Below are 129,267 nucleotides of genomic sequence, written 5' to 3'. Positions count from 1 at the left end.
ATACACACATTGGAAACATAGCAGCTGCTGAAGGCCCATCTAGTCCAGTATCCTGTCTCTGACAGTGGCCAGCACCAGGTGCTTCAGAGGAAGGTGCAAGCAATCTTGCACGAGGCAGACCTAGAAGAGTTTGTCCCCCTCATAATCCTTTCTAGTTAGAGATTGTCAGACTCAAAAACATGAGCTTTAATAACTTTTCCAAAATGTATGCTAGCGTTAAACTTTTGCTCCCTTTTGCTTTCTCCTTACTCCTTCAACATACCATTTAACAGCAGCTAAATAACATATCGGTACCAAAAAAACCCAACAGAAGAATATTGGAACATTTGCTATTTTCATTACTCAGCAAACAGCATAGATGGCCAAACTAACTGGAAAATCTGTGAGCATACTTGCCAATAGCATAGGAAACAGTAAGAAAATGTTTCCAACCATTAGAGGAAAAATTTCAAAAGTGACTAAAAGATATTTAGGAGTCCAAGTCCCTTCAGCTGTCAGGGGGACCTTTGTGCTACTAAATCGCTCTAGCACTTTTGAAAATCTCCCCATTAAATACTTTCATACAATATATATGTCACCTTCTGCATGTGGGCTCAGGAGAAGAAAAAGAAACTCCACAGTAGACCCAGCCAGAGACTCAGGCCAGCAGGAGCAGCTGCAGAGACAGCATCAACAGAGACCTTTGGAAACGATTCATGTCATCAGACCATTTTCTACAGTTTTCACTTTGAACAGTCTCTTCCCTCTCCTAATTGGCTGCTGGATCCAATCGCCCTTCCCCTCATACTCTCTTCACTTCAGCCTCCTACTTCCCTCCATGCCCTTCTCCATCCTGCCCTCCATCTTCTTCCCATTCTTTCCTCCCCCTTTCCCCTTGCCTCCCTTTATTTTTTTCATTTTAGCTAATCCCTTCCTATCTTCCCTTCCCTCCTACCCTGGCCCTATAATGTAGTTAATACAAATAAAAATAAAGTGTAAAATAAACAAAAATGCCACCCAAAAATTGTTTACAAATTTAAAATATCCTGGGAGTTCCATGACACTGACAAACTATCATTCTGTTTGCTCAGCCTGTATGTTCTTGTCTATCCCTTCCCCACACCCTGTGTCTGTCTTGTATATGTAGATTGACATCTAAAAATTTCCTACGATTACCTGAATCATAGGGCATATTTCTGCTAACTTTTGGATTAGCCCAACCTTTGTAAACATATGCAGAGCCTGAAAAAATTATTGGGTCATTTACTCTCTTACGGAAAGTGTAGGAAGCATTCTAGAGAGAGATTTATAGCACATATACCAGCTTAGGAAATCTTAAAACTCCTGTGCTCTACACAAGAAAGCTATTTGGATACCTACAGGAAATCCGTGACTTAAAAACATCCTGGTCCCTTCCTGACTAAGGGAGAGAGAAATACATAATCCAGATTTGTTGGATATCTGGCGTTTTTTACAGTGGTTTTTACAGCATTCCATTTTGAGTGAAATATTAGCTAAAGCAGCAGCAGTTGACATAACTTATTTGGACTTTCAAAAAGCTTTTGACAAAATCCCTTACAAGAGGTTATTAAGGAAATCAACTAGTTTGGGGATGACAGGTAAAGTACTGTCATGGATTAGAAACTTGCTAAGAGACAGAAAACAGAGAGCAGGAATAAATGGTCAGTTCTCAACATGACAACAGGTTAACAGTGGGGGGTTCCCAATATTCCGCACTAGGACTGTTGTTGGTTAATATGGCAGTTATCCAAAAACAGGCAGTGAGGAGGCAAACTGTGCCTCTTCTGTGGTTTTTAACTCTGTGGTGTGTTTTAGCCCACGCCCATTCATTTTTCTTTTCTTCTTTTTTCTGCTTTGTTTTCTCTTGATACTATTTTTTGATTTTCAGTTCTGATACCCCTCCTGTTTATCACCGGATAAGACAGTGAGATGTTTTGACCAGTTATACTTCTCTCTGTTCTCCTGTGCCTCACAGAGGTGGGGCCTTGGAAGGGAGCAGACTAACTAAAGGTCAATCCAGAATCGCGGTGACAGTCGATAGTTTGCAGTCTTGGAGTCATATTGGATCAATGGCTGTTTTGGGAAACCCATGAGCAATGTATTTTTTCCTTCTGTATGTTTAACCTAGAGACTGTTTCTTTCTGACCCTTCCCACAATGATCAACACTTATGTATTACAACACAGAGCTATATTATTGCCATGTGTCCTACTTAAAGCTACCTTCAAAAAGAGCCTTGAAGCTTTAATTTGTGCAGGATCCGACCTGTCCCCTTAAGTGGAGTAAGCCACCATGGGCACTAACACCAGTGCTCCTTGTTATTCATTGACCACCTGCTAGCTTCTGAGTGAAGTTGAAGCTGTTGGTTACAATCTATACATTTTAAAACCAGTGCTTTCCTACCTGGGGAGTAAATCCCCACTATCAGGGAGGTGGCAGGTGAGGTTAGGAGGGGAGAAAATGGGATAGAGGAACAGTGGAACGGGGGAAAAGCACCTGGCCATAGATCTACCCTGCTCCCACTGGAAATGTGCTTCTGCTGCTTCCTTCTCAGCTCTCACATTAGTCCTTTTCTTTACACAACTGGAGGAGCATCTGGTATAGGGCTGCAGTCACAGGCAGCAGCCAGTCAGCTGAAGCTCCCAGTGGCCTGGAACATGCCTGTGGACGATCAACATAAACAAAATGTCTCGCAGCCCGCCAGCGGATTACCCTGATGGGCTGCATGCCGAAGGTTTCTGACCCCTGGTCAAAAGTATAAATGGATTAAAAAAAGAATTAAATAAGCTCATGAAGAATAGGTACATCAATGGCTATTAGCCAAGATCATTGGGTGTCCCTAAACATCTGACTGCCGGAAGCTGGGACTGGACAACAGGGGATGGATCATGCGATAAATTCCCTCTTCTGTTCATTCCCTCTGAAACATCTGACACTGGCCACAGCTGGAAGATAGGATGCTGGGCTAGATGGACCATTGGTCTGACCCAGCATAACTATTCTTACATTAAAGAGCTCCTCTAGGCACAATCAGATCCAGCCCGGTGCAACCTGTGAGGCCTGTCAAACCTGGAGAGGGACAGCTCCTTAAAGGGGAGGATCCAACCCCCTACAAGGTAGCAGGAGGCAGGAGGCAGAGACCTCCCTGGCCTCACAGAGCAGGGGCTGCCTACCAGGAAAATGGCTGAAGAGCCTCTTCCACCTGGACCCGCTGGAGAAATAACAGCAGAGGTGAAAGTAAGCCGGACTGGTCCAGTACAGCATACCAGCAAGAGCTGGTACACAGCCAACCATACCAGCAGGGAGGACTTCCCCAGGCCAGCAATTTAAAAGGGCCCTGGGCTCCTGGCAGTGGCTGGAGCCCCTGGCACTTTAAATTGCCACCAGAGCCCCACTGCCATAGCCCTGGGGTAGTGGCGGCAGCCGGGATCCCCAGGCCCTTTAAATCGTACCCAGAGCCCCAGGGCTCCCAGCCGCAACTAACGCTACCATGGGGCTCCAGTGATGATTTAAAGGGCCCAGAACTCCTGGCTGCCACTAATGCAGCCGGAGCCCCAGGCCCTTTAAATTGCTGACAGAGCCCACGGGTAGTGGTGGTGATTTAAAGGGCCTGGGGATTCAAAGGCCCCGCCCCTTCCGCCCACAGCCCCGCCCCTTCCAGTTGAGCCCTCCTCCCACCTTGCTCAGGACCCCAGCCCTGCGTACCGGTAAGTTCCTTAAATTACTTTCACTCCTGAATAACAGGATTGTCTTTACTTTGTTTTCCCTTTTGTTTAGAACCCAGGGTGCTCAGCCTGGCTCCTTTGGGCCCAGACCTTTTTACAGAGACTACGGACCTCTTACCTTGTGGGGAACTGCTGGGTGAGTCTAGACAGTTTTGCGGGCTGCAGTGTTGTTTTGTTAACACTTACCATTTTTTGATTGTTTTGTGCCTGTTTTATGTTTGCCACCTGCCAAAGGCTTACAACGAGAGGACTATACTCTGCTCTCTAAGCTGACTGTACAGCAGTGCCTACAGCCAGAGAAGGATGTCTGTTAGGAGACAGATACCCACCCTCACCCCCGGGGTTGCACTGGACAAGGCAACCTATGACAGAGTCTCTGCTATGGGAGAAGGGGGAATGGGGTCACACAGAGCCTCTAGCATGGGGGGAGGACAATGGAATGGGGGAAGAGGACAGGGGCACACACGGAGCGCCTGGCATGTGGGAGAGAGGGGAATGGGGAGCACACAGAACCTCTGCCATGGAGGGGAAAATGAGGAACCCACCTATGCGGGGAGTACACAGAACCCCTAGCATGAGGGAGGAGATGGGGATTGCAAAAATAAAGGGGGATGGGAGGGCGGCACACAGGGAGTTTATGTGGGAAATGGAGGGATGCAGGGAGCCCGTGGTGTGCAATGAGCTTCAAATGTAATGAAGTGTGCAGCACCCTAGTCAATGTGTTTATGGTGCAATAGCGCTCAGGCTTTTGCCTGTGATTGCGGATGGGTGGAAAGAGAGTTAATAGTATATTTGATAGGAATGTGGGAGTGTTTTGAATTGTCAGTGAGATTTCTAAAGGTTTTTTTTTTTAATATAAAATTGTATCTGTGCTCAATGACTGTGATATTTGGCATGTTTTACAAATTACAAAGGTGGAATGGGCCCCATTGTCACTCTCCCCATATCCCATTGCAACAGTTGCAATCTACTGGGTCATTCTTGCTGTCAGCTTTTGGGGTTGCATTCTCCAGGACTGACAGCAGGGCATTCTCAGGGGAGAGCCTGTGCCTTTGGAACCTGCTCCCTTTGGCAGTCGGCCAGGCACCATACTTGGCAAGCATCAGGGCCCACTGTAATATATATTTGTTTAGTCAAGCTTTCATCTGATCGCCGGGCTATTTTTGAAGCAGACCACATGAGCGTATGGAGTCTCTATTTTTAGTGCGGCAGAATAATTTGACAACTTTGTATTTATTTTTAATACACACAAGGCACTCAAGTGTTAAGGTGATAGAAACGGTTTACAGATTAGTCAATAAATATCACCATTTACCTTGGGATGAGTGTTTCGTGGATCACCACGACCCTCATGTGCCTATATTTAGACTATAGTCCTGTGCATCATCATTTAAGACCCACTTCTGCCCCCCTTCCTCACATTCAGTAGCACCTTACTCCACAAGTACTGCTGTTGAAATGAACTGAAACCAGAGTAAGCTACCCCTGTTCAAATCATGATTCATATCAGCTTTGCCTATCTACAGCACAGGTTTGCACTGCTCCTGCTATGCTAGTGGCTGCCCAGTAATGGCTGCCATCAGGACAAATCCCCAGTGTAGATAAGGCCTGAGAAAAGATCACATCCATAGTTCCCAAGAAGATTAAAAAAAAACAGTCAAAGGTGGTCTGAAGTCAGTAAGAGTTTGTGTGACTGATGATGGTTGGTCAGATGAGCTCTGCATCTTTATTTCCTTTAGCTTTTCTTCCCTCTGTTTTCACAGCCTTGCTAGCAACAGCTGTCCATTTTGTTTCTATTTAAAGTCATTCAGTTAAAATGAAGAAACATGCACTGCTACAGTAAGCAAACACATTGGGTACCTTGCAAGCTGCTTAAAAAAAGTCCTTACAGACACCTCGAGCCAATAACCCTACATGTTTTAAAGGCCAAAGTGAGCTTACTTCACAATTGTTAACAAAGGAGAAGTGTGAGGGTTATTAAAAACGTTGAATTTCCACACAGGACCCACACACAATTACCCACCATCAGTGCTTCTGTCATTGTCATGCAACAGAGATGATTCACAGGGCCTGATTCTCAGTTTAGATTGGCATAAGTCAGGAGTAACTCCACTGAAGTAAATTAAATTACGCCAGTGGAAAATAATGCATGTGAACAGGTAATTAACCCTTCAGCAAGTGGCCTTTGAGCCTCACACTTCCATCAAATCACTGGGGTACTCTGGTTCATTCTTAAGCACACTAGGCAGTATTATAAAGTCTTACAAGAACTCCAGTTGACTCAAAAATGTTCATCTCCTTTTTCTATGTTTATCTAGGATTGTGGCTTTGGACAGTTGTGTGGGTTTTTTTGTTTTGCTTTTATGTAAAGTGCATGCAGGGCCGGCGCTTCCATTTAGGCGACCTAGGCAGTCGCCTAGGGCGCCAGGATTTGTGGGGGGGGGGCATTTTGCCAGGAGGGCGGCAGGCGGCTCCGGTGGACCTCCCACAGGCGTGCCTGCAGAGGGTCCGCTGGTCCCGCAGCTCCGGTGGAGCATCCGCAGGCACGCCTGCGGCAGGTCCACCGGAGCCCCGGGACCAGCAGACCCTCCGCAGGGACGCCTGTGGGAGGTCCACCGGAGCCGCGGGACCGGTGGCGAAATGGATAGAGCCGGCCCTGCGCCTAGGGTGCCAAAAACCCTGGCGCCGCTCCTGAGTGCATGTAACGGGGCGATGACTCACCAGTGCAGTGCCTCCTGCTGGTCATCCAGGGAATTCGCATTTCCTACTCCAGAAAGCCCTCTGCAGGACCCCGCAGTCTTGCTGGGTCTCCCTTCCCCAGGGAACCCCCAACCCCCTATCCCCACCTCAGTATCAGGCTACTGCCAGTCACCATCTAGCCCCCATTCACTGGGGCAGACTGCAGTATAATTGCCACTCATCACTGGCAAGGCGGGGTTGGACCTGCTGCTGCTGCCTGCCCTTGGGCTGCCCCTCTGCAACCCCAGTACCCTTTCCAGCCTTTAACCAGGCCTGCAGCCTGCGGGGTTTCCAGGCTTGAGCTCCCCCAGCTCCTCTAGCCTTCCCCCAGCCCTGCTCCACGTTAGGTACTCTGTTCAGCTCCCCAGCAGCCAGGCCCTTCTCCCTCAGCAAGCTAGGGAGAGACTCCTTTTTTGGCTTCTGGCCCCAGCGCTCTTATAAGGGCCACCTGGGCCCTCATTAAGCCAGCTGCGGCCTGATTGGGGCATGGCCCCCAGCTGAGGGCTGCTTCCCCCAATCAGCCCTGCTTTTCCTTCCCTGCCACAGCCCTCTCCCCAGGCTGTTTTAAGCCTTTTAAGGCAGGAGTGGGTGACCACCCTGCTACAGTGCACTTTAAAGGACAACTCTGCAGCCACAGCTACCAAGTCTTTTGGTAGGTTTCCAGAAGTCATACTCCAGCTCCTTATGTGAAACATCTATGAAATGGAAATGCATTCTGCAGTCATGATGAGAAAGTCTACTTTAAAATAAGGTGACCAGATGATTTCATAGCGACAGTCCCGATTTTGGGGTCTTTTTCTTATATAGGCTCCTATTACCCCCCATCCCATCCCGATTTTACACATTTGCTGTCTGGTCACCCTAACTTTAAAATGAGGCAAAATAGGTTTTATCAGGCTAGCTTTGAATTCAGGAGTTCCCAAACACTGCAGCCCTATGAACCTTCAATATGCTACAGGTACATACACAACCAGGATTAACTGGTGTGATGACAAAGTGAATTCATGAATCCTTTTATATTTAGGTAACTTTCAATTTGGTCTCTGGCCATTTCCCCCCTATCCCCCCTTATAATTCCTGTCTGATCAGTGCAACAGACCATTATAAAGGCTTCATAAGAAGGTTGCCTATAGGCACTATACGATTCCTACCTTACTGGTAGAAATAGGTTTGGAAACCAGAGGCTTTCCTAGGAACACTGTCTAGTTTTCTCTTAATTATTTGCATAGTCAGTTCAATAGCACCAAGACAACAGATATTGTAACTGTTCAGTTTAGCAGTGACAAACCGTTTAAGTTACGTGTCAAGGATCTTGGTCAGAAATAATCAAGTGATCCATCCCCAACAGGTGCACATGAACTAGTGCTTATCTTGAGATGACTGAATATTTAGATGAAATCAAAAAAATGTTCAACATAACTTCAAATATGCTTTCTTCTCAAAACAAGAAGCTACACTGAATAGGACTATTCAGAATGCTGCTTCCAATACACCAGCAACAGAGTGGAAAGCAGGAACACAAAGCTAGTTTTTTCCAGGGTCATTTTGTTTTGTTTATACAGAACCTTTAAATCAAAGTATCTACCTTCTGGGTTGCTGGAAGTAGTCGTAAATGAATTAGGGGGCTGAGGGACCCAAAACCAGCTAGAATTTCAGTTTGGACAAATTCTCCAAGCCTTCTGAATTTACAAACTTTACACCTCACCATCCTTCCCCTAGCAACCCTCACCAATCCCTTTCACAGCCATCTGAGACACTGCTAGGCTCACTGCAATGCTGTGACACAATTTCTTCTTGCCTAACCAGAGAGTAAAGATAACATAACCCCCCTGTTGGCATCCAGTACCCCAGCCCTATGGACATGAAAATAACCAAGACTGCTCCCCACACATCCACCCATGTAGAGAACATGGATCACAACAGCATCTAGATACCTGCCCTCAGCTCCCCCACCCAACACCTCTGATGGCTGAAACTCACCCAGCCACCCAGCCATCCCTCCTTCCCACAACTCCTGTCTTTCCCCTATGCCATCCCATTTCCTGTGCCACTCCCTGGCGCCAGCTACCTTCCCCTCATTACTTTCCTGATTCAACTGCTTACCCCCTGGTCCCATGGCTCTGGCCTCCTCCCTGCAATCATCTTCTGGCTCTCCAGCTCTCGCCTCTTACCTCAACCCCTACCTCCAACCCCCTTGGCTCCCCAAGCTCATCTCCTGTCCAGGGCTCCTGGCTCCAACCCATCCCCCATCATCTTCTGGCTCCCCAGCCCTCTTTCCACTGACTCCCTTAAGCCACCTCCCATCTTTCAGCCCCCCAGAGCCACCTCTTATGCGTCTGCCACTCAAAAGTTCCACCCTCATGTCCCCCATTCCAGCCCTCCCCAGTCCACTCCCTGGTTCCAGCCTCCCCCATCAGCCCCTGGCTCTCCAGAGCCTCCCATGCCCCTTCCCCAGCTCCCCAGCTCATCCTCCCGCCCAGGCTCCCAAACCCACCCACCTCCAGAGATCCCCCACGTGCCCCTCCCCAACCCAGTCCTGGATCCCCAGAACCCTCCCCTATGTCCCCCACTCCCCTCCCCATTGCCCCCTGGACTCCCCCACCCCCTGCCTCCAGAGACCCGCCTATGTCCCCCACCCCCAGCTCCCCAGAAAATGGGTGTAAATGGTAAAGCAGAGTAACCTGTACCAATCTGACAGTCACCGGGTGTGTAAGACATGTGCAGAAGCAAAAAGGGTTTTGTAGGAAAAGAAACTAGACCCCTCTCTTACTTTATCTTGCATCCTCATATTAGTTGCTTTTCCAGCTGTACAACCTTTCCACTATTCAACATGCAAGTTCCATTTGTTTTCTCCACCCACTGCTTGTCCAATTTGGGTAAGCTGTGCTGTTTTACCACCTAGAACTCTCGTCTAACAAACGTGCATTTGGCATGCAAGTTACAACACCATTTACGTCACCACTACATTGGGTCATGAGAGAAAGACAGAGGCAAGCCCTAAGTGTGGGCCTCCTCCTTTGCTGCCTGACACAACTACACAGAAGTCCCTAACTGCTGCTTTGCTGAACTGCTTTGGCTTGAGTGTTACTGTTTAATGCCACTGTGAAGAAACAGCACCACCAAAGCAACTTGATTTACTTATTTAACCTTAAGAAAGTGCCTGAGGGTGCATCTACACAGGGATAAGAGACCCACGGCATGGCCACGGCTGGCCCTGGTCAGCTGATGGGAGCTCAGGCTGTGGGGCTAAAAATTGCTGTGTAGACTTGGGCTTGGGCTTGCAGGGTACCAGAGCTCACGCTCCAGCCCAAGCCGGAAAGTCTGGACAGCAATTTTTCAGCCCCAGAGCCCAAGGCCCCTGAGCCTGAGTCAGCTGACCCAGGTCAGTCGTGCATTTTTTATCCCTATATTGTCATAGGGTGACCATATTTCCCAAAGGGAAACGGGACACGGCGCGGGGCTGGCCTGAGCCCTTTCCCGCCTCTCAACAGGGCTGGCCCGAGCCGTTCACCTGAGCCCCCCAGGCGGGACTGTCCCAAGCCGCTTGCCTGCCCCTTGCCAGCCCCCTGTATGAGGCTGACGCTGGCACTGCTGCTCGTGCGATCCCTGCCTGCCCCCTACCCAAGCCTTTTTTCCTCCCCTGCCAGAGCTGGCATTGCTGCTTGCCCCCCGGCACGTTCCTCCCCACCCCACTTCTTTGACGAAAGTGGGTATTTGTCCCACTTGCTCTTGCTGACTGATCAAGTTGGCAAGAGCAAACAGGACCAATGCCCACTTTGGCCAAAAAAGTCAGGATGGCTGGGACAGGGCTTAAAAACGGGACGTATGGTCATCCTATGTATTGACGTGTATTGATATGACCCTTAGGTTATATCTACACTGCAGCTGGGAGTGAGCCTCCCAGCCTAGACAGACAGACGCCTGCTAGCGCACTAAAAATAGCTGTGTGGATGTTGTGGCACCAGCAGAAGCTTAGTCTAGCCACCTGAGCTCAGATCCGGGGTTAGGGTGGGCGTGAGCTCGGGCGCCTAGACCAAGCCTCCGCTGGTGCCGCAACATCCACATCACTATTTTTAGCACACTACCTTGAGCCCCACTAGAACAAGTCTGTCTACCCAGGCTGGGAAGATTGCTCCCAGCTGCAGTGTAGACATAGTGACCAGGACAATGCACTGCAAATGGTACAAAAAAATCCCCATAAAAACTAAGAACAACTCCTGCATGATCAAACACACTTTGTACAATCTCCTCACAATTCTCTCCTGTTCTAGATCATACTATTAGCCAGACCAACTTCTACCCCAGTCATCAATGTATACTCTTTTTTTAGCATCATTACAATCGGTATGTAAATCTGTGTCTACTGTTCAGGCACTTTTGGAAAACTGGATTATTAAATGAACATAGCTGACATGGGAAATAAATCTTGAGGTGATCACTCAGGCAAAACTCCTATTTAAATCAGTAGGAGTTTTGCATGAGAGAATACCGACTAAACATTCAGACACAACTTCAGGGTCTGCCCTTTTATTTCAACAAGAAACTAACAGCTTTTTTATTTCCTTATCAGATTTCTAGTTTTTACTCTTAGCCATATATTGACACTCGAAGGTGCTGGAACTAGAGGTGCCGCTTGAAGCGGTTTCCATTCTATACAGGGTTTACAGGTCGGTTCAATGGTTCTCAGCACCCTCACCATAAAAAATTGTTCCAGCAGCCCTGTTGGCATGAAAGCTGTTCAAGAGAGGCTGCAAGTGGGGTAGTTGTTTTGTTTTAGCATGGAGAAAAGTGTATTCATCCCCTCAATGGCTGAACTACTTTAGCTCAGACTTAAAAACTAAATCTCTTTGGCAGAGACCATATAAATTATACTTCATCAGAAAAGGTGAGAGTTTCAGAAAGTTATGAGCAACTGGAAAAAGCGGGTTACAAAGGAAACTCACAGGCACCCTTAACATCTGTTGCTACATCTGTTTCTCACTCCACTGTTTAGATACAGGGCCTTTTTTTATTTTTATTTTTTTTGAATATACACAAACAAATTCAGTTTCCTCTTTGCTTGAACATATTGTGTTCCTCTTATCCTATCCCTTTAGAGCCTGTGTGGAAGTAATAAGGTATATCTCTGCTTCCAAAGATATGTCTCGTATAATCAGGAGTAATTCACTGAATGGAATTACATCATTTTTACACCAGTTAAGTGAGAAAACAGTCATGCTCATGGAGTGTTGGCCAGCCTTTGCAGGGATCATCCCTCAAAATCTGCACATAGATAGCATTCTTCAAGTGAGGCTGGTTCTCCTCCTCCACCACAGCAGTGTCCCACCTCCTTCTGTTGGACCCTATAGAGGGCTGTTCCAACAACTGAATTGCAGGGGTGGAGGGATCCACTGCTGCGGAGGCACAGATCCTCCACACAGATGGCCTGGCTTCCTACAAGACTCACATTCCATTCTGCAGGGCACTAGCTCTCCTTTCACCCCTATGGAGCAACATGAAGGGAACCTTGTGGATGTTTTTCCCTCAGACCCTTCCTGTGGGTGTAATCGCAAGAGGGGAAGATCTGGTACTCTGCGCCTTTCAGGATTTTGCCTATTGAGGTCAATAAGGGTTTATCTTCAAAGAAGCAGCAAAGAATCCTGTGGCACCTTATAGACTAACAGATGTTTTGCAGCATGAGCTTTCGTGGGTGAATACCCACTTCTTCGGTCTTCAAAGAGACACTGCACAAATTTAAAATAGGGTTGGGCATCTGACCAGTCCAAAATAATTAGCCAACTGGCCAATCAAATATTGGTCAAATATTGTAAAGCACTAACTTATTAGAATAGTAACAACAATAACACTACAGAGCAAGACTTTATGGTCTCCAATAAACTTAGCCATGGGCCTGGTCTACACTATGAAGTTGGGTTGATGTAAGTTGTCTTGCGTCGACCTATTTGTGCATGTGTTTACACTGAAATTGTCTCCAGCCAACACAAGCACACCGTTACAGCAAGGCGGTAACCCCACCTGCCCAAGCAGCTTTGAGCCATGGTTGACCTACTGAGGTTGACACTAGGGGCGGCAGGTAGTATAGGCAAGAGAAGGCTGTGCCTCCCCAAACAGCCTTGCGCGACCCTGCCCACGCTCAGCCCCGAAACCCCCTCCTGCCTGCTTCCAGTTCCCTTCCTGCTCTTCTGTGGCCGAGAGGCTGGGGCAGGTAGGCTGGGACCAGTGTGCACAAGGCCCAGGACTGGGGGCACTGGGGCTGGGACCATGCCATGCCTGTCCATCCGCTCAGCACTGGGGGCGCTGGGACCACGCCGCCCGGCCAGCAGTCCGGGGCTGGGGCTATTCTGGCCATGCCACTCGCCCGGCACTCTGGTACTGGAGCCATTCTGGCCATGCCGCCTGCCCGGTGCTCTGGAGCTGCGGCCACTCCAGCCACACCACCCGCCCGCCCGGTGCTCCGGGGCTAAGGCTGCTTCGGCCGTGCCATCTGCCAAGAGTGCTGGAGCTGGGGGCGCTCCAGCCGCGCCACCTGCCCAGTGCTCCAGGACCAGTGGCTGTATGGGGGAGGGGAAGAAAGGAAGGGGCAGGGCCTCGAGTAGAGGGAGAGGAGCTGGGGGCTAACGGCACCTTCACCTACCACCCATGGTTGACACAGTGCAAGTGTCAAAACTCTGTGACCTATGTTGACACTAACAGTCCTCCAGCAGCTGTCCCACAATGTCCGTTCTGTTCACAGATAGGAACTCCACTGCCCAGAGGTCACAGAGATTAGAAGCCACCCCTCTCTTTAGAACCCCCACGTACTTTTGAAATACCTTTTCCTGATTGTCCAGCTTAGTGACCACACCTAGCAGCTCTCCATTGTTTTGAGCAACTGCCAAACCAATCATGCCGGCTCCACACACTAGATGTCCTCCTGCCTGTGGGAAGCTCCTGGGCCTGTGGGAAGAAGAGGCTGTGTGAGGCTTGTTCTATGGATCAGCTGTAGAAATGTGGACATCTGTGAAAAAATTGTACAGGGGATGCAGGTGAAGGGGTAAGAAAGGGATCAGCAGCTGTGCCGTGTGAAAGTGAAGGAACTGCGGCAGGTATACCACACGCCAAGAGATCTCATGCTGAGCCCCAGACCTGCTGCTTTTACCAAGAGATGCATGCCATAGAGATGCACCACCACCCTGCAGCTCCAGTATCTTTGAGGAACCTGAGACACAGACCCCTGCCATGAACAGTGAGGAAGGGGGGCGTGGCAGGACACATGGCGGGGGTGGAGAGGCAGCTATGCCACAAGCCAGGATCTTTTTGAGACTCCAGCACAATCCTGCCAGCCGAGCACAGATGAACCCAATGAAGGGGAAGAAACCTCAGGTAAGCCTGTGCATGCATTTTTCCTTAGAATGTTTAAAAGTAAAGATGGCACCTGGCTCAACCCCAAGTTAACGAAACACAAGTATCAACTTTTCATTGTTTTACTCATACAAGAAGAGATAGCAGTACAACAAACAGGGGTAAAGTCATCTGTATTACATCATAACATACACTTCAGAATGCCTAGGGCTACTCAAAGGTTATCTGCTTTTCACTTCCCAGGTAACCGGGATGAGGGCAGGTGTGATGGGGTGTACTGCCCCTACCCCAGAGCAGAAGGGGTTAAGACAGTGCTCTTATCAGCAGAAGCCATGTCCCCTCAAACCTGCTCCAGTCACTGCTGTAGTATAAAATGGAGCAGCCTAGCTCACTCTGGGCGGACTGTTGAGGAGGAATGATGTGCCTTGCTGGCTCCAGCCAAGGAGCAGCCAGGCACCTGGACTGAGGGAGCAGGAGATGCTGAGGCCCAGACAGGCACCTGCAGCTGCCCTAGAGAAACTACAACTGCTACCAAGGCCCCCTGAGACCCTCAAGGCACCCTGACTCCAGCGACAGGAGCCATGGTAGGAGGCTGCCCAGGGAAGGACTAGCCAGTGTCCCTGCAGCAGTTGGTGTGTTGCAGGTGGCCCTCCAAATCCCCCTTCCATTGGCTCTGGCCACTGGGCCATGCTTCCTTGCTGCCACGGGGAGTCCTGTTGACTCTGGTCAGTGGGACACACTTCCCTGAAGACAAGGGGAGTTCTGTCGACCCTGGCCATTGGACTACGAAGCCCTGTGTCTGAGTGCAAACACATTGACTTAACTGTGGGGCTACCATGCCCTTACCTCTCCCCCAGGGTGACCGGGGATGGTAGGGGGAGGGGGTACCAGCCCCATGACAGCAGGCATCACGCCTAGTCGTCAGAGCAGGTATCGGGAACCAAGCATCAGAAACAGGGATTAGGGTCAGAAGGGGAGTCAGTAGTCAGAAGCCATGAATCAAGTTGGAGATCAGGAACTGTAGCAAGCAGGGTAACAGGCCAGGCGCAATTCAAGGCAGGAGTAGGACAGAGGCAGGGCCAGGTGTGAGGCAGGAGCAGCAGGAACAAGAGAACAGGAGCAGGCACAGTGCTTGGCATGAGCACTGAGCAGCCAGTGAGCAGCTGCTGGCTTAAGAGCTGGCGTGCTGGACCCTCCAGTGAATCAGGTGGCTCATCCAGTTAGGCAGCCTGCTGCAGGCCAGCTGTACTGATTAGCTCTGCTACAGGCCCTGCTTCCTGACACCCTGGAGCGGAGGGGAGCATGCAGAGCAGAACTGTTTGTTTATGTGCGCAGAGATGTCCCTTGAGGCCTTCTGAGAGCTCACAATGAAACTTTCATGGGGGTACTCTGCAATCCTTCCCCAAAATTTTCTAGGGATTTCTTCTTCCATGGCAGAACACTTTCCCATGTCAGTCCGCGATGACTTCGGCAAGCACCAGTGCAGTAATCAGGTTAGTGGCATGCAGGCCCTGAGATGGGAGGCTTCAGGATGCCTGTGCCTATGTTACCCTCGGGTGTGAGACATCAGCTAAAATCACCACCACCTGTGAAAAATAGTGCCAGTACTCAGTGCCATTGCCCTGTACTCATACCCGTGGAAGTAGGGGTCGAAAATGTATTGTCTCGTGCAACAAAACAATTCCCTCTTCATTTTCTGCCACCCCCTCACCTCTGGCGGGCCATATTTGTCATGCCTGGGGTTGGAGAGCAGTTCTGTGCAAAAGCACTCCAAAGCTGCAGGGTCAACAAGCACGTCTTATTATAAGCTTTTATGGCAATAAGGGAAGGGACTTTTGACAGGTATCTTTCACTTTCCATTGTGACTGTAAATACAATGATACATCTGTCTCTTTTTATTTGTAGCTGTTGCACACTCGTGGAATGCCTCACCCTGATGAGGATGAGAAAGAAGAGGACTAGAGAGGATATGTTCAGCAAGATCCTGCAAGCCAGTGCTGCATCAGACTATGAACAGAGGGCTCAGAGAGTGAATGTGGCAGACAGTATGGAGAAAGGCCCAGGAATTCCAGCAGGAAAAAGGAGGGGGAGATGCACGAGGACATAATGGGGTTTCTCAGCCAGTAAACACAAATGCTTCAGATACTTGTTGACCTACAATCATGGGATTGCCTCACTTTGCAGTGAATGGAGAACTCCATTTTAGGACTTCCTTACGCCCCTGTTAAGGCTGAATCCCCACACTGGCACTTCAAGTACAGAAAGTGGGGGCCCACAAGGATTCTAAAAATTAATACTGGCCACTCTAGTCTGGTATTAAACTTCCAAGGTTACAGTTTTTCTCTGACCTTGGATGGGTAGATGCTGCCAACACCCAAGTGCAAAAAAAACCCCTTTTTAGAGAACCCAGAAAGGCGCACTTGGGAATTCCTTCTTGTGGGGTACCCTCAAGCCCTTTCTCACACACACACACACACACACACACACACACACACACGGGAAAGAGCTGAGAAAGAAAAACAAAGGAAATCAGCTGTTGCCACCAGCTAATTAAACAACATATGCACAAATCTCTTAGGACATACACACACAAAAACTCAATCCTGTTCTTAAAAAAGGTAAATTTTATTAAAAACAAAAAGAAACAAAATACATCTGGAACTTAGGCTTTTTGCTAGATCTAAAAAAAAATACAAAAATTAAGCATCAAGATAGCTCTCTTGAGGTTCAGCTTAAAGAATACAAGCAAAACAAAAGCATCTGTGGTTAGCACAGAGGCATTCACAAGCCATAAAGAAATAAACCTAATCACGTCTTTCTAAACATTCCTAATCTACTTACATATCTGGGTTCTTAAATAAGTAGTTCTAAATATGATCTGATGATTTTCATATCTGGCCTTCAGCTTCTCACAGCATAACTGCTCCCTGTTCCCCTCTTTCCCAGAGAACAACAACAGCACACTGTGGAAGCAGGGAAAGAAAGAAAGCGCTTAAGTGCAGCCATTTAAGTTTCAGAGACAGAGCAACTGTTCTGTCAAGTCTTAGCCTAATATTGCCAGACCTGTAGAAGCAGGGCTCACGTCAGAAGCGAGTGGAAAACAGCAGAATATTCAGTGTGACCTAGTCTTGAGATAACGATGTTTGAGAAGAGAAAGTGAGAAAATACTGGAATAGATAGCAAATAGCCTAAATAAAATGCAGATGTTTTTAATTAATGCCCGTCACAAAGAGGTATAAATGCTTGTGTGATTTTGCTTGTACTTTGGAGAAACTGAGGCAGAGATGTTCTCTGTCAGCTGAGTTCTTCCCTTGCAATTGCATGTCCTGAATAAAGCTGCCTCTGATTTTGTTGCTTCCAACCTGAGAGTGGAGTTCATTTCTTCCACAATATTTGGTGCCATGTGACTCGGATGGCTATGCCCGGCTGAGGCAGTGACCACTACTATGGACCATCCTCCTGCGAACCCCAGGCACCAACTCAGAGATAAGAGACCTTTTTAAATCTCTATTGGGGTATCAGAGGAGGACTGACCGTGGGGCCGTCTGTCCCTTTGGGCTCACGCCATGTGAACTTTTGCTTATGCAACAAGATCAGACGCAGAATGGTGTTAGGGAATTGGTTGCCCCATATAAGGTTAGTGATATGCATACGCGGGGCTGGGAAATGTGTTGTTTCCCCAGGGTAAGCCAATGTGTGGCTTAGGTCAGACCCCTTGAGTTGAGGGGTTGTGGTAACGCCCTCAGAGAAGAATACAGGTGTGTTCAGTCTGGACAGAGGGGTTGTGGGGACGCCCTCAGGTTAAAGAAAAAAACGGAAAAAAAAATTTAAAAAAATGGAAAAGAAAAAGAAAAACAAAAAAGAAGAGGAAAAAATATTTAAAAAAAAAAAGGCGAAAACCGATGCATCGTGGTATGAAGGAACAGAGGCCTTGGTGTGTGTGTGTGTGTGTGTGTGTGTGTGTGTGTGTGTGCCAGTGTGAATAAGGGTCACTGAAAGACGCCCAGAGCTCCCTGTGAAGCCAAAAGCTCGTGACCGGGGATATCTCTAACGCAGGAGTCGGCAACCTCTGGCACGCAGCTTGCCAGGGTAAGCACCTTGGCGGGCCAGGCCAGTTTGTTTACCTGCCGCGTCGGCAGGTTTTGCGGACCGTGGCTCCCACTGGCTGCAGTTTGCCGTCCCAGACCAATGGGGGTGGCAGGAAGCGCTGCGGGCTGAGGGATGTGCTGGCCACGGCTTCCCGCCACCCCCATTGGCCTGGGATGGCGAACCGCGGCCAGTGGGAGCTGCGATCGGCTGAACCCGCCAACGTGACAGGTAAACAAACTGGCCCACCCCACCAGGTGGCTTACCCTGGTGAGTCATGTGCCAGAGGTTGCCAGCCCCTGCTCTAATGCAAGCTTGGTGACTGCATCTTAGTGGATCAGTAAAACATCTGACCCAAGGCGGGTTGTCTCTGCATGGCATGACTGGTGAGGGGTCTGCCTGGGTCTAGGATTGTATGACCTCATCTTCCCTCCCTTTCTCCTCCCTGCGTGAGCCACTGACTGATCTGATCACCTCACCGGAGGCAATTAGAGTACGCGGCATCATCACTCTGAGACGAGCCGACGCTCTTTGCTGAAGGGGGTGTAGGAGGGCCATGAACATCCTTGATAAATCTTTCCTGTGTAAGTGCCCGAGGAGTGGTGTGGTAATTTTAGCTTTATGAGCCACTGCAGCGGACAGGGCACCCCCCCACACACGCTTAGAGAATGGGTGGAAATTAGTTCAAGAACTTGTAAGTACTTAGAGAATTGGAATTTTTACATGCAAGATGATCCATCTAAACAATTCCCACTAGAAGGTACCTTCAATTAGAATGGGATCATACGTCTTAGAGGTGCTCTCTACGACACAAAGTGTAGGATTTAAAAAGCATCCGGATGCCTCCCTACCCAAATTATTTTTTGTTAACCCCTCGGCTCCTTTATATTCCCAATTAGTTAAAGCTGAAAGAGAGGAGGGAATGGAACTTGAAAAGGCAGCTTGGCCTAGAGATAAGGAGAAAGCTGCTTTGCATTCAAGGGCAAGAATTGACACAGACCATGCCAAGCATTAAAAAACCCAACAAAGTTTAGAGACTGCAGAGATGAAAAATACAGACGAAACAGTGAAAGGAGGAGCCGAGCTTCGTGTCCCTGGAGCCGGCGTGGTTTGGGGACACTGAAGAAGCCACAGGCAGCTGGCCTGGACTGGGATGCCAAGCAAAGGGTCTTTAAAAGAGATGCCACAGGAGACCCCAGGGCGTAAAAGAACAGGCCTCTCAAGAGCAGAAGCAAGTTGGAGATTGCACAGCGTATCTCTGGACAAGCTGTATACAGGATAATCTCCTGTCCACCTTCCCCCCTTCTCTGGACATTATACACAGACATGGCCAGTCTGGACGTATGTGTGTGAGTATGAAAGTGGCTTAAGACTTGGGGCATTAACATTTTTCTTCCCATGAGTGATGTGGGAGTGTTCCCAACACTTTCTGTTGTTGTTTTATTACAGGGGTCGGCAACTCTGGCACGCAGCTTGCCAGGGTAAGCACCCTGGTGAGGCAGGCCAGTTTGTTTACCTGCCACATTGGCAGGTTCAGCCGATCGCAGCTCCCACTAGCCATGGTTCGTCGTCCCAGGCCAACGGGGGTGGCGGGAAGCCACGGCCAGCACATCCCTCGGCCCCCAAGCAGCCAAGTAGGCACACAAATGAGCAATACACTAACTGCGGTAGATTTATGTAACTTGTGTAACTTTAGCGCCCTCAAGGCCAAGATGGAGTCTGCTCTGCAGGCAGCTCTGGCCAAGAGAAGGCGCGCGCAGGAATGCAGCAGGGAAAGTCCCTTCCACCCCCCGGGCACCTGATCCAACCCCCCCAGAGTGAACACACACACACCGGAAGAGTACAATGAATATAGGAAAGGGAAATATTTATTTACAGAGGGATGAAAGGAGAAAAACAACAGGGGGAAATATAGGGGGACCAGTAAAACTGGGTTACATTCAACACAAGGCCCCACAGGCCCAGTGGTACCACAGTCTGGAAGGGCAGACACTGAGCAGTGTGTCTGCACACAGAGTTCAGGAGTCCTGGGCAAAGTTCCAATCTGGCAGTGAGTTGTGGGTGCTCCTGGTCATCTTTGGCGCCAGTGAACTTTCCCCAACAAACCCCTCCGGTGCCCTTTTCTGCCGCTCTCTGCAAAGCCACACAGAGCGACCCCCTCCCCACTTACCTAGCTAGCAGCCTCCCTCCTTATTTCCAATACAGAGTCACAAGCCCCAGTACTCACAGCCCCACGCAGCTCTGGGCAGCCGTGATACTGAGTCCAGCTCTGGCCTGTCCTTCTCGGGCGATTCCTCCCTGGCACAGGGCTCCTCCAGGCTCCTGTCCTGGGGTGCCCCATCAGCCACTCTGTCCTTCCCAAGCATCAGGCAGGTTCTCTGCTGCTTCACTTTGTGAGGGCCTGTGGGCTGCCACCCTTCTGTCTGGAGCTTCAGACACCCCCCCACCATTTCACTCTCCCCTCGCTCTCTGCTCCCGCTCCCCCAACAGCATTTCCTCCTTCCAGAACAATCAGCACTTCCCCCACCAGGAAAAAGATTTAAAGGGGCCATGATCTTTAAACCCCAAAAGGGTTACACTTGCATCACCCCAAGTTTGTGGTGTAGACATAGCCTCACATTTTTCTGAGTTAAAATAATTCAGTTAAGTACCTTGGTTTTTGTAATTAGGCATAAATATCTCAACTGAAATGAAGTTCTAAAGAAGTGAAAGAATAATTATTATGATTACCTTCTTAGCAATGTTAGGTTAGCATTTAAATGGGAACATTAATCAAGACTGAACAGTTGCAAAACAAAAATGAAGTTAAACAGAAATAAAACAAACACATAGCAACTATAAAAGCAAAAGATCATTTTAAAGTGCATTTATGCTAGGTAGGCAGCAGGCCAACTCTTGAAGCAGCTTAATGGCTGTGCATCTCTTTGTGTTGGGGAAATAAGTTTAATGACTGTGAACCCTCCTTTCCCTCCCCACTCCATTCAGACTTCATTTCTGTATGTTTGTCTAATCAGTTTAGATTGTAAACTCTGTGGCAGGGACTGTATCTTTTAACCATGTACATTGATGGCCTGGTATACAAATCAAGAAATACATAATACAATGTTTGTTCGAGAATATTCCAGCCAATCAAGATACTCAGCTTCCAATTAGTTCATCTTTTTCTCAGCAGGTGGCCTCAGCATGTAGAAAAATGAGTGATCAAGACATTTAAGTAGGCTTGCTAACAAATGGCACCGTGATGCAACGAAAAAGGTAGGTGCATTCTTGCTGGAATATCTGACTGTTTAGATCAGGGATGGGCAAACTACAGCCCATGTGCTGGATCTGGCCAGTCAGGGCTTTGGGTCCAGCCTGCGGGATTGCGGGGAACCACAGCCAATGGGAGCTTTGGGGGAGGTACCCACAGGAGAGGGCAGCACGTGGAGCCCTCTGCTCCCCATCCCTTAGGGACCACAGGGACATGGTGCTAGCCGCTTCCGGGAGCAAGTGGGGCCAGGCCAGGCAGGGAGCCTGCCTTAGCCCCACTGTGCACCGCTGCCACCCCAGAGCCACTCCAGGTAAGTGGGGCTGGGCCAGAGCCCACACCCCAAACCCTCCTGCACCCTGCACCCCAACTCCATACCCTGAGGCCCCTCCTGCACCCCAACCTCCTGCCCTGAGCCCCCTCATACACCACCCCTCCTGTGCCCCAACCCCTTGCCCTGAGCCGCTTCCTGCATACCGCACGCCCTCCCACACCCCGCGCTCCCTCCCACACCCCAGCTCCCTGCCCCTGCCCTACATTCATGGCCCTACATGCAATTTCTCCACCCAGATATGGCCCTCAGGCCAAAAAAATTTGCCCACCCCTGAGTTAGATAATACATGGCCAGTTGATAGTATTTGACCAGTCAACTGACTGGCTTTCCAAGCCCAGTTTAAAGTCACAAGCTTGTGTTTGGACCAGACCTAAGGCTTCTGTCAGACTAAAAGCTAAGGCCCAGACCCACAAAGGTATTTAGGTCTAAGAGATCACGTCAGGATCTAGGCCTAGTCTACACTGTACAGTTTTGTTACCAAAAGCCAGCCTTTGCTGACAAAACAGTGGAGGTGTACACACTACAAAGCTACTTTTGTCAGCAAATTCTCCTGTTTTGCTGACAAAATAAAATGACAAGAGGCATAAAGCTTTTTGCAGCAAAGTTCAAGCAACAAAGTGTCAGTGTAGACACTGCCCTTCCTTATGTTGCCATATCTGGCCTTCCCCAGTATCCCATAATGCCCACCGTGTCCACTCTGCTCACTGTTTTGAACTCAGCTCTTCTGCATCCAGCTACACAGGCATGAGCGCCTCCCCTTTCAAAGCTCCAGGATGTTCTCACCGCTGATCATGTCACTCTGCTCTGGCAGCAAAGAGAAAATCATTACGGTGGAAATCCTGCTCTCTCCTGCAATGAGAAACCTGCATCTTGTGACACTGTACCTGCCCCATGAGGCATTGCAAACCCTTCCCAAAGCACCCTGCAGCCAGTTGCACAGTGGAATAGCTACCCACACTGCACTGCTCTCTGTGTCGATCAAGAGCTGCTAGTGTGGATGTACTCTGCAGACACAAGGAGCATAGCGTGCACATGCAACAGCGGTTTAATTAAAGCAGCATAAACTCTGTTTACCAAACTGTAATGGATACATGCTTTACCCTATGGTCTTTAAGCTAACACCCTAGTTTCTTCAAAGGTGTGGCAGGAATCATATCAATGTGAAGTATGGCTCTGTCACAATATGACAGGGGTCGGCAACCTCTGGCACATGGTTCGCCAGGGTAAGCACCCTGGTGGGCCGGGCCAGTTTGTTTACCTGCCATGTCGGCATGTTCGGCCGACCACGGCTCCCACTGGCTGCGGTTCACTGTCCCAGGCCAATGGGGGTGGCGGGAAGCCACGGCCAGCACATCCCTTGGCCCGCACTGCTTCCCGCAGCCCCCATTGGCCTGGGATGGCGAACTGCGGCCAGTGGGAGCCGTGGTCGGCCGAACCTGCCAATGTGGCAGGTAAACAAACTGGCCCGGCCTGCCAGTGTACTTACCCTGGCGAGCCGTGTGCCGAAGGTTGCCGACCCCTGCAATATGACTTCAGATATGCTTATTTAAGCATGCAGTGATGAATGTGCAGTGTACCTGACTTGTAAATAACTACTGCTCAATCCTTCAGTTCTTTCTCAGGCAAAGTCCCTATTAAACTTAGTGGGATTTTTGCCAGCATAACAACTGTGAGAGTAGACCTTAATTAGTAATGTATTAAATATTAAGGACCAGATTTCCATATTCTTACTGACATGGAGGAGTGCCTTACTCATCAAGAAGACCCTCTGAAGTCAGTGGGATTACTCAAGGAGTAGGTACTACTCTATGCAAGTAATAGTATCAGAATCTGTTCTCAAGACATTAATATTTTCCATTTTGTATGTATCCTTGTAACTTAAAAAGCACAAGGTTGTTTTGAAAGTGTACTCCAAGGCTGATATGCAGAGCTGTATCTCAGAACAAATGTTTAAAGCAAAAGTAGCCACAAGGAAAATAGGGTTGTGAAACAGATATGGTGATAGACTTTTATCTCTAGAGACATAAGCGGGACAAGATTGTAACTGAGGCTATGGCGACACTAGAGAGCGGTGCAGCTGCATTGGTGCAGTTTCGCCATTGTAAGCGCTCCTTAGTGTAGCCACTCTAAGCCGACGGGAGAGAACTCTCCCGTTAACTTAATCCACCCCCAACAAGCGGTGGTAGCTGTCCACACCAGCGCTTAGGCCCATGTAACTTACATCGCTTGGGGGTGGCTTATCCACACCTCACAGCACCGACATAAATTACACTGACATAAGGGATAGTGTAGACATAGCCTAAGGAACTTTTGAAGAGTTCAGTATTTTTGTGTTCTAATACACTTCTCCCATTATGTTTGAGAGCATTGGTGTATAGTCCCAGGAAGGGCACAGGCATTTTACAGAAGTCATTCTTCCACTGATTTAAACAGAAATAGCTTCTTTTTAGAAAAAAAAAGTGTAGGGTCAGCCCCCTTAAGCCTCAAACCTTAGACATTTTGTAGGCTGAAAATTAAAACAAATAAACAACCCCCCGCCATGCATCTCACAGTCCATTTCACCTTAATTAAAATGGTACATAACGCTGTGGCACAGATACTTAGCTGTCATAGTGGTGTGTATGTATAGTACAAGAAATGCTTTTTTCTGAAAGTTCAGAACCTGAAAATAAGATGACTGTCAAGAAATGTAAATTTTTAAACTCACCAACACTGACTGTGCCCTTTAGTCATAAGTCTAAGGAAAAAAGGAGACTATGTGCTATGACCATATTTCCTGTAACATATGTTTATGATTAAGGCATTTAACTAACACAGGATGTGCTCAGATGAAGAGGAAGCTGCTCCTCCATAACAGCCATTTGTGCTCCCAAAATCAAGCATAAATGAGTTTGCCAACGAGGAGCTTATCATTAAGTCTGAATATTTAACCCAGGCAAAGAGATATTAATAAGTTGCCAGTAGGAGTGCAGCACTCCTTCACCTAGCCAAATAATATGAATATGCCATGAATTAAAAAAACCCTGCATATATAAAGAGGAAAATATGATCTCTGCAGCGTGTTATTCCTTTGAAGTTTTGAATACTAAGCAGTCGTGCTGACGGATTGATTTCCTGGTAATTAAAGACTAGCCCTCTGATTGTTTTAAAAACATAGGAAGTGTGCAGCATTGGCAGGAAAAGGAGTGAAGGAGAAGCTGATACTGAGAAGAGTCTGTCTGAAAGTATTCAAGCAGGTTCTGAACTGTAAACAAGAATACAGATGCCTTGTTGTGGGGAGGGGAGGGAATATGTGACATATTCTGCCGAAAATCCATAAGGGTGGCCTACAGCAAGAGACAGAATAAAGCACCAGACTTTCAGAAGTTGGGCAGCAGTTTTAGGTCAGCTTCATTACTCCATTTCTGCCCAGTGCACTTGGTACATGAAGCAAAACACAGGCCAGAACTAGGGTTGCCAGATGTCCAGTTTTCGACCGGAACACCCGGTGCTGACTGGGCCATTAAAAGTCCAGTTAGTGCAGAGCTGGCAGGCTCCCTACCTCGTTCCGCGCATCTCCCGGGAAATGGCCGGCATGTCCTTCCGGCTCCTAGGTGTAGAAGCGGCCACGTAGGTCCCACACGCTGCCCCCACCCCAAGCACCGGCTCTGCAGCTCCCATTGGCTCTAGGAGCCAGAGGGACATGTCGCTGCTTCTGGGAGCAGTCTCAGGTAAGCGCCGCCCGGAGCCTACACCCCTCACCCCAAACTTCTGCCCCAGTCCTGAGTCCCTTCCCGCACCAAAACTCCCTCCTGGAGTCCACACCCCGCTCCTGCACCCAAATCCCCTGCCCCATAGCTCCCTATCACACTCAGAATCCCTCAGCCCCCATCCAGAGCCCTCTCCTGCACCCCAAACCTCATCCCTGGTCTCACCCCAGAGCCCACACCCCCAACTGGAACCTTCACCCCCTCCTACACCCCAACCCCCTGCCTCAGCACTGAGCCTCCTCCCACACTCTGAACCCCTTGGCTCCACTCCTCAGCCCCCTCCTGCACCCCAAACCTCATCCCCAGCCCCACCCCAGAGCCCCAGCTGGAGCCCTCACCCACTCCCACACCCCAACCCTGTCCCAGCCAGGTGAAAATGAGTGAGTGAGTGAGGGTGGGGGAGAGCAAGCGACAGCGGGAGGGGGATGGAATGAGCAGGGGCGGAGCCCTCCAAGAAGGGGCAGGGCAGGGGCAGGGCCTCGGAGTAGAGGCTGGACCAGGGTGTTTGGGTTTGTGTGATTAGAAAATTGGCAGCCCTAGCCAGAACTGCCATATATTGTTCCACTGCAATTTCAATGGAACATTGGCATTGCAAAGGAACAGAAGATAGAGCTTAGAAGCAAACCAGTTAAACTCTCCAGCTAGCCTGCTGCACTGATCTTCTAGCAAATCTTTGTGTAGCGAGGGTGGTGGTCTCCCACCCTGACAGATGGGGAGAGAGCCGCGGCCACCCCCTGGTGGGCAGAACTAGTATACCCATGGCCACCCGCCAGAAGCAGAGGGGCGGAGCAGAAACAGGAACTGGAACTATAAAAGGCCAGCCCTCTGACTCAGTTGGGACAGAGCTGCCAGAGGAGCAGGATGTCTCTCTCTCACTGCTGGAGCCCAGATATGATGGAGGCTGCTACAGGGCCAGAGACCCGGAAGGACTTCTGGAGCTGCCAGACACTGAGGAGCTGTTGGGGCTGCCGCTTGCTGTTTACTTGAGCAAGACCGAAGACACCCCTAGAACCCAGGTACCCCTGCACTGAGAGTGTAGGAAGGAGCCCAGGGAAGCTGAATGGGGTTCAGCTCTGTGACTGATTGCAAGTCGGCCAGCATGTTGCGATCAGATTTCCCCGCTGACCCAGTGGTGGACCGGGCTGGGACACAGTGAAGCGGATAGGCCTGCATCCCCCTGCCACCCCACCATCATGGGTAACAGCTTCCTCATTTTGTGGTCAGGAGGCCTACATTGGTCTGGCCCCCACCTGAACTAGGGCACCAGATGGTTTGCTGACTCTCCCAACCAGAGAGCTAATCTCACCCAAATCTATACAGTCTGCTGAGTCAAAAGCACTGCAACAACATCTTCCCTCCACTTGCTTATAGAAATCCATGCAGACTCTTTCTCCTCCTCTGCTGAAATCACTGTTAGCTAACTAATTAACCAACCACACAGTTAAGTCTCTAGATTTAAAAAACCCTGCTGCAAAATGGCCTTTCTTAGTCTCTTTTGCTCCCATGCACAGGGCAGAATGGGACCCAGTGGTATTTTCTATTGCAACGTGCAATTAGATTAAACAACACTAGTGTATGCAGGGTGCAGTCCTTATGCCATACTGAGCTCAATGAGAGTTTTGCCTAAATAAGGATTGGATTTATTCCAGAGGGCAGTCTTTTTCTTCTGTCTCCCAACAGTCACTTTTCCACTCCTTCCCCATAGGTCCCATGGAAGGAAAGGAGCAAGATGAGTTCGGCTGAAGCCCCAAGCTCCAGCAGCCGACTCCTGCGGGGCCAAAGCCACGAGACCCCACTCCCCACTGGGCAGAAGCCCTTAGCCCAACCACACCACCACAGTGCAAAAGGCCTAAGCCCCCGCCGCCCCCTAGTCTGGTAGACAGAGAATGGGGGGCAGGGGAGGGCTCTGTGAGCTGTGCTTTAACTTTAACAAAGCCACATGCCTTTTGCGAGCCAGTTTGGACGCCCCTGGAAGTTAACCCCAATTGCACATCAAGTGCCAGGAAATGCTCCTGTTCTCTGTCACACATTCGTTGGAGTTTTGCTGAAATAAGGCCTTGTCTACCCCAGGATTTTAGCCTCTGGCATAGCTGCATGAGTGCAAGCCCTTAGAGAAGACATTATTTACACCCAGAAAGTGCAATTTGCCCCACTGGGCAAACTCTAGGGGTTTGCAACAGTATATCCATATTGATGGCTAAAAACCCCAGTGTAGACATGGCCCAGCTATCTTCACTCTCTTCTCTGCAGAAAACGGAAACGGCCTTTGTTATCTCAGCTTTCTTGGCTTCAATACATTCTAGCATACTTCTGTCTCTGACTGAGACTCTTAGCAAAGCACAGAAGAGAAGGAGCTGTATAAGTACTAAAAAGTCATTTTGGGAGCTAGCCAAGAGTGAAGTAATAATAAAAAATAATAAACTAAAAATACATTTATACAGCTGCCTTTACAAAATGGCCCTGGGTAACTAGCAGTTCAGACACAAAAGCTGCCTCTAACATACACGCCACTTCATTTTTTTATTTAAAAATTAAAACAGATTCATTTCTTCAAATGTCAAGAAACTTATCTCAACTCTGTTGTATAAACCAGGGGTCAGCAACCTCTGGCACGCGGCTCACCAGGGTAAGCACCCTGGCAGGCCGGGCCAGTTTGTTTACCTGCTGCGTCAGCAGGTTCGGCTGATCACGGCTCCCAGTTGCCACGGTTCGCTGTCCCAGGCCAATGGGGGTGGCGGGAAGCTATAGCCAGCACATCCCTCGCCCATGCCATTTCCCGCCGTCCCCATTGGCCTGGGACGGCGAACCGTGGCCAGTGGGAGCTGCGATCAGCCGAACCTGCCAATGCAGCAGGTAAACAAACTGGCCCGGCCTGCCAGGGTGCTTACTTTGGCGAGCTGTGTGCCAGAGGTTGCCAACCCCTGGTATAAACATTAAAAAGCACAAGCTCCAAACAAATGTTATATTTAAGACCAGCCAATAAATTCACAGACTGACTAGAGTAATATACAATTAGGTACCCCAGATACAATAGGACAGTGGTCCCCAAACTGTGGGGTGCGCCCCCGAGGAGAGCATGGAGGAACATTCAGGGGGGCACACCGGGGCACAGGCCAGTCCCCCACAGGGGGTGGGGAGGAAGCACTACCCAGCCCCACTCTGCACCCAGCTCTCTTCTGGCCCCAGCTCCCAGACGTGGTTCTGCTTCCAGCCCCACACCTGTCCACAGCCCCAGCTGCCAGCTTGGCTGCAGCTCAGCTCCCAGCCCCAGCCTTGCCCCCAGCCTCCAATCCCAACCACGGCCCAGCCACGACTCTACTCCTGGCCCAGCCCCTCTCCCAGCCACAGACCCATCCTTAGCTTAGACCCAGGTCTCAGCCCCTGGATCCCAGCCCAGCTGTGATATCAGCTCCAGCCTCAGTCCCCGGCCCCAACCACGGCCCTGCTCCCAGTCGCAGCCCCGGCCCTGGTTCCCAAACACCACTGTGGTGTGTGTGTGTGTGTGTGTACAGGGATAAGGAGGGGTGCAAAGTAAAAAGTTTGGGGACCATTGCAATAGGAGCTCTAGTTGCAGCATGTCAGCTTCAGTCTCTTAGCATTGGCTGTAAAATCAGGCAATAGTGGTGTATAGTAAATTATAATCTATCCTAGATGTCACAAATCCATTGGTCCGTCTTTCTTTTGGAAATCTGACAGTATTATAAAGACAATAAAAAAAGACAAAAACAAAATGCTTGCAAGATAAATCCAGGATATTATCTTCTTCTGACACCTGTGTCCCATTCCAATACCAGCATCACCCATCTGCCCAAGAGCAGTAGATTCCAGTGACTTGCAGGTTAACTTCCCAGTGCAAGAGAAACCAGTGATGTGGGTGTGACACTATGCCCCATATTCATCATAGTAATATTATTGATATGATTATGGCATAATTATGACGCCTTTTGTACAAGATGGGTCATGTAACGTGTCACTGGAAAAGTTATGATTTGCTGAATATGATTATTCTATTTGTATGCATGTATCATTATTTATCTAAAGTTATAAATATTGACTATGAATCTGTATTTCAAATGGGCTTTCTCTGGAAAACATCCACAGCCAGCCTTTCAGGTACAACCATGAAGAAGCTAGGCAGTGCCAGTGGCTCATCAACAAAGTTTGAAACAAAGGGTTCCCACCCTATGGAAAAGCTGTATAAGGCAGGGAGTGACATCATGAATTGTTCTTCACTTCTCCACAACTCAACACCGGAGAGAAGCTCCAGAAGAAAAGGACTTGGAATGGGGGTGGGGAGCCTAAGCTGCAAAGCAAGTGCAGCTTGTGCCTTGAGAATCTGCAAACCTGCTTGTATCATCAGTCAGGGTGAGAAATTGCTAATTCATATCCGCTCTTTCTAGTATCTTAAGCTTAGTTTGCAGTTTTGTTTATTTACTAGGTAATCTGCTTTGATCTGTTTGCTATCACTTACAATCACTTAAAATCTATCTTTTGTAGTTAATAAACTTGTTTTATGTTTTCATCTAAACCAGTGTGCTTTCGACTGAAGTGTTGGGGGAAAATCTCAGCTTGGTTTAACACAAGTGTATTCGGCATATTCCTCTCCACATTGAGGGAGAGGTGAACTGAGTCAGGATTTTGACCAGGGAAGGATGGTACAGCTCTGGGGTCTTAGGATGGGGAGCTGGGGGTTATTTTGGCTGCAGCCTCTCTACTGTTGGTTCATGCTGTGGCTGGCCAAAGCCTGCATGCAACTGCAGCTGGGTGTGTCCCTGCCTGTGCTGGTGAAAGTGTAAGAGCAGGACTGGTTCACAGCAACACAGTGCTGAGAGGGAGCCCAGGCTGGTGAGTTAGAGGGCTCAGAGGTACCCCAGTTCCAGGTGGCACCCCGGGGAGACCTGTCACAGTGGAGTCTGGGTAAATGCAACTTTTTTATTTGCACATACACAAGTCCTGGAGCAGAGGTGGTCAAACAGCATGCAGGTAATCCTTTCAGCAATGGCAGCCTAGTGCCTGGTTCCCAGGGAGCAACTCTGCCTCAAGAATTGGCACCAATTAGAGACCAAGGCAGACAGCAAACTCTTTGGCTTGCTCCCACAGCTCCTTTTCCAAGGGCCACCTCCTCTACACAGAGCTTTGCATAACTAAAATTACTAACAACTAAATGGCATGTCCACCCAAGACTGAACATTTTCTTGCACACTAAAGAAAACAACTTGGAAGACTATGTTTAACAGTGACACCTGCCATCACAATATTCATACATAATAAATTATCAGAAAGGGACAAATGCCCAAAATAATTCTAGGATATATCAATAACATTCCATTCTTAATAGGATTTAATTTTACAGATATTTGGCTTGAATATGTCAGTTAAAACTAAATCAGTTTAACCTAATTCCAGACAATACCACAAAACAGATTAACTGTATTAAATGCTGCTAAAAAAAAAAAAGCCAAAGAAACTAAGTTTTAAAAAACAAAACAAAACCTCTTGCCCCCATCAGATGTATTTAAACAAATATTACCTTTAAAATCTCAGGTTAGAAATTAGCCCTTTGGACTGTATGTCCAGTTGGCCTGTCCCTAGACTCCAATTGTGTGTACAGATGCACTGTTTGCATGCACAAAAGCCTTTTTGCACACAGAAACTCCTGCACACACTTATTTCCATGTGCACAATTAGAGGCAATTTTTTTAATTGCCAGCCGATGAGCCATTGCATAAAAGCACTGAAATACGAATCGGGGCGGCTCTAGACATTTCGCCGCCCCAAGCACGGCGGCATGCCGCGGGAGGCGCTCTGCTGGTCGCTGGTCCCGCGGCTCCAGTGGACCTCCCGCAGGCGTGCCTGCGGATAGTCCGCTGGTCCCACGGTCCGCTGGTCCCACAGAAGCCGTGGGACCAGCAGACCCTCCACAGGCACGCCTGCGGGAGGTCCACCGGAGCCGCCTGCCGCCCTCCCGGTGACCGGCAGAGCGCCCCCCGCGGCATGCCACCCCAAGCACGCGCTTGGCGTGCTGGGGCCTGGAGCCGCCCCTGATATGAATGATGAATTCCTTAAGAATATCCCCATTTATATATAGCTATTACTTACTCTTATTCTAGTTTAAAGATGAAGTGGTATGTTATACAGCAACAGTGATTGTGATAGCTAGACACCAAAATGCAGGAAATTGAGAGTAGCAATAGAATCAAAGCCAAAGTGCGCTCCACTCCTGCTCTCCTAGACTTTAGTCACATGTGTTTTTGTCTGGCATTTTTGTTTTCCCTTCTCTCTCTTTCACTGCTCTCTTTCCCCTCTTCATTCTCAGTATGTCCCTTCTGTCTCCTTTATCCTCTTTGTTCTTCTTAGCTTTTTCTTATTGCAAGTAGGCTTCCGTGTGAAAAAGTTTTCCAAACCACAGAGATTTGACCATATCTGTATGGAAGATGTCTATTTCTGCTGCCATCTCTGTCCCTTAGTTTGGTCACATTCTTGACTGAGAGGGATATAGAATGTTGGCAGAGGATAGATACTAATGAAGTACAGTCTTTGCCACTTTTTCTAGTGATTTTGACTAGGAATGGGACATTAGGGATGAGGAAGTCATTATTAGTATTCAGTCTATTTACTGGAAAACTAGCCAGTAAGGCTGTGAAAAAAATTCTGTAAAACCTTTTTGGGGAGGAGGAATAGGGTTTCTTTTTCTTTAAAAATAAAAAAAAAATGCTGAAAGATTCTGGTTTTCTGATCAATCAAAAAGCAAAATCACCCAAGCCAAAATGTTTTTGTTCTTGGTATTTTTGACCATAATTTTTAGTTTTTGATAGCTGAAAAATAAAAATAAAAAGTTTTCATTTTTTTGAAAACATATCAAATGTTCCTTCGGGGGGAGGGGGAGAAACAAATTCCAAGCTGTTCTACTGGCTGATCTATCAAACACTTGAGAGATGTGGACAGATTTCTGTCTTCAGAAAAGGCATTGCTGACTTTGGTCACTCGTGTTTTTGACTAATACGTTTTTCCCCACCCATGATTGTTGTCAGGGCTCTGACTCATAGTAGTGGATCAGGATATCAAGTGTTGGTGTCTGAGATTGGTCTAAATGTTAAGAGAGGTTGAGTGGCCCCTGCTTTTTGCCACTTTGGTATTCTTTGTCCTTAAGAGACTGTTTCATACCCACACAATTTCCAGCTGTGGAGTTTCCGCTGGAGGTGGGCAGCTTTAGTTTCAGAGCAGCCCACCAGTCTATATTCTAGTGATGATATGCTGAATTTGCAAATCCCCCAGCGGGCCACCCTTCAGTTTCTTGAGATGTACTAACCAGCAGCAGGGTCCCTGAAAGAAAGAACATTTCATGTCACTTCAGCTCCTCTCCAGGCAGACTGTCCATCAGTAGAGTCTGAACCAGTAAAAGCTGATACAGACGCTGAATTAATCTGTCCATAATTGCCCCAAATGTGTAATATTGCCATCTCAATTAATCAGTGGTGGATGCAAGAATGGCAGATGGGTTCTGTAGCATAATGAGAGGATGAGAAGCCAAAGAAGCGGGAATGGGGGACAGCAACTGCAGTTTAAAAAAAGAAAGCTCTTGTGACTGCACGATGCATGTTACACAGCCAGACACAGAAGCCTTAATTTGATTCCTCTTTAAGGACCTACAATGCCAAGATAAAGTAACATATAGTCAGCAGAAGTCAAAGCAGTGCAAAAGCATGTTTAACATCTAGTTGCAGATAATGAAAAATACTCAGTAGCAATGTTGATAAACAAATCTATAAACAACTGGAATGATTTTACAAAGTCACCGCACAGCTAAATCATCTGACAAAATGCAGCTGTTTGGGTCACTCAGACATCTAACCCTTGTCTCCTTCAACCTTCAAAGGACTAATATGAACTAATTACTAAACATTATCCAAAAGCATTAGCACTCCTGATCCAGAGATTAACTATTCATTTTAACACACTGAAGAATCCAAATGTTTTAATGTGAAACTCTACAAGTACAAGACAGATATTTTTACCTGGGGAGACACATGGTTCAAGCATAGGGATTTGAAGTAGAATGTAATCAGAATTCATGTCACAGCTGTACTTCCTGTTCTCCATGCAATCTCCATGGTCATGTGTGATAGTAAAATTGTGCAATATATTTAGCACAAATTCAATTTGGAACCCCTTCCTGAAGGGAGCACTGAAATTACAAGGTTGCTGTGTTAAGAAACTGTTCAGGATTTTAGTTAAATTTTTTTTATATGTTTAAAGTTTTGCTCCTCAGAATGAATTAATAAGATACCACATTCCATTTTCCACTCCCTTCTCAAGACACATTTCTTCCATAAAGCCTTCCAAAAATAACCACTGCAAGATTCCAAAACCAACTTGAAGTAATAACAGTACCTCGGTGTGTTTGCACTGATTTGTCTTTGTCTGAATTAGATTATAATACTTAGGAGCCAGGACGAGTGTCTCCTCATGTCTGTATAACCCCAAGCCCACTCTCAGCAGGCAACAAGTAATGAGATATATTTCCTGAGGAACAACAGGTAAAAAAAAAAATATTGCTTATATACATGTCATACCTGCTATATTGATGAGTCAAGCACTCAAATCATAAGTCAAGCCCCCAAAATCATGAGATTGGTTTAAAAATCATAAGATTTAAAATACTAATAATTTGGGGGTGTTTTTATTTTGGGTTTTGAACCACTAGGGTGAGCTCAGGTCACATTTTCAAGCTTTTGTCTGCAACCATGAAACTTACTAGGGCTAGACACTTCCTTTTTTTTGCTTAAATGAAAGATAGGATTCTCTTGTAATCACTTCACATCAGCTGGGGCCTTTAGAGAAAAACTAGATATTGCAAGACTTCCATAAAATCACAAGAATCGGCAACACTGCATTATATTACAAATGGAATAGAGGTGAAACTACCAGATTGATGGCAGTGAAAACTGAAGTCCTATATCTGTGTGTCCAGAGCTAACTTTCCTGTGCCACCTTGCCAATGAGCATCAATTCCAATCTGCAATGGGCCACCTCTGTGGGTGAGTTCACTCACTATACCAGTTAAATAATTTATCCTCCACACTGTACCATGGAGACACTGCTAACAACCAACTGCAGAGGTGGCGGGTTTTTATTGTGTGTTTTATTATGTATTATTAAACTATTGCCAGCCCTAAGCCTTCAAAAATCATGAGTCAACCCCCCATCCCCTATCAGGATATTGGTTTAAAAATAACAAATGTTGAGGTGGTGTGGGTTATTTGTCTTCTGGTTGTTTAGACTTTCCTATTCAGATTTTCAAGCTTTCTTCTGCAATCTTTTTAATGACGGCTGAGAGTTTCACACAATCGCATGATTCCAGATGCTGGGGCTTTACGAAAAATGCCAGATATCATAGCAAAAGCATGAGAACATTGGCAGCACTTCCCCTGGCTACTGGCTACCATGAACATGGACTGAGACCAATCTAATTCACACAGGCCACAAAACAGTCATCAGATGGCAACTTGTGCTGGCCTCCTCTGGCCTGCTCTGGTTCTGACCCATTCTGCCTAGTACCAAGAGGCATGGCTCCATGTACCATGCAGCACATTGTATATGCTAAGCCCTCCATCAAAGCCCTAAATTTATGTGGCATTTCTGCAGTAAGTATGCAGCATTCATATGAACGTGGCAATAGGAACTGAATGATTACAGTTTGTTAATATTGATTCATTAGCAGTGATACATTCATTAACTGAAGGACTACAAAATCATTCCATTAACTGTAAGCTTCTCATCTGAAAGAGCAGAGAAAATGCAGCAGCAGAGGGTAAAGCAATGTCCTGAGGGGAGAAGGGAAGGCTTACAGGAGGAAGCACCTGGCGTCTGGGTTCCAAGCTCTGCAGTAGTGGAGTTCTCCACTTATATTCTGTGCCGCTAAGGAATTGTAGGATGACAACTGCCTTCTCCTGCAACAATCCCCCGCTCCTTCCCAAGGTATGTAAGCCCCTTTTGATCCTCATGCTACAATACGCTTCCTGGTCCTTCACACACCTTGCCAGCCTCTGCTCCTCTTTCCCGCTTGTGGTGCACCTAAAATGGTATGTGAGCAAGTTGCAAAACTATAAAATGGTAGGAAAACTGATAGTTTTAAAGATGTATGCAGCGCAGATTTATGTGACATCCTGGCCAAAAAAAAAGGTAAATTATGCAGCTGTGAGTATAAGCACGTATGTACATGGTGCACAGGGCCTTGCCTAAAAGTGAGAGGATGTATAGCCTCTTATTACTGCCCTCAGCTATCCAGTCCCCCTGCCCTCCTTAAGCTTAAGCATTTTACTGTGAAAGCCGTCTCTCTTCTAAACGTTCTGCCTGCATATCGACTAGATCTGCTGAAATCAAATGGTTGTCTTCTGTTCACAGAAAACTCCCATGAGCTCTGTATCAGAGGGGTAGCCGTGTTAGTCTGGTTCTGTAGAAGCAGCAAAGAATCCTGTGGCACCTTATAGACTAACAGACGTTTTGCAGCATGAGCTTTCGTGGGTGAATCTAGTACTGAGGACCCACTGATCTGATGTTATGTGGGACCACACCCTGCAGAAGGCAGACAATCGGTTGCAGAACACAAACTTTATTAAACGGGGGTATCCCTGGCAACAGGGCCAGTGCCCCCTTGCAAATAGTCAAAACCGCCTCTTTCCCTGCCTCTTGCCCTTGGAGGGCCAGGCTGTGGGTCGGAGCAGGACTGCCGCTGAGACCGGCGGTTCTGGTCTCTGGGCCTTTTATATGGGGGCTCGTATCTGCTCCTCGCAGGTTGAGCCGCTGGAAGTGATTTGGCCTTGTCCTTAGCCGGAGGGACGTAGAGGCCCAAGGTCTGCAAAGTAGTGCGGGAATCTTTCATCCCATGCAGCCTGACGTCCGTCAGGTCCGCAGAGAGTGCCTTCCCATCGAACGGGAGGTCCTGCATCAGGGATTGGGCCTCCATTGACAGTCCTGACAACAGGAGCCACGACGCCCTGCACATGGAAACCACGGAAGCTATCGAGCGGGTCGCAGTGTCAGCTGCATCCGACGCCGTTTGCAGGGCCGCTTTAGCAGCCACTGCCCCCTCTTCCACCAACAACTTGAAGTCCTTCCTATCCCAATCCGGGAGGAGGGGCTTGAACTTAGGCAGAGACTCTCAAAGGTCTCATATCTGCTCAGTCAGGCCTAGGGGTTGGCTACCCTAAGCTGCAAACTCGCAGAGAAATAAAGCTTTCTTCCAAAGGAGTCCAGCTGTCTGGCATCCTTATTATTGGGGGTGGGTGCGGGCTGGCCCTGTCACTCCCTGTGGTTTACTGATTCCACCACGAGCGAGTTGGGTGCCGGGTGGGAATAGAGGTATTCATGGTCCTTGGCCAGCACAAAGTATTTCCTCTCCGCCTTCTTGGAGATAGGGGCCAAGGAGGCAGGGGTTCGCCACAGGGTGTTGGAGATGTTGGCAATACCCTGGTGCAGGGGCAGGGCCACGTGGCCCGGTGCCGAGGGAGATAGAATGTTGAAGAGGGAATCAGATGGACCCTCCATCTCCTCGGCCTGCAGCTGGAGGCTGGATGCCAATCGCTTTAGCAGTTCTTGGTGTGCCTTGTAATCCTCCTGTGGGACTGATGGCAGAGGCGCTGATATGGTGTCGTCCAGTGCCGGGGAAAGGGCCTGCATGGAGCCGAGAGCCTCGGTCGGTGCAGGGGAGTCGAGCCCCAGATCAGAGTCTGGGCATGGGTCCGCCGACTTGTGACCTGCCGACTTGTCCCGTAGGCGGCCGGACGAGGCCGACAGAGCCTGAGACGCTCCGGCAACCGAACGAGCCCCTGTCCCGGCTGGCATCGGTGGCCACGGTGCCCACTGGCACCATTGTCCCTGCCACGGGGCCCCTTGCTATTGACCCGGCTGAGAGCCCAATGGCACTATCTGTCCCAGCTGGACAGCGTGAACCAAGGATGGGTGGCCAGGTACCAAGGCCGAGGTCACTGACAAATGCTCGGTGCCCCAGGAGCGGTAGGAATGGTGCCTGTGATGCTGTCTCCCTCGGGTCCTGGACCTCGATGTCAAGGAATGGTATTTGCCTGAAGAACTACTTCGGTACTTGTGACGGCGACACGAGGACCAGTGCCTCGGTGCTGAGGCACCCCGAGGGGAGTCTCGAGCGCCACGTCTAGCTGATTAGGAGCTCGAACAGGAATGACAGCGTCTATCCCATCGAGAGCGGCTGCGGTACCCTGCCACTCAGGGGAGCATTCCTGGTGCCTCTCTTGGTGCCTACGCTCGCTGGCAGCAGGCATCGAGGGTCCCTGTGACTCCTGTCCCAACGGTGACCCGGATGGTCTGGCTGGTGTTGAGGGTGGGCAGGAGCTGCAAGACAGGCGGCCACTGTGCGGCGAGCGGTGCAGAGAGCAATCCTCGGAGTGGGAACTGCGGCTGGCTGGAGAGGTCTGGTGGGCACCCAGTGGAGGCTTGCCATGAGACCTGGGGCCCATGCCCGGCTGCATGCTTGGGACTGGCAGGCTCATAATGTCCTTTGCAGCCTGCATCGCCTCTGGCGCTGATGGCATCCATACCGGTGGGGATGCACGGGCTGATGGTGCCAGGCTGCTCCGCCCCACACGAGTCAGAGGTCTTGAGCCCGGGGGGGACCGAGGGCTGCCCAACACGGGACCAGCCTCCCCCTTTTCCTTGTCATGGCGCTGCTGAGAGGAAGGGCCCTTCCCTTGCTTTTTGGAAGGAGAGCGGCGCCGACTGGTTGAAGGGGCCTCGCTACACACCGATGACGTGGCGGCTGGTGCCGAGTCCGCCCAGCGTGCCGGCATTGCGGCCAGTGCCAACTCTGTCAGGAGAGCTCGAAGTCTAATGTCTCTCTCCTTCTTAGTCCTTGGCTTGAACGACTTGCAGATCTTACAACAGTCACTGATGTGAGTCTCACTCAGGCAGCGGAGACACTCAGCGTGCAGGTCACTCCTAGGCATAGAGCGGCAACAGGAGTTGCATGACTTGAATCCTGGAACACTCTAACAACTGAAGAAACGATCCACAAATGGTACCACTAAGGTCAAGAAGAAAAGGCTGCAGCAGAGCTGGAGCACAAAGTTCCGACTACCTTCACTGGCGACAAGAAGGAACTGAGGGTCGGGGAAGCCCATGGCTCACCTTATAGTGCAATATACAGGCGCCACTCCAGGGGTCGCCACGGTGCTCCTCCAGTATGGATACTGCTAAGGGTAAAACTTCCGGCACTGGTGCACATGGCGAGCACGCACACCTACTGTGGAATACACATGAGCAATCACTCAAAGAAGCAGCAGTTTTCCAAAACTATACCCTTCTCTTGTAACCATTCAGTGTCTCCTTGGAAATGCACTAAACACTGTTCAGGGAACAATTTAATATCACCCTTCAAAATATCTGTTAGTTTATCCTGTTTGCAATCAGAAATTTTTCAGCTTGCATGTATCTATCTCATCTGTGAGTTGCTCTACTGGCACCTATTGGCAATGATAGATAAGGCAACTTACTAAGAGTGATTAAGTTCTTGAGTTTGTTTCAACTATTACATGGTGTCAGAAGGGAAACTAATAATTTGCCAGAAGGTAGAAGTAGTTCACATTCAGAACTGTAAAATCTTAAAAGATATCCACTTAACAAGAATGGACTCTACACTAGCACTGTCTTTGGAAATTCCAGACTTCTAAAGGTTGATCAAATGGGTTCAACTTTTTTCCAAATACTTTATGAATACCACACAAACCGAATAAAATAGAATATTAATTGGCTACACAAAATGAGACGTAAGGTTGGTTTGCAGACATTTGGCCAAATACTATTCTCAGTCAGGTGGATACTGAAACAAAAATAGGAAATGAATTTGTTTTGACTTTTTTTGCAACTCTGTTGAGCTCCCTTTCTAAGACTATTCTAGCAAACAAGTTTGCTGGCTTGGATGTTCATGGGAAAAAGGGAATTTTAAGAAAATATTTTCAGAAAGAGTTTTTAAACCATAAAAGTGAACATTTGCCCCCAGACAAAGGCTCGTTTACATGAACAGTTAGTACAGAACAAGCTGGGGCATAAATCTACAGTGCAATTGTGTAGCACACACTAACTGTCAGTGTGGACTCTGCGCTTCCGTACACTATCAGTTCCTAGTGTGCTTTGATCTACTCCACTTTGAAATGGATCCACACAGACAGTTAGTGTATGGCATGCTAGTGCACTGTAGATTGACACCCCAGCTTGCCATGTATTGACTGTTCATGTAGACAAATCCTGAGAATTGCACTCTGTGATGCTGTCTATCTTGGTGCCAGTTCAGGACAGGGCTGCAGGCTAATTCATTCATATTCTAATAGAAATCAAAGGGGTGTCAAAAAGTTAGTGTAATCAGACCAGTTCACTTGTGTGTTAGTTAAGTTGAAAGGAAATGTTTAATGATATTGTCTTCATTTATCTATAACCTGTTGATTGCTATCACATTATATGAATATCCCTGTAACTAATTAACCCTAGTCCAAAATGTGTGTTAAAATGAGAATGTACTTGATGTGTAAACTTCATGAAAACTAATGAAGGATTATTGTTTGCTATTACATTACCTTTTACCTTGTGTATACCCTTGAATTAAGTTACCCATCAAATGCAATTGGAACCTTGGAAATGTAAATGAAGAAGAGTGCTAACTTCAGAGCAAGGGCCATTGTGTTCAACCATGGGAATTCACAAACTCAGTCTGCATTTCCTACTCATCGGCATCAAAGGAAAACGCACGTGCTCAGAGAGACTGTCAGCTTGTCTTCTGTGAGAAGAAGATATGAATATGGATTCAAAGAATGATCCTGAATCTCTGACTGTTTAGATTCTTATTGGGAAGATACTAAATGTGAAGTGGAGATCCCCAGAAACATCTGGATTCCCTGAAAAGACTTTTGGGAAACTACCAGTTTATTACATCAACTGCTGTAATTTTGGACTTATAAACTTTGACTCACCCGTTGTTACCGTATATTTTATCTGCTTCAACCTCTCAATAACTCTCATTCCTTTTTCTTAACTAGTAAACCTATATTTAGTTTACTATAGAATATTGTCTTTGGTGAGAGATCCAGAGAGCACCAATTGATCTGGAGTAAGCGGCTGATCCTTTGGGGTTGGGAATAACCTGATGCGATGTGATTTTTGGTTTATCACTAAGTCCAGTTTGTCTGGGTGGCAGGCTAGGCTGGAGGGCCTAAGAGGATTGTCTGGGACTACATGGTAAGATTAATGTAGTGATCCAAGAGTTTACATTTGTTACTGGCTTGGTGAAATCTAATTATAAAACACACCACCAGTTTGGGGCGTCTGCCCTGTTTTCTGACAGTCTGATCTGAGATTGACACTCACAGTTGTGAGCCACTCTAGACAGCGTGACACGCTCACCTAGGCCCAACCCAGAAAACACATGTGAATAACTTTACTTACATATGCAGTCCCAAAGAAGTCAATTTGACTCACGTTTAAGTGTTTTGCAGGGTCCTTAGTCAGAAAACAGAAACATCATATGATGTGTCCAATCAAAACAAATATCCTCTTAAGTTTCAAATTCAAAACAAACTGCCCACAAATAACTTACAAATGCAAATTTTATTCATAGAAATCATATGGTGAAAAACTGTGGAAAACATCCAAGTTAGTCACAGATATTTCACAAACAGAAAGACAGGCAAAATTCATGGAGGGCCAGATTCTCCAGTCCACTGAGGCCAGTTTGCACCATATAACTGTGGCAAAGTGGTCTAAATATGCCAGGAGATAGTTTGTGTCTCCTCTCCCCCCAGTCCTCCAAAACCCTTCTACAATGCAGTTATAACTTTTCAACACAGCATATTGAAAATTAGGGGCAACATAAAATTAAACAACACAAGGAATATGGTACTGATTGTATTACTAATTTTCATATTTAATTTAGTAAAAATCTCATTTTTAACAAAATTATCTGAAGTTGCTGCAGCACCATTTCTAATCTGCTATACTCAGTGTCACATCAGCCAGGTGTCTTGCAGCAGAATATGGGTCAAGCTAGCCATGGAGTTTGTGGGATTTATAGGGGGCAGAGACTGTGCCTTCTTTCCTATTAACATACAACTAGCTTACTTCTTTTGAGCCTAAGGGCATGCTGTGTCTGCATAGTGGACTTTTCAATTTATTTTGTGGCAAAAATTTTGTGTCTCTTTCTCCCTCTCTTGCCTAAGTTTGTGGGTGATTGTACAATTTTTGAATGACTAGACTCACTGCCACATTATTATTTGTGGAAATTGAATTGATTCATTAGTAGTAATATAAGGCAATGTTTGATACAGGTCATTCATTACATGTAGAGATGAAAACTCTTGTTTTCTTATTCAGTATGTAAGAATCAAAATTTAACTATATAGTTGAGTCTAGACCAGTAGTTGGCAACCTGCAGCCTGCATGTGGCCTGTCAGGGTAATATGCTGGCAGGCCGCGAGACAGTTTGTTTACATTGACTGTCCACAGGCACGGCTGCCCACAGCTCCCAGTGGCTGTGGTTCACTGTTCCCAGCCAAGGGGAGCTGAAGCCCGCAGCTCTCATTGGCTGGGAATGGCAAACCGCAGCCACTGGGAGCTGCAGGCAGCCGTGCCTGCAGACGGTCAATGATTGTAAAGAAACTTCTCGCGGCCCACCAGCGGATTACTCTGACGGGCCACGAGCTGCAGATTGCCCACCACTAGTTTAGACAGACATTTTAAAATAAACATTATTGATAGCAGCATATAGATGTTGATGTTCTGTAACAGTTGATTCCCCGTGTATGAAACACAATTCCCTGATCCTAAGGGACAAATCACACAGTTCTCACTCAGGTAAAGCTCCCACTGATTTCTTTGGGAGCTTTGCCTAGTAAAGACTTCAGGATTTGAACCTAAAGGCACAATTCAAAATAGAAAAGAACATGGTCACAGCAGCTGGATTTCTTCATACAACCTGTGAGTTTTCATACATTTCTTAAAGGAGAAAAGAATATCAGATTATCTGGGAGGTTGTTCCAGATGTAGAAGGTTTTGTGAAAGGCTGTGACAGGAAGACAAGTGGTCAGGAGAGAATCTTGAGCAGAGGATATAGTGACGGAGATCAGGGCAGAGATGTAGGCAGGAGAGAAGCTACCGAGTGTTTTGGGTATTAGAATAAGGAGCCTAAACAGAATACAGAAGCAAGTGTAGTCCCTGCTTCCTGCACCACTGTAATGTTCTAGGATGTAATCCAGACTAGTGTGGGGTTGTTACCTCTTACCCTGGAACTCTGAGTCTTCTGAAGGTTATCCCTCAAAGTGAAGCTCATTCAAGCTGCGCAGAAGACAACATGGAGTCTGGTGGTGAAGGAAGCTCCGTGCTCTTTCTTCCTCCACTGATATTTGCTGAAATGCAAATTGTGGTGTTTCCTGTCATCTTCTCCTCCTGCTGTCTTTGATGGGACCATTTACTGCTTATATGTAAATTGAGGTAAACATACATTCCTTTGTTTAGGATAAACCTGTTTAACAGCCTCCCTTCCCCCGACATGCCTGGTTGACACACACATTAAACGTAATTCCAGCATATATTCATAACTCTTCATACACATCATGTACATACATCATGCAAGAATGTTAATGATCAGCGAATTTTTAAGTCATAAAGCATATTTAATACAAAGATTATTACAATAGTGTGTAGGGTGTGAATACAGGGTGCTTTGGGTCCCCTCTGCCTGCTGGAGTTTCCTGCGATTAGGTGTTGATTATTCAGTTGTTGGGGGGGTCTTTTTGTCTTGTTGGATCTTCTGTTGATCTGGGTCGGTTTCAAGCATTCCTTAATGACCCAGTCATTCCACCCACACATCTCCTGTCTCCTGCATTGTTCCAGGAGCAGTGTTAACCCTTTTGCACCCACTGGGTAGCAATGCAACATACATAAGGAAACTGAGGCATGCCTAGGATTCATAAAAAATGAACAGAAGATTCCCACTTCATGACAAATTACCATTACACAGAAATAATTATGTCACATGATTTCTACCACTGTACAATATGCCGGAATTGTCAGAGTAATATAACTGAAGTCAAGGTGCTCAGATACTATGGAGATAAGCATGATCTAAGAACCTATATAGAATAGACTAAGGACTGGAAAGTTTAGGTCACAGCCAATGGGATATATGGCTTTTCAGCTGTAGGTCACCAATGCATATTCAACAGTGAATGAAAGCCATTGTCACCTGGTAGCTGTTTATTACTACTAGCACATGAAACAATCTAGCTATCTCCATGCATTTCCCAGTGGGAAGATGTGTACATAATAAGAAATAATCATTGCAATTGGTAGTGTTCCTGCCAATTGCAGCAGAGGTCAAAGATTGTATGGGCCTAGAGATTAACCTCCCGTGCACCAGTAAAGGCAGTCCCTTCAGCAGATGGTTAAGTACATTAGTGAGACAGAGTAGGGACACTTGAATATGTCATTGCCTCAAATGTATCAATTCATTTTTCAGAGTTGTCAGTCCAGCTCTTCAACATCAATGAACTGCAATGGGAAACTGAAAATAAGCCAGTTCCTTCAGTTTCTCATCCCTCACTAAAATACTCTTTCTATCCCCAACTCTTGAATCCTAGCTCTCCTTTCCCCTCTCCAGAATAGATTATCCACTGCAACACCCCAAAGAAACTCCCCACATCCTATGGCGATTCACAGCCACAGATTCCTGACAGTTATTGGTTCCTTCCCATAATATATGGAACAGGGGAACACTAGATTGCTCTCACTGTTAAAGAGCCTGGCAGAAATGCCATGGAAATCCTGACTAAAACTGGGCAAACACTTCTTGTAAAAGTGTAAATATGTCCCAAGACCAGGCTTGAGATTGTTGAATTGAATTTGAATAATGGAATTCATTGTTAAGATTTGAACTGGCAGAACTCTTTATTGGTTGGGCAGAATGGCCAAGATCCTTGGCGACAGCTGAGGAGCACAGAGCTATGCCCAGAATAGGGATGGGCCTTTGCCCGGCTCTGATTCTCTATTCCATTATATATTCTGTTCTGTCCCGGTTCTTATGGCAGTGTTTCCCAAACTTGTGACGCCGCTTGTTTAGGGAAAGCCCCGGGTGGGCCAGGCCTGTTTGTTTACCTGCCGTGTCCACAGGTTTGGCCTATCGCGGATCCCACTGGCCGCGGTTCGCTGCTCCAGGCCAAGGGGAGCTGCTGGAAGCAGCGGCCAGTACGTCCCTTGGCCTGCACCGCTTCCAGCAGCTCCCAAGAAGTTTGGGAAACACTGTCTTATGGTGTACCCATCCCCATGCTATATGCTGGGCAAATCCTCTAATGTAACTTAGGCTGCTCTATTTTACACCATCTGCCAATAGCCCTAGTGAACCATTATTGCAGGTGAGAATCAATGAGTGTATGGAAGCCCCAGCTATCCTCCCTCACAGCTTCAGCCTCCACACCAGTATCCAGAAGTTGGTGGGAATGGGTGGCATAGGAGCCACTCTGCTGGCTCTAGACTACCAGAGGAATCCCAACACTGGGTGATCTTCCAATAGACAACTACAATGGCTTAAGGTCCAGAATCTACAACTGGTGAGGTGCAAATAGGCTGTGCTGCACTGCACCCTAGGATGTGGGCCAGTGCATACAATATAGATCTTGGCTGATCCTTTTAATTGGCCTTTGTTTAGTTCTTTCCCAGGCCCCAAATGAGGAGATTATCTATATTGGATTAAATCCCTATGGCTCTCTAATGAATTTCTGAGTTCTTATTCCTAAAAAAGTAAGAGCTTTTACCCTGAAGTTAAAGGTTTAAATAACCTCTTTTTTTTCCCACCCAAACCCCACAAACTTTAGAAAGCCTGGGAATTCCCAGTCTACTCTTCCACTTGCCTAACTAACCCCAAATATTTGAAGTTATGTAAATGCATTGTTTATGGTCACCCAAATGACCTATACTTCAATTGAGCTATTAGCCCTTGATTAATTTGACCTGAGACTGTTACCAGAAAACCCAAACCCCAACATTAACTGGTTCCCTTTCTAGCAGTCTCAACAAAAAGATCAAAGACTGGTAGAGTATGGAGACTCCTGCCATGAAGATTCCAGTTTAGTTCTGGGTCAAGGTAGAGACATACGCTACGTCTTCACTACCCGCCGTATCGGCGGGTAGCAATCAATTTCTCGGGGATCGATATCGCATCTCATCTAGACGCGATATATCGATCCCCGAACGCGCTCCTGTCGACTCCGGAACTCCACCAACCCGAACGGCGGTAGCGGAGTCGACATGGGGAGCTGTGGACATTGATCCCGCCCCGTGAGGACGGTAGGTAATTCGATATAAGATACTTCGACTTCAGCTACGTTATTCACGTAGCTGAAGTTGCATATCTTAGATCGATTTTCCCCCGTAGTGTAGACCAGCCCATAGTGACAAGGCAGCAAAGTGATGCACTGCTGCTACTGTTGCTGTAACTGTTAACAGAGGGCTTCGGACTCCCCGGATGTCAGTCAAACTGGCAGCTTTCACAAGCAGTAAAAGAAGTTTGAAACTAAATTTTAAAAAATGCAGAAATGTCTTAGTTAGACAGTGACATAAGGGACAAATATACTACAGTTGATAGTTGTTTAGGCTAAGGCCTGTGAAACTGTAGTACTATACTACAATTAGCAAAAACTGTATTAGATTTAAAAAAATCCACTGAAAACCACTGTTAAATGTCAAATTATGTTGCCAACATTTCACTAAACTTTACTGGTGGAAAGAAGTACTCTCTTCTGTCCCTTCCTCCATTCATATAACCATATGGGGCATAGCTATTTGGAAATCTTTCAATTACCATTTTGCATAAGGCACCAGATTTCCATGCCATCTTGAGCCAAACTTCTCTCCTATGTGTATTTTGTGAGTGTGCCCTTTGATTTTTCTCAGTATAATGCTATGGCATTATGCTGAGAAAAATCAAACGGCGCGCACACAAAATAGTTGTAGTTTTTATTTATTTTTTAAACAGATGATTATTTTAATAGCAAAAACATACTCTATGGTGACTGGAACTTACAGGATGCTTTCAGCGTTACTATGATGGACAAAAAAAAAGCATAAGGGCTTTCAACTAAAGCACTAAATTGTGAAATTAATCCCTTCATATAGAAAGAACTTGCAGAAATGTCAACAATATATTTTTAAACAGCGAGTGATCCTCTTAATGGCTGAAGACATTAGACATTAAGCATCTTGCCTAAACATATTAGACAACGTCTTTCATGTCCTGCCTTAATGCTTAAAATAGCATAGTGCCATTCCTTTGGAGTTATGTAATTACTGTATGTTGATATAAATAATAGCTGTGGTTTAAGCCTCCCTGTAAAAATGTTCTATGTAGCTTTGAAAGTCTACTCTTGTAAACATTTTAGGAAGAGAAGCAACAAAATTAAATCAAATATATTTTCTTCAAAATGTCAGCTTAAGTTTCAAAAGAAATGTATTCAAATAAGAGAACAGTTTGTATATTAGAATTCATGACTTTGATAAAATACTGTCAATACTAATATCAGAGCAGGCGTGGCAGTAACTGATATAGTAAAGAACACATAGAAGTTTCTAGTCTAACCTCCAGCTACACTGCAAACTCCTGCTCCTGTCACTTAAAATGTTTGCTTTTAGGGCTTCCATTTTCCACAGGTATTCTGCTCAAAGGTGAACTGCTTCAGAAAGCAGGACAAAAACATCTGCACACTGAAAAATGTAGTGAAAGTGCAGATGGCATGAGGCTAGGCCTCCATGTTAATACACGACAATGTGTTTTCAGCTGAATCAGGGAGTGATCCATTCTTTCAGTCCACCTACCCAAAGTTACCATTTTTGTATGAACTTATCTACTGAAGATAACCAGATGACTTCAGTCAGACTTGGTACAAAGTACAGTATCTTAAATAATTCCCTTCATAAAACATGTTGGACCAGATTCTGATCTCCATTAATCTTTGTAAAGATGTTATAATTCAGTTGGTTTTAGTGGGGTTTGTGATGGGGTGTTCACTCCACACCAGAAAGGAAGGTGTTGAAAGCAGCCTGGGAGGCTGCGCAAGGAGCAGCCAATTGGAGAAAGGCTGCACAGATCAGCCACTCAGAGCCCAGCGGGCTTACAAAAAAGGAACTGCAGGGCCAGAGACAGTCAGTTGCTGCAGGGAGCCTGTAGCGGGGTGGCTACCCGCTCCTGCCCTTTGGGGCTTTAAAACAGCCCTGGGAAGGGGCTTTTGGCTGGGCTGATTGGGGAAGTGGCTGCAGCTGGGGCCACGCCCCAAACAGAGCTACAGGGCCTTATAAGTAGGCCAGGGAGGCCAGAATGGAAAAACAGTCTCTCTCTGCCTTCAGAGAGAGATGGGCCTGGCTGCAGGGAACTGAGACAAAGTACCTAGAGTGGAGCAGGGCTGGGGAAAGGTAGAGGAGCTGGGGAGCTCCTGCCTGGAAAACCCCAGGCTGCGGCCTAGCATAGGGCAAAAGGTACTGGGGGTTGCAGGGGGCAACCTAGGGGTAGGCCAAGGCAGCAGGTCCAAACCCCCTTTGCCGATGATGAGTGCTGGCTACTGCAGTCTGCCCCAGTGAACAGGGGCTAGATAGAGACTGGGCAGTAGCCACTACTGAGGTGAAGTGGGGATAGTAGGGTGGGGGTTCCCCTGGGATGGGGAAACCCAGTTAAGAGTTAAAGGGGCACCGGGGTCCTGGGAGGGATACGGGGCCAGTAGCAAACAGGTGGATCACCGGCCTGCAGAGGGCGCTCCAGGGCTGGAAAGAGCTAATTCCCAGAGTCACCAGCAGGAGGCGCCGCAGGGGGTGAGTCCGACCCGTTACAGAGCCCAAGGAGAGAGAACCGTGTTCCCCTGGGCTGCAGGAAGAGTAGCACCTTGGACAGAGTAGTTACTGGTAGGGACTAGGGGAACAGGAGGCTGCTATCTACTGAGTCCCTGGGTCAGGACCTAGAGTAGTGGGTGGGCCTGGGTCCCCCCCACTTGCCACTGGGGAAGTAGCTGTACTGTTGAACTGGGATACTCCCTCCTTCTCCCCCCGGAATGGGGGAAACATGGATGGTGACACTGCCAGAGGGCCGAGTCATGAAAAGGATGCTGCGGTTCCTGGGCTGAGACAGGTCTGCAGGCAAAGAAGGTCACTGGAGAGGCATGCCGAGGAGGGGGTGCACTGGCTGAGAGAGCTAATCCCTGAGACAACCAGAAGGAGGTGCTATGCTGGTGAGTGAACTCTATCACAGGGTTATTGAAGATTTATACCAGTGTAATGAGATCAGAGTTTGGCCCTCTGCACTGGAGAGAGCTAGAGGAGGAGAGACCAGTGAAGAACAAGAAGGTGAATGTGAAGAGTTGAAGCTAGTGCATATGCTTTTAATAAAGTTTAGCTTGTCTAGTTTAATTGTATCTGCTGGGCATTGTAAAAAAAATAAGTATCATACTGTTCCAGATGAAATGTAAGTCTACTTACATAGAAGGAGCAGCAAATAAAAGCCTTGAAGCCAGTGGAAATGATGGAATGGGCTAACACTCATTAGTGCATGAATTCACAAGAAATATCACTGATTAATGTTGATCAAGCTCTGCCACCCATATACACTGCCTATGCGTGAAAAGTGAGTTCACATTTTCCCACAAATTCGGGAAATATCTCATTTGTCTGTATCAAAGGATAATATTTTTAGAGAACAAATAGTTTACCATAGAATAGAAGCAAAAGGTTTAATTCAAACAGATTAAACACTAACTTAATGCACCAAAGTGGAAAAAGGGGCAGGGAGAGAGAGTATGCTGTTCCAATAAATTTCCAAAAGACAGTATCATAACGTTTCCATCCAGACTCTTTAATTTAAATATTTCCTAATCCACTTAAAAGTGTTGTCCTGGTACATTTGAATAAAACAACTGTAACCTGTGGAGGTAGGGCTAGTATAATCTTGGTCAATGGGAGTTTCTGTGTCAGAATTAGGTTTTATGGGCCAAAGCTTCAGCCAGTGTAAATCACAAAAGCTCCATTTACTTCAGTGGAACTATGTTGATTTACACCAACTGAGAATCTGGCCCTATATGTTATGTTCCTGACATCAATAGAGGGCTGCCAGCCTGTGTCTGAAATCTATCCAGGTTTGTAAGATCGCTCATCACCAGATTATCAGAGGGAACTGAAACTAGGACGTGCTAAGAAACTAGAAGAAGAAAATTATGAGATTAAATGTCTTTTTTTAGACAATTTTTAAATGATAACCTTCAATAGTTTTTAAAGAGTTGATGGGAGGCAGAGTAGTACAACATTTTACAACTGTACTCTTATGAAAACAGACTACATTCAGACTGTCTCCTAGCAATTTCTCTGCTTTTCAAATTTCTCATGTGACACAGCTTCTTTCCAAGAAAGATTGAAATTCCCAACATTTCTTGATGATTTAGTTCTTAATACCAAAGAATATGCAAAATTAAGCAATCTTTGTTACAGCCAATAAATCTAGAAAATTGCATTGAAATCAATGCAATGACAATGGTGAAACTACCAAGATATTTCAGATCAGAAACTGGCACTTTTGAGTCTCACTCACATATGTATAGATACAAGCCATACTATAATCCTTAGAATACAGCATAGGTGTCTTTGAAGAACACTAGATTCACAGGAGCTGTTTTTTTTAAAGGAGCCTCTTTGAACTTTGATGAGATATGAGGTATGGAAATGGGAATAGCTCATATGAAACTGTTATGACTCTTATTCATTAGTTTTGATCATTTATTTTTCAGAGACCTGTGCATTTAAAACTATTTTTTCCTTTGTTAGCAGTATAACCACTTGTACCTACATATAACCTATATTTTAGTCTTTATGCTCCTCCCATACTCCTAGTATTCATGACTATCACACCAGGCCCACTTTTTGGAAAAGGATCTCTTCATTCCCTCACTTTTGACCAAGCGGCTAGATCAGGATACTTCTCCTATTTCTGCCTCTCTTAAAGTTGGAAGATAGGTTGTTTCCCTTTTCCTAGAGGAAAAAATGGAGAAAAATAATTAAAACAGATTGTAGAAATGCATGATCATGCCTCAAACTACTCTTTATAAAATCACCATTAGACAGGTTATAACCTTATGTTATTAGTATTATATGGATCCTACATGATACAGTATCCTTGATCTTCCCCCACTTCTGCATGTGTTCCCTAGTAATGAGTCTGTCTCATTAAGCCAAGCTGTCCTATCTGCCAATGAGAAGCAGCCTGATCTTTTATGAGAGCTCAGTGGGAAACAGTTTTCCCATCCCATGAGAATTTTTGAAAGAATTTTCCCATCTTGAATTGGGACAAAGTCAGAATCTTGAAAATTTTTGAGAACTAAAAATCTGATTTCTTTTATAGGATCAGTTGAAACATTTCATTTTGATTTTGATCTTTAAATTTTTTTTTAAACCTAAAATTTTGAAACAGGTTGTTAATTTAAAGTTTCAAATTAAACATCAGAACTTTTCATTTAAAAAGTTTGAATCAAGACATTTTGACAATGTTAAAACTTCTTTTTTAAAAAAATTTGAAAATGGGAAATTCCTCAAAACGGATCCTTCCTATCAAAAGTTTCACTTTCAACAAATCAGCATTTTCTGTTGAAAAAAATATTTTGTTAAAAAATTTCTGACCAGCTCTACTTTTTATCCAGTGCCTCCAGCCTGTCTTGTTTTTATATTCACGTAATCCCCTAGTCTTAATAATAATTAATTGCTAGTAATTTAACAACACTCTTCATTAGTTACATAGTTAACAGATATAGAGCATCTTAACTAAGGTCAGTATCACTCCCAGTGGTTCTCAACCTATTTACCACTGTGAGCCGCATGTGTAGCTCTCTGTGTTATGTGGGCTGTATCCTGTAGCCCATAAAGCCACTTTTCTAGCATGCTATATTGCACAATATGTTTTCTTTTGGTTTGATTCATATTATTTTATCATATCTTATTATTAGTGAATCATAGTATTTTCTTGGGTTTTGTTTATGTTGAATGCCAGTTTCTGATATTCGTAAGAGTTATCCATAATAGTTGGCTGTAATGCAAGTAACCTACAGGCCTGTATCCTGTATGATTAGCTAGAGCATGTCAGTATGAGTGTTTGCAACCTTTGGCCTACTAGTCGCCCCCCTTAATTTTGGGGAACTGAATGGGGAACTGAACAAAGAACTGAATCTGTTTACCTTAGGTCTGGAGCAGACTGGTAACTGCAGGGCACACTGCAGGACAGGGAAGTCATGAGTTAGGCCAAGGGTAACGATTTCAGGAATGTGATAATCGATACTAATACGTATGAGTATATGTCATAATATGCTAACCTATAAAGTTAGTGTACCTGAAGATTTATGTGGATGAGAAAATAAGATCTGGGCATGGTAGGTTGGGCCTAGATTGTGGTAGTGGGCAGTACCAGGACCCTATAAGAGGGCAAACAACCAGGCAGGGGGGGTCTCTTTTTCCTATCTTCTATCAAGCTATCAGCTCAGTTTTGCAACACAGCTTAGCTACTCAACACTTGAACCTAATCCCTACCAATTTGGGAAGCCTGGACCATCAGTTCCTCGGGCATGCCAGAGACGAGGCTGGTCCTCTGTCTCTTACTACCAGGTCTTCAAGGAAGGGTGTGTGAATATGCTAGCTTAAGTAGTCTTTTAGAATAGATATGTTACCTCCAGGGGTCACAGAATTGTATTACTTCTCTGTGATTCTGTGTTTTGTAACATTTATTCTTCTTTCATTCATTTTAAGAAAGATCTTAACAAGTTGGTCCTCTCACGATACTGAATTCTCTGTGTTCTCAATCCCTGTGGCCTGAATTGGGACAAGAACCTAAAATATCTTCTGATCAGGTCAGTGGCAAGTCATAGTAAAACTAGCCCATAAATTCAGGTCAACAATTCACACAATATATATACTACCTGTATGGCCTGGAAGATGTCACATGGGCTGCAGCTATGTGCTGATTGGGCTGCAAGTGGCCCATGGGCCGTGGGTTGAGAACCTAGCCTAAAACCAACTGTCAGCTTGAACACCCTGAAGAGTCTATTCATTCTCTTAAAGCCACAGTAAAACCACACAACCTATTCCAAAGGAATTTCTTGATATTATCTGCCCAACCACCTCCATCCCATTACAGTGGGAGTAAATAATCAGTCTCGTCTCAGAACTCCTCTTCCAGGTTTTCACATTCCGATCAAAGGAACAGTCTTTGTTTCAGCCCTGTCTTGCTTTAAGGAATAGAACAAACCAGGAATGGCACCTTTTGAAATAAGCCTCTTGTCATCTGTTTGTAACTATATCCTTTTATAGGATGAAGTAAGCAAAGAATGTAGATTCCTTATGCTCTCAGCCCCATAACAATCTGTACAAACTCTGTGTGATTTCTATATGCATAATTGTCTTATATGTTCAAATCATCATCATATCTTTTGCTATAAAGTCACTGCAATGGACAGAAAACCATCCAAGAGAAATCAGACTTGACCAAATTTAGCATTATTTAAAGAAGTTATCACTTTAAAATGATGACTAAGGACTAGCTGATATATAAAACTTGCATTGGTTTAACTGAAGTTGTTATTTAATTGATTTAATTTAACCAGTGCAAGTATCTGACAGCTGGTCAATAGTCTCTGTGAAATGAGTGTGTGTGATGTCCCAGGCTATGCACCCAGCCCTGGGAATCCCCAGACAGCTGCCACATCCTGGCCTCCATCCAATGACTACTAAAACCAGGTGGGATGGGAAGCTGCCAGGGGTATAGCCCCAGCCAAGGCACCACCAACGGGACCTCTAATTGGAGGCTCGCCTGGCTCCACTGATTGGTCCAACTATGCTATTTAAGCCAGGAGAAGGAAAAGGAAGTTTGTCTGAGCAACAAGGTGTGGCTGCAGCCTGTTGTGGCTGCATTGCACCTTGCTTGTGCCTGCCTCCTGCACCCAACCCCGTTCCTGGTTCCTGCCTTACCGCCACCTTTGCTTCTGTTCCCACTGAGCTTGATCCTTGCCTCTCCTTCTGCCCCATCTCCAATCCTCAGTGACCAGTCCTGGCTCTGACCCTGACCTCTGACTTCTGACCTTGACTCTTGCTTGACACCTGACTTTGGTAACTGGCAGTGCTGACCATTGGCTTTGTTCCCCAACCTGTATTCCTGCTCTGCCCACTAGACCTGACCACCTACATCCCAGTCCATAACAGCATGTTGGTCTCTGCCCAGCTTTGTGAATAAGTGTCCATATCCCAAAATACTTCATAACTGGCACCTGACTTCAGCAGAGAGACCAAGAAGTGAATGGTCATCAGAACTGGCCTATCCTCTAAAGGTACTGCTGCACAATAATTAGGGACTTTAATTGCAGTATGTATAGACATACCCAAGCTAGCTTTTATCTAGTTGATGACTTGACAGAACTACAAAATTCCCATGAGTTAGCCAACTAAAAGGTGTCAAATTTGACCCAAAATAAAATGTTTATAAATGAACACAAGCAATTATAATGGAAATGTTGCTGCAACCTTAACTACAGCTTTCCAACAGTAAGAGACTTTAAAAAAAATACAAAAGAATACCAAAAAAAAAAAAATCCACATTTTCTTTGCAACAGAAACTACCACAAGATGGCTCATGTCATATGGTCTTTATCTAGAACAAAAATGTATCTTGATGATGCAGACTGACTTAACCTTTGCTCACTCACACCAACATCTACAGACAAACTTGAGAAATGTGGATCACAACTGTTGTCAGATGTATGTTGCTAGAGGTACTTCATCAAACCACTCTGAAGGAAGAATCACACAATCCCTTAGAAAGATAAGGCCCAAAAAGAAGTGTCATACTGGAGCAACTGAAAACCCCTCAGACAACTTAATACATTTGGACATGTCAAAGGGTTTGAGGACATCAGTAATGGCGTGAATTAGGTCACTTCACCTTTTTATCATTTTGTGTTTGTAGGAAATGTTCGTGTCCTTTTCTTTTTTTAAATATCTTCCCTTTCTAAAGAAAGATTGTTGGATTATTGCCTTCAGATCTCTCTATAATGAATCAAGTTGCATGTTTTGTTGCTGTTTCATATTCAAATAAAAGTGTTACACAAACGTCCTGCTTTAACTTTCCATCTAAACAGTAAACAAAATATATAAACAATAACTGTAAACACCTTGATCCTTAATGTGTGAATGCTTATTTGTTGTCTTTTTAAGTTAAGTATGATCAGTTACAGAACTCCCCTAACAGTAGCTGTGCATTCCAATCAGATGAGTCAAAATGTGCATTATACAGTGCCTCATGTCTCCTGCTTTAAAAAAACCTACAATTTCTATTGGCTCATGGGAAATGCACACACAATAAATCTCAAAGGATTCCAACTGTGCAAATACTATATACAGGAGTAATTTCACCCATCACTGAAGTGCATCCAACTGTGGGGTGGAACACGGCAAATATTTAATAGTACACAGCAATTTATGACAGAAAGTGACAATGACTACATAGATTCACATATCTAGTGAATTTTCAGAAGGAATTCAGGAACTACTCAAACTTGAAGTTGGACAGGACCCTATACCTATACCACTTCTTTCACAAATAGGATCTTTAGTGAACACATGTGGTCAGGATCTCTGATTTACATCCCATCTAGAAGGTAAAGATAAATGGGAACATGAATTTGGCATTACTGTATTTAAGTAGGGGTCTATCACAGTGGACCCTACAAGCTGATCTAGGATTGCCAACTTTCTAATTGTAGAAAACTGAACACCCTTGCCCTGCCCCTTCTCTGAGACCCCAGGGGATTAGGGGTTTGGGGTGCAGGAGGGGGCTCAGGGCTGGGACAGGGGATTGGGGCATGGGAGGGGTTTTGGGGCGCGGGCTCTGTGCAGCGCTGATCTCTTGGCCAATGGGAGCTGCGGAGCTGGAACTCAAGGTAGGGGGCAGTGAGTGAATAATCCCTGGCTGCCCCTCTGCATAGGAGCCGAAGAGACATGCTGGCCACTTCCCACGAGCTGCGTGGAGTTGGGCACGGAGCCTACCTGCCCCTCTGCAGCCAACTGGACTTTTTGCAGCCAGGGTCCCTTTTCGACCAGGCATTCCTGTCCAGGGATGCCTGGCAACCCTAGGCTGGTCTGAGTTAGAAACATTGCTCTTAGCAGGGCCCAGTTCATTGTTGTGGTGATTCAGGCCTGATACAGGGACCAATGGTGACAGTATTAATTCGTTACAGGGATTGTTTTATACCATAATGCCGGTATTGGGTCTCTCAGGTAAAACTAATCCTCAGTCTAGCCAGGTAAAGTGGGAGGGGGAAAGAAATGTGACCTGTCAAAAAGCAGCACAATAAAACAGAGTCCCTCTTACTGTCTAGGCCCTGGATTCTTGTCCACAGCTGAGCCTGGGCCAAATGAATCACAGGTGTTAACCAGATGAATGGAGGCAGAATTTACAAGCCTGATAGATGAGGGGGTGGGTCACTCTTCCCAAACTCATAAAAGATGGCAGTTTTACAACTGTAGTGTACACATCTATTTTTATTTATTATACACATAATCAAATGACTTGCTAAATAGTGGGGATTTTTAAAGGCTTTTTCATGCATCAGTAAACATTTTTCTAATAAAACCTAGGGTTGTCTTGCAACCCAACCCTAGTTTATTCAATAGTTAGATGTTCCGCAATCACCACTCCACATGAGGCAGTCAGGCATGGGAAAAGATTGGGGGAGGAATTGGCTCTGGCTACAACATGCAGCTGCTCTTGCTACTTGCCTGCAAGAGAGCAATACATCAGTAATTATCTGAATGTCAGACAAATTCCCTGCTTTCCTTGCCAGGCAAAACTATGAGAACTGAGGACTGGGAAGGAGGATAAAGGGCTTTCAGTTTGCTGCTTTTCCATTCCCGCCTTCTTTTCCATGTGTGCAGCTACTCTTACTGTTAATTTACTGGTCTTTGTGCCACGAGTGACCTGCAAAAACAATCACACTGTGCCTTAGGACTCCAATATTAATGCTTCTGTGCAAAATAAATTAACCATTTGATTATTTCTAGTAGTTTATCTGTTTTCATCATAACTTGTATGCATAGTGCCCTGTGAAATTCATAGCCATGAAATATGCGTCACAGACCGTGAAATCTGGTCTCCCCCCATGAAATCTGGTCTTTTGTGTGCTTTTACCCTATACTATACAGATTTCACGGGAGTGACCAGAGTTTCTCAAATTGTGGGTCCTGACCCAAAAGGGAGTTGCAAGGTTGTTTTAGGTGCGGGCAGAGGTGTGTGTGTTACACTATTGCCATCCTTACTTCTGTGCTGATTTCAGAGCTGGGTGGCCAGAGAGTGGCGCTGTTGGTTGTGTGACCACTTCTGAAGGCAGCGCCCCACCAGCAGCAGCGCAGAAATAAGGGTGGCAATACCATACCATGCCACCCTTACTTCTGCGCTGCTGCCTTCAGAGTAGGATGGCCAGACAGTGGCGGCTGCTAACTGAGGGCCCAGCTGTACAGGCAGTAGCACAGAAGTAAGGGTGGTAATACCATACCATGCCATTCTTACTTCTGCGCTGCTGCTGGCAGAGACTCTGTCTTCAGAGCTGGGCTCCCAGCCAGCAGCTGCCGCCCTCCAGCTGCCCAGCTCTGAAGGCAGCACTGCCACTAGCAGCAGAGCAGAAGTAAGGATCCCCCCACAACTCCTTTTTGGATCAGGACCTCTACAATTACAATACTGTGAAATTTTAGATTTAAATAGCTGAAATAATGAAATTATGATTTTAAAAATCCTATGACCATGAAATTGTCCAAAATGGACCGTGAATTTGGTAGGGCCCTAGTTATTCATAAATTAGTGAAGTACAATGTTTTGAGCTACATGTTTATTTCCTATTCTATTTTAGGATGATTCACAAAAACAGTTTTATCTTCAGCGAAGAAGCTTTTTGAGTAAAGGGAATACTACATAAAACCCCCATGAAAACCAGATTATATACTAAATGATAAAGTAAACCACCCACTCTTGTGCTTCAAAGTGTTTCCAGGGAGAGGTAATAGACCTAATCTTTGAACTAGTCTCTGAAGTTGGTGAGTCAAACTCTACACTAGAAACATTTCTGGAGAGTTTCCAACTGTTCTTAACACCACTTCCTGGTATCTAAAGGAAAGCAGTGTTTCTAAGGCAGTTCCTTGATGGTGTCAACAAAATAGTGGATGATGGTGATTGATTGACCTAGTTTATCTGGACTTCCATAAATCCTTTGTCAGAGTCTCTCCCAAGACGCTAATAGGGAAACTACAGTAAGCAGTCATGGAGTTGGGAGGTAAAGGTACTGTGATGGAGTAAGAACTGGCTAACAAAGACTAAAAATAAGTAGTCAATTTTCAAAAGAGAACAAAGGTAGCCAGAGTGGATACTGGATCCATACTAGGACATGAGTATAATGTATTTTTTATGATCTAGGAAAAGGAAGCAAAATTTGCAGATAACAAAATGATTTAGGAAATTTGAGACTAGATAAAACATGAGGAACTCCAGAAACCTAGGGGAATAGGCAACATGAGAGCAGATAACTTTCAACAACAACCAACGCAAGGTAACATGCATTGGAAGGAATAATTTAAACAATTTATACATGTGGCTAGGTTCTAACATAATTGTAACCGCTCAGCAAAAAGACCTAGGCAGCATTGCAGAAAGAGGAGAGGTTTTTCACAACCGGTGTTCTGGCACAATAAAAAAACAGACAGACACATAATGTTTGTACATACAAAAAATGGGGCATAGAATTATACAGATAAATCACACCACTATCTCACCTGCAGAATTGTGTTTTTCACAATTTTTTTTTAAAACCAAACTTTTATTTCCCCTTTCTGAGATTACATTTGTTAAGCTCTGTTAGGGACACAACACAAGTTATCTGTCTCCAGAGTCACAGACACTATTCTTCCTCAATAGCGAACCAATATATAACAAATCAAGGGAAAGCAAACTCAATTAAAAGAAAACTAACAACCATTATTACTACTGTCCCTAAATTCTTCTGTTCCTTCTTTATCCTTCTTAGAGGGCATCTGTAGCGAGGAGGCGTGGCCTCCCTCAGAGAGTGACAGGGAGGGACCACAATATGCCCACTGGTGGGCAGAACAAGGAGAGCCACATCCGCCCTGCCGGAAGCGGAAGGACAGGACAAGAAGCATAAGCACAAAAAGCGGGCCCTACAGCTCAGTTGGGTTGGTGCTGCCAAGGGAGACAGACGCATCCTACCAGCTGCTGGACCTCTAGAGGAACCCCACCGTGCTGAGGACTGGCCAGATCTCCCTGGCTTGCTGGCCAACCGAGACACTGTGCAGCTTCTGGGGCTGCTGCCTGAGGACTGGCCAGAGCTTCCCAAGAGGACAGAGGACCCCCATGTTATAGAGGTATCAAAACCTGGGTATGTAGGAAGTAGCCATGGGGAGCTAGACAGCTGTCTGGTTAAGTGCTGGCCTGATTCTAGGTCAGTGTGTTGCTGGCAGATTCCCGCTGACCCAGTGGCGGACCACTCTGCCACTGTTAGGGCCCTGGGCTGGCATGCGATGGAGTCGGGTCGGCCCGTGTCCTCCTACTCCCTGCTACCATAACCCTACCACTGGTGTGGCAGCCTCCCCATATTAGGCCAGGAGGCCCATGTTAGTCTATCATCTGCCAAGCTAGGACCCTAGACTCTGCTGGTGCTCACCCTTACCTGGGGCTCATAGACTGCTTACCTGCTCTTTCCTGACTGCAGGCCAGAGCCTACTCACTGTTTGCTGCCCCACCCTGACTGAGGACCTGGGGTTCATAGACTGCCATACTATTCTGCCCGGCTGGAAGGTGCAGCTAATTTCCTGCTTTTGAGTTCACCTTTAGAGGGATGTGGCAGCGAGGAGGCATGGCCTCCCTCAGAGAGTGACAGGGAGGGACGGCCACACCGCCTACAGCATACTATGGGAGTTAGGCACCACAGTACCTTTGAGGATTTGGGCTCTTAATACTTTTATAACCTCCAGCAGAGTAACAGAGCCCACCTGCTCTGACTGATTCAGATTGAGGCACAGCTCTGCCTCATTTCCACAATTGGTGTTTTCCCTAATAGAAACAATAGAAGCAGAATTCTGTAGCAGAGAAGGTTCCCCCGAAACACCAGCCACCAGCAGATCTGGTTACTACATTTTACACACACATGTAACTGTGACCTACTGAATCAGTGAAATTGATTCTACTTGATCATGAAAAATCAGGAATACATTCTGTTGTGTATATAACACAATAGGTATTTTATAGCATCCATTAAATCTTTTTATCTTTTTGACTTTTTTAATAAATTAAATACTAAAACATATTTTTTACTAATCTGATGAAGCTCATGCAAGCCAGGAAATTCAAACCAGAAGGCTGATGTTGTTATTAAATTATATATTGTGCCTTTCTTTTGCCATACAAGGGTGTCGATTACAGGTTAGTCTTCACTTTTAATTTTCTGCTTTATAACATATAATGCGCACAGACTAAATTCATAACTTTACATGGTTATTGTCTGGTAAACCAAATATATAATCTAGAGAGACGCCTGACCACAGAATGTGGATCCATTTCCCAGACCTCTGAACTCTGGAATGGAAAGACTTCTGTGTGAAAAGAATGAGACTGTTCAGACAAGAAAGGAGACTATTAAAACAGACTATATACAGATACACAAAACTCAAAACAAATGGTACAGAAAAGGTAAATCAGGAACTCCTATTCACCCTTTTGCATAATACAAAAAGGCAACACATTTAAAATAAAATTCTTTTCTAAATACTGAATAATTAGCCTGTGGAAATCACTGCCACATCACTGAGACTATAAGCAAAGCAGGATTAAAAATGAATTTCATTTATTTTGATGCCATTTATCTGGATAATGAGAACATCCAGTTACATCAGACAGAAATACTGTAAGAATAAAAAGAAGGAATATAAATCCTCTCTAACAAATTTAACACGGCTGCTACTCTGAAACCTGTCACTAACTGATGGTAGTTAGAATGAAACTTCTTCTGGAGAGGTTAGTCCATAATTGTCCACCTGCAAGTAGTTGGTATAGGCTACTGTCTAAGCTAAAAAAAGGAAGGATGGCCAGAGGCTAGAATCCTAATCTACTACTTAGCAGTCCTGAGTTCAGTTCCTTGCTCTGCCATAGATTTCCTGCATGCCCTTGGGCAAGTTATTTAGCCTAAATCCTCACATGTATTTAAGCCCCTAACTCCCATTGAATAGAAATTAGTTGCTTAAATAACTATGGGACTCCGGGTGCTAGTCTCTCTGGTGCAGATCCTCAAAAGTATTTAGGCATCTAACTCCCTGATTTCAATGGGAGTTAGGTGTCAAATTCCTTTGGGCCTCTGGGCCTCAGGCCTCCATTTGTAAAATGGGGATAACAGCACTTCCCTACCTCACAAGGGTATTGAGAAGATAAATACATTAAAGATTGTGAGGTGCTCAGCTACTACAGTTATGAGGGACATGTACCATACATACAGAGGATACTGAAACTAGATGGACCCCTGGCCTGAACAAGTATGGCAATTCCTATGTTCCACTGAAGAGATAAAAGACACTTTAATAGAATCATCGAATTGTAGGGCTTGAGAGGTCACCTAGACCAGTGCCCCACACTGAGACAGAACCAAATATACATAGACCATCACTGGCATATGTTTGTCTGTCCTATTCTTAAAAACCTAAAGTCCAAGTGGATATGAGATTTTAGTTTAGACTCATTCTTATTATGACCAAAATTGCTTCTAATGTTTGCTGCACATTATTATAGCTATAAATGTAAACAGTATTGAAAAGATTATATTTGTTTACTTGTCAGTGATGAGCCCGATAACGTACAAGACACAAATAATGACAGTGCTCCCCTTACAGTTTCCAGTCTAAGGGACGACTATCTTTTAATAATATTCTTCATTTTCTGAAGGCCTCTTATGACTTTGTTTATTTGCCAAGATCAATACAATATTTTGACAGCACAATGAGAATCAGTGTTTTGGCTTTTTAAAAATTAATCTAAATCTATGTTTCCCCCATTCTTGGGCAATCCCTGTGCTATTTTAAGCACATATTGTCAGTCGAAGCTGCTGCTTATGCTGAACCAGTACCCTGGAAAACACCATCTCCTCTCAGTTACTTTAAGTATCTAATCAGATTCAGGGACGTTGTAATCCAGAAAGAACCTTCTTGGTAGGGTGATCAGATAGCAAGTGTGAAGTTGGGACAGGGGGTGGGAGGTAATAGGAACTTATATAAGACAAACAGGATATCTGGTCACCCTACTTCTTGGTGTTGGCACCTTTCCAGAGGGAGTAAATTTCCTCCATACCACTGATGTCTCAGGGAGAATTTGAAAAACTTTCCATTAAACAATAGTTAGACTCATAGACTTTAAGGTCAGAAGGGACCATTATGATCATCTAGTCTGACCTCCTGCACAATGCAGGCCACAGAATCTCACCCACCCACTCTTGTAACAAACCCCTAACCTATGTCTGAGTTATTGAAGTCCTCAAATCATGGTTTAAAGACCTCAAGGTGCAGAGAATCCTCCAGCAAGTGACCCATACCCCACGCTGCAGAGGAAGGCGAAATACCTCCAGGGCCTCTGCCAATCTGCCCTGGAGGAAAATTCCTTCCTGACCCCAAATATGGTGATCAGTTAAACCCTGAACATGTGGGCAAGACTCACCAGCCAGCACCCAGGAAAGAATTCTCTGTAGTAACTCAGATCCCACCTCATCTAACATCCCATCACAGACCATTGGGCATATTTACCTGCTAATAATCAAAGATGAATTAATTGCCAAAATTAGGCTATCCCATCATACCATCCCCTCCATAAACTTATCAAGCTTAGTCTTGAAGCCAGATATGTCTTTTGTCCCCACTACTCCCCTTGGAAGGCTGTTCCAGAACTTCACTCCTCTAATGGTTAGAAACCTTCATCTAATTTCAAGTCTAAACTTCCTAGTGTCCAGTTTATATCCATTTGTTCTTGTGTCCACATTGGTACTAAGCTTAAATAATTCCTCTCCCTCCCTGATATTTATCCCTCTGATATATTTATAAAGAGCAATCATATCTCCCCTCAGCCTTCTTTTGGTTAGGCTAACCAAGCCAAGCTCTTTCAGTCTCCTTTCATAAGACAGGTTTTCCATTCCTCGGATCATCCTAGTAGCCCTTCCCTGTACCTGTTCCAGTTTGAATTCATCCTTCTTAAACATGGGAGACCAGAACTGCACACAATATTTCAGATGAGGTCTCACCAGTGCCTTGTATAATGGTACTAACACCTCCTTATCTTTACTGGAAATACCTCGCCTGATGCATCCCCAAGATCGCATTAGCTTTTTTAATGGCTATATCACTTTGGCGGCTCATAGTTATCCTGTGATCAACCAATACTCCGAGATCCTTCTCCTCCTCTGTTACTTCCAACTGATGTGTCCCCAATTTATAACCAAAATTCTTGTTATTAATCCCTAAATGCATGACCTTGCACTTTTCACTATTAAATTTCATCCTATTACTATTACTCCAGTTTACAAGGTCATCCAGATCTTCCTGTATGATATCCCAGTCCTTCTCTGTATTAGCAATACCTCCCAGCTTTGTGTCATCCGCAAACTTTATTAGCACATTCTCACTTTGGGTGCCAAGGTCAGTAATAAAAAGATTAAATAATGTCTCAGGGAGAATTTGAAAAACTTTCCATTAAACAATAGTTATATATATTGTTTATATATATAAAACTTTATTTCTGTATTCCCTTTCTTTATCATTAAGATTAGTTCCATGCAAAGAGGAATTTTGAGGTGGAGAATGTGTGTGAGGATGTGACTTTCTCAGCGTATTTACTATAGTCAGTTTTCAGGGTTTTTTTGTTTTGCTTTGTTTTGTTTTGTTTTCTGGTTTGTACCTGAGCTTTTTCTTTGGGAATTTGAGGGATAATAGTGACACAGATCTGGCAAAGCTAATCCAAGTCAACCTCACATATTTCCAAAAAGGACGTATCTGTTAGTCTTAAATTATCTAGCACAGTGTTTCTCAACCTTTTTTATACCAGGGACTAGCTTGCTGCCTTTCTGAACTGTGTCAGGGAGATCTCAGGGACCAGCACCAGTCCACAGACCTGTCAGAGAAACTCTGATCTAGCATGAGATGGGGTATCTCTTGTGAGGAATTGGATGAGCACTAATAGGTCATCAGAAGGCAGTATGATGGATAGTCTAAGGGTAAATATGCTGCTAATTTCCTTCTGCTCAGGAGGTACATAGGTCAACATGAGAGGAATGTTCCATGGCAATTGGTCGTTGAAGTAGAGTGTGATGGGGGATCTTAGAGAGCAGTATGGAGGCTATAGTGAATTGGTTAAATGCTTATCTGACTAATGATACACAGAGAATGCCACCAAAGACTGTTCAGAACAAATGTTTATGTAGCTCAGCACTCCAGAGACCCTACAAAGGAGACAACAATTATATGATGAATGTTAGTGCCTTTCAGTATTACTATCATGAGCATCAGCGTAATGGACTTCAGATGTAATCCAGCTGGGAACCCTAGACAATGCAGAATGGATGCATGAAGTGCCCAAGCTGAAATTCTATAAGGCACCATGGCAGCATTTCAGAATTTAAATTCTGCAGGTTTTAGCTGACATTGTTCAGATTTTGAGTGTTCATCTTTTTGAAAAGTTGAAATTTTCTGCAGAAATCAGGTGGTTTTCATGAAAAATTTTGCTTAGTTGACAACCCAATTTTTCACTGAAAAACAGTTTTGATGGGAAATTGTTTGACTATCCCTATTCCTGATTTGTTTAGAGATAAGAGTAACACATTGTCTGAGAAATCAGGCTCTCCTATAAGATCCACAAGGTAGTTCACATGCTTTGATGCCGGAAGGAAATCTAAAAATAAGATGCTTGGCTCTGCCAGTACTTTTGAAAATAGTTGCTTCTATATTAAGAAACTTTAGGCTGCTTCCTACCCCAGAGAGACAAAGAAAATTCTGGTCTACTTGGTGTGTAATTACTAAAATATTTATACTTGTACAAATAAGTTACAGAACACCATCAATGTTTAGGTCTGCTATTTCAGACAGCTATTAGCCAACAGAAAATTGTTTTGTCAACACATCCTTTGCAGGTTAATAAAAGCTGCAATTATCTAAAACACTCCTCAACCTAAAAATAGTATTAAAGAATATTAATAGAGATCTCAAAGAATACTTTCAGGATAACACTGAACAGCCCCCTGATACACAGTTACCCTCCCACCAACAGCACAAGAAGAAGAACTCCACATGGACTCCTCCTGAGGGTCGAAATGACAGTCTGGACCTATACATAGAATGCTTCCGCCGACGTGCACAGGCAGAAATTGTGGGAAAACAACATTGCTTGCATCATAACTTAAGTCGTGCAGAACACAATGCCATCCACAGCCTCAGAAACCACCCTGACATTATAATCAAAGAGGCTGATAAAGGAGGTGCTGTTGTCATCATGAACAGGTCTGACTACCAAAAGGAGGCCGCCAGACAACTCTCCAATACCAAATTCTACAGGCCACTTCCCTCAGATCCCACTGAGGAATACACTAAGAAACTGCACCATCTACTCAGGACACTCCCTACACTAACAGCGGAACAAATCAACATACCCTTAGAGCCCCGACAAGGGTTATTCTGTCTACTACCCAAGATCCACAAACCCGGAAATCCTGGACGCCCCATCATCTCGAGCATTGGCACTCTCACTGAAGGCCTGTCTGGATATGTGGACTCTCTACTCAGACCCTATGCCACCAGCACTCCCAGCTATCTCCGTGACACCACTGATTTCCTGAGAAAACTACAATGCATTGATGACCTTCCAGAAAACACCATCCTAGCCACCATGGATGTAGAGGCTCTCTACACAAACATCCCACACACAGATGGAATACAAGCTGTCAGAAACAGTATTGCTGATGATGCCACAGGACAACTGATTGCTGAGCTCTGTGCCTTTATCCTCACACACAACTATTTCAAATTTGATGACAATATATACCTCCAGATCAGTGGCACCGCTATGGGCACCCACATGGCCCCACAATATGCTAACATTTTTATGACTGACCTGGAACAACGCTTCCTCAGCTCTCGTCCACTCACGCCCCTTCTCTACCTATGCTACATTGATGATGACATCTTCATCATCTGGACCCATGGGAAGGAGACTCTGGAAAAATTCCACCACAATTTCAACAGCTTCCACCCCACCATCAACCTCAGCCTGGACCAATCTACATGGGAGGTCCACTTCCTAGACACCACGGTGCAAATAAGTGATGGTCACATTAACACCACCCTATACCGAAAACCTACCGACCGCTATGCCTACCTTCATGCCTCCAGCTTCCATCCCGGGCACACCACACGATCCATTGTCTACAGCCAAGCACTGAGGTACAACCACATCTGCTCCAACCCCTCAGACAGAGACCAACACCTACAAAATCTTCACCAAGCATTCTCAAAACTACAATACCCGCACGAGGAAATAAGGAAACAGATCAACAGAGCCAGACGTGTACCCAGAAGCCTCCTACTGCAAGACAAACCCAAGAAAGAAACCAACAGAACTCCACTGGCCATCACATACAGTCCCCAGCTAAATCCCCTCCAACGCATCATCAGGGATCTACAACCCATCCTGGACAATGATCCCTCACTTTCATAGGCCTTGGATGGCAGGCCAGTCCTCGCCCACAGACAACCTGCCAACCTGAAGCATATTCTCACCAGTAACTGCACACCACACCATAGTAACTCTAACTCTGGAACCAATCCATGCAACAACCTTGATGCCAACTCTGCCCACATATCTACACCAGCGACACCATCACAGGAACTAACCAGATCAGCCACACCATCACCGGTTCATTCACCTGCATGTCCACCAATGTAATATACGCCATCATATGCCAGCAATGCCCCTCTGCTATGTACATCGGCCAAACTGGACAGTCACTACGTAAAAGGATAAATGGACACAAATCAGATATTAGGAATGGCAATATACAAAAACCTGTAGGAGAACACTTCAATCTCCCTGGACACACAATAGCAGATTTAAAGGTAGCCATCCTGCAGGAAAAAAACTTCAGAATCAGACTTCAAAGAGAAACTGCTGAGCTTCAGTTCATCTGCAAATTTGACACCATCAGCTCAGGATTAAACAAAGACTGTGAATGGCTTGCTAACTACAAAAGCAGTTTCTCCTCCCTTGGTTTTCACACCTCAGCTGCTAGAAGAGGGCCTCATCCTCCCTGATTGAACTAACCTCATTATCTCTAGCCTGCTTCTTGCCTGTATATTTATACCTGTCTCTGGAAATTTCCACTACATACATCTGACAAAGTGGGTATTCACCCACGAAAGCTCATGCTCCAATACGTCCGTTAGTCTATAAGGTGCCACAGGACTCTTTGCTGCTTTTACAGATCCAGACTAACATGGCTACCCCTCTGATAATAGAGATCTAGTCTTTTTCCAAAGTTTAAAAATCTAAAACAGTTGTTAGATCTTTTGGCTGAAGCTAAATGCAATTAATCACTAATTTATCTGAGTGACATTAAGATATGGTTCTAATCTTAAAAGTGACTGCCCCTTGTGTATAAAGCAACAAACATCAATCACTAAAGTTTCTAAAAGTTTCTGTGGAATCAATGAATCTAAGACAGTGGTCTGGATTCTATTCCTTTTTGCACATAAATACTATGTATTATTTGTATTTTATTGGATATCAACAGAATTGTTCACTAGGTTCCAGTGACTTACATCAGTGTAAATCCATTGTCAGCAGTGGAGTTACACTGGTGTCAAATGTAGGATTTAGCCAGCAGCCTTTTTACTACTGGTGATAATGCATGAGAAGGGAAGAATACAGCTACTACTCCGATTCCAGGTCCAGACCCCAGTCCTGCAGACATTTATGCACAGGAATAATCCCACTCATTTCAGTTGGAATAAAATTATTCACTTCTATAATTGTCTGCAGGACCAGGGCTTAATTTATTTCTTTAGTTTGTCAAATTTGCTTTTGTATTCTTTTAGGAGAATGGTTACACACCATCTTCCTGTCTCCTCTGAGTCCATTGCTTGCTGCCTGTGCTGAACTGTGTTGTTGAAAAGAATGAATAGTTTTGTATTTAGATTATGGGAACTGTAACTCTAAATGTTCTATCTGTGATTTTCAAAATAATCTAGAAGATTGTTCTACTGACTTTCAAATCACGTAGGCACTTTTGAGAATCCTATCCTACAATCCCAGATTCAATGTAGTATTAATTAGAATAATTTTAAAGAAAGCTAAATGTTTACTTTTTTAATTTTTAATAGCAACCATTCTGCCCTGAGGAGGACCTGAAGTACCACTGCTTAAAGTGTGAAAGTGCAAGCAGCACACTTTGTCTAGAGGAAGGATCCCTCAGTAGGAATTATTATTACAGAACTGTGCATTACAGCATTTTCCTCTGGGAAGGGAAAGAATATTTGCTAAAAGTTAGCATCTCTCCTCTTGGGCAGTAGGAAGAGAATATTGCTGTGTTTGTGTTCCTCTAAGCATGGAGGTATAGTACCCCATTAGCAGAAGAGAATGCACAATGAGAAATAACACTATTTTATTTATTGCCATAGTCTTCCATAAGGAACAAAGCCACGTTGTACTGCCCACCATACAAACACAGGGTCTGAGACAATACCTGCCCTGAGGAGTTAATAAACTAATGAGGCAGCTGGGTTTTAGCCTAAATTGTCAGGCCTTGACCACAATGTAAAAAGGAGATGTATAATTCTCCACTAATGCAACTGCACTGTGCTTGCAAAGGTGGAGGATGTAGCATAGCAAGGCTCAGGTGTTTTTATCACTGTTCTTAGACTGTAGAGCCCCGCTGTGACACTGCACCCCATATTCTTCATAGGGATATTGTTATGATATGATAACATAATTATGATATATTTTATGCAAGATAAGTAATGTGAAGTGTCATTGGAAAAGTTATGATTTGCTGAATATGATTATCCTATTTGTATGCATGTATCATTTTTGTATCTGAAGTTATGAATATTGACTTATGTATCTGTATTTCAAAAGTAGTTACACCTGGGTAATGTCCACTCGACAAGATGCTTTTAGTCTAGATAGCTGGTTGTGAAGGGTCTATTCAGAGCAATGAGCCATTAGGGAAAACAATAGGCCTTAGAAAAGAGGTGGGCAAACTACGGCCCGAAGGCCACATCTGGCCTGTGGGACCCTCCTGCCCGGCCCCTGAGCTCCTGGCCCAGGAGACTAGCCCCCGGCCCCTCCCCCACAGCCTCAGCTCACTGTGCCGCCGGCGCAATGCTCTGGGCGGCGGGGCTGCGAGCTTCTGGGGCAGTACAGCTGCAGAGCCTGGCATGACCCGGAGCTCTGTGCTGCGCTGTAGTGTGGTTGGCTCCTGCCAGGCGGTGCAGCTGCCTATCCTGCTGTTCAGGGCAGCGTGGCTGTAGCGCTGCCAGCCACCGGTGCTCCAGGCAGCGTGGTAAGGCGGCATGGGAGTTCGAGGTGGTGGTGGTGGTCAGGGGTAGGGTTGTGGATAGGGGTCGGGGCAGTCAGAGGGGCAGGGAACAGGGGGGTTGAATGGGGGTAGGGATCCTGGGGGGGCAGTCAGGAAGAAAAGGGAGGATGGATGGGGCAGTGGGGGGCAGTCAGGGGCAGGGGTTCCAGGGGCAATCAGGGGACAGGGAGAAGGGGTAGTTGGATGGGGCAGGGGTCCCGGGAGTGCAGTCAGGAATGAGAGGAGGGGTTGGATGGGGCGGTGGGGGGGCCATTGGGTTCCGGAGGCAGGGGTTCCAGAGGCAGTCAGGGGACAGGGAATGGGGGGGTGGATGGGGCAGGAGTCCTAGGGGGGCCGTCAGGGAACAGGGGGTGTTGGATGGGGCAGGAGTCCTGGGGGGGGCTGTCAGGGGGCAAGAAGCAGGGGGAGTTGGATAGGAGGCAGGGGCCAGGCCATGCCTGCCTGTTTGGGGAGGCACAGCCTCCTCTAACCAGCCCTCCATACAATTTCAGAAACCCGATGCGGCCCTCAGGCCAAAAAGTTTGCCCGCCCCTACCTTAGAAGAAGCTTATCTCCCACCCGGTGAGCCTTCCTGAGAACATTCCAAACAGCCTGTAAGTAATGGCTGCTATCACTCTATGAGGATATGTGACCAGGCCACATGATGCTGGACTTCATCTTGGGATGTCAGTATTTTTCCACAGACTTTGGAACAAAGTTTTCCCACCATATGCAAAAGCTATATAAGGCAGGGAGTGACATCATCTAGGATTCTTCATCCCCCACACAAGAAGACTCCTGAAAACACCTGAGAAAGAAAGACTGAACTGGGGGAAGTGCTGGACCCAGGCTAAAGGGATTTCTAGTCTGTGTTTGAAACAACTGGGGATTCCACGCTATAAAGCAAGTGCAACTTGCCACTTAAGAACCTGCAGTCTGCCTGTACCATCAATGAGAGTGAGAATCTTCTATTCATATCCAATCTATCTAGTAATCTGCTTTGATCTGTTTGCTATCGCTTATGATGACTTAAAATCTATCTTTTGTAGTTAATAAACTTGTTTTTGTTTTACTCTAAACCAGTGAGCTTTGACTGGAGTGCTTGGGGGAAATCTCTGCTTGGTTACCACAAGTGTGCATTGTTCTCTTCACATTGAGGGAGAGACGGACTGGGTATTAAACCCATATGCTGGCCAGATTTAACCAGGGCAGGACTGTACTGCTCTGGGATCCCAGGCTGGGAAACTGGTGGTTACAGCCTGCCCTGCATGTAACTGCAGCTGGGTGTGTCCCTACTTGTATGCATGCTGGTGAAAGTGCAGGCTGGAGGGCTTTGCAGCTTACCACGGCAGTACAGTGTGAGAGGGAGCCCAGACTGGTGGATCAGGGGGCTCAATGGTACCCCAGTTCTGGGGGAAACACCATCCAGTCCTGTCTACACTAAATTCCCACAGGTGGAGCTGCACCCATAGAGAATTACAGGTCCCCTTGCTGCCAGTGTAGGCTCAGCTTTGCGACTGGCAGGCTCCAGGAGCCCAGGGGAAAGGAGAGGGGCATGATTAGGGCCCAACCAAATTCACAGCTATGAAAAAAGTGCCACGGACAGTGAAATTTAGTCTTCCACCGTGAAGTCTGGTCTTCGTGTGCTTTTACCCTATACAATACAGATATCACAGGGGTGACCAGAATTTCTCAAATTGTGAGTCCTGACCCAAAAGGGAGTTGTGTGTGTGGGGGGGTCATAAGGTTGTTTCTTTTGGGGTGGGGGTCACACTATTGCCATCCTTACTTCTGCGCTGCCTTCAGAGCTGGGCGGCTGGAGAGCGGTGGCTGTTGGTCAGGCGACCACTTTTGAAGGCAGCGCCACACCAGCAGCAACGCAGAAGTAAGGGTGGCAATACCATACCATGTTACCCTTCTGTGCTGTTGCCTGCAGAGCTGGGTGACTGGAGAGTGGCAGCTGCTGAGGGCCCACCTCTACAGGCAGCAGCGCAGAAGAGTGGCAATACTATACTGTGCCATCATTACGTCTGCACTGCTGCTGACAACAGCTCTACCTTCAGAGCTGGGCTCCTGGCCAGCAGCTGCCACTCTCCAGCTGCCCAGCTCTGAAGGCAGCACTGCCAGCAGTAGAGGTGAATTAAGGTTTTGTGGGGCCCTGAGCCAAAGTAAGTGTGGGGCCCCCTACCCCTTGTGCCTGAAGTCCTGCCCTTGTTCTGCCCCTTCCGCCTGTGGCACTGTTCAACACATTTTGCCACCCCACTGCGGCCCTGCAACATTGCACCTTTCTGACCCCCCCCCAACTATGGCCCCATGACCGTAGAAGCTCTGCCCCCCTCCCCTGCCATAACCCTGAAGCCTCAATAGGGAGCTAGAGCTCCTCCAGTCCCGGGGCCATAGGTGTAATTTGACTGCTATATTTGTGGGGACAAAGTACACCCATGCACATGCATTCACACACACGTGCACATTGAAGCCAGGCCCCTGGGTTCACTGGCTCTCTCCCCCCACCTACAGTGGTACCTGGGCGGCCGGTACTGCTGCAGTTGCCTCCCTGCTGGGACTGCTGCCAACTAGGGAACACCACATGCTGCACTCCTGCTTCCCCCGTACCTCTACCCATTCCCATATCCCCTTCTCTTCCCCATCCCCTTGAGTGCTGGACAATTCCTTAGCTGAAAGCCTTCCCATGCACTACTGATTTCAGTGTCTTTCTGCAGCTCATTGTGTCCCTACCTGTGTGTGTGCTAGAGGAGGCTTGAGGGCCTGGCTTAGCCAGAGGGAGCCCAGGCTGGTGGAACAGGTGGGCTCAGTGGTACCCCAGTACATCAGGTGGCACCCTGGAAGGAGGGGGGGGGTCAACCCATCCCAGACATATTCCAGGAGGTTTCATCACATAACATAAGGGCTTGAAGGACTGGGCTATGTTGAAACTCATTTACTTTGGAGTGAGTAGTTTGTCCCCAGCAAAAAATAAGGACTAGCATGTGTGTCAGATTTTATGTGCATGCAAAGTTCATGCTCATTACATAAATAAACAATATGGAAAATTACCAGTGGTATAGTAAATCTTATTTTTAAAAGTGTGATAGGGTATAGGCTACTTCATTTTAATGGTGTCAAGTATCAGAGGGGTAGCCCTGTTAGTCTGGTTCTGTAGAAGTAGCAAAGAATCCTGTGGCACCTTATAGACTAACAGACGTTTTGCAGCATGAGCTTTCATGGGTGAATACCCACTTCTTCGTATTCACCCACGAAAGCTCATGCTGCAAAACGTCTGTTAGTCTATAAGGTGCCCCAGGATTCTTTGCTGCTTCATTTTAATGCTTGTTTAAATGTTCTGTGGGTGTGTTTAATTTTATTTAAAAATAACCAAAGGAAAATAGTATCATCATCATGTTCCTATTATGCCTCTGCCATTTAGGGTAGTGACGAAGCTCCTCCACTCCTGTCTCTTTCTGGCAAGTCTTTCAATGGTTCCCCAGCTGTGCCCCAGGTTTTTCAGCTCAGCTTCCACAGCTCTTTGCCATGGTGTTTCTGGGCAGCCTCGTTTTCACTTGCCTTCAGGTGTCCATCTTATTGCTACTCCAGTGATGGAATCAGTTTCCATCCGAAGCACGTAACCGATTCATCTCCAACGCCTCCCAGCAATGATGGTGGTCAGATCCTCTTGGCATGTCTCCTGTTGTACGCCACATTACCCAGTCAATGGGTAATCCTCCATATCTTTTGGCCCAGAACAATCTCAAACCAAGATCTATGGACACAGTGCAGCCAAGAGGCATTCACTGGACACTTGAAGACCTGGACTTCACAGATGATGTCGCTCTCCTATCACATACCCAACACCATATGCAAGAACAAACAACTCAACTTAACACATTCAGCCAGAAAATTGGTAGTTGGTTGAAAATCAACTGCAATAAGACCGATATCATGACCTTTAATATTACATCACCATCACCAATACGGATATAGGATTATGTTCTCACCAATGTAGAAACATTCACATACTTGGGCAGCACCATCAGCCAGGATGGTGGAACAAGCCAGGACATCTGGAAAAAAATCAGTAAAGCCAGGAACACCTTTAGGAGCTTAAATACAGTCTGGAAATCATCAAAATACAACACCAAAACAAAACTCAAGATTTATCAGAGCTGCAAAAATAGTATACCATCACCAAATGACTGATACAGCCAAAAGGCATTCATTAGACTTAATAAACACATTTTATTTCATTTACCTTATAAAAGTTGGTTCTCCTGTAGTTGAATGTCTTTGCTCATGGTTTCTTTCTTCTTAAACCTGTAATTTCTTGCTGCTTTCAGCAACTCTGGAGACTTTCTGACATTCATAAATGTCATCACAAGACATACTTTAGTGCACCTATACCTGGCTTTGCTTTGACAATACGTTCACTTAATCAGTTCCTTTCTTTCCTTCCAAGTTGAGTCAGAGACCTGCACACTGCAAAAAGATTTTCATTTGAGACTGGAATTGAAAGCATGAAAGATACAAGTTTAAAAATGTGTGGTATTTATTTGAAAACTTCCAGCATCTTTGATCAGCTTTTTGCTCCTTTGAAATTACTTCCCTAATTTGCTGTAAAATGCTGTAATCATCATATAGTTTATCAAAATCAATCTCAAGGTTAAGAACTTCAGCCCACTTCTCAGTATCAAACCATTCCACTTCATTGTCAGTCCTCCTACTGGATATGTTTGGAAACAGATGTCTTGAAATCATACCATTTCTAAAGAAATGCACTGCATCTTGACAATGCCTTATCTGCTTTCTCCTCAGATTTTCTCCTGTTCTATAGAGATTGCACAAAATAGCCTGCACTGATGGTCCATAGAAGTTGTCCTCTTTCCTTCTCTTTAGTTTAGAATGAAGACCTTCCATGACAGCCTCATTCTATACAGTTGGTATTGTCATATTCTAGTTTTTTGAGTGCTTCAGAAATACTCCTATCAGGTTATGTAGGAAGTAAATTTAACAGAGAGAGACTCCTGATCATCCTCACTGAATGCTTCCCGAATAATCTTGGCACAATTTTCCCCCCTCTGAAAAAAATATGCTTTTAATACAGGGTGGATTGATTTGAAATCAAGGCAATTTAAATCAGCTATTTAAATCATCACATGCATTTAAAAACCTTGATTTAAATAATTGATTTTAATAAATATTTCCATTTGTATTTCAGTTATTTTATAAAGAAGGGTGCATTCTCATTGGTTGATATAACCATTACAACATATTGATTTACAACTAAAAAGAGCCTTTACACTAGATTTGGTGCATTTTTTTGCTACTGTGACATTACCTAGGGTATAATCTGGACTGTTGAGCAGCTGTGTCCCCTCAGTACTCCAACCTGGGGTGCCTTTTACAGTGCTTTAGTGTGGGAGCAGACACTCCTGACCTGTTCACTTAGAGCCTCCAGCATGTAAATTACTCCCAGCTATATCATAAGAGTGATACAGTTAGCCACGCCTGAATTATATAACAGAGCGACATTAGCAAATTTCAAGTCCCAGACTTGTCCCCAGAAATGTGTGTCTTGTACTGCCCAGTACCCTCATGGACAATACAAGCTCATAGAAAGTCCATCATTTCATTAACAGAAAATGATATACACAAATCTTGTTATCCCAAATGAAGTTCCCAAACTCTTCAATCCAAACACACACTGGTGTAGATAAAACAAGTTTATTAACTACAGAAAGACAGATTTTAAGTGATTACAAGTAATGAGGCATAAAAGTCAGAAATGGTTACAAAGAAATAAAAGGTAAAACACAAACTAAGTGAATTTAAAGCAAAAGGATTTATCTCACCGCATGCTTACAGCAGTGTAGTTGGATTCCTTTCAGCCAGGACCCCCACCCCCAGTTCAATAATGCTCCTTTACTTTCAAGTGGTGTTGATGCTGTGAGTAGAGATGAGGGGAGAGAGGTGATTTGGGGCCACTGTTACTCATTTTTATCCTTTTCCTCTTCTTTGAGAATCATCTCCAGCTGGGGTTCAGGAGACAAAGTCGGGGACAGGAATTTCCAAGGATTCAGCATATTTATTTTTTATTTAAATATTTTAAGAAACTAATAAATTTAGGCCTTAACAAATTTTGTATTAAATTCAGATTTCATTATAAACAGGCTTATTTTTAAAAAGAAAAAAATATAATTTAAATAACAATTGAATCCTATTTAAATTTAAAAAACTGATTAAAAAAATCCTGTATTTTTATCCATGCTGCTTTAATACAGGCCAGTGTGGTAGGACTCATTCCGTTGGAGATGGAAGGACAGTTACCTCATTGGCACATTATGAAGAAGTTTCTTATACACATAAGAACTACCATATTGGGTCAGATCAATAGTTCATCTAGCTTAATATCCTATCCCCCAGAGTGGCCAATACCAGAGATCCAGGGGAGAGCAGTTTTGTAGAGATCCACCCTGTCTTCCCCTTCTGGCATCTGGCAATCAGAGGCTTAGGGTTGCCCAGAGCATGGGGTTGATCCCTAATCAGCTTGACTAATAGACATTGATGGACCTATCCTCCATGAAGTTATCTAGTTCTTTTTTTAACCCAGTTATGCTTTTGGTCTTCACAACATCCCATGGCAATGAGTTCCACAGGTTAATTGTGCATTGTGTGAAAAAGTAGTTCCTCTTGTTTACATTAAACCTGCTGCCTATTCATTTCTTTGGGTGACCTCTGGTTTTTGTATTGTGGGAAAGGGTAAATAACCCTTCTTCCCACACAGTCAAGGTTTTATAGACTTCTATCATATACCCCCAATCATCTCCTTTCTAAGAACAGCCCTAATCTTTTTAGTCTGTCCTCTTATGGATGCCATTCCATAGCCTTGATCATCTTTGTTGCCCATTTCTGAACCTTTTCCAGTTCCACTATATCCTTTTTGAGATAAGGAAGCCAGAATTGGACACAGTATTCAAGATGCGGCACTCCATTAACTTATATAGTTGGCATTATATTTTCTATCCCTTTCATAATCGTCCCTAACATTGTTAGCCATTGATGAATATTGAGCTGAAGTTTTCAGAAAACTATCCATAATCACTCCCATATCTTTCTTGAGTGGTAATTTAGAACCCATCATTATATATGTAGAGTGGGGATTATTTTTTTTTTTAAGTTCCAAGTAATGCACATTTATCAGTGTTGAATTTCATCTGCCATTTTGTTGTCCAGTCACTCAGTTTTTGTGAGATTCATAGAATATCAGGGTTAGACGGGACCTTAGGAGGTCATCTATGTCCAAACCCCTGCTCAAAGCAGGCCCAATCCCCATACAGATTTTTGCCCCAGATCCCTACATGGCCCCCTCAAGGACTGAACTCATAACCCTGGGTTTAGCAGGCCAATGCTCAACCCACTGAGCTATCCTTTGTAACTCTTCAGAGTATGCTTTATACTTAACTATTTTGAATAATTTTGTATCATCTGCAAACTTTGCCACTTCACATTAACTCCCTTTTCCAGATCACAAATGAATATTCTGAACTGCACATGTCCCAGAACAGATCCTTAGGGGACCCCACTCCACTGTGAAAACTTACTATTTATTGCTACTCTTTCTGTCCTATCTTTTAACAAGTTATTGATCCACAAGAGGACCTTCCCTGTTGTGCCATCACTGCTTACTTAAAAGCCAGTGGAAAGGGAACTTTCCAAATGCTTTCTGGAAAAAAAGTACACTATATTACTCCTGGGAGAATACTGTGCACATACATAATTAATGAGCTGTGCATATTTTTAGTTTTTTGCACAGAAAAAAAGCTTCTGTTGAAATGTTGCCACAGTTCCAGCTTTTTCCCCCACCAGAGGACGCTGTGGTGCAAGAACAGCAGCAGCTCCCGGCAGAAAATAACTTATGCAGTTCCACCTTTTGTCCATCAGAGGGCAACAGAACAAAGCAGCAGCTCCCAGCCAGCCAGGGAAGAGAAAGAGCCTGCCTTCTTAACAGCACCTGTAAGGCAAGGTCAGGAGACAGGGGCTATGGGGAGAAAGACAGAATGGGGAGCTGGTGTGGGTGTCAGAAAGGGGAGGACAGATGAGGGCAGAGGCTGAATGGGAGTGGAGGCACAGGCCACAGGGGGAAGGGAGGTGCAGGGTCACGTGGTGATGGCAAAGGGGGTGCAGAGCTACCTAACAGGGACAGGGGAGTGGCTGAGTGGGGACACAGAGACACATGGGGATGAGGAAGGAGGCACAGAGCCATATGGGGATAGGGGGAGTGGAGGTGCACAAAACACATGGGGACAGGGGCAGATGTGCCTGACTGAATGGGAGAGGCTAGGGGTCAGCCAGGGTCTGCATGGGGCAAGCTCCCTAATAATCCTTCCCTGCCCCCCTAAATGTTCCATTGTTTTCCCACCCATAACCAACAACCCTCCAAGTTCTCACACAGGCTCCTTCCCAGCAATTTACTTCCCTCTCCCTCAGCTCCTCCGTTACCCTTGACTCTCCAAGCCTTTGCACTTCTTCTGCGGGGCGAGAGAAATATGGTTCTGTATTGTAGTTTAAATGAATTATTACTCAGTGTTCTGTATTAATATGCCTAGTAAGGAATCTATTTGTCAAAAAACATTTCTTGAATCTTTTTTGTTGTCTGTATTGTTACATACTTGCTGACAGGTATTTTGAAACAAATGACCAAAAATAATTGAAACTGATGTGATTCTATGGTGTTATTTTGACAAATAAAATATGCAGAATTTTGCAGAATTTTAAAATATTGTGCATAGAATTTTTAGGCACAGAATTCCCGCAGGAGTAACTAGATCAACTGCATCACCCTTATCCACATGCTTGTTGACATCCTCAAAGAATTTTAATAGATTGGTGAGGCATGATTTTCCCTCTCAAAAGTCATGTTTCCCCAACAAATTGTGTTTATCTTTGTGTCTGATATTCAGTTACTTGTTATAGTTTTTAAGCAATTTGACCGGTACTGACCTTAGGCGCACCAGCCTTTAATTGCCAGGATAGCAGTTGGTGTTATATTAACTACCTTCCAGTCATCTGGTACAGAGGCTTGTTTCAGCAATAGATTACATCTACTACAGTTAGTAGTTCCCATGCATCCGACGAAGTGGGTATTCACCCACGAAAGCTCATGCTCCCAAACGTCTGTTAGTCTATAAGGTGCCACAAGACTCTTTGCTGCTTAGTTAGTAGTTCTGCAATTTCAGATTGAAGTTCCTTCAGAGCTCTTGAGTGAATACCATCTGATCCTGGTGACTTTTAACTGTTTGTCAGTTTGTTCTAAAACCTCTTCTATTGACACATCATTTATTCAATTTGTACACAGTCAAAAAAATGAACTGAGAAAATGCTCTTTTTAGAGGAGGAAGAGAACTTACTATACACTTTCAGAATCAGACATTCAATGTCAAAACTCAAAGCTTTCATGCCATTTTTAGCAGTTACGAATTACATTTCACTTGCAACCAATCTGAATCATTCTGTCATTCAGCTGTTTTAGATTCTGGTAAACTGACTTTTTTCCAAAGTTAGAGACGTTATTAGCTACACAAGACCACACACAGTGGTTTATACTAAGTTCATACCAAGGTCACTTTCTTCTATGTTTGAAATACCTACAACAATAGCATTACTTGTCTCATCATTATCGTGGTAAAAATCAAGTAAGCCAGTAATCAGGAAACATTTATTTTCCCTATTTGAGGCATCTGTTCTGATTGAGGAAAAAAAGTGCTAATTTGAGATCATTAACTAAAAGTTGCTGCAATTTCAGTGCCGTTCTCAGTAATTCTAGGTGCTTTTGTAGGTCCACAAGACTTGGGTTGGTGGGTTTTGTTTTGTTGGGGGGTTTTTTGCACAATTTCTGAATGTGATAGACCTTTTGGAAGCCATTTGTTGCCCCAATCTTGTTTAAAATAACTTAAAATGATTAATCACACCATGGTCAACTTCTTGTATTTCTGCTGCTGTCACTAGACTTTCCTTAAGTGCATCCTCTTTGATTAAAAAAAAAAAAAAGGAGTTCATTTCTGATCTTTCACAGCATCTTTGTGTTTTGTACATTCCACGTGAATAGCAACAACTCTTCTCCTTTCATATTTAATTGAAAATGCTTGATGAGACAAAATACATTAAGCCATAAATTCATCAATTTTGCACAGCCATTTTTTATACCCAGGGACCTTACACCACTCATCATTTTAAGTACAATAGTCCTCCTTCCTTTTCACAATATCTTGGAACCGCCACCACCATATCATGCATTTTGAAAAATGGATCTGTTTCCTTTGAAAGTGCAAAATTCTGTTCTTGCTTAGGATCCAGAATTATGTTTGGTTGCTGTGAGAGAGCACTGATTTTATGGTAACTACATAATATAACTTGCAGCAGCAGTACAACAATTGAATGGAGGCGAGATGGCAAGTGTACATTTTCTCACCACTTCAAACACCAGCTGGACTATAAATAGCCTTGGCAGAATTCAAATTTTTTTTTTATAATTTCAACCATTTTAAAGCTTTTTTCTATTTAACAATGTAACTGTTCAAAGCTGTGGGAAATGGGAAGATCCGACAACGAAACTGATGGCAGTGGCTACTGAAAGTCAAAAAGTTAGAAGTTTATGACTTAAAAACACAAATTCTCAACATCAGGTCACTTGATACAAATTAAACAGCGGTAAAGCCAATTGTGATAAGGTCTCAAGCAGCGTTTTTCTTACTGTGCCTAGCACGGGCGCTGAACTAGGCGTGCTCCCGCATTACAGTTTGCTTCAATGGCGCTCAGCACCCCCACTGTACAAATGGCTCTCAGCCCCCTCATTGCCTAGCTGTGAATTTCCATTATCTGACTACGGACTCTCCAGGAAGCCTGAACCTAATGCGGGGCTGCCCGTGCTCAGCCTGAGGCACCGTTCCACGCCCGCCCTGGAGCTGCGCCTGTGAAGCTCCTCTGGGCTGCTCCTGGCAGCCCCCCCAACCCGAGACCCATCTTAGTCCCCGCGACCCCCTGATCTGCGAGGCCCTGCGCGGCGCCTGGTCAGGCGGCCGGAGCGCGGGCTCGGCCTTCCGTCATCACAGGGGCAACGCTCCGATGCTGCGCGCGCTCCCTCTAGTTTCCGGTCAAGCTCGCGGCCGGGGGCCAAAGCGGCACCAACGGCTGGCGGCCTGCAGGCGGTGACAGGAACACCCAGCGCGCGCGCGCGCCTCCCGGCCAACCGCTCCCCTCCCTGCCGCCCCGCGCGCTGCCTGCTCCGCCCACGCCGCTCGGGGAGGAGCCACGCGCCCGCCCCACCTGGTTCTTTGTGCTCGGAGTCGGTCGGGACTCAGCAGCAGCCTCGAGCCTCTGTCGCCTCCTATCACCATGTCGTTGGGAGTCGGCCCGGAGGCGGGATTCTCCAGCGAGGAGCTGCTGACCCTGCGCTTCCCCCTGCACCGCGCCTGCCGCGATGGGGACCTGCCCACCCTGTGCGCGCTGCTGCAGGGCTCGCCCCGCTCCGACCTGGCCGTCGAGGACTCCTTCTACGGCTGGACGCCCATCCACTGGGCCGCGCACTTCGGCAAGGTGCGGCGCGGCCCGGCCCGGCGAGGGGGCGCTGCCCCGCGGGACCCCCAGGCTCACACGGCACCATCTTGCCGTGCTCGCTGCCGCGGGAGGGGCGACCCGGGACCCGCCACCCGGCTCGGCGGGGGTCGCGGTACCGTCCGCACCCCCCGGGGAGCGCAAGGGGGCGGGCTGTGGGGGCGCCCCCGTCGGCCCCGGGGGGGGAACGTGAGCCATATGGGGGGGGGCCTGTCCACGTCCCGGGGGAGAGTCAGCGGCTGCCTCGGCATCCTGCCTTCGCGCGGGCCCCGGCAGCCGGCTCTTGCTGGTGGGGCGCGGAAGCACCGGTGCCCCGAGCGGGCCCGGCCCCTCCCGGGAGCTTTATTGACAGGGACAGATCCGTGGCCCTTGGCCAAGCTTTCGAAAGGTGCCGGGGTCACTGGCAGCTGCGGCGGGAGCCAATGGGGAGGAGGAGGGGCAGGTGCTCCTCCCCCGGCGCGCGGGGGCGGGTGTTGAGTTACCGCGGGCCCAGAAGGACCCACTTTTTCGTGCCCGCCCCCCCGGTCCAGTAACGGACCTTCCTGCGCGCGCAGGCTCCACCTGGAGACTTTGCTCTGTTTTGGTGCCTGTGTTATGACGACCGGCGTGTGCGTTGGGAAGGAGGCGCTCGCTGGGCGGAGCGCGGCCCAGGGGCCCTGAGGGTGAGCGGGGGGGGGAGTCTGCCCTGACGGCTCCCTCGCTGCAGTGCCTGGGAGGTGAAAGGGCGCGATGCGTCGGGTCTGGGTCCCCTGAGACAGTTTTGTATTATAATTGCGGGCAGGACGTGGCCCCGTGTGAGGAAGTGCGGTGACCCCAAAACATCTGAACGTTAACTCCCTTATTTCCCCCAGTCCCTGTTATGGTTCTCTCCCTCCCCCCCCCCCCCATCTTTTGTGATTTTTCTGTCTGCAAGCCGCATTCTGGCTCTTTTCTTTCTGGTATTATGGGGGAAGAGCAGCCGCTTGTGCCTTTAACCATTGCTTTTTATCTCAGGCTATATAAGGTTCTTAAAGGAACTTGTAGAGGGAACAATCAGGCCTGCAAGCTAATGGTAGATACCTTACGCAAAATGCCCTGTGGCCGGACGTCTTTCTTTAATGAAAATACTAAAGGGAATGCAGAAGATTTGTTTTGTATACAGATAGGATACATGAAAACATAACTAACATTTTAGTGCTCTTAGATTGCTGCACTTTTGGCAGCGTCACAAATCAGAACAATTAGTCCAATTAAAGGAGGCTAAGCCTTTGAGGAGAGAGGCAAGAGGGCAAGCCAACAAAGAGGATAAGCAGGATACCAGTAAATTAAGGAGCCTCGATTCAATTTTCCAAGGGTAGGGGCAGAGCTGGGTCATTAAACCTCAGTGAATTATTTTGCTGTAGCAAAGCCTTGCTGTATCTGGATTTATGAAGAGCTTCTGTACATGTTGATGATGTATGTTTCAATTACAAACCTTTACTTATATTTGTGCTAAGGGAAAATAAAATATTTTAAATAGACATTATCAGGTAATTAGTTCCTGAATTTGTGATCTGGTACAAAAGTATCTGGAACACCTTTCATTGGATAAAAATGAATACATGATGTTGCTGAGAAATGAAAATTGCTACTTCCATTGAACTTACGCACATACTTTTTTTCCCTGCTGTTGTGTTTTCTTTAGTGGAGCTTATCCTAGTTCAAAATTATCATTACTGGGGGTTGAATTAATTGCATTTCTAAACAAAAATAAAATTACTGGACCTGACTCTTCCCTAGTCTAGCCCCTTTCTGCTTTTCTAGTAGAGCAAAGAGGCCATAAATGTGACACATCTTCCCATCCCAGCTACTAAGTCTCCTGGCATGGGGCAGTCACCCAGTGGTGTGAATCCAGCTCCCAGGCTACCCTCATCCCTGTGTAGGGGATGTAGCTGAAACATTATCATGCTCCAGTCACCCCTGACTGGTGGAATACCCCTTATGGGTGCCAAAGCCATCAGGCAAACCTTAGAACAGCTTTCTTACGTATGTTGGAGAATAGTGTAGAATAATTCTCAAGACTGTAGAGCCCCAGCTTGCACCTTTGTAGACACCCACTCCCTCCTGCTGCACCAAGCAGGTACTGGACACAGAAGAGACTCGGCCCCACTGTCTTCACAGATAATTTAAAAAAAAAATCAGGTGTTTTGACTAATATCAGTAAACAAGAACTATTATTTTGGTGAGTGCCCCCACAAGGAAACAAACTGAAAGGTTTAGTTTTATTAGAAAGAGACTACATTTTTTGGAGGGTTAGGGAGGTAAGGAAGGGATGACAAGGATCAGTATTTGTAAATGGAAAAGGATAAAGGTAGTAGGAAGAGAAATGCAGTATTCTAGTTTCTAAGAAAGTATTACAAATAGAGCACAGTTCCAAAACAAAAAAACAGTAAGAAAATTTATGATTAATTGTAATAGCAGGTAACTGTGCCCTGGCATTCATAAGGTCTTGAGGGCTCATTTGCCAGTTCGGAGTGGTAGGATTTGGTGTTAAAGTATGTTCATGAACATAAACCACAGTCAATCCCAAGCTGCTCCTTAGTACCTCAAATACCTCTGGAGCAATCACTGTTTTCTGTATACTCCCTAAAAACTGAGATATGCTTGTCTCCTGGGACACTAATGGATTCCTACAAAATCAGCTACATCCAAATTAATTAGTATTCAAGAAAGTATTGTCTAGTTCATTTATATAGTGCCTTGAATTACGCTGGGTGTTGTACAGAGCTATAAGATAGGTCAGAATATAAAAGACTATATGATCTAAATAGCCAATATCCAGACAAGGGAATTGAGAGCAGGGATACAGCACCAAGATAGTGTTGTTTTTTTTAATGCTTTCCTTCTATATTTGTGTGGGAGGGTTTGTTTTTTTAAATCCTTGACTAATTGGCCATATTTTTTCTATGACCATATCAGCTTGCCTCTTGCTTTTGTAATCCTTGCCTGTTTTGTGATCCTTGACTGTTGTTGTTGGACTATTTTACTTTACTTGTATGTAAGGTAAGGTAAGTAAATTCTATTCCTCTTTGGGCTGTTGTTTTAAAAAAAAGTACATAATACAGTGTCGCCCCCCCCCCCCTCCTTCCCTGTCGTGTAAGTCCCTGGAACCCTCCCCATCTTCCTTGATTAACCCTGATTCTCAACCCCACTGTAGCTATATCATGAACTTGAAAAATATTCTTTTTTTTTTTATTAAAGAAACCAAAAAGATGATCACCAAAACCAGTGCTCAGTGTTCGAGTCCATGGGACAAGAATAAGGGAACCTGGTGTTCTGGCCTCTTCCTGACTAGCAGCTACTTCCATTTTCTGATGGAGTTGGGACTCGGAGAAGCAGGTCTCTCAGTCCATGAGGCAGAAGGCCTCGTGTTCTGACTTTTAATGAAGTGCAGCAACTCATCCTCTCTATTCTTAGACTTCTTAAAATTAGAGAAGAAAAAATAAAAAAAAGAACCATTTTAAAAATAACCTTGTTAAGTTACAGGTTTTGAAACAATGCTAGTGTGGGTTACAAATCAACCTTAAATGCTAGAAGAAGGGCACTGGTTCTCCAGTTCCATTGCTTTTCTCTGGAGTTGACAGACTGTGACCTACGTGTAACTCACAATAAGTTGTCATTGAGGTTTCCCTGCCCCTCTCCAGGCCAGTAATCTGGATTTATATGACAAAAAAAGAAAAATCCTTTGCTCTTGGCAGAGTGAAAGATTAACACTTTCACTAGAACCTTTAGACATCTTAGTCTTTATGTTGCAAAATCTCTTACAGTTGCTAATGCTCGCTCAACTTCACCTTTGTTTGTAACTTTGGTAGGTGGGCCGCCGGCTGTCACTGGTGTCTTAAGCAAATTATTTACCCCTGCTTGATTATGGTAACCAATCAACGACATTGAGGGCCTTGGTGTGTAAACACCAGTGGAGGCAAACCAGTGTTGGTAATGGTGGGCAAATTTTGCAGAGTTCACACCACCACTACAACTGTATCTCTATTACAGCCTCTTTAAGTTAGTTATCTCTCGATATAGCTCTTAATTATTACTGCAGTTGTTTTAGCATCTATTTATTTATTTATCTTTTCAAAGAATACCTTCTCCTGTGTTGAATGTTAGGGTTTGTGGGAGCTAGGTTCGTTAGCACTATACTTCTTTGCTCACCCCCAAGATATCTTTATTCACCGATTCCAAGGCCAGAAAGGACCATTGTGATCTTTTAGCCTGACCTCCCATAAAACATAGGACTTCCCCCAAAATAATTCCTAGAGGATATGTTTTAGAAAAACATCTATTCTTGATTTAAAAATTTGTCAGTGATGGAGAATCCACCACAACCCTTGGTAAATTGTTCCAATGATTAATTACCATCAATTAAAAATGTGTACCTTATTTCCACTATGAATTTGTTTAGCTTCAGCTTCCAGGATTGGATTATGTTATACCTTTCTTTGCTAGATTGAGAGCCCATTATTAAATATTTGCTACTCATGTAGATACTTATAGACTATAATCAATTCTCCCCTAAACCTTCTCCTTGTTAAGGTAAATAGATTGATCTGTTTGAGTCTGTCATTATAAGGCATGTTTTCTAATCCTTTAATCATTCTCATGGCACTTCTCTGAACCCTCTCTGTTGCATGGTGAGTTACCATATTTCCTTTATACCCAATCTTAAATCCACTGAGAGTTTTTAATGCATTTTATTTTCTGTATGCTGTTCATACATCCTGTTTTCTCAGCAGAGAAGTACAGTTAGTAATCAGAGTTCTCTTAAATCTAAACCTATACATTCATAAATTACAGATTTAATTTTAACTTTTTTATTAAACTGGTAGGTACAGTCGCTAGTTCCACAACACATTTGCCCAATTACAGTTGAAGTTTACAAAATATATGTAGTGATCATGTATTTGTTAAAATTTTCAAACCAAGATGCCTGATTTTAGTCATTTGACTTGAAAACTTTGATCTACATGCTCTTAATCTGTAGAGTAAAATTAAGCATAGTACAGTGACGCCTAGTATAAAACAAATGTACGTTTGTACATAAGATAATTTCCTAGTGATTCCTGTTCCTGAATGCCATAAGTTGGTGCCATTGCGTGACACAATTTTCCAACCACTTTTCTCTAAGCCATTACCTTTGCAATTCTGCTACCCCCCCCCACCACACTAATCTGACATCTTTTCAAAGCATTCTCAGAATTATTTTAATGTTGAAACATTAAAAATTTCAGCATAGTATGATATGAGATTCTTTGTCAGAATAAAGAGACACTGCCAAAGTGATCATATTTGAAAAAGCAACAAAGAGTCCTGTGGCACCTTAAAGACTAACAAATATATTGGAGCATAAGCTTTTGTGGGTGAATATTATGCTCCAATACATCTGTTAGTCTTGAAGGTGTCACAGGACTCTTAGTCTGGATCTGTAAAAAGCAACAAACATGGCTACCTCTCTGATACTTGACACATATTTGAAAAGACAACCAAAAAACCCAAACAGATCCTTTTGCTATGTTACCAGTGACTGCACTACAGAAATTTTAAATGGAAGGAATTGTAATACACATACTCTTCAGCATTTTTATGTTATATTTTCATTTAACTCAACAAGCATACTGAAAAGTTAATAAGCATTTTACTTTCTTCTTAGAGTTTGAGTTTCCAAAACTTTAGGGAAATATTAAAGTAGAATTTTTAGTTATCATTCTTTACTGCATACTCTTCATGCTCCCTTCTTTTTAAACTTTCCTGAAAACATTTAAGTTCACAGTAGGTTTTGTTTATTAAAAAAACTAAAGTTCTAGCAAATGCTACTTGACAGTGTCTATTTAAAGTTGCATTTACAGCTTTCCAGATCAGAAACGTAGCACCTTTTCTGACAGAAGCAAACAGAATACAAATCCCTGCTATAATTGTCTCTAAAGTATCAGTTTTTTCCCCTATCAAATTAATGGTGTTGGGTTTGTTTAAAAAATTTTTTTTTGGCAAGAATTACATTTCTCTTGGCTATTTCTTTAGTGACTGAGAAACCTGGAAGAGGTGGTGACGGCCCAGTTTATTATTTTATTAGTCATGTTGTTCAGCCTGCTTCCACTAATGGTCAGTTTAAACTGATATTGTTCCTCTTTCTCCTTTAATTTAATCAGTGATGTATATAGTGTCAGTATATTTGATGGGTAATTTCTAAATTATTTTCCCCTTGTCTGTTTAAGCTGGAGTGTCTAATGCAGTTAGTGAGAGCTGGCGCTACTGTAAATACCTGTACAACACGTTTTGCCCAAACACCAGCCCATATTGCTGCTTTTGGAGGACATCCTCAGTGCCTGATCTGGTTGGTTCAAGCAGGGGCCAACATAAACAAGCAGGTATGAATTAATGTTGGGTTTGATATTGGTTTAGTTTTTAAAAATACTTACATAGGTCTGGATTCACAAAGGGACTTGTGCTGTGATGCTGAGCGTTGCAGTGCCTAACTTCAAGGCACCTAAAAAGTCACAGGAACAGTGTTGAAATCCACAAAGCCTGAGTTAGGTGCCTGAACCTGGTACACAATGAATGGGAAGAGATAGGCATCTTAGAATGTGATTCCCAAAGGCTAGCTGGCTAGGCGAGGAGCAACCTAAACAAGCAGATGGGAGAGGTTTCTTAAGCTCCACCCTTTTCATGGAGATAGTCACCTACATCCAGGCTGCAGAGAGGTGCCTATCTCTGCTAGTGACCCACCATGGCAGGGTGGAGAGAGAGACTCTAAAGCCTTGTGCTTAGTGCATCACTTAGAAGGTGGGAGATCCAAGTTCCAGCCCCACTGCTCTTGTGACTCTGCCAAAGCTTCAACAGCAGAGATTGAGGTAGTCTCACACTGGAATATCCCATAGCTCTGGAGTTAGAGCACACTGCTTAGAGGTAGGATTTGAATAGGTGTCTCCTTTCAGAGTGGGGAATTGAACTCAGTTCTCCCAAATTCCATGTTAAGTACTCCAGTCATTGGGCTGAATGTTATAACGTGGGTGGATTTTGAATGGTACCACACACCTGGATCGGGCCCCGAACACACAATAGGCATTCACTTGTCTTTCCTCTTGCCAGTTTGTGGATTGCTCTTGGGCTTAGGTGGGAGTGAGGAAGTAGTGCACGTGCCCGTGGGCAGAAACATAGGCACCTAGGAAATATTTATGCTTAGAATTGCTGGGGCCCAAGGCTGAAGCCCAACCCCTACCACCTGAAACCTGAGGGTTTCAGTCCTGCATGTTGGGACTCAGACTACAGGTCCCATGCCTGGAGCTGAAGCCCTTTGGCTTCAGCTTTGTCGCCCTATCCCACCCGGGTCAGTGGGGCTCAGGTGTGCTCAGGCTTCAGTCCTCACTCCCAGGATCATGTAGTAATTTTTATTGTCAGAAGGGGGTCGCGCTGCAATGAAGTTTAAAAACCCATGTTCTAGCAGCAATGAAAACATTTATTGTAATGCTATGGAGTGGCGATTAATATAAACAGATATATAGGGGTTTGTTTTGTTTTTTAAATCTACAGTGGTGGATCAGAAATTTTCAGTTGCATTGTTGTCTAGGTAATACTTCACTTTTAACAACAACAACAACAAAAAAAGGGTTACTATCTTCTTTATGCTGTAAAATATTTACCATAGAACAAATAGGATGTGCAATATTGTCAAGTTAACTCTGCTGTAGGAACTTTAACTTTCATTTTTAGATTTTATTTTTATTGTGCAACTTTAACTTCTAATTTAATTTTTTAAACAAGAAAGTTGTGTGACCATTTTAATATCCAAATGATCTCGATTGTTAAGACGAATGGGGTAGGAGAGCATCCACTGAGATCACATTTTACTGTGTGTTTACAGAGGCTTGCATGAGAGCAAGAGGTTAGCTTTTACCTTGAGGAAGGACTGTGCTATGATTGATTCAATGAGACATGAACAGTTTCCTACACAAGTTACCCATCATCAATCTCTGGAGCTGTTCAGAAATGTGCATTTTTGTTGTCACAAAAGGGGCTTACTTAAGATATGCTGTAACTGAGCATGCTCAAACTAAGAACTGAATTTCCAGACTTATAATTTCATTATCCAATTAGCTTCTTTGCTTGTCTCAGTTTAGTGTAATGAGCCTTCCCTTGTAGTAACAACAGACTCACAGAACGGGTCTGGATGAGAAGTGCTTTTCTTGCTATTGAACTGTATTCTGTGCAGCCCATTGGCCACTGGAAAAGAGAGGTTGGTTCTTCCTGTTGACCCATTCTGTCTGGTAATCTATCCAGAGTATTGTACCAAATAAAAAGAGTGATTTTGGCAGTAGGGAGAATTCATTAGTTTTCCCTTAAATTTGATCTCAGATGTCCTTTTGAAAAAATACAATTTACTTGCTAGTTTTCAAAATTCAGGGTTTTTTTTAAGTTCAGGGATGGGGAATAACTTTTGTTAATGACAAGTGGGTTGTGTTTTCCAGTCTTATGTAAATCCCAACATGCTTGAGTGTTTTCCTCATAATCTAACAAACCAAACCAATCATCTTCTAGTTAAATATAATTGTAAATAATTTCATCGCTCCAGAAGTGTTTCAAAAGTAGCAAGTGAATAATAGTTATAATTTAAATGTTGCCACCTTAAGTACAGGATTTGCTATTAAACAAATGCTGTAAATAAGCACAATGATCATATTTTCTGTAGTTCCCTTAATCCACTAAATGTCTGTAATTAAAGTGGCATTACCACCCCACTCCATGGTCTCAGAGGTGTTGGAGGGATTTTGTCTGGGACAGCAGGAGGAAAAAACACCTTGACCCATCTAAGGAGCATACCTCTGTCTACTCGTCTTAATAAGACATTCAGCCCTCTCATGGTCTATAGGGGGACTCTGGGCTGAATGGTAGGTCATAAGGCAATAGCAAAGCCTATTGGCTCCTGTGAACTTAAGGGTTTTGTACTGGTGACCCCTTTCACACAGCAAGCCTCTGAGTGCGACTCCCTCCCTTATAAATTAAAAACACTTCTTTATATTTAACTCTATCATAAGTACTGAAGGCGAAGTGGGATTTGAGGTGGAAGCTGACAGTTTACAACCTTTACAACACTATTAAAGTAGTGGTCACATGCATAACTGGATACTGGATACTTTTACTAATCCATTTCTTTAATTAATGTCAGGAAAAAGACACTGAATGCTTAGAAATAATGTAATTTTATTTTTTTGGAGTAGTTATACCTGACAAAATGTGCTCTGTCTTTGCAGGATTATGTTGGTGAAACCCCTATTCATAAAGCAGCACGATCTGGTAGTATGGATTCCATAAGTGCCCTTGTAGCTCATGGAGCTCAAATAGAGTAAGTGGGGTTTTTTGCTTGGTTGTTGTGTGTCTAACTAACTAACATAGGATAGCAAACATAGATACTAATAAAACTGAAAAAAATCAGAACAGCAAACATCTTATTAAAAGAACTTGAGTTAGACATGTTCATTTATTGTAAAACTTAAGATTTTTAACATATCTAGTAATAAAAAATATTGCACTTGAAGTGATATCAATCAGTGCAATATATGAAACAGAGTGTATTTAAGTTATTAAAACCATATTTATCACACCTCTGTAAAATGCCCCAAAATTTTATATCTTGTCTGTTATGTAGTTATCTATTACAACACTTTATACATCATATTAATGAATAAATTTACAAAAGAGCTAGAGCAGAGTTATTTGCCAAAAAAAAAATTCACTCAGCTATTAGTGTAATAACTTTTGTTAGTATATATTGTGTATTTGCACTGTTAACTTTTTTCTTTAAAGGTTTATGTACTGCAAAAACATTCAGAAAATTTCACAAACTTTTGCAACTTACAGCATGGACAAAATGGATGCAGTTTTCACCTAGACATGTTGAGTATAAGCTCTACGGCTTATAATAATGTAAATACTTTAGCACTTTGTTTATAATTAGAACTAGCTTTTATTATTTAAATGATAATTAGTGTGTTTTTGTATTTTAACCTGCAATGTGAATCTCTGAGTTATAAGTGAAATAAGAATCAGAGTTAGTTTCTTGTTTAACCCTTTGGTTTCCATCTTACTGTTTTTTGTAACGCTGCATCAGTGAAATCTGCCTTAATTAGTTTTTTGTTACAGTACCATATAGTGTCCAGAAAGCAGCATAATTTACAGGTTAATAATATTAAACACAACTGTCTTGATAGTATAATGGTGTTCAGTTAAAAATTGTTATGCAAACTCTGAGTGGAATCTTGATATGTTACTTGAAATCAAACTTATTTTTATAAATCCCCATTTTGAACTGAACACATCTGAAAGTGAATGCTTGAGGCAAACTTGAATTAAAATTTACTGTGGAATTGAGGAAGCCTTAATTATCATCAATTAGTAGGTGACAAATTGATTTTGAAATTGTCAGAAAGGATAATGTTAAGTGGTATAGAACTTTATAATAAAGTACTTGAAATAAATAAGATTCTAGAAGTAAAATAAACTAATAGTTAGCACTAAACGGGTTTTCCTTATACAATCAGTACAGTTAAGAGAGACTGCTCTAAATTTAAATCATTGCATTAAACTTTCCTGATATTGACATGTCATTGTGCTGTGTAAGCAAAATATTGTTATAAACTTTTGTAGAGGGTATCTAACTTTAGAAAGACCAAAAATAGTTTTGGCTAATGTAGTCTGAAGTGCAAAAGAAATAGTGCGGATTTATGACAATTTGATGTAATAGATTACCAAATAGACAAAATTGGTAATTTCATTATTTATACAGTGCCTTAGGTGTTCCATGGGGCTTTATAAACCAGTAAAATAACAGGCCCTCCCCTGAGGGGATTATAGTCCAAGGCCTCAGTTTTTCAATCTGATTTGCTTCTGTGGACTGTTAGTCTGCATGGACCCTAACTGAATGCAGTTGGACTCTGTGTAAGCCCACGTGTCTGTGTTTGTAGATCAGTTTCCAGGATCAGTGCCTTAATTTGATTGATCAATTTTATATGGAGTGAAATCCTGGGCCCAGTAAACTCAATGAGAGTTTTGCCATTAATTTCAGTGGGTCCAGGATTTCACTTATAGTTTTTCAAATTTAAATGCCTAAAATTAAGCCATATCAATATTTAAACATCTGAAAAGGGTACTGATTTTTAGGCATCCAGGTTTGAATCTGGACCAACAGTTAATGGTCTCGTTGATTATGTAACCTCTTGAAAATTCAGAGTACCTAAAGTATTACATTTTTATTCTTATCTGTTCTATGTCTTAAAGAAAAAAATTGGACTCTTCCCACTATGCCATACTAATTAATTCAACCATGGATATAGTAAATGAAATGATTGATTATATGGGATCAAAAGAAGTTTTATTTTTAAATACAGAATTAAACACATTGAACCAAATACACTGATGATGTAAAGCAATTATGATGTCTCTGATTTTAGTTAACTGTGCCCATAGGTCCTGGCGGTGAACTTGGCCCTTGGTTCATAGTAATTTGCACTACTTATTCCGTTTTTCATAAATAAATTCTTTTTTCTTTATACAGTGTTTTTGTTACTAAAAAATGTAGTTGCATGAAGATGCAGAGACTACAACTATGACTGCAGATAGGCAAATATAAAGACACCTGATATAAACAGGTATACAATGTATGCTGAATTTCACATCATTTACTTGTGTTGCATGGGAAGTAACACAAGGATACTAGGACTCCATTGTTTCACTATGGACTTACTCTGATGAAAATATTATACTACTACTTGTAGTATCTCTTATTAAAGCCTGATCATTGAAATAGTGCTCTTTTAAAATTGAGTACAAAAGCTAATTTAGGCTACCACAATGTTTGATAGGTTTTTACAGTATTCTTATTACTCATTAAGTTAAATTGGAAACTAACTAATGTTGACCGTATTTAATTTTATCCTTGCTGGACAGATAATGTTAACTTTAGTTTGAATAAAATTATTTTCTTGAAGTTCTCCAAGTTTACTTTATTTCCAGCTTGATAGTTCACCACTCCTATAAAATAAATACAATACGTTGCAGTCTAAACTGGACTAAGATTTGCATTATTTCCCTAATTGATGAAAGAAAATATGGGTCTCCATTCCTATGTAAATTTTTAATTGTAAAACAATATTAAATGTACCCCATTGAAAATAGTTTGACTTTTTTGGTGGTATTTTCTTTCTCATATTAGCTGAATCATGTTCTGTGCACAGTATGTCCTACATCCATAGAAATGATTGCTTCTAACTATGGCATTCATGGAATCTTGAAGAGGGGAAGCAGGTGATCACAGTGTCCTCATATGAGTGAAAAGGTTTGCCATGTAACTGACCTATTAATGTGGATAATACGTTTTAAAGTAATCAATAATAACTGCTGGATTTTTATTAAAATTGCATAATAGCACCATTTATATATTTGTCAAAATTGTGCACCTTAAAAATAATGATGAAACAAGTGTTCACAAAAGTCTACAAAGAAAAGACTTCTTGGTGCCAGGTTTTCTTTTGCCCTTTTAATTTATTTTCCACACCCAAATAATTTGATAACTTCTAAAAATACACTTTTATAATATTTCATTCATTAAAAAAAACCCCAAATATAAATGCTGAACACGCAATGTTGGATAAATGGGAAAGAAATACACATCAGTGTATCTGCTGTTATTAATGACCGTGATCATTTGAAACGATTTCTGGCACTTTGCATCTGTGCATCATATCAGCACATTTCTGATCATATCATTCTTTTTCCTGTTTGTATGAACAGTTCAGACTTCTGCAACTGCCATTTGAGCAGCCACACTGTACTACTTCAGTGACTCAGTCTTGAGTTGGATTGACGGAAGAGACCCTCTGCCAGTGGCCAATTATTGATTCATCTGTATCCTGCAATGGTGGCGAGAACTCTTGACTTAGATCATGGTGTGGTTTGATACGTGTTCATTCAGATGAACACACTAAATCTTGCTAAGAGCAGTTTTGCTTAAATTGATAAAAAGGAAGAAATTCCACATTTTTTTTCCATACCATGTTTGTTCTTGAAATATTCAGATATATTGTTCTTGAATACTGAAATACAAGTGAAAACTTCATTTGTTTGAGGAAGAGTTCTGTCAAATCTTGTAGAAAAATAGTGTATATATTCTGCTGTCAAAGCCTGGTTTGTGATAACTAAATTTGGTCTCCAAGGGAAGATATTGAAGTGCTGAGATAGACATGTCAATAGCCAAAGTCAAAATGAGACCAGTGGCATTTGAAACTGTGAAATCAGTAGTACATCTGCTTCTGTTGGGTGAATGAACTACATCATGATGATACTTTATGCATTCAGCTCTCGTTGACACATAGATTTCAGCTGCTTTCTCACCAGAACTGTTGCCTGATCTACTGATTATGTATTAATTCCCAGTTAGCATTCTGTGGTTTGCCAGGGCCCAGCCTCGAGCTCGAAAAGAGTTCTCAATATAACGAGAGCCCTGATGTGCACAGGAAAAATACTTAGGCTTAGGAAGGGCCTTTTGACTTTGTAATACTTTTATTAATACGGTTAGCAAGTACTCTACCTACTTTACTGAGTTGGAGTGTTTGTGATCATTCAGAATGGTCAAGACCTCTGGCATCAGAGCATTCGTATACTCACTCCATCCTTTGCAGAGAAACCCAAAGTGTCAGTCATTCTTATCTTCATTGTTACCATCATCACTCGTGGGTGTCATTCTGCTCTCTCCCAAGGCACACAGGCCAGGATATAGCTTTTATATTGTATTATGCTGATGCCCACTGTGCTTTAGTCCCTTTTCCTTATTTGAACTTCCACATTCTTCTTCTAAGGTAGCCTATGATAAATGGGGCAACTTGTTCATTCCCCTCATTAAGATTTACATCACTCAGTCATCATAATAACTTGTGGCTAGCATGTTGTTGACACTCTTTGTCTGCAAAATCCCCAAAATACTCTAACCAGTTTTAACTTGTACATTGCAATATATAATTCCTAAATATCAGCAATGTGATATACATATTTGATGCAGCATTCTGTCTTATGACAACTTCTAATCTAGGGTAAGTTACTGGATATGAACATTACTTGCTTATTTCAGGTGTTTCTTCAGGTCTGTGGTCTTGTCTGTCTAAACTAAATATTTTACAGGCCTGTAGGCCCTTTGTTATAACATAATTAATACTTCTATTTCACCTCAGTATCTTTTATCCTTGGCTACAGAACAGATTGGGAGTACATTTGAGTGAATTAATTCAGTCCTTTCATTATGTTACTAGCTTGGTGTTTATAGTACTTCCTCAGTTTATCAGAACTTCCTCCCTCACCTTTATACTGTTGACTTAATCTACTTTTGCAGTTATTTTTTTTCCCCACACAGGTTTTAATTATTCTTATTTGGCTGCTTCCTCCACCTTTTTTTTTTTTTTAAAGTACTGTAACAGGTTTTTTAATGGCAGATTCTTTTAGATCCTTTGAGAAGCCTTCTGTGAAGTCTCTGTAGCCACATTTGTCATCACATTGTTTTTCAGGTGAATTCTAGTTGGCATTTTAATTATTACCTCTTTTAGGATTTCCTTAGCCCTTATGCATCCTGGTTGTCTGATTTTACCATCAGAGATTACTTAATTTTTCCAAATTTTGCCTTCCAACAGTTGGAAACCACAGTAATGCTTAGATTTCATGGTGACAGATATCTTGGATAGTATAAAAGATCAGGTTATAAGATTTCTATCTGTCAGTCAAATCCTCATCAGTTTTGAAGGAAAAAAATCAAGATTTCTCCTTTGGTTGGATTCTCTACTTCAGGATTTAGGAACCTGCTTCACATACAGGTCTGTGCTTATCACCTAGCAGGTATATGGGGTTTCAAGTATGTGAAGTTGTTTATTCTTGGTCTCTTAGACTCCTGGTGCTCTGTAGCATGTTCCCACAGTTGCATTTTTTAATATTCTTTTTTTCGTTAGCCAAATAATTTAACTATCATGCCTTCATTATTGAATGGAAGCTTGCTATCATTAAATATTCTTGATGTGAAATGCTTCTCCTACACCACTTCTTCTCCTCTAGAGTATACATGGCAGTACTGACACTCGGTATAGAAGAATCATCCTATTAGTTTTGTTATGCCCAAATACTTCTAATACTTCGTATTGATTATTTTCCATCTTGCTTTCATTTAAACACTTCTTAGCACAATGTTTCATATTTATGGTAAACCACGACATAGACCCTTTTCAAACTAAGTACCATCTTGTAGGTACCTCCTTTCCTAACTCAATTCCTCACCTTCCTGGTGGCATCTATGCCTCCTGGGTTACTTAAAGTAATTTAGGACATTATCAAGAAGATGCAGTCGAAATCAAACTCTGTTTTGCTAATAGGATCTTGTTAGGACCAATTTCAAGGAAGTTTTTGAAAATAAGTAACCTTAAGCCTGACTCTGTATTCAGTAGAGAGACCAGACCACCAGGTTAATGTGCTCTTGGAGGCCTCTCTTGGTAAGTGGGGGCTGTTTCGTTTTGGAGTAATGAGTGCTTTAAGATTGGAAGCTTTCTTACATCACAGTCCATTAAGGCTGGAGAGTCACAGTCACAGAAACTGAAGGTGATTGGGCTTAGCCTCCTTGCCAGCCAAAGTGGCAGAGGACCTTTTTCACAGCTGTAGTTATTTTGGTATTCAGTAATAGCAAAAAGTCCAGGAAAACACTTGCCTTCAGATTCTATTAAGATAAGAATTGGTTGTTTTTTGTGGTAATTGCTTGTTCTTAAATGTGAGGCGGGACAGCCATAGTTATTGATATTATCAGATACAACAGAGAAATGCTGACATATGAGAGAGCATGACTGAAGTCCATAGAGCAGCGGTTCTCAAACTGGGTCAGGTCCCCAAAGTGGGTCTCACCACCATTTTAATGGGGTTTCCAGAGCTGGCGTTTAGACTTGTTGGGAGCAGAGCCCCATCCCCTGAGGCCAAAACCAAAGCCTGATGGCTTCAGCCTGGGTGGCGTGGCACAAGTTACCCCTGGGGCTGAAGCCCTTGGGCTTTGGCTTTGATTTCCCCCCCCCCCCATCCCCCGGCCTGGGGCAGTGGGGCTTTTCCTGGGATCATGTAGTAATTTTTGTTGTCAGAAGGGTGTCGTGGTGCAATGAAGTTTGAGAACCCCTGCCATAGAGGAAAGGAAGTCCTCCATCCAAGCAACAACAGAAATCTTTTCCCATGCCCCTGCCTGGAATTCCACTGGAAAAGATGTAGTATATTGGCATAAGCCTAATTGAATTATAAACTAGTTTCTCATAAATTTCTTGATTCTTTCCCTTAGAAAAAGGAGTTTAGATACTGCTGTGTGGTAATTTGCTAGATTTTCCCCCTCCCTCTCCCCTGGTGAGGTTTAAGTACTTGCTGGATTGCTTACTTGAAGGTACAGGTAGTAGGTTTCTGTCTTCAAAGTATGTTGGTGATCATGGCTCTGGCTTCTTCCAGTGTTTTTAGGATTCCTTGTTGAGGAAATGGACTCTAAGATGGAGCATATTGAGCTTGTTCTCAACATGCAGTTCTTCAGATGGACTAATCCAGATGCAGGAGAACTTTTCTGTAAAATACGTTGATAGTTACTTGCAACATAGACCTCAGGATGACCAAGAGAATAATGATTTGAAAATGTTCATAGGGCATTATTTTAGCAGCTGCTGTGGTGGGGCAATACACTGTTGCCAACGAAAATCAGGTTCTGACTAGCTGTTTGTAGGCCTGTGACAATAAGAGAAGGGGTAGAATTTGCTGTATTTGTTCTGCTGATACCCTCTGCCTGAGTGTATGATTTTAAACTCATATCGTATTTCACTGTAGCCCCTGTCCAGAGAAACAACTGACAAAGAAAAACATGAAGCAGTCACACAAACATAGAAATTTTAAGTTTAATTGATCAAAAAAGGCTCTGAAAAACCTTTTGTGTCTGACTTCATTATAGTTTACAGGAGGTATCTCTTGCATAAAAGCCTGACATGCCTTATCTCTGACAAAAGCATATCTGTCCACTGCCTAGAAGTGCTTCACTGGCCACTGTTTGAGAACCATTGCTTCAGTATATTAATACTCATATTTTAGAACAGTTTGTTTTTTCTGTCTTGTTTTATGTATGTGGCAGAGCTTGAGATTTTTTTGGTTTGGTTTTCTTTGAGTTTGTCATGAGAGTTCTTGCTCATCTAAATCTTGCTCATAAACCTTGCTAGTTTTGAACCCAAAAGGTCTTTTATCAGATTAAATGTACATAATCACGTCCACTCATCTTGTTGCAGAAGGTATTCCAGTGCTCTCTGAATCTAAAAATCTTTCACCGCTAGTGGAAAGTAGCAGATCTATCATTTGATCTGTAATTAACTGCCACTGGTCCAATTTTGCATTGTATATCTATTTCTCCACTTTCACTTGACATTAAAGAAAAGTTTCTCTAAGAAGATGACCTACATCAATCACATCATTTGTTCTACTTCATGTAGAACAATTTTTATATTAAATACTCCCCTCAAGTATAACTTGTTTTTATATAGGTTATTATCCAAGGGAGTTCCACAGCACATGATTCAGGCTTTCTGACACGAGAAATTTTCTTGGTTAAACTGTCTATCCATATGTTGCCAATGGTCTCTCTCTGTATATTGAGCAGTGTTGAGGTGATTGTTGAAAACCATGCACAGCCTGTCCTTTGTGGCATGTAAAAGCTCTGCTTCTTTTGCAGCAGCATTTTTACTACTAAGCTTCTCAGGTTTGTGTTTTATCTTGATTTTTTTGAAAACTATTTGCTTGGTAGTCTTTCCTGAATGGGTTTGAGACTTAAAATACAATTTTATTGCTTTTCGATAGACACAAACAAACGGTCCTTGCAATTTCTGCTTTGATGACACCTCCTTAACACACTTCCATTATGGAAAAAAGTCTAACTTGAATTCCTAATCTGTCTCTAGTCACTGAATAGCTGCAGTAATACTTACTCTCTTTTGATCTTCTAATGTAGATCATCCAGTTTGACTTTAGTACATGTATTTGACATAGCAGAAATGGTGGTACTTCATCAGTTGCATTTGTATCAAGTGGGTATTCTGTTGGAGCCTGGGTTTCTCTTTTACTCTAACTTCTAGTATTCTCCTGTGAATCTTCCTTGGGGTCAATTTGGCAAAGTACTCTGGTGATGCTATAAAGGTTTTGTTGTTGAGCATTGCTGTCGACAATCTGGGAAGTCTTTGTGATCTTTTTCAGCAGAGAAAGTCTTTTTCATTATGGTGCATTGCTTAGGTGAACAGATTACCACTTTGAAAACTATTGTAGTTCCTTTTATCTTGTCTTTGAACAGTGCTTAGGAAACACTTATTGTGTAATACAGCATATGTGGAAAATCTGTTAATTACTTCTGAATGTTACAGCTCCATGGTTCACAAGCTACCATGGCCCTGACGTAGATTAGTATATGAGAATTGCCTTAGTAGAATGGCGCTCCACTCCTCCTCCTTAACACACTCTTTGTGGGGATGTGAGGGGAGACTGAGAATCTGGCCAATGGTTTAAAAAGTTGTTTAAAATTTCATCATTATACCATGACACTGGATGTGAAATGAAAACTTGGCACCAACTTCTCATGTCTGTGTGTAGAAGCCCAGTATGTATTTCTACCAAAAACATTTCACAACTTCTCCAGCAAATGTAAAATGCCATTAATTAAGAGTGTTTTTTCCTTTTCTACTACCACTATCTGAAGAACATGCATTTAAAAAAAAAATATTTTGCAACTTCTGTACTTGGACACCAAAGGGTTAAAACATTTTAAGTTTGTTTTTTAAATATTTTGCTTTAGAAACTAGGCTAGTATACTGATGATGTCTGTAGGAAAAGATTTTTCTCACTGTGGACATAGTGTTCTGATCCTTGTCTCTGCTAACTTTTGTATAAGCATAGTACTAATTCATTTGAGATACAGCATATTAAATTTAAAGTAACTGAAGCCATGAGATGATCAGTAGTTTTTAGCCCATACTATTTAAATTTCATCAAAGAACTTGACAATTAAATTGGCTTCAGCATGAAAGTAATAATGTTTAAAAGCCAGAAAGGCTCTGTGTCTCATTGTTAAGGTGGTCACATGGTGATGGCTTAAACACAATGACTAACGTGCTACTGCACTCTATGTATGTTAATGTAACTTTTAATCTTAATGTTGCCTGCAAATATGTGATCCCTTATGATATAAGTTTCCTGTTTATGCACCATTGCCCGTTTAAATCAAACAGAAGATTCTGAAACTGTAAAAACTACACATGTCAATGTTTTACAGCTACGTAATTCGAATTGACTTGATTTTTTCAAGTAATCCTAGAAAGGGGGAGCATTCCATATAGAAACTGCTGAAACTGCCACAGGTGCTTCTCCGAAAACCTTACAGTTGTGGCATTGAATGTTCAGTATCGCTTCCTTTCTGCACACAAGGCATACTGTTGAGGTATTTGTTGCGGTGATTGGTTTTAATGCTAATCTAGGAATTCAGATATAGAATCTATAGATTTGCATGCTTTTGCTTACCCTAATTTACAATATCTACATTTTTATTTGTAAACTAACAATAAGTAAGTTGAGATCAGTATTTTTTTAACAGAAGTATTACATTGATATACGAAAACTGTGGTTTATTTTCCTAGATTGTCACATGGCATTAACAAAGAATAGGTGATGTGATAATCACTCTGTAAAATGGTAGTTTCAGGGAATTTTATATATATATTTTTATGTAAAAAAGTTGGATTATTTTTTGTAGTAAACACTTGCTCTATTTTCTAAAGGATGTGACATTATAAGTGGAAGATTCCTTGAGGTACATCTTTTAAGATTTCTTACAACTATTGAACTCACTCTTTTCCCGAGACAGCAAAAATCTGGTCACTTGCAGGAAATAATTTGATCAGTTTTCTTTTTAGTAAATTCAGTTGCAGCATGAAGCTCTTCAAAAAGTAAAATTCTTTTACTGTAGGAGGAAAATGGAAACTCAATTGAGTGAAAACCACAAACCTCTTTTATACCAAGAAAAGTTAGTCCTGAGGACCCAATCTGTAGACATCTCTTGTTGCATGATGCAAAATGATCAGGTGAAAGGGAAGAAATCCAGTGCTGAATGTTGTCCTTAACTCTTCAGGAGAAGGTATACAAATAAATGTATTTCTCAAGTCAGAGGATTTAAGCATTTTACATTCAATAACATGCCAGTTTATGTATAAAATTCCTATATGCTGCCAAATAGCTCAAGAAATGTCAAATGTAAACAAGCAAACATTACAATTATCCAGTTTTATTCATATTTAGACTATACTTCTCATGGAATTAAATGTCTTGTTTGGTTTCTCCATCTTGTATATCCTCTTTCTGAGATTTCTCTCCCCACTGTATTCATTCTTACATTCCAGAGCAAAATGGAAATATCTGTCTTTACATTAATCCAATAATTTTGGAGTAAAGTCTTTGGGAAAATCAGTGTCAGACTTGAAACATTTCCACAAGAAAGAACCTAAATTTTGCTCATTAATTCCTGCAAACAGATGAGTTGCTTCTAAATTGATGCCAGACAAAACTGTTCTTTAACTATAGAGTGAATTGACCTGCTGATTTAATAAAGAGCCACATCTAAAGTTAACTAAAAGTTCTTTGTCATATTTGCTAGTTCAGCTCTATGCTTCTCTCAGTAGGGTAGATGTGCCAAAAAGGAATCAGAACCTTCATGTCATTAGAGCTGCCTTTGTAGTTACATTTCCATTCTGCTCCTAAAGATGGATTGAGCTCCTTCAGAGAAGTCCTCTATTTCTTGGACAGAAAAAAGGGTTGTGTGGACTTATTTTTTGTGAATAATTAGGCCAGTCTTGGCAAGTTCTTGCCTAGAGCAAGTAAACCTTTTGATAGGCAACTTAATGAAGACATTTTTATCATACATAATACAGTAAAAGTTTGAGGAATTTAACTTGTGACTAGGCTGGCCAATTTACAGTAGTTTTTCAAGGCTGAATTAGTCCCAATCTTTCTGCTTGACTATTCTTCCTCCTCCTTTCCCCCAATGGTTACTTCATGTTTACAGTCAAAAGTATTTTGTGGTGTTTCTCACCCTCCTCAAAACTTTGTCAGTTGGGTAACAAATTGCTCTGAAGGGCAAGCATGTCCTTGTCTACAAGCCCAAGTTCATAGAATCAGAGAAATGTAGTATTGGAAAGGAACTTGAGAGGTCATCTAGTCCAGCTCCCTGGCCTGAGGCGGGACCAAATAAACCTAAACTGTCCCTTAGAAACCTCCAATGACAGGGATTCCACAGCTTCCATTGGAACAGGCTTCCAAGACTTAACCTATCCATGTATTTAGAAAGTTTTTCCTAGTATCTAACCTAAATCACTTTTGCTGCAGATTTTGCCTATTACTATTTTTTCCAACTTTAGTGGGCATGGTTAACAATTGGTCACTATTTTCTTTATAACAGTCCTTAACATATTTGAAGACTTATCAGGTCGCCCCTCATCTTCTTTAATCCAAACTTAACATGCCTAATTTTCTTAGCCTTCATCATTTTTGTTGCTCTCCTCTGGACTCTCTCCACATCTTACCTAAAGTGTGATTCCCACAACTGAACCACAGTACTTTAGCTGAGTAGAGAAGGACAGTTACATCCTGTGTCTTGCATATGACACTCCTGTTAATACACTCCACAATATTAGCCTTTTTTTTTTGCGCAACTGCATCATAGTATTGACTCTTACTCAATTTGTGATCCACTATAACCCCCAGATCTTTTTCAGCTGTATGACTGTCCAGTCAGTTATTCCCCCACTTTGTAGTTGATTGTTTGATTTTTTTTGTTTTGTTTTGTTTTTTGTTTTTCCTTCCGTAAGTATAGTATTTTGTACTTGTCTATTGAATTTCATCTTGTTGATTTCAGGCCAGTTCTCCAGTTTGTCAAAATTGGTTTGAATTCTAATTCTGGCCTCTAAAGTGCTTGCAGCCTTCCCCATCTGCAGATTTCATAAGCATACACTTCATTCCATTATCCAAGTCATTAATGAAGATATCACATAGTGATGGACCCGTGCTGGACTCCATTAGATACATTTTCCCAGTCTGACAACGAACCATTGATAACTACTCTGAGTATAGTCTTTGAACCAGTTGTGTACCCACCTTATAGTAATTTCATCTAGACCACATTTCTCTAGTTGGTTTATGAAACTGTAATGTGGGATTGTGTCAAAAGATTGTGTTAAAACCAAGATATCACATCTATAGTTACACCCCCATCCTCTAGGCCAGTAGCTTTGTCAAAAGAAAACTTGGATTGGTTTGGCATGATTTGTTCTTGACAAATTCATGTTGGCTATTATTTATCCTTTTATCATCTAGGTGCTTAAAAATTGATGTTTAATCATTTGTTCCAGTATTTTTCCAGGTATTGAAGTTAGGCTGGCAGGTCTGTAATTCATCAGATCCTCTTTTTTCACCTTTTTTAAAGGTAGGTACTATGTTTGCCCTTTTCCAGTAGCCTGGGATCTGACTTACCTGTCCTCCATGAGCTTTCAAAGGTCCTATTTTGACTTATATTGGTTCCCTCTTGTTGCTCATATTAATTGTGTTGAGTGTCTGGTCACCATTAGTCTTTTTAGCAAAGACTGAAGCAAAATAAGCATTAAACAGCTTAGCCTTCTTGATGTTATCTGTTGTTAGTTCTCTTTCCCTGCCAAGTAGTGGACTTACATTAGGAGCAAGAGAAGTGTATTTATAGAATCTTCTCTTATTGATTTTTATGTCCATTGCTGGATGTAACTCCTTTTGTGCCTTTCTGATGGTGCATGTACAAGCTTGTTGTTCTTTTTTACTTCTCAGAAATTTGTCCATGTTTCCACTTTCTGTAGGGTTCCTTTAATTTTTCAGGTCATTAAAAAGCTTCTGATTGGAGCAGTATTGGCTTCTTACTATTCTTATCTTTTCTTTGCATCAGGATAGTTTGCTGTTGTGCTTCTAATATTGTCTCTGAGAAACCACCAGCTCTCCTGAACTCCCCCCCACCTCCCCTTAGATTGTTTTCCTATGGGACCTAACCTACTAGGTCTGTGAATTTTAGTCTGCCTTTTTTTAAATCCATTGTCCTTATTCTGCTGCTGCCACTTCTTCCTTTCCTTAGAATCATGAAATCATCATTTCATGGTCACTTTTTCCCAGATCGCCTTCCAACTTCAGATTTGTAACTAATTCCTTCTTGTTAATCTGAATCATCATTTCTAAAGGACTGTCCCCCTGGTTGATTACGTCATCTTGTGAAACAAGAAGTTGTCCCCAGTATATTCCAAAAACTTATTTGGCATTTCGTGTTCTGCTGCGTTACTTTTCCAACAGGTGTCTGCATGGTTAAAGTCCCCAATTTATTACCTTTGGATAGTTCTGTCGTTCTAGAAATTTAGTTCATCCTCTCTACAGCCTTTTGTGAGACTTGTCAGATTGGGTTCCATATTCTGTGTTGTAAAATTGTAAGTACACTGCCATCATGCAGCTGCTAATCACTAGCAGCAGATGGGACTGCTGTATCTTTAACCAATGCCTTTGGGATCTTTTGAAAGAGCTGTCAGAACCCAAGGTTCAGGCCTGTCAGGGTTTGGTCAGAGCCATGTCTAAATTTTGGTTTTAGAGTATTCTGTAGTGTTCTAAAAATTTGGGACAGTACCGGGGAAACCTGAAGTCTGAGAGAACTCCCTTCCCTGTTGCCCATAGATTGGCATGTATTCTGAAATTTATTTGCCCTTCAGGGTTTGATCCATGAAGGCAGGGATGGTGTCCCTATCCTCTGCGTGCCAGAAGGTGGGAATGGGTGACAGGGCATGGATCACTTGATGATTATCTGTTCTGTCATTCCCTCTGTGGCACCTGGCATTGGCCACTGTCAGAAGATAGGATACTTGGTCTGACCCCATATGGCCATTGTTATTTTCTTAAGGCCTTGTTAGAATCTGTGTTGTTTATAAAGACTTACTGCTTTTTCAAGTAGGTATGAGAGAGAGTGTGAAGTATTCTCTTCATCAGTTGACCAGGCACCTCTGATTACATCATGGCCGAGAATCTGACTCACCTTAGAGAAATCTTCCTTGTATTCCTTAGTACTAGCCTCCAGTAAGTCTTCTAGTTGGAAACAGTGTAGCCTCTTTTATGTTTTTCAGTGAACGCTGGCATACAATCACATTGCACAATCTTGAATTTGCCTTCTATTTCCCAGCCACCTGTACTAATTCAGAAATTGATACAGGTCAGTTAGTTACTGTTCAGTGGTAAGAGGCACAGTCCACCTCACTTAATAAAGGAGTATTCAGCTTGCCACACCACTCCTCCTTTTCCCCTTCCTGCTAGAGGAAACTTAAAACTCTGACTCTCATCTGGAAATGCCTTTTGGAGACGTAATATAGGAGCTCAGATCATAATGACATGAGAAGCAAGTTGTAGCCAGACCTTGGACACACAGTATAAGGAAAGGGCAGGGTATGGTACAGTGAGTCATGCCCATCCCTCTACAGGATCTGGCAATAGTTTAGTGTTCATGTTAGTACAAGGGATGGGCAGAGCTAGCTACTAACATCACAGAAAATGTGCAGCACCACTGGCTAGCCACAGAAGAGAATACCTGCTGCAGCCCCTGAAGGGTATAGTAATGGATTTGCTTGCTGCTAAGGTAGTGCAGACCAGGTCGGCACCAGCCCCCATCCAGGCCTGTGCTTTTAAAGGTATAGTGGAGCTCTTAGTTTTTTACTATGCTCTTTCATGCTCTGACTCAGGGCCTTTAGAAGATTCTATGAGAATATTGCAATTCATTGTGTACTCAGATTGCTTTCAGTGGTGGATGGCAGCAGCTTTCACCAGTCTTTTCCGTGACATTACTTGGAAAACCCACTTGCTTGCTTGATGACGGTTAATTTTGCATCTGTAAGGTGTGTGACCTCTATCCAAATCCTATAACTATAATAATCCCTATGGTTCTTTCCTGTCTGTTCCATGCAGATCGCTAATTGAGTATTTTCAGTCTTTCTATCAGTTAGCTTCCATTAGTATTTCACAGTGCTGTGGCCTCTTTGTCACTCTGTGCTCTTGTCAACTAACTTCCCTTCTAGATGTGTGTGCAAGAAAAGATACCCGAACTTGGTAGGCCTGTTTAGGGTTATTTTTTTACTAGACTTTTTTTATTCTTTGGTCTCTTTTGGATTCTTGGAACCCCCTCAGTCAATTCCAGTTTGTGTCCTCTTCTTTCTTCCCATTACTAGCCTCCTGAAGTAGGGAATTCCCATTTGCTTTATTTAGTTAAGACCTGACTTGAAGTTTTCAACCTTTTTTTGCAAGATGTATTTATGAGCTCTTTGGTGCAGCTCCCATGTTTTTGTTGGGTGGGTTTTTTTTGTTTGGCTTTTTTTTTTCCTGGTGGTTGTTTTTAAATAGTATCTAGCACATCAGGGCCCCTAGGTGCTACTGCAATACTACTAGCAGTAGTGTGATAGCTCTTTCATAGAAGGCAAAGTGCCTGGACCTTCAGTTTAGGGAGAAACCATTCTTTTAAAACAAATTCTGACTAGTTCTGTCTTTGCTTTCTCTTCTCCCCCATTAATTTAAATAGTTTGGGAATTAGTAACTTAACACCTCTTTCAGGAAAAATGAAAGTAGTTGTGCCCTTCTGCAACCTTGCTGTGTGTTGTTAAAGGACTAAGCATCTTAATTTATACATCTTCCACCTGGATAGTCTTTCTTGCCCCATCTGCCACTTTGGGAAATGCTGGTGTTGCTCTTACCATTTTACACTCCTTTCTTAACTGCTTAGAGAAGTGAAATAGTTTAATAATATTTTTAAATGTCAACATTGTTATTTGTCATTGGTATTTGAGTTCATACTCATTTAAATGAATGGAGCAATCCACATCTCAGAGCTCTTGCTTGAGCGTGTCTGCAAACCCATGCAGATGTCTTCGCATCCGTTGCATTTGCTTCATGTTAAAAGGTTTTCTTCACAACCATAAGAGCTAGAGCCTTTTTTAAATAAATTTCCTCCTGAGTCTCAGCTTTTACCAGTCTGTCATTCATCTAGTCCTTTGCACACATGCCCCTTTTCCAATGAGGTGAGGGAATATGACCCACTCTTTAAGAGACACTGACTTAAGTGGATATGGGTTTCACTTGATCCTGAGCTGATGGGAGGGAGCTATTAACTTTGTTCAACAAAGGATATGTTCCTGAAACTTGCACTGTTTGAAATCTCTAATCTTGGGTTTTCTGTAGCACCTGTTAAATAATATCTGTGCTGCACAGGTAAGCTAGCACAAACGAGGTCCATAGGGGATGACTTGAGTATTCTGGTAGAAAAGGAGACCACCTTAATTTTCCTAAGTCAGTGGTGTTTCTGGTTGTAGAGACCAAAGTGAACCAAATTGTGTGCCTTATAGGTATTGGTCTTGGTATAATGGTAGTTCTGCTTGTAAAGATTTTTACCTCCTTTCTGATCAGTGTGGCAAGCAAACTACATTCTAGGAAACAACCCTAGTCCATAGCCTTTCAAATTCCATAGTCCAGTCTGTGTCAAGGTTTAGAGTTTCATGCTGGACCTAGTCAGCTATCCTTCACAGGCCTTTCTGAATTATTCCTACATCATGCTTGTTAATAGTGAAATAGTAGTTCTGACTAAATTGAAAAGAACACTATACCAATGCGACATAGGTAGAATAATTTAGATCCTGTCTATAACTTGCTCAGTTCCTTTGTTTTCATGTATTTGACAAGAGCAATTTATTATACTTCAGGGGAATTTCAATGAATTGGGTATGTTAATCTCCTAAATTATCTCTCTGTTGGTCCATCTCCTTATTTTCAGGAATTTAAAGTAATAAGCGTCTTGCCTAAACTACAAAATTTAAGAAGTAAAGATCCAGTTTTCTGGCTGGGAAGTTTTGTTTCACAGTGTATCTAGTTAGGAAAGATTCATCAGCATTCTCTGTTCCTTTAATTCTGCTGCTGCCAGCCCCCTTTGTCTACACTTTTTTTATTTGTTGCAACATTTTCTTATTACACTTTAATGTTCATATTTCAAAAGACAGGTTTACTGTTGTCAGAGGCCATTCATGTAAATGCTTATCAGTGAGGAAGGGCAAAGGGAGAACTCTTTCAAATTGAAACTTTCGTCTGTAACTGTTGGTGTCCTATCTGGCTTCATTTAATTCATCATCTTGCTAAATTAGAAAACTCATTGCCAGTGTTCCATCTTGGACCAATCTTGAGCGAAATAACAAAACAAGTCCTCAGCATTTATAATGTCACACACTTTGAAATAAGAAACAAGAGCAAAAAATAAATCATAAGGAAAGCATAACTAAGCATAGTTTTTATATTTTATTGTTAGGAAGATGAGTGATGTTAATTATTGTTGTCTTAGATACCGGAATGCCATGGACAATTGCTAAGTCATGTTAAGTTTGTTTTGAGGGTGGTTTTTACTCAAGATAAAGAAATAGATTGTCAAAATAAGCTGCAGAAGGTGATAGATTTCAAGATTTAGATTTAGGAGTCTGAAGTCTGTGTAAAGGTCAGATGCTTCAGACTGTAATTTAGAAAGTAAGCATTTTGAGATGTTTAAATAGGAAGATACTTTTTTTTAAAGGCACGTAGTATATTGATTTTATTGAAAAGTATATTGTCTCCCAAATTTTGCTTAGAAGCCAGATATGTGCAAAGGCTAAGTTAGTTTTAAAACTAAGATTGATAAATAATTCCTTAATGGAAATTTAAGTTTATGTTCTTTCTCTCTCATCACCTGCAGATAGTTAGTCAGTAAGAGCAGCAGCAGCAGTCAAGGTGGGTTGATGAATGAGTGTAATTCAGTTTCTTTGTATTGTGCAGCTTGAGAAATGCCAGTGGACTGACAGCAGCAGATCTTGCACATACCCAGGGCTTCCAAGAGTGTGCCCAGTTTCTCTTGAACCTCCAGAACTGTCACCTGAACCGTTTCTTTAGCAATGGCACGTTAAATGGAGGTCCCAATCCAGTCAATGGTGGGACAAGTCGAAAGAGATCCTTTGAAGATGTGGATTCTGCTGGAGTAAAGAAAGCTAGGACTGAAGGTGAGATTTCAGAGGTAAAATGGGAGGGGCAATATCACTGTTGGCTGTGAGAGTAAGAGAAGGTACTCTGGGCTAGGAAGTTTTTTGACATCCCTAAAAAGGGATACATGAATCAATTATGAATAAAATTATGAAAACAAGACTGGTGGCCTCCTTAAAGAATTATTTTTATAGGTTCCCACTCTTAGTGAGTACATGCCTCACTTCTGCAAGTCCCAGAGCTATATGGACAGGAAGTAACTTGGAGGGAATGTGTGCACTCTCTTCTGACTCAGATGTTGATTCATAAAAGGATTGTGGAGCATCTTTTGGCTACTTTCTGTCATAAAGATCATATAATCACAGAAATATAGGGCTAGAAAGGACTTGGAGAAGTCATCAGATCCAGACCCCGTGCTGATGCAGGACTAAGTAAATGTAGACCATCCCTGACCAAAGTTTGTCTAACCTGTTCTTAAAAACCTCCTAATGATGTGGGTTCCACAACCTCCCTTGGAAGTCCATTCCAGTGCTTAACTAACCTTGGAGTCAAAGATATTGTTTTCCCTTCTAATATCTAACCTATATGTCCCTTGGAGCAGATTATGCCCATTATTACTTATCCTATCCCAGTGGACTTGGAGAACAATTGTTCTTCTTCGAGTGATTGCTCCAATGCATTCCAGTTAGGTGTGCGCGCCGTGCGTGCACGGCATCTCGGAACTTTTTTACCCTAGCAACCCCGGCGGGCCGGCTGGCGCCCCCTGGAGTGGCGCCGCTATGGCGCTAAATATATACCTCAGCTGGCCCGTCCGCTCCTCAGTTCCTTCTTACTGCCCGTGACGGCCAGTTGGAACTGTGGAGTGCTCTCTGTCCTCCACAACCCTAGCTCTCGCTACTTTTTCTTGTACATAGTTTGTTTAGTGTTAGTATAGTTAGTTCAGTAGTTAGTTAGTGATTTAGGTAAGGATAAGGGGGGTAGTTCCTCCCTTTCCTTCCCCGGTGCGGGCTCATGCCCAAGGCACCGGGCTTTAAGCCCTGCGCAGCGTGCCAGAGGCCTATGCCGGTTGGTGACCCTCACGGCTCTTGCCTCCGTTGCCTGGGCGAAGGACACCGCACGGACAAGTGCGCTATCTGCTCAGCTTTCAAGCCGCGGACCCGTAAGGAGCGAGACATTCGCCTCAAACAGCTCCTTATGGAGGCGTCCCTCCAACCCCCGCCACCACCCGCGCCGGCACCGAGGGCTTCATCGGTGCAGAGTGCACCCGCGGCACCGAGCCGTTCCGGCACCGCGGCCCCGGTACCTAAGCCGGCGGCCAAGAAGACCCAGTGCCGCTCGCTTTCGCCTTCAGAGAGTCAGCAGCTGGTGAAAGCAGTGGCAAAAGCCCGCACGGAGGACGCCGCAAGAGTGGCTGCGGCCGTGCGTAAAGCGTGCCCTGAGCCCTCGACTCCGGCACCGCAAGCGCCGTCGAGTCCGGCATCGCCGCGCTCCCCGGCACCGACCGTGGTGGAGCCAAGGCTGCCATCGACGCCGGAGACGTTCTCCTCCGCGCGTGAGCTAATCCGGCTCATAGAGGCACCGAGCCTCCAGCCCCCGGCACCGCCGGTGCGGGCTGTTGCATCAGTGGGGAAACCGGCCAGAATGACACGGCCGCCCTCTCTGGACGAACGGCACGGAAGGCGCTCCCGGTCCCGGTCCCGGCGCAGGTCGCCGTCCCGTCGTTCGGGATCTCGACGCTGCTCCTCATCTCGGCACCGAGCACCATCCCGACGCCGCTCCTCATCCCGGCACCGGGCACCATCCCGACGCCGGTCTGAGTCCAGGTACCGTTCTCAATCTCGGTACCGGTCGTACTCCCGGCACCGATCCAGGTCCAGGTCACCGTACCGACGGTACCGCCGGAGATCTCCATCCCGGCACCGTTCACGACACCGCGACTTGCGAAGTCATTCCCAGCACCGCAGATCCCGGCGCCGGTCGAGCTCCCGGCGCCGCGGTGGCCGACGGTCACGATCGCCGTCCAGCCGGTGCTACTCATATCGACCGTCGGCGGAGGGACTCCCGTCCTCAGCGGTTCAATCCCTCGGCGCCTCGGCACCGCCTTGGCCATCCCGCCCAGCATCGGTGGCCTCTGGTGCAGATGATACCGCCCACCAGTTGCCGACCCCGCAAGGACTCCATCATGAGCAGTGGGGCTACTGGGTCCCCTGGGCGCATCATGAGGCGCAGGGCACCCCTTTTCCTTTGCGGGATGGGACCACCGGGACCAGGGTCCCCGAGGCGACAGTTAGCCGGCCGCCTCCCTCTCCTCCGCACGAGCCCTCCGCTCCTACGGACCGCCAATCAGCCACTCCGCACGACAAAGCGGAGGCTCAACCACCAGCCCCGGTGCCAGAACCAATCGGGCAGGGCGTCTCTTCATCGTCCTCGCCGGACGAGGCGGTGGCAGGTGCTGTGGCCAACGAGCCCCCGCCCATTGACCTTCGGGCCTTCCAGGACCTGCTTCGCCGAGTGGCGGCGGCCATGGGTCTCCCCGTCGCGGAGGTCCAAGAGGATGAGGACCCGATCACCAATGTGGTGGGCGCGGACACTCCCGTCCGAGTGGCATTGCCCTTCGTGCGGACAATTCAAAAAAACGCCACTACGCTCTGGCAGACCCCCGCTTCCATTCAACCTACAGCACGCGGGGTCGAGCGTAAGTGCTTAGCCCCCCCAACGGGCTATGAGTACCTCTACTCCCACCCGACCCCGGACTCCCTGGTCGTTCAATCCGTTAACGACCGTGAGAGACACGGCCAACCTGCCCCTGCGCCCAAATCCAAGGACGCCCGACGCATGGACCTGCTCGGCCGTAAGGTCTACTCCGCAGGGGGCTTACAAATGCGGATTGCGAACATTATGGTCCTTCTCGCCAGGTACGTCTTTGACATCCTGACGTCCCTGGTGAAGTTCACGGAGCTCCTGCCATCAACATCTCGCCAGGAGTTCTCGGCCTTGTTGGAGGAGGGAAAAAAGTCCTCCAGGTCCTCTATCACGGCCGCCCTCGACGCCGCGGACTCCGGGGCTCGGACCTTGGCATCTGGCGTGACGATGAGGCGCATCTCCTGACTGTAATCCTCCACCCTGCCGCTGGAGGTGCAGTATACTCTCCAGGACCTCCCTTTCGACACCCAGGGTCTGTTTTCCGAAAAGATGGATTCTCGGATCCAGACCCTGAAGGACGGTCGCATCGCCATCCGTACGCTCGGGATGCACACGCCAGCGACACAACGCAGACCCTTCCGGCCGCAACCCTCCCGCTACCAACAGCGCTATCGGCCGTATGCTAGCCGGCGACTGGCCCAGAACCGCCGTCGCCCGTCGGGCAATCGGCGGAACCAGGGGCAGGCCTCGTCCAAGGCTCCCCAGGGGGCCAAGTCCGCTTTGATGGGACGCCGAGGACGGCCCATCTCTCTCCCTACCGGATCCATCCCCATTATTTTACAACCGCCTTTCGCATTTCTTTTCGGCGTGGTCCCATTTGACATCGGACAACTGGGTGCTGCAAACAGTCCAGTCGGGATACTGCCTTCAATTTGTTTCGCCCCCGCCTTCCCACCCACCCTCCCTGTCCCTCTTCAGGGACCCCTCTCACGAGCAAGTCCTCTTACAAGAGGTCCAGACTCTGAGCGTGGGTGCCATAGAAGCAGTGCCTCAAGACAGGCGGGGCAGGGGATTCTACTCCCGTTATTTCCTTATCCCCAAAGCGAAAGGCGGGCTACGTCCTATCCTGGACCTTCGCGAGCTGAACAAGTCCCTGCTCAAGCCCAAGTTTCGTATGGTCACCTTGGGGACCATCATTCCCTCCCTGGATCCGGGAGATTGGTTTGCCGCCCTCGACATGAAGGACGCTTATTTCCATGTCGCCATCTATCCTCCTCATCGACGTTACCTCCGATTTGTGGTCGGCAACGCCCACTATCAGTTTGCGGTGTTGCCATTCGGTCTCTCCACCGCGCCGAGGGTCTTTACCAAATGCATGGCGGTGGTCGCCGCAGCCCTCCGCCGTCGTCAGATCCACGTGTACCCGTATCTAGACGACTGGTTGGTTCACGGACAATCTCGACAACTCGTGATGGGCCAGATGGCAGAGATCCGGTCCCTCTTCAGGCGGCTCGGCCTCCTCATCAACGTCGAGAAGTCCACTTTGATCCCTTCTCAGCGCGTGGAGTTCATCGGAGCGGTCCTCGACTCCACCATAGCCAGGGCATGTCTCCCTCGCGCCCGCCATCAAACGATGGTCACCTCATCATGGACCTAGTCACCGTCCCAACCACGACGGTGCGCTCCTGCCTCCGCCTCCTGGGCCACATGGCGGCTTGCACGTATGTGACCGCGTACGCGCGGCTCCACCTCTGCCCGTTCCAGTCCTGGCTGGCGTCGGTGTACCGGCCACATCGAGACCCGATCGAGATGGTGGTGACGGTCTCCAGAGCGACCCTCGAGTCCCTCCGATGGTGGCTCGACCCGGAGATCGTGTGTGCCGGGATCCCGTTCCACCCTCCGCGCCCGTCCGCCACACTCACCACGGACGCCTCGGCACTCGGTTGGGGGGCCCACCTGGGTGATCTCCACACCCAAGGCCTCTGGTCGACCCAGGAGCTCGCCCTGCATATCAATGTCCGCGAGCGATCCGTCTAGCCTGCCAAACTTTCTGCCCCCATCTGCAAGGCCGATGTGTGACAGTATTCACGGACAATACAACAGCAATGTTCTACGTGAACAAGCAGGGTGGAGCGCGCTCTTCCCCCCTCTGCAGGGAGGCGATGCTCCTGTGGGACTTCTGCATGACCCACTCCATTCACCTACAAGCGTCCTTTCTTCCGGGAGTGCAGAACACGCTGGCCGACCGGCTCAGCAGGTCGTTCCTCTCACACGAGTGGTCCCTCCGTCCAGATGTCGCCCACACAATCTTCCGGAGGTGGGGGTTTCCCCAGATAGACCTATTCGCCTCCAGGGAGAACAGGAAGTGCCACCAGTTTTGTTCATTCCAGGGTCGCTCGCCAGGCTCCCTGTCCGACGCCTTTCTCTACCCCTGGACGGATCGCCTCCTCTACGCCTTCCCTCCAGTTCCGCTCGTGCACCGAGCGCTCCTGAAGCTTCGGAGGGACAGAGCCCGCGTCATTCTCATAGCGCCAGCCTGGCCGAGGCAGCACTGGTACACCCTGCTGCTCGAGCTCTCCGTTCGGGACCCCGTCCCCCTCCCGTCGTGGCCAGACCTCATCACCCAGGACTTCGGCAGACTCCGCCATCCGAACCTGCAGTCCCTCCATCTTACAGCTTGGTACCTGAGTGGTTGACCCACGCAGAGAGGGGCTGTTCCGCGGCAGTTCAGCAAGTCCTCCTTGAAAGTCGAAAGCCTTCCACTCGCTCCACTTACCTCGCGAAGTGGAAGAGGTTCGCGCTTTGGTGCAATCAGCGATCTCTGAATCCATTCGTAGTTCCGGTACCTACCATCCTCGACTACCTTTGGTACCTTAAGGAGCAAGGTCTTGCAGTCTCCTCATTGAAGGTTCACCTGGCAGCAGTGTCCGCCTTTCGTCCATCGCTGGAAGGTCGGTCCATCTTCTCCAACCAGATGGTTTCCCGCTTCCTTAAAGGCTTGGACTGCTTGTACCCGCCGGTGCGGCGTCCTGCCCCGACCTGGGATTTGAACCTCGTCCTGGCCAAACTGATGGGTCCCCCCTTCGAGCCCTTGGCCACGTGTTCGCTACTCTACCTCTCCTGGAAGACAGCTTTCCTCGTCGCCATCACATCCGCGAGACGACTTTCTGAGCTTCGGGCACTAACGGTGGGCCCACCTTACACCGTCTTCCATGCAGACAAGGTACAGCTTCGGCCACATCCGGCCTTCCTCCCTAAGGTGGTATCGGCCTTCCACCTCAACCAGGAGATCTTCCTCCCGGTCTTCTTCCCGAAGCCGCATGCCTCGCCTCGGGAACAACAGCTTCACACCGTGGACGTCCGCAGGGCGCTTGCCTTTTACATCGAGCGGACGAAGCCTTTCCGGCGTTCGACCCAGTTGTTTGTCGCCGACCGCATGAAGGGTGAGCCGGTCTCCTCCCAGAGAATTTCGTCCTGGGTCACTGCGTGTATTCGGACCTGTTACGAGCTTGCTCGCGTGCCGCAATGCCGCCTCACTGCTCACTCGACAAGGGCGCACGCCTCGTCGGCCGCCTTCCTGGCCAACGTTCCGATCCAGGACATCTGTCGAGCGGCCACCTGGTCTTCAGTCCACACCTTCGCCTCCCACTACGCGTTGGTGCAGCAGTCTAGAGACGACGCAGCCTTCGGCTCTCCGGTATTCAACTCCGCCACGTCTCGCTCCGACCCCACCGCCTAGGTAAGGCTTGGGAATCACCTAACTGGAATGCATTGGAGCAATCACTCGAAGAAGAAAAGACGGTTACTCACCTGTAGTAACTGTTGTTCTTCGAGATGTGTTGCTCCAATCCATTCCAGACCCGCCCTCCTTCCCCACTGTCGGAGTAGCCGGCAAGAAGGAACTGAGGAGCGGACGGGCCGGCTGAGGTATATATTTAGCACCATAGCGGCGCCACTCCAGGGGGCGCCAGCCGGCCCGCCGGGGTTGCTAGGGTAAAAAAGTTCCGAGATGCCGTGCACGCGCGGCGCGCACACCTAACTGGAATGGATTGGAGCAACACATCTCGAAGAACAACAGTTACTACAGGTGAGTAACCGTCTTATCAAATATGTTAAGGGTTGTTATAAAGAAGATGGTGAACACTATTATCAGGTTCCTCCCCCCCCCCCCTTCCCCATCTTCTTTTCTCAAAACTAAACATGCTCAGTATTTTAACCTTTGCTCATGGATCAAGTTTTCTAAACCTTTTTATCATTTTGTTGCTCTCATCTGGGCAGTTTCCAATTTGTCTACATCTTTTTCCTAAAGTGTGACATCTAGAATTGGACATAGTACTCCAGCTAAGGCCTCACCAGTACCAAGCAGGACTGGACAATTACCTCCCATGTTGTAAGACTATCGAGGCAGATGTCCTGCTCTACTAGCACTAGTGAGGCTACAGCTGGAGTACTATGTCCAATTCACAACCATCATTTGTTCTTCAACTGTTTGCCATTTCCTAGTTCTTGCTTAATATAATATATGTAATGTTGACTGCCTTCTCAATAGGAGTGTGTGCTTAGCTATATGGCCTTCTTAAAGGACCCAGAATATAAATAGCTGCCCTCGCCAACAATCCCACCGTTTTTCTTTCTGCCATATGCTGTAGTTGGAGATATTTTTCTTTCCCTTCAGCATTATGCAGTAGTTAAAAACTTCCCAAAAAATCCTGCATAAATAGTTTGTTAGACAAGGTTTTCCACAGGCAAAACCCTGTGGGAAGGTACTGGCCAGATTTGGCTGCACTGCAAAAATTTATTACGGCTTCTCCATGACTGCCACCATTCTCTGTAATGGCCTGGAGATACACGCTTTCATCAAAATTGGGGTTAAATAGGGATGTGTTATTGCCCGAACTGTGTTCTCCATCTATTTAGCAGTCATTTGGTCCTTTTTAAAGGCCACCTCCCCAATAGAGTTGAAATTCAATACAGAATGGATGGGCGACTTTTTAATCTTCGAAGTCTCCGCTTGAAGTCTAAAGTCCTCAGGGCATCCGTTACTGATCTTCAGTAGGCTGATGACTGTGCCATCCTCGCACACACTGGATTTTTTTGCACAAGCTTATTGAAGCTTAGGACTCTCTCTCAATATTGAGAAGACTAAAGTACTCCAGCCTGCTTCAGGCCTTGCACACAATCCACCACAAATCATCATCAAGGGGAAAAACTTTGGAGACGGTCGAACACTTCTGCTACCTCGGTAGCCAACTTTCTCAAAATGCAAAAATCGACAGTAAGATCCAGCACAGGATCCAGTTTGCAAGTGCTTCCTTTGGGAAATTGCTCTGACGTGTTTTCACAGGCCTTGACCTACGGCAGGATACCAAGGTCTATAAGACAATTGTTAACCCCTACACTCCTTTTATGGTTGCGAAACCTGGGTGACCTATCAACAGCACCTGAAGAGGCTGGAGCGGTACCACCAACGATGCCTCCGAAAGATCCTTCACATCAAGTGGGAGGATCGTTGCACTAACGCCAGCATCATCACTGAAGCCAGTGTCACCAGCATTGAAGCAATGATCCTCATGCTCACTGGGCTGGACGTTGTGTCCCAAAACAAGTCTTACTTTCAACTCGCTCATGGTCAGAGATCCCCTGGTGGTCAGAGAAAACTCTACAAGGACACACTGAAAGTGTATCTGAAGAAAACTGATGTGTGGACATCATAAGCTGGAAGGAGCAAGCCACCAACTGACCCCAATGGCAGCACATCCTCCATCAGGCAGTGGTCCACTTCAAGGAGAAGCACCTTGCCCTTGACACTGCAACTAGAGAGAGAAAGAAGGAAAAAGAGAACTTTCTCAGCAGGCAGCTGACCCACCAGGAAATGTCTGTACCTCCTGTGGGGAGATCTGTGGTTCCAGGATCAGACTCCTAAATCATCTCAGGACCCATGTGTAAATCCATATTAGAGATCACCCTCGAATAGAGGGATTGCCAATGATGATGAGACAAGGTTTTGTTTATTTTCATAAGTCACAGATATTAGTGATCCAACAGGATTCCTTTTGGAGCATTACAAAAGCAGAGATTCACAACATGTGATTCTTTCCTTTTCAAATGACTAAACTGGGCATGAGCAATGTCTTTACATACTTGAAAGAAAATAGTTTTGCCAAAATCCTGGAACATCTGCTGGCTCTTCTTTAAAAGGGCCCCAAAAGACCAGCAAGTGGTATTCCAAAATCACTTCCTTCAGCCCTGAAGTTGGAAAAGCCTTTGCAAAAAATCTTTTTGGCGTGAGTGGTGTGTCTGTGAAACCTACTTCTGCACCACATTTTCCTAGATGCTCAGACGGAGAAATCAGTCTGTGCAGAAGATAGCCTCGTAGGAACCCTTCAAGAAGTTTCAGAGGCTGCAGTATCTGAGATTTTGGTGGGAAACTAGGGGTAGCACTTCTCTGGGTTCTATGGCTTCAAAAATTGCTCTGCGCTAAGGTGAGGCTCTAAGAGGTTCAGCCAGACCTTGGTGCAGTTGGCCTTCCCAAATCTTAATTGTCCTGAAGGAGAAAACTTCCTGGTATCTGGGCCATTTGGTTTAGTCTCCTGCACTAAGGCATCCATCTGATACATCCAGCATGATCTCCAAGAAATGCCTCTAAAGGTGTCAAAGAAGAGGGCTTTCTGAAGATTCTACACCATCCTCTGTGTCCAGCTGTGATTATTCCTTATTGGGGTTGCTAGCTTTTGATTGCCCTGCCATTGTTGCCAATGAAGATGTGATGAAGTGGGGAATTTTCGCTAATATTTTTTATGAATACTGTGTGCACTTCAGTTTCCTCTATGCTGCATGGATAACTAGGTGGTTTGGAAAAGGCTGTTTACTCTTGGGCAGGCATGTGAACGGTGTGAATAGTGCCTAGCTCTGTTGGGTTTGGGGCCTAGGTCAATGGAGGGTCTGTGAAGACAATGGCAAATCTAATCACCAAGACTTTTGGTACTTAGCAGCTAATGACTATGAATGGTCCACCACCTCTGCAGGATGCCAGCCATATTTGACCAGCTGGACAACAAATGACTGAGGAGAGGCTTGTAGAACTGGCTTGGGAACTTGAACAAAGGATGGAGAGAGATCGCGAGAGCCAGGGGTGGACGCTGGGCTCTGGGTAACCAGAGTGCAGCATGCTCTAACTTTTTTTTTTTTCTTTATGCTAACCAAGGACTTTGTATGCTATGTTCCAGACATCTAATAAACCCTGCTGTTCTTGCAATGCTTGCCAAGAGCCACTACAGATGCAGAAGGTGGGGGTGTATTACCCCCTTTGGGTGTACAATTCTCTCTCAAGTGTCCAACTCAGGTGGACTCACTGAAGGGAGATCATGGTCTGAAGCAGGGGTGCTGGACGCTCTGAGGTTCAGTTCAAGGACGCAGGGCAAGTGTCTTACCCTAGTGAAAGAGTGAGATCCTAAGGAGCTATGGCACCCTGAGGGGTGTCCTCCCAGGACTGTTCCAGAGCACTGGATCTGTGGATCCATGACAGGTGGTAGCAGAGGATGGCTTCTGAATGCACCAGGAGGATGGTTGGTTTCTGAATGCACCAGAAGTATGTTGTTGTACATGACTAGCATCAGTAAAACAAGGGTAGTCAAAGGAAATAGCCAGAAAATGGTGTATAGCCATCTCCTTATGAAGGATATTGCACACCTGTGCATTGAGAGGATTAGGCATTGGGAAGCTCAAGAAGATGCCTCTGATTGCATGGCTGGAGAAGAATGATCAGTTTAAGAGGCAAGTTCCAGCCTCAAATTTGTCCCCAACAGAGTCCAGGAACAGCACCAGGGCAGCAGCCAAGGTGTCCACAAGACCAGTTCCCCATCCAGCAAGGGCTCTTCATGACCTTGCTGCCCATGAACATATTTGAAGCAATGGTAGTTAGAGCTGAGAGAGAAGTTGCTGGAAGATTACAAGAAGCAATGAAAGCATGAATGGGAGATGAAGAAGCAGAGGAGCAAGAGGACCCACAGAGGGATAAGTGAGGGAGAGGCCATGAGATGCCAAGTCCGCAAGGAACCTAGATACCAAATTGCTGCCCCAGATTAAGGAGGCAGGGATGTAGATACCTACCTCACTGCCTTTGAAAAGGCTTGTGATTTGAACCAGGTTAACTTTTTGAACTGGCTTTGCTGTCTCACCCCCTTACTCGGTTCCAAACCCATACAGGCTTACAGCCAGATGAATGGAGTTGATATTGGGGACTATGAACTATTCAAAAAAGCTTTGCTGCTCACGTTTGAATTGACTCCTGAGGCATTTAGGAAAAGGTTTGAGTGTGCAAAAGACTTAGGATGTGACTTACTTGGATGCCACCACCCTGATGGGAGAGTATTTTAACAGATGGGGTAAGAGTGCAGGGGTCACCATGCTAGAAGATTTGTATAACCTGATTGCATTGGAGCAAGATTATGAGATGTGTTCACTAACCACATTGTCAGCCTATGAGAACAGGAAGCCCAAGGATTTGCACAACGTGAGTCAATTGGCAGATGGAAGGGGTCCTCCCAGAGACTATTCCAGAGCTGTTCTAGAACACTGGACTTCGTGGATCTGTGATAATAGTGCATCCTTAATGCACTAGTTCTAGAGAAGGCTGGTGCTAAAGTTTTATGGGTTGGTGATGTGAAGGGTTGCTTGCTCAGTTTTCCTTGCTCAGTTCCCATTTCCTTAAGAAAGCCAGATTCTGGTACAGGCTGGCAAAGATCCCCGTTGTCTCAGACACTGCTGAGAGATCTGAACTTCAATAGTGTTTTTAGGAAGACAAGAATGGTTTAGGAATTAAGCATTTCCTCTGAGACTTAGACTCAGATTTTGGATCTCTGTTGTGGGTGTATGGGTGTTGTATCCAAAACAAATGAGATCCTGGAGAAGCTGAAAGTGACTAAATCAATTGCTTCAGGCCTCAGCTATCTATTTATGGGTCAGTTCTGCATAGAAATCCAAACTAGAAAGTAGCCCTATGTCTTTCAGTGGAGATAGATGAAGGAACTTCATTTCTGCTTCAGGCAGCATTGTTGCCAAACAGCAATTTGAAGATGAAAGAGATGACCCTGTCCCAAGCTTTAAGGGAACAGATCCTTCTATGTGCCTCCCTTTTTGGAGACAGTTTGTCCTGAGGGGGGGGTGTGTGGGTTTTTTCTTTACCATAGTAAACCATTTTCTTGGGTTGTTGGAGCTGCCGGGAACTTATCAAATGGGGGTCTGACTTCTAGTTCCAGGCTGTCTGTCTCTCTCACTCTCACACACAGTCTCTCTTTTGCTCTTCAAGGATCCCTCTCATAAGAAACTTACAGGACAAGGTTTTGGCTTTAGTAAAATTTATGAGAAAAGAAAATGTCAGATCCTTGCAGGAGAAAGAGATTTTATTCCCAGTATTATTCCTTTCATAAAAGGAAGAGTGACCTGCATACTATTCTAGACCTCCCCAAACTGAACAAATGCCCAAGGGAAAATCAGATTCCACATGGCTTCTTCTGGGGAACATAACCCCTTTTTGGTCCCGCATTGGTTTGGTTCCCTTGTTTACTTGCTTACTTAAACAAATTGATTGGGAGAGTGGCATCTCCTGAGGTGTTCACCAAGTCCTTGGCTGTGATCACAGCTCATGTGCATCATCAGGGCTTACAGACGTATCCATATCTAGATGACTGGCTTATAGGAATGCCATCTTAACATGGGTTAAGTTATGCCCTAAAGAAGTGTTCCATCTTCAAGACTCTCTTAGTCTGAGTGAAAAAATCAGACCTTATTCTAGTTAAGATTTTGACTTTCATAATGTCTGTCCCAAATTTCACAAGGGATTTAGCTTTGTGTACCTCAAGGTAAGTTGACAGAACTTACCAAGGCAGTTTTCTGAGGAAATTGGGCTCAATGGCACTCTGCAGACTTGTCACCCTATTTGCATGTCTGCAGATGAAACCTTTACAAGGGTGAGGTCCAACGGGTCCTCCTGGAAAGCAGGAAGCCCTCAACCAGTCGGACTTACCTGGCCAAGTGGATGAGGTTTTCCTGCTGGGTATCAGAGTGTGGCATCTCTCCCTCACGCTTTTCCGTACAGTCTATCTTAGACTACCTGCTTCATTCAAGGAACCAGGGCCTGGCACACTCTTCCATTAGAGATCATCTCGCGGCCATCTCCGCTTTTCATTCACCAATCTAGGGCCAGACAGTGTTTTCTCATGACATGATGGTCAGATTCTTGAGGCCTCGAGAGACTCTTCCCACAGATATGGACTTCTGTCCTGCAGTGGGATCTTAACTTTGTCCTCTCTAGGATCACCGGCCTGCCCCTTGAGCCACTGGGTTCCTGCTCCCTTTCCCACTGTCATGGAAGGTCATGTTCCTGGTGGTAGTGACGTCCACAAGATGGGTCCCTGAAATTAAAGCCTGACTTCAGGACCTCCGTACGGAGTCCTCTACATAGATAAGGTTCAGTTGCGGCCCCACCCTGCCTTCGTGCCAAAGGTGGTCTCCACCTTCCATATGAACCAGGACATCTTCCTCCCGGTATTCTGTCCCAAACCGCACAAGACCAGTGAAGAGAGCCATCTTCTCTTCGTGGACGTCCGGAGGGCCTTGGGTTTCTACTTAGAATGTACCAGGCCTTTCTGAAGATCGACTCAACTCTTTATCGCTACAGTGGATAGGATGAAGGGTCACCCGGTGTCTTTGCAGAGGATTTCCAATTGGATTACCTGGTGCATAAGGCCTGTTACGACCTGGCTGGGGTTCCGCCACCACCGATTGTCAGAGCCCACTCAATTACAGCGCAGGCGTCTTTGGCAGCCTTCCTGGCGCACATCCCTATCCAGGATATCTGTAGAGCTACAACATGGTCCTCTGGTCACACGTTTACCTCTCATTATGCCATCACTCAGTAGGCCAGAGACGACGCTGGGTTCACCAGAGCTGCGTTGCAATCTACGTGTCTGAACTACCCACCTCCATGGGTACTGCTTTGGAGTCACCTAATATGGAATGGACATGAGCAAGCACTCGAAGAAAAGACAGTTACCTTTTCTGTAACTGGTGTTCTTCGAGATGTGTTGCTCATGTCCATTCCACAACCCGCCCTCCTTCCCCACTGTTGGAGTTTCTGGCAAGAAGGAACTGAGGGTGGGGAGAGCTGGCAGTGCCTCTTATACCATGCCATGTGGATGCCACTCCACAGGGTGCCAGAGCCAGTCCTCTACGGATACTGCTGAGGGAAAAACTTCTGGCACTGGTGCATGTCACGAGCGCACGCACACCTAATATGGAATGGACATGAGCAACACATCTCAAAGAACACCAGTTACGGAAAAGGTAGCTGTCTTTTTCTCTCTACAATGTAGCAAGAACAGAGGCAGTTTGGGGAGCACAGTGCTGCTTCCACTGGCCAATTAGCAAGGCTCCATGGAGGCAAAGCCAGGAAGGAAAAAAGGGCATTGGTTGTCTTACATAACTCCTGTTCTGCGACTGTATAGCCTCTAGAGCGCCACACTGGGTCACCCCTTCTTTCTCCCTCTGCTATTTTTTGGAGCCCAGTTACATTTAGGTGTTCTGGAGGCAGAGGGAAACAAGGAAAGCATTGGTGAGGGAAGGCCACCTATACTCTCTCTGGGGCAGGTAGGCTTCATGTCCTAGACTAATTGTGTATAGTCTTTATGGTTCCAAAGATAGCGTTCAGAATCTGCATCAAATATACTGGTGTCTGATCCCAAGCTATAAATGTTCTCTGGGAAGTATGAATTACTCTTTCGTATCATTGTGCTAACTGAAGCCTAATGATGGGTAATTGAAATGTCAACTATTTCTATTCACTTCGCCAGAAAAATCAATCTAATGTACTTGAATGTGATGGAGCATCTAGTTTGTGTTGAGTCATAGTCTGAGTTTAAGGCTAGAAGGAATGACCCGATCATCTAATCTAGTCTTCTGTATATGATGGGCAACAAACAGCACCAACACACACTAAAACCAACAACTAAAGTATTACAGCACACAGGAGACTAAACTACTATGTTGCCACTGACAGAAGATAGAAGGAACTGAGTTTACATCAAGGCCTGAGGTCCCTGCAATGGCAGGGAATTGATGAAGTGAGAAAATCCTGGCAAGTGACCTGCGCTCCATGCTACAGGAGAAGGCAAAAACAACAAAACCTGAAGGTCACTGCCAATTTGACCTGGGGGGATATTTCTTGCCAAACCCACATATGGATCTGATCTCCATCTGTGGACATCTTTGATGCTTCAGAGGAGGGTGACCAAACCTCTCCTCCCCCCGCCCAGGATACACTGGGGGTAAGTATCTTTTCTTGACCCCTGTGTGTGACCAGCTGAAGCCCTGAAGCATGAGCTTTAAAAACAAGATATAAACTGGAAAGGATCCCCAGAGCTGCCAACCCTTGTCCCCTGCCAAATCCTTAATTCTCCCACAGTCAGTCGCTTCTAATCCAGAGTTCCCTTCATGCACCCCTCAGATTTCTTATTTTATGCGCATACAATTAATCTTTCCTTATAGCAGTTTTTTTCTCTTTTTTTAATAATGAGAATATTTACACTTCAGTTTATTGGCTTGGATACGAGTTTTCAAATGTGCTCTGGAAACTAAATCTAACCTTCTTTTTTTACCAGCTCATAACTTTGATGGCTTAATACCAATGATGAATGGAGGAAATGAGGATGATGCTGACAATATGCACATTGATAAAGAGTTTGCTGTTGTATCAGGTGGGAGTGGACAGTTTCCTGTTAACTACAACAACATTCAAATGGTTGAAGACACCAAACAGGAGAGTGGTTCTGTTGGACCAAAAGAGATTGAAATTTACACAGTTTCTGCAATGCAAACTCCCTGTCGTTGCAAGAATCAATATGCATTTTATTTCTAATTTAAATATAAAACATCCTTTTATTTTTTGCACACTGTTGTCCAGAGTCTTGAAAACTATTGTATAATAGTTATTACAGTAATATTTGGGTTTTTAAGTAGATATCGAAGATTAGCTGTTTCATAGAACACACTGCAAGGGTATAAGGGAGACCTTATTGATCTAATCTAAATAGAAGTTTACTATGGCTGCTTCACTTTAATTAAAGGCTTACATTTCATGTGCCTTGTTTTTAGTTACTATGTTTGCAGCTTAAAGGAAAATTCAGAGGTATTTTAAATGATTGGTTTAATTGGTATCAAATAGACTTAATTACCAATATTGTACAAGGAAAAGTATATCCTAATGGTTTTATATAGTTCTTGAAACAATGTGTGGAACCTCTTAGCTAGTTTCAGACGAGCTCAACATAAGCTAAAAATAATAGTCCAAACTTAACGATTGTGTGTTCAATATTTGTTCAAACACAGCAATATGACTGTAGAAATCATGTTGTGAACAGCTATTGCTTTTGTTTTATGTGGATAAAAGACTATTGATGCCATGGGACTTTCATTGAGTTGCCATTTGGAACAATTTTGGAAACTACTGTTTGGATTTTGTATCAGTCTTCATGAAAACAGCCACATTGTTAGTAGTAGTGCATATTAGTACTTTAATTTTTTCAGGGGCCGCTTGATCAAGATGCTTTTTAATAACCCGAGAGTGTATATAGAGTTATGCTGTCTTAAGAAAAATTGTCTTGGGTCAGCTTGTTCATCCACTTGGTAGGTAAAGGGAGGAGTTACTATTTTAGTGTATTACTACATTTTGAAATGAATATTCATGTTGTAAGTCATACTATAATAAAATGTTTCTGCTTGATACCCCCCATTGGTTGGATTCACCAAAAGTAAATGAAAAGCTCCAGTGATAGTTGCCAAATGTTTATATTTATTGAAAAGTAGTTGACTTTCTCTTTCATAAATATTGTGTATTGTTATGGATGCTTATTTTCAACAAATATAAAAATGCTATAATTATCACTAGAACTATTCATGATCTGCTTTTGAATATTCACTAACAGAAATGCCATTGTTAACTTCATCCACTTGGCAAAGCTAGCCTAAATTATCAATTTTAAAACAGGACTTTGCACTTTTTCCAGTTAATAAACACATTATCAAATTTTTAATGTGTGTCTTTGTCACAATATTAGTAGGCATAATGTGTTGAATTTTTTTTTTAAACTTGACCTCCAACAGGATTCTGTGGCTAATGTTTAGTTAATGTGATTTATTTTAAGCGGTTTAGGGATAAAGCAGGAAACTTCATTTGCTGCACTTAGTGTCACAGAACTCTCAATTCATTCACTTTCTTGGCATTGTGTGTTACTATATGTGATATACCAATGTCATATTATGTATATCAGTTTATATTTACGTGGAGAACCACAACTTCTTCGATGTAAAACAGTGGTACTCATTACCTTTCCTTCAAACAAGGACCCCATGTTTTAAAATTTGGCAATTTAGTAAGAGACTACTTAACTGTCCTGAGCTAGAAATAAAACAAATGATACTTTTCTGCACAAAGATTTATCCATTAATATGTACATAAATGTATGTGTATATGTTCAGAGAGACACAGAAAATGTAAAATGCTCAAATATCAAAATACAGAGCTGAAGTTTCTAGGTTTGCCCTGCTTGATGATCATAATGGTCCCTTCTGACCTTAAGTCTGAGTCTATCGTTAGAGAGAGAGACACACACACACTCACACACACACACAAAATAGGTAATTTTAGGGCACACCCAGTAATCTATTTTTATGCTAGTACTTTGAGTACCACTGCAGAAACATACATTTGAAACTTGACTGAAATTTAGTTTTACAGAAAGGGTAATTAGTATACTAATTACTAAAATTCAAACGAGAAATTGCTTAAACCAGTCTGGTTTTTTGCATGCATGTTTTTAGTATTTCCTGTTTTCTGTTACTAATCTTATGGTCTTCTGTGCATTTTGCTGTTGTATGGCATTTTGCATGTGGATTGTACAGATGTTACAAATCTATCATTAAGAAAAAACACATTTTTCCTGCTAATATATTCTCAAGTAAACCACTAGTTATACTGAAATTAATTGTTCGATATGCAACCTTAGGAAACCTTTTATATTAGATTCCCCACTGACACAAGCTTGTTCATATTGCCTGCTTCAGTGTGTACTGTTACCTGAGATCTGTCACTAAAGAGGAGGCAAGAAACTTAAATTAATCACCACTGCTAAAAACTGTAGTCCACTCAAATTTCAGTTCTTGCACAGAGATGTGTTTGTTCAGGTGGATTTTAAATTTGTGTAAAAAGGTAGCTTAACTTCAAAAACCTTTTGTCCTGTTTCTCAAAATACTATTTGGAATGTTGTCTGCTTTGTTACTCTACACTTAATCTTATTTTTTCTAAAATTCACAGAGTCTTAGAAAGATTAGCATAGCTATATATATTTACATTTCTAAGGGCTGGTCCACACTAAGAAGCGGGGTCGAACTAGGGTACGCAAATTCAGCTACGTGAATAGCGTAGCTGAATTCAAAGTACCCTAGTTCGAACTACTCACCCGTCCAGACGCCGCGGAATCGAAGTCCGCAGCTCCAAGGTCGACTCCGCCACCGCCTTTTGCAGTGGTGGAGTACCGGAGTTCGAACTATCGCTTCCGGAGTTCGAACTATCGCGTCCAGATTAGACGCGATAGTTCGAACTCTGAGAAGTCGAACTCACCGCGTCGACCCGGCTCATAAGTGTAGACTAGCCCTAATTTAGTTAGCAGTTATGTTTTTGAAATTGAAATTAGCTTTCAAATTTACTGATCAAAGTCAGATTACATTACATTACTTTTAAACCACCTATGTTGACATAGAATATAAAAATTAGGTTTGCACTTTTTTTTTTCGTCCCCCCTTTCAAGTTTCCATACATAGGCTTTGAAAAACAAAAGTGGAGTGCAGTGGAGACATTTTTATGTATTTCCATTGATTCTCAATTTTTGGTGACAGATATATTTCTTAATGCAGATATGAATAGCAGTAGCTCCGTTTTGAATGCATTGACAAATGGATGTACCATCAATGGACATTTGGACTTCACCGCCATAACACAGTTCAATGGAATGGATGCCAGGCATGAAGAATGTTTAACATTAATACCTAATGGAATAACTCCTGAAGTAGCTTCTGCCAATAGGCACAGAATTCACACCAGTAACGGCACTGAAGAACCAGAAAAAGCCATGAATACTTCTGCCGATATGTGTGGTTCACTGCATCTGAATGGAAGCCCAAGTAGCTTTGTGTCTAACAGGCCATCATGGGTTGACGATCTTGGAGATACTTTGCACTATGGGCATTATCATGGTTTTGGGGATACCGCTGAAAGCATCCCTGAACTTAACAGTGTTGTTGAGCATTCAAATTCTGTTAAAGTTGAACAGAAATACGATAATACTGTCTTAGGCACAATGTATCTTTATCATGGCTCCTAAATCAGCATCTTGTTTGTCAAATTCATGTTGAAATTGCTAGCAAATGTTTGAGAGGGACAAAAAATCCTCACCTAGCATTAAATCTGAAGAATGCAACTATTACTATTTTTACACTTTTGTTTATATATAAAGTAAACCTTTCATTTGACAGTCTTATACTATAGTTCTAATTGGTTGCATGTATGGGGCTTATTTAGTGATGCAAGTAGGTGGTGTTACAATGAAATGTTTATTCTTTGCATTTTACTATGGAATGTTGTGGTTTTTTACTTTTATTTTATTTCCAAGCTAGTGAACACTATCTTTCCCCTTTTTAAAAAATGTTTTCCCTCTTATTAATATGATCAAACTGTATTGAATTTTGTGCAGAAAACAAGTTGTGTTTGTGCATGCATTACTCTTGAAGTAAATGTTTTCCTTTTTTGTATTTTCTGCTGAAGCTATGGTAGCAACATCAATGCCAGCTGTCACTATGCAAGGTTTGAAAAGTGTTGTTCTTAAAGGAGCTTCTCTGATTTACAAATTTGTGCATTTATTGAATTGAAAGTTCAACTTTACTTTCTATGACAAATGAAATGTTAAAAATGCAAAGACAAAAAAGTTTGAAAAATGTTTCACTTTAATGTAGCATAGGAATTATTTTCTTCATTGTTAGGGCCCTTTGCATTATAGAAGTGGAAAAGCAGATTACCCATATTTGGCTGCAAGGCAGGGTTGGTTCTGATTTTTGGACTTTTTTATTTTTCTTCTCTATTTTAAGTGTGTGCTTGATATTTTACCATAGCTCACAGCCTGGAGGCATGTTGGCACTGTTTTTGCTTTTTATGCAATTTAAAATTACTGCTACTTGTTATAGAAATCGTCAGGTCAAAATATTTGACTGATTTTGATATACTGTACATATATTTTGTTCGCTTTCTGTTTTTTACAACTGCTTTCTAATGCTGTGTATATCTAGCCAGTTAAGATTACTTTTAGGGCTATGTTCACTGAAAATACATTGTATTTAAAGCTTATTACAAAAGTAAAAATTCATACAAGTGCTCTGTAAAAACATTAAATAATGTAAGATACTACTTTTGTGATTTGATAAAAGAACGGTGGGAGAATATATTAAACAAAAGAAAGCCAGTAAGACCTTTGAACTGTATCAATTTTTTGTTGATTTAAAAGGGAAGTTTACAAATTGGATTTAAAAAAAAATAACTCCATATTGTATCTGAATTTATTTTATTTAGAAGTGATACATTCATTGATTATATGAACAAGTGTTTAATAATTTTAAAGTCAAATCTCACTTACCTATTTAATCCTTCTTAATCCCTGTGTGGAATCTTCATTTATTTTCATTATGTGGAATTATTAAAAAAAAAATGTAAATAGGCTGGCAAGTCATGTTTGACTGAATTTCTTCACTCTTTCAAAGATACTAGTACATGTTTTCTACACTATGTGTAAAGACTATATCAGTGCTGAGCTCCAACGAAAGATCAGAAA

General features: G+C 44.3%; 1 protein-coding gene and 1 long non-coding RNA gene across 6 annotated transcripts; both read left to right on the top strand.

Annotated features, from left to right (window-relative positions):
• Positions 1 to 80,163: 80,163 nt before the first annotated feature.
• Positions 80,164 to 128,912, top strand: ANKRD10 (ankyrin repeat domain 10). 5 transcript variants are annotated; one of them, XM_039523107.1, is made up of 6 exons: positions 80,164 to 80,524; positions 86,770 to 86,922; positions 89,803 to 89,894; positions 108,494 to 108,714; positions 123,994 to 124,089; positions 124,919 to 125,016. In XM_039523107.1, the coding sequence occupies exons 1-6, from the start codon at positions 80,324 to 80,326 to the stop codon at positions 124,927 to 124,929; spliced, it is 774 nt and encodes a 257-aa protein (XP_039379041.1). In that variant the 5' UTR covers positions 80,164 to 80,323; the 3' UTR covers positions 124,930 to 125,016. The 5 variants fall into 5 exon arrangements, with proteins under 5 accessions (XP_039379041.1, XP_039379007.1, XP_039379017.1 ...); XM_039523073.1 differs by lacking the exon at positions 124,919 to 125,016 and adding an exon at positions 127,304 to 128,912 and having other exon boundaries at positions 80,188 to 80,524; XM_039523083.1 differs by lacking the exons at positions 80,164 to 80,524; positions 124,919 to 125,016 and adding exons at positions 81,064 to 81,204; positions 127,304 to 128,912.
• Positions 91,054 to 100,052, top strand: LOC120397378. The gene is made up of 3 exons (XR_005593766.1): positions 91,054 to 92,196; positions 92,760 to 92,882; positions 99,894 to 100,052. It is a non-coding gene; the product is annotated as an uncharacterized LOC120397378 (long non-coding RNA).
• Positions 128,913 to 129,267: the final 355 nt, after the last annotated feature.

Source organism: Mauremys reevesii, linkage group 1 (assembly GCF_016161935.1).
Source record: "Mauremys reevesii isolate NIE-2019 linkage group 1, ASM1616193v1, whole genome shotgun sequence".
Taxonomy (NCBI): Eukaryota; Metazoa; Chordata; order Testudines; family Geoemydidae; genus Mauremys; species Mauremys reevesii.
The sequence above is the reverse complement of the archived record's forward strand: the minus strand, read 5'-3'. Positions and strand labels throughout refer to the sequence as shown.

Excerpts from the sequence above, each read along its gene's own strand:
- ANKRD10 (XM_039523073.1), top strand. The coding sequence starts at position 80,324 with ATGTCGTTGGGAGTCGGCCCGGAGGCGGGATTCTCCAGCGAGGAGCTG. Across the intron at positions 86,923-89,802 it reads GGGCCAACATAAACAAGCAG|GATTATGTTGGTGAAACCCC; the intron begins GTATGAATTAAT and ends CTGTCTTTGCAG. Across the intron at positions 89,895-108,493 it reads GCTCATGGAGCTCAAATAGA|CTTGAGAAATGCCAGTGGAC; the intron begins GTAAGTGGGGTT and ends TGTATTGTGCAG.